The sequence below is a fragment of the Bactrocera oleae genome, chromosome 6 (assembly GCF_042242935.1).
Source record: "Bactrocera oleae isolate idBacOlea1 chromosome 6, idBacOlea1, whole genome shotgun sequence".
Taxonomy (NCBI): Eukaryota; Metazoa; Arthropoda; class Insecta; order Diptera; family Tephritidae; genus Bactrocera; species Bactrocera oleae.
The window spans coordinates 34205759-34349937 of record NC_091540.1 but is presented as its reverse complement, the minus strand read 5'-3'; the positions used below and the strand labels follow the sequence as shown (position 1 = coordinate 34349937).

At 35.2% G+C, this 144179-nt stretch overlaps 3 protein-coding genes and 2 long non-coding RNA genes across 10 annotated transcripts; 1 reads left to right on the top strand and 4 right to left on the bottom strand.

Moving 5' to 3' along the window:
* Positions 1-43935: 43935 nt before the first annotated feature.
* On the bottom strand, positions 43936-53409 carry LOC118682347 (uncharacterized). The gene is made up of 5 exons (XR_011396853.1): positions 53319-53409; positions 45886-45953; positions 44451-45816; positions 44242-44392; positions 43936-44190 (listed from the first exon to the last, which is right to left on the bottom strand). It is a non-coding gene; the product is annotated as an uncharacterized lncRNA (long non-coding RNA).
* Mes2 (Mesoderm-expressed 2) lies at positions 52875-74809 on the top strand. Of its 6 annotated transcripts, none has more exons than XM_014236128.3 (3): positions 52875-53095; positions 55374-55674; positions 71344-74809. In XM_014236128.3, exons 1-3 carry the CDS (start codon positions 53026-53028, stop codon positions 72269-72271), a joined length of 1299 nt encoding a protein of 432 aa, XP_014091603.1. In that variant the 5' UTR covers positions 52875-53025; the 3' UTR covers positions 72272-74809. The 6 variants fall into 6 exon arrangements, with proteins under 6 accessions (XP_014091603.1, XP_014091606.1, XP_014091604.1 ...); XM_014236131.3 differs by lacking the exon at positions 52875-53095 and adding an exon at positions 53806-54011; XM_014236129.3 differs by lacking the exon at positions 52875-53095 and adding an exon at positions 54018-54171.
* Positions 74810-76524: 1715 nt separating this feature from the next.
* On the bottom strand, positions 76525-83814 carry LOC106618385 (uncharacterized). Its single transcript, XR_004978110.2, has 2 exons — positions 83344-83814; positions 76525-77271 (listed from the first exon to the last, which is right to left on the bottom strand). It is a non-coding gene; the product is annotated as an uncharacterized lncRNA (long non-coding RNA).
* Positions 83815-88765: 4951 nt separating this feature from the next.
* On the bottom strand, positions 88766-90706 carry LOC106618388 (uncharacterized). The gene is made up of 2 exons (XM_014236115.3): positions 90260-90706; positions 88766-90173 (listed from the first exon to the last, which is right to left on the bottom strand). The coding sequence occupies exon 2, from the start codon at positions 89879-89881 to the stop codon at positions 88997-88999; it is 885 nt and encodes a 294-aa protein (XP_014091590.2). The 5' UTR covers positions 89882-90173; positions 90260-90706; the 3' UTR covers positions 88766-88996.
* A 324-nt stretch (positions 90707-91030) lies between these two features.
* On the bottom strand, positions 91031-92335 carry LOC138857823 (uncharacterized). The gene has a single exon (XM_070111657.1). The coding sequence runs from the start codon at positions 92100-92102 to the stop codon at positions 91386-91388; it is 717 nt and encodes a 238-aa protein (XP_069967758.1). The 5' UTR covers positions 92103-92335; the 3' UTR covers positions 91031-91385.
* Positions 92336-144179: the final 51844 nt, after the last annotated feature.

Here is a 144179-nt window from a genome sequence, read left to right as displayed (position 1 = left end):
CCCAAATGCTTAAAGCCTAGCCTTGTCATTGCGGAACAGGTGCACAAGAGATGCTCCATTGTTTACCCGGTGCCTTGCTCTTGACATTTTCTGCAGTCTTCTCCATCTTTCAGTCCTATTCTACATCCGTGTGCCGAACTCAAACAATGACCAGTGAGTATTCCGATCATGTTTCTAAAGTCCCTTCTATAGAATGCCAGTAGAAATTTTGTATACTTCTGATCTACCGTTTTTCACATGACTTTTGCAGTTTTGCACCCAGGTAGATCGTTCCATCGGGTTTTCATTTTCCTTATCATGCTTTTATCGTCGTATTGACAATGCATGAGTTTTTTAATGTTGATCACGTTTTCATTGTCCTCGATGTCTTTGTAACCTGGCAATCAGTAGAAGTGAAATCGCTTACTTCTGGCGACATTTCCACCGCTGCCCTTCTTTCCAAGACACTTCTTCCAGATGTTGACTCTGGTGTTATTTGCTGGTGCAATAGTAAAGATCTCTCCTGAAATATTCTGCAGTGGCTTGGCAGCTTAAAAGGCTGCCTTATGCCTAACCCTGGACCGTATATCCCTGCACCAACTCCGTCCTCCATTTTCGATCCATCCGTATAAATGTTTAAAGTGTTGAGTACATTAACCTGCCTTTACGCCAACCATTTTTTTATGTTTACTCTGAACCTTTTTTCCCATTTGAAAAGTGGGATCATGTAGACAGTACTTGTCAAATCACCACTATCCACCGAGCTATGCCCGCAGATTCTATATGTAAATTCTCCTGCTACCAGTAGTCGTCCGCCGATTTTTCCGCGCATTTTTCGGCGAAGAGGTCTATAGAGTGGTTCTCAGAGCTCCCGTTATGCACAGCGCAGCGAGGCTCTTTCCAATGGCTTTCGGTATGTAGAGTTCTGTAAGTCTGTCCACCACACTACTGCACCGTTAAGCAGAATTGGTCTTACAGTCGCCGTGTAATACCAGTGCATGAAAGAGGGAGAAAGCCCAAGGTTGTGCCGAGCATTTGCCTATACTTATATAAGGCATTACTGGCCTTTCTTACTCTTTCATTCAAATTGTGCTTCCATGCATGCATTTTGCTGTTCAAGACTACCCCAAGGAATTTTGTAAAGTTTTCAGCCGGAAGGAAGTTAAGCTTATAGGCCTAAACTCTTTCGAGTAGGTTGGGTTGTTTTCACCTACCTCTGGTATGAAAACTACCCTAGCCTGGATAAGTGGATGTGCCTATGGTCAGAGAATGACGGTGTGCCTAGCACCTTCCAGTTTTTTACCATTGCATCTCAACCGGTATTGAGCGTTATGTCTAGGACGTTTCAGGAGGTGGGTCGTATATAGGTGGGTTCCACACCTCGATTGGCTATCGCTAGATTACTTTGCAAGATAAAGATAAATAGAGACTCACCTCTCCGATTGATGTCGCCTGCTTCCTTCTGCATTGATGCTCACAGCATCTTGGTCCGAGTCTTCATAAACTGTGGCCCCCACCGCAACCTGTTCCCGTTGCAGTGGAGGTGGGGACGCTGGCGACACAGCTTGTCAAATCGCTGTGCCCGCTGGTGGTTGCATCGTCCTCTCCCATCGACTTTTTGCTTATTTTCCCAGCCCGCTTCATTCCTTCGTTGATCACCATTTTGAGTTTTGAATTCATAGGTCTACCCCCTATGTTTTACATCTAACGCCAGGTATCTCATTAGCAAAGTCTGATGTATTCCCTCATTCACCTCCTTATGAGGTTGCATATAAAGCAGTCCATCATAAGGGGATGAATGGGAAAATACACCAGCCTTCACTGGATGACGCCTGCTGGCAATGTCATGACCCAGCCAGCCCAGATGAAGCTTGAGACCACGACATTACGATCAGCAACACCCATTGCCCAGTCAACACCCGTGCGGAGGAAACAGCCAACTTTAGGTGAAATTCTTCCAACTTTAGGTGAAATTCTTCATCACAGGAACTACTTGACAAATTCGGTGCGTAGCATTGCTCCGACACTCTTATGTTAAATTGTTAAAATTTAAAATCGACCTACAACTACGCCTACTTCTCGAATATAATTACTTTAAATTCCATATGATTCTTTCAATTACCATATGCCTAAAAATTGTCAATATAGGGAAATATCAGTAAAACTAAGAAATTTATTGTTGTAGTTTAGAGAAAATATTTTCCTAAAAAATGAAATGGTTAAACAAATAGGTGACTGATACACTAGTTCCATACTTTCGGTGAATATATACTGTATATTTCGGCCAATATGTAGGATGTCTTACCAAAATAAAGTGAACGTATAATATTGGATACACTTTAGTTTAATTTCAAAATATCTGAAATTGGTCCAAGAATTACTTAAACTCCCATATACTACATATAATAATTTTCATTATTCTAACAAGCCTTATGCCGAATACGTGGTTCAGTATATTTATAAAATTGCTTGAAATCAGTTTTAGCCATTGGATCAAACCTCATACTAATAATATAATGAATTTCAATCCGTTGGTTGATATTTTCCACATCAACTCCGTATATTAAATATAGCCTTTTCGGTTGAGCTTAAAACCCAAAAATCTCTATCTACGTAATTTATGAACCTCAATATAATTTAATAAGACACCAAGTTTGATTGTAATCCATTCTCGTTTTTGTCGAACATTAAATGTTTAATTCTTTCGCAACATTTTTATACTCTTACAATATGTTGTCACAGAATATAATAGTTTTGTTCACCTAACGGCTGTTTGTAGTACTATCACTGTATAAATTGCCATAGCTAAGCTTCACCATACTGTTATTTGGTATGACGAATCGCATAAGAGTAGGGCATCTGCAGCTGCAAAATTTGTTTTTAAAGTGGGCGTGATCCCGCCCTCTAATGGTCTTAATGCATATATCTCTTAAACCATTTAAGTTATAACAACCAAATTTACTCAGGACAAATCTTATTAGCATCCCTACCGACAATCTGAAAAGGAGTAAATTCGGATGATAACCTCCCACTCTCCATAAAAGTATAAGTATAGTTTGTTAGAAATTAGTAAAAGTGCGATAGATCAATAACTAATTGCCCCAGAGACATTAAATTTTACATCCAGGATGGTACAAGGGGGTTTTTATAGGAGCCCATATAAAAATTGGACGTTGGCCATAGCACCGCTCACATTTAGGTGAAAATCCAAATTTCGGGAACTGCTCGACCGACTTAAACTAAATTCAGTAGGTAACGTTATTCCGATATTCGTATGTTAAAGTGCGAAACTGGGCAAAATCGGACAACTACACAATTTTAAAATCCATGTGATTTATTCTCTTTGCAGTATACAAATCAATAATTATCTTAGTCCCCATATACCCAATAGAAAAATTTTCGAACTTCCGACTGACTTTATACCGATCTTAATGGAACTGAAAAATAGTGTTTTTCTCATAATAATGTATTGTTGTAATTAATTGTGCTTATAATGGTTAACATATAGTTATAAAATTAATTGAGTGTATGACCTATAATATAACTTAATAACATACATATTTGTTTCTAAACCACTAGTAAATGTTCGGTTACACCAGAACTTGGCTCTTTCTTACTTATTTGATATATATTGTAGTTTTGTCAGCATCTCAAATATGCCCCCGGGCTTGGTCTTTGATAATTGCGGGAGTATAAAATAAAATCAGATAATAATACATTTATAGGCATAATGCTCCAGATTATATAATATGTATACTTCTCTCACAAAGCTATATTTACCATTTAATAATCGAATCGCATATAATATTCAAATTCACTCACCCTGTAGCTTAAATATCATACTTTTAAGGTGGGCACACATTCAATTTCACATATAATTCCTTAATAAATTGCTACAATTTCTTTCCAGGCTCGTAATCGAAATTTAACTCGAGCGCAAAAACAGTAACAACATTTTCACTCATCGCGTGCTATGAGCTTTTCATTACAAAACTTTTTAAATGTGCAGACAGATTTACTACTATATATACATATATTTATATAACTTCGAAGGATAACACATATATATGTACTATATGCCTTCCACACATGGATATTCCCCGAAGGCCCCAAAAGTTAGAAAGTAAAAACTTTATGCGAGGCAAAATACAAACATGTGTGCATGCGTTTGTACCATTATGAGTCCGAACAAGTGTAGTCGCGTACGACTAACGAAACGTATACGAATTTGAACTTCATAAATACGCAATTTAGCTGGTGGATATCACATGAATGAAGTTGGCGACATACGAGGGCAGCTTAGCTATCTCAGTTTTTCGATATATTCTTCGTTATCGCTTCGCTTCGTTTCGTTTTTTTTTTTTTTAATTTAGTAGTGAAAAGATTTGGTCGGTGGGAAAAGTTTCCCTTAGCCTCGGGCGAGTTGTAGTGAAACTTATCAAATATTAGCAGCAGCTGAGTGCAAAAAGGGGTAAAGTAAATCTTTTAGCATTTTAGACTTTTGAATCAAAAACATTTATGACTACACATAAGCACACAAACACATCTACTGTACTCATAAGTCCCCTATGTATCCCTGAATGTGTGTACCCTTGAATGTTCCCCATCTGGGAGCTATCGACATCCTTTTCAATGGGTCATGACAACTGCAAGTTTGCAATATATTTATTAAGTGACGGGCCGAAAACAAGCGGTGAGCATTATCGCTGGAAATTTCTCGGCTTTGTCGCGATTGTATTCTACGAAAGTGTAAAATGATTGCTTTTAAAATGGACTTAACTGACCTTATGAAAAGAACGTTTGAAAACGTTTTATATGTGTGTCAATTCTTTTACTCTTTTTTATGGCTAAAAAGCAAAGTTTGTTAAGCAATATTGATGTTTGCGGTAATTCCACCTTCGGTGTATTGCATGAAGACGTAATATACTTGTATGTATGCAATTTTTTATCTATTTTCTTTTCTAATGCCAATTTAATCTGACCGCATGATTCTTAGATGTTCATGCCTCACGTATAAATTTATTACAATGTTCTTTGGAGCGATGGGTTCAGGTGTTCTTACGAATCATTTTGAGTATCTTGTTAGCCCTGGAAAGTACTCGCGAATCCATCGCTTCCAAAATCGATCAGCGAACTCGCCAGATGTTTCTTATTCAGCAGTGAAGGATTGGCGACATTGCACTTTTCTCGTCTGCCACTTGAATTACCGAAAAGAAAATGATTGGCGTTAATGCCTCGCTATCGTATGATTCCAGTGGGACGTAGATAAGCGGACGCATGTTAATAATATTTTCGAAGTCGGCTAAGGTTGCCCTCAGTACATCTCCCCGGAGATCTTCTTGTGGTAATATGTCCGAAAATATTGACCATGCGCTCTCACGCTCCGTTCATATGGCGTTATGAAAGTCCACTCACTGACAGAGTATTTTTCCATCAGTGTGCCAGATGATATCTTCTCGATTTCATTCGCCGGAATTCGACTAGCGCTTTTGAAATTAGTGCCGTTGTCAGAGATGATTCGTCGTGGAGCTCCCCGTCTTGATAAAAACAGTTTCAGGAGGAACGAGTCAGGATATAATGATGATGAAATCTCAATATGTACAGCACGTATGGTCATGCACGTCAACAACTCCCCAACGCTTCTCATGCTTTCTGCCAGACGTCACGTCGAAGGGCCCAAAATAGTCCAATCCTGTAAAATGCCGCTAGGCACTCTGCCGGTAGTTTTCTCGTCTCTGGTGGATTCGGTGTGGCTCTCCGATTGCGACAGTGTTGACATACTTTTGCCAATGTTCGTACCTTTTACTACCTCATTATGGTGGTAATGGAACTTTCGATGGTAGAAATTGTGTCTCAGATGAGTCACAGTGTTGTCACGGGGAAGTATGATCGAGTGTTTTGAACTTGTATATAAATGGAGAAAATGTATAGATTGAGCTTTTTCGACTTACCGCGCCTTTTCTTATTTGGTCGAATTCCGCTCTATAGCATTCTTCGGCGCTTGTACAAGTGTTATCGGAAAGAATCGTCTGAGTAATTGGGTTTTTTACTGCAGTCTTCATAGTCAAGCGGAGAAAACGAAGAACGCACATCTGTACTGCGCGCAGTTTTTCCCACTTACTAAATCTTTCAGGGACTGCTTGCGTATTGTCAGTAACTTTTGGTGAATCAATTGTCACGTATTGTATTGTTTCTGTTACGGTTTGTGGCTATTTGAATTTAGATCTTGGACAGAGAGTTTTTGATAGACTTAGGAATTCAAGGCCTGTGAACCATCTCTCAGAGCTGTTAAATTCGATATTGTTGTGCCATTTCGTACCGTAGTCAGCTCAGATTTGCGAATCCTCTAAAATTTCACCAATGCGTACAGCTACGAACTGGTAGAATTTTCTTGCGTCTGACTAAATCCAATATAGTACGTTTTTAGAATCGCACCAGAAGATTCGACTTGTATGGAGATCTCCCGTCCTATGAACTTAGCTAGATGAAGTCCTAAAATGGCTGCCATCAGGATTTGTTGTCTTGGAGGCAACAAAACAGCAATGAATTTCGTCGCCCATACTTGAACGTGGAAAAGCCAATCCCGCATATGCTGATATAATAGCATCAACGATGAGGTGAAGTTGATTGTAGCTTCTACGATTTGCTAAAGTTACTCCCGCTCGCCACACATCTTGTGATATCATCTTATCTTTGATTACAATAAAATCCAACATACCCAAAGGGTCAAAGATATTCATCACCACTCGAAGCATTTGTCGCTTCGTTGGAAAAATGGATTGATCTAAGACATCCGGCTTGAACTTCTGAAAAAAGGTTAATTTATCACTGGTAGGTAACCACCACATACCGAGAATCTTTTGAAGTTCAGATCCTGACTCTATGTAGCATTTGTTTGCGGGCTCATGCTGACTTTGTTTGCGTAGTCTGCAGTGTTATTTAAGAAATCCTGTTAGTACTATATTATTTATGCTAAATAAAATAATAGGTTTAAATCTTCTGGCGTTTTAGCCGTCTATTAGTTACTTTGAGTGGTTAATTCCATCACCACTACCCCAGTACTTGTCTTTTATTTTCTTTTCCTCCTGTCTTAGTTTCTCTTTGATCGTATGAGGGCCTATTGGGAAAAAGCCCCGTCGGCGGGGCCGAGGCCGTTTCTTTCGCAAGTTTGTCTGCTATTTCATCATGTTATTTCATTATCATCATCTTTCAATACCTGTGTATCCCGAAACCCATAGTAGCCGAACTTTATTTCGTTCACCTATTGCATTTAGTTTCTTGACACATTCCCATATTGCCCTAAGTGCAGCTTGCCAGTCCCTGCAAATTGCTATATGCTGGTTAATTGGTATTCCCCTGAGTACGATCTCTGCACTTGATGTGATGGCGAATACTTCTGCTTGGAAGATGCTGAGGTGTTTGCTCATGGGCATAGAGCGAAAACTTGGCTTAGCCTCCATATAACAGATATTCAAGATTTAGCAACGTCCGTCTGACTTTGTTGGGATATGGTATATAGTATATATAAGTTTACATTTGTATAATTATAAAACTGTTTGAAAATAAGTTCTCATGTATACCTGAGCAATGTCAAAATTAAGGCAATCAGCCCTTCCATTTCCCTGCCCCCATAATATCCCCCAGAATGATTTCCGACTTTCCACCTGATTTTAACCGTTTAGGTTGGTCAAAACGGTTAGGTATTCCCTATGACCATTTAAGATACTCGCTTTGGATCCTGGAAAATATGTATTGAGTAGAGTTATTGCTCGTTTTTTTTTATTTCTTGGGGTTGTCTCCTAGCTTTAATGCCATTTTACTTTCTATTGTATCTTTTGTCTTGTGTAATCTAGCTGCTTCTGGTATCGAAGATGTGCTTTCGCAGAAGCTCATAAAGCTTGATCGCTTAGCTTCCCTTAATTCTTTATTGTAACTCGTCAAGTTTGATGCAAAACATTATCCTCACATTATCATGTTACATCGTGAAAATTAGCGAAATTGGATCTAATTTTTTTCAGATTCTTTATACAGTACATAAAAAAGCAGAAGAAATGATGTACAAAGAAATCGCACTTCTCAAAACTATCGAAATCGCACTATAACTTTTCTAGCCCCAAAATTCCGAATATGTGGACTCCAGTAAATATTGCTGTCTTTTTACCGAAAGTGTCGTTCAATCTGTAATGTATTGAAATTCGGATAGCGCCTTCTTAAGATAATAATGTGCTCTGTTGTCAAAAATCGTGTCAATACTTATCCTATCTCCATATACTGAATATATGATATCCAAACATCCAGTTGCCTTTATACCGTATATAGCGTCATTACGTCAGATATCTTAGCAAAATTAGGTGAAGCTATAATATGTAGTATATATATAGCCTAGTGCCGAAAATATGCTATATTTTTATGTCATGCTTATAATACATTGCCTTTAATATAAGCAACAATTAAAATTTAATATTGCTTTCAGCAACCAACATAATTGCAAATATTTATATTTGTAAACTTGAGTGCCAAAGAATTCTCGTAAAAATAAAACTGATTTGTATCAGAAAATTACATGGAATTTACGACACTTTACTGAACAACCAATAGTGATGGTTATTAAAGATTATAGCCATTGCATTCTTTATTCGACTATTGAGAGTTAGACAAAGAGAAAACAAGAAAGTAAATATTATGACATACTTGAAAATAATCAATATTAATTTGGCTTTGAAGTATTGCACAAATCAAAAATTAATAGTAAAGTAATAATAATCACAGGATCGAACATTGCGCAGGTTGCAAAAGGCGAATTTTGGACAGAATCAGAAAAAAATGTACCCTGGACTTTAACTTTTAAGATTAACGGATTTGAAATTTAAAGTAAAATTGTTCTCCCCAACAGGTATTACATCAAACTGAGAAACAAGGTAGAAGATATTCTCCTGCGAAAAGAATAGGAATGCTCGATGGTCGAATTAACCTTTTCTGATGAACTATGAATTATTCGAAGTTGAAATCAGCGGACGTTATGTATAGCATGCCTCTAGAAAAAATTGAATTTGTTTTTTGCTGGTGTTAATGGAAATAGAGAATCTTTTGAAAAAACGAAAGACCATTGATGTATATTTAGGTTCGGAAAATTTACTTAGACTCTAAGTGTTGCTCATGTATTATCAGCTCTTCTAGGGAGGGGCATGCGAGGTTTTGAAAATTATGATAAAGTGGGCCTGGCTTCGCCCTCTAGAAGGAAATATACATATATCCAAAATCACTAAAACCAAATTTGGTCAGAAGATACTTTTTTATCTCCTTTGACAGTGTGAAAATGTATGAAATCGGATAATAACACAGTCCACCACCCATATAACAGTTTTGTTATAAACTAGTTAAAATGTTAAAGTCAATCGCTAAATCCGCCAGAGACATTAAATTTTACATCTGGGATAGTACAAGAGGACTTTATAGAAGCAGGTTTCAAAGGAGAAGGATGGCATTAGCACCGCCCTCCTTTGCGTGAAATCACATATCTCCGGAACTATAAGACAAATTTTAACCAAATTCAGTACGTAACATTATTATGACATTCCTATAATACAGTCCGAAATGAACAAAATCTAATTGCAACCACGCCTACTTCTCATATAACACAACTTTAAATTTCATCTGAATCTTTCATTTTCTAGTATTCAAATCAAGCACTAATGAATATATCGCGACAAAATTTTGCATAAATAGTGCCGTTAACATAACTAAAAAAACGCCGATTTTTGGGAACTAAACAAAAAAAAACTTCATACTAATATTATAAATGTGAATGTATTTATGTATGCTTGTTACGATTTCACGACGACACCACGTATCCGATCATCATGAAACTTTGTAGACATATGTATGTCCTATGGTATTAGAAAGGACATAATATATTTATTATTAAAAAGAAAATATATATTTTTTTGTGAACAAACATAATTTGGCAGATCATATCTGTTTGTAAAAAAATTTTAAAATTGAAAAAATAGTTTTACAGATATCAGTGTTTGTCGAAAAATTTCAAAACATAAATGTATCAAAAGCGTAAATGTGACCAAATTGAGATTTTCTACTTCTGGAAGTTGATCATCGCGGTATAGTATTCGTGTACATATGTATTCAATTATTTGTTTGTTAATAATTTTACATATTTATTTAAGCTATTTAATGCTAGCGAAACCACGGGAAAAGCGGTTTTAGTATTAAACTTTGCCAGCAACTGAAGATATTTCTCCGGCTTTGATCCAAGCAAACTGTATGAGAACAAAATGTTCGGCTACACCTGAACTTAGTTTTAATATTTATTCTCTTGCAACATGTTGGTCTTGTAATAATTTTGTTCACCTAACGGTTGTTTGTATCACCTAAGACTAATCGAGATAGATATGAAGTTATATACATGATATATATACTTGTATAAATGATCAGGATAACTAAACGAGTTGAAATGCGCCACTTCCACAAAACGTATAAAGTGCCATAACTAAACCATATATTAAGACTACTCAAATTTGGCACAACGAATCATATTAAGGAGGGACAATTGTGGTTCGAAACTCTTTAAAAAGTGGACATGGCCCTGCCCACTAATAAGTTTAATGTGCCTACTTCCTTCAAAACCAAATTTTTAATTCCACCTGATTCTCTCACTTTCCAGTATACAAATCAAGAATCAATATATTTATCCCGATAAAACTTTACATGAATAGTGCCTTTGAAGTGTGCCACCTTATGACCTTAAATTGTCCAAATCGAACCAAAACTGTTCAAACCCCTAGATACCCAATACGGGAACCCCAGAACCTATAGTTGACTTTTAACCGAAAATATCGGTCAATGTGTGAGATATATAATTGAAATATACTTAATATAAAGATTTTATTTTCATACTCCCGGATGACTTTATAATCCATATATTGCCCAATATGTATATAATAGAGCGTGTTTTTTCCTAACTGCGCATCTCTGTGCCTAAATTGGATAAAAGTGGGTGAAAACTTGCCCTACCCCCATATAATTAATCACAGAATTTTCAAACATCAGGCTGATTTGCTCCTTCTACAAATATTGGTGATGGTATGTTAGGTACTTTATTGAACCTCAGAGAATATCAGTTTCTCTAATAATATGTAGTAATCCAAAAATGGATAAAATCAGGGCAGTACTACACCTATCTCCCATATAACTAAGAAAATATTTTCAATGTTCTGGGTGGACTTTTACCGTATATATTGATGAATATTACAGGCATCATATCATTTCATTTTAAGTATACAAAAGTGGTGTCGGCTAGTAATTAAAATATGAGTTAAGACTTAATTTTCTTGTCTACTTAATTATAACAATAATTATTACAATAAAAGCTTAAATATAACAATATAATATGAGATTTTTTAGCAAAATTAACTGAACATATAATCTTGGATATATTTTAGTTAAATGCCGAAAATATGTAAAATTTTATTACTACATATAATCATTTCTGTTATTCTAACAAAAAGCGTTATATAAACGGTTAATATGAATGAAGTTGGTTTAGACCTTGATCTAAACCTCATATCCCTAAATGTTCGGTTAATATCAGTGGAGTTGGTCTAGACCTTCATCTAAACACCATATCCCTAAATGTTCGGTTAATATCAATGGAGTTGGTCTACACCTTGATCTAAATGTTCAGTTATACCCGCTCTTAACCTATCCTTACTTGTTTTTGTCTAGAACTTTTCTCAACTAATTTTGAAATCATTATATGGGAGTAGATTAAATTTGTTCCGATTTTTTAAAATTTTCAAGTATTGTATAAATATTTTATTGTAAATAAAGTGTTATGCTAAAGAAAGTATAGTTACTTTACATCTTCCTCTGATGGAAATTGTTGTTATACTTGTATGACTTGTTATACTAGTTATAGAAGTTTTGCAAATATACATTTATACCTGTGTTTTAGAACCACATTGTTCGTAGTGACTTCGGATTCTACGATTCTTCATACGATTCTAGAAATAATCCCTACTGGACTCACATCTCAAAATTTTTCAAAGTTAATTGGTCATTGTCAAAATTTCTGTATTTTGATGAACCACACATTGAGCAAGTAGCAAGTGGTTTATTAGTGGTAACTACTGGTTAGCTGAACATGGCTTGTTGCTCTTTGGATACGTGTTGAGATCTTCGGAACTGTACATGGTATACCTTCAAGTTCTAGATGTTACCATAGATAACTTATTCATACAAATAATACATAACAACATTTTTGGAATAAGCGCCGTATGAGTTATTTAGTGTATAGGAATTTCTGTGAAGAAAATTTTGTATTTAATAAGTTTAGTGCTCAATTTTGCCAATACTTTTGCGAAAATGTGGGAAGGGTGTTGCTTTATATAATGAATTCTTTCATGCTTTCGAATTGTTCCTACTCGCCTTAATGTATATACACAGTTTTCTTAAGAAATTTTTTATGAACGCTTAAACATATTTGTTAAAATAGTAAACTCTTCAAGTAGAAGTATTGCAGCAGCTTCCTTGTTTTATTTATGGTAAGTAAGTACCAAATTGTGTGCACATTTTTAATTAACAAAATTAGTAGCACCGCTGCTTTAATTATATCCTTAGCAATTAATCACGTGCCGAAGTCGAATGAAGGAAGGTTGAGGATATAAATATTGAAATATAATAAACTCAACTTTTACTAAATAAAACTGAACAGTTATTCTTGGTTAAGTGCAACAAACAAGAAAAAATGTAAAAATAAACGAAATACTATGCAGATGTATACCCTAGCTGCATTGCACGCGTATTTTGTAAAGCAAACTTGTATTCAGCTAATAAACAACAACATTTACCATTTATTGCAAGTTGAAGTTTGTTGAGTTGATATTATTGTTCAAAAAATTTTTGGTGTAAAAGACATGATGAGGAAATTCCTCACTTTTTTTACTCTCGCAAGATATTTAAACAGAGAGTTCACCTAACGGTTGTTTGTGTTACCTAGAAATGATCGAGATAGAAACGGAGCTATATAATATATATATAAATGATCACGATAACGAGACAAAATGAATTCCGTGACTGTCTGTCTGTCCATCCGTGCAAGCGTTAACTTGAGTAAAAATTTAGAGATCTTTATGAAACTTCGTACACGTGTTTCTTAGCGTCGGGGGTCGGTATTGCAAATGGAATCGGTCTATTGCCACACCCGCAAAGTACCGTTAAGCGAAAGCATCTAAGAAGCCATAACTAAGCTATACATTAAGATACAAATTTGTATACTTTGGGTACAAGGGATCACTGTACCGGGGGAAACGTGTGGGCAAAAAAAATTGTTTAATGTGGGCGTGGCCACAACCCGTAAATAGTTTAATACACTTATCTTCCAAACCGATTAAGCTAAATTAACCAAACTTGTTGAGAGGGAACCTTTTGTATTATATATTGTGAAAATAGGTAAAATTAGATAACAACCACGCCCACTCTCCATATAACGGTTATGTTCAAAACTGCTAAATGTGTGATAAATCACTGAATAAATGCGCCATAAGCATTAAATTTCATAACCAACATGGTATAGAAGGTCTTTATAGCAGAAGGTATAAAAATTGGATAATGGGCGAGGCGCCACCCACCTTTAAATAAAATTCTAATTTCAACCGAATTTGGTGTATGAGATTACCCAAACATTTCTATTATACACTGTGAATGGGCGAAATCCGATATCAACCGTGAATACTTCTTATAACGCAAATTTTTAATTCCATCTGATTCTTCACTTTACATTATACAAATCAGGAACCAATTAATGTATCCGGATAAAACTTTGCACAAATAATGCCCTCAAGGTATTTCTTCTATCGCACAAAATTGTTTAAATCGGACCATAACTTTCAAGAACCCGGACACCAAATATGTCGACCTCAGTACGTATGGCCAATTTTATACCGAACATATCGGTCAATCTGTGGGGTCTAGTATTGAAGTTTGGGGAGAATATTTTTATAATATCATTATGCCAAAAATGGGTAAAATCGGGTCAATACTCTGCTCAGGCCAATAAGTAAGAAATCTTCATGAAATACAGAAATAGTCTCTTTCTAATAACAGTGTATTATCTTACCCATAATGGACGAAATCAGGGCAATAGTTCCCCTAGTCTCCATATACTAATATTTGGATTTTCAAACATCCGGGTACACTCGACCTTAGTCTAATTAAAATGTGTAAACTGCTATGAAAACTGTAAATAAAAATTCGTACTTGGCTCTCGAATTCAGGTAATCAAGACATAGACGGAAAAGTTCTAATATTAGATAATTTTAAAATTTCAGCTTAATATTCGGTGGTTTATACTAACAACCATACACATCTTCGGACTCTGATTTCTCCTTTCATATTCTCAATTCACTGTATAGTTATTACACGCTATAATAACTTATAATAAAATAATGTCATCAAATACATATACAAAATTTGATTTATAAGAAGAATAATCTAACCTTGCTATAAAAACTGTAAGAGCTCTAAAAAGCATTTTGCAAGGTATTAATTTTAATCGGAATTCATGTTTACTTTCATAAACATTCCCTTAACATTAACATTTGAAATAAAATGTATTTATTTTGTAATTCCAAATATAGGATTAAGAAAAATATATTTAATCCCACATACCGGATCCCCAAAAACAATTTAAAAATAAATCCCCCAGTTTTGGGGATTAAAAATCTATTTATACCCTGAACAGGGTATATTAAGTTTGGCACGAAGTTTGTAACACCAAGAAGGAAACTTCGGAGACCCTATAAAATATATAAAAGCTGAGTTGATTTAGCCATGTCCGTCTGTCTGTCCGTCCGTCCACCCCTGCGGGCAGGGGATAGAATATGCCCGCGGCAAGGCATGCCTGTCGTAAAAGGCGACTAAAAGCCAATATGCACTATGACTGTTATTATATTCTTTGCACAGTAATATCAGCATAGTATAGTGAACTGATATTAGAAACACTTTAAATGAAAAAAGCGAATAAAAAGACATTTGAAGTTCAAGCGACAAATGTCACCAGTCATTTGAGTAATGGGGAGCTCAACTGGCAGTAGTTTAGGCTACGTAGTCTGACCGGTACCACGGGGAGCAGAAAGCCCTTGGACTTCTGTTCAATCTGCTCATTGGGTTCGGCCCTTTGGGGAGTATCGTGGTGGCTGTGGTTTAAACCTAAATGCTGGAAGAACTGAATTTTCAGTTCGAAAAAAGAAGTTACACAAGTAACTGGGTGCCGTACCCGAAAACGGAAGAGGTTTTAGGTCGGCCTCGAATCACACCAAGATGGTAGTGTGGACCCAGACACACTGCCACTGGTATCCAAATAAATACTTGCAAAAAGCTTGTATTGTTTGGGGCGCTGATCAACGCATTGTATTGATACGTTGTGTTTTTGAACACCGTGAGGTAAGGCCGTCGCCGGCAGGTACTCACGTAAATCTACAACGAAAGTTGTCCGTCCGTCCGTCTGTCCGTCTATATGCAAACTAGTCCCTCAGTTTTTCACCAGTTCTTTTCTCACTAAGAATCTGTTTATTTGTCGGAACGGCCGATATCGGATCTCTATAGAATAAAGCTGCAGTACAAACTGCACAATCGAAAGCAAGTCTTTGTATTGGAAACTTTTTTATTTGATGTAATATTTTCACGAAATTTGGCATGAGTTATTTGCGAAAGCAACGATGTAATTTCCGAAGAAATTGTTAGGTCGATCAAATCAAAAATAACTCCGATTAAAAACTGAAAATCTAATTTTTAATTCCAATAGTTTTAATTAAAAATTTCTGAACCCTGGTCGTAATAAATTTAATTTCGGATTGAGGAGGCTTTCAGAAGTTAAAGTTGTCCCTGAAGGAACAAAGTAACTCTTTAAAACTAATCACTTGTTGCTATAGCCATATCTTATTAAGAGACGCTAACCGTTTTGATTACATAGACCAGAGTGTTTAAGTTCATCTCCTAGCTCACATCTTTTGGACAAAATTTAGAATAGAAACTGCTACTTTGCATCAATAGTTTACACTAATAAATTTGAAATATAAATCATATTTATTCTTATAGCACTCTAAAATCATACATTGGACTGAAAAGATTCCGCGGAAACAACAAAAAACGTTATTTGATTAACTTTTGTAGTATCATTTTTTACCCGTATAAATGTCTGCAGCAATTCTAATTATATAGACCCAATTGTCAAAGTAAATATCATCATTATGATCATAAAATTTACACATATTTATGATTGTGTGTTTTAGCGCGTTTAATAATGTTTGTGATTAAAACATATCTTCGGATTCGAGGATCCGATAGATTTCCTGCAGAGAAGATACAAACATTCTAACAATTTCCTGCTATGAATTACCACAGAAGCGTAGAAATAAACTAAATGAAAAAGAGAGCGGCTATGTTAATCTTGTTTGGATTTTTATTTATCTATTTTTATTAGTTTTACTACCTTGCAACATTATAGCAGCAGAAAAGTTGCATTTGTTGCGACCAGGGGAGAATAGTAAAAGCGAAACTTAATTAGTTGAATTTTTTGTTGCTGTTTCGCTGCTTGCTTTTTTTGCGGATATCTTAAAGCCGAAATGTAATTGTGCAACAAAAAAGGCAACATTTTCAAAAACACAAAAACTCGTGAAATGAAAATAAAAGCAAATAGCAGGGCAACACCGTCTATTTTGTAAAAAATATCGTAATGCTACAAACAAGCTACCAGCATTTTATAAGCATTTGGCGGCGCTGCACAGTAGGAGAAGTCGCCAACCTGGCGGCGCTTTGTTAATAACTTAAAAAACCATAACAAATTTTAGTGTTATGTTATATATAAAATTAGTTATTATTAACCAATACTTTATCAAGTAATTTCTATAATTTTCTTGTTTTTCTTAAATGTTTTTTATTATTTATTTTTATATACAAAATATATGAAGAATGTAAGAAAGTACCAAATTTTGGCTGTAATTCTTCGTGTTTTTATAACACAAATGCATTTTTTATAAAAGCTCCCTATTTTACATTTTTTGTGCTATTCAAGAAAATGCTTAGAAAAATATTCCGAATCAGAGAAGCTGCTTGACCTCATCATCTATATGAATGTGTTTTTTTTAGAGTACTTCGAGGTAGTTTTGGATTTTAAGGTTATGAAAGGGTCCGACGAAACTAATAGAGCGTACATTAAGTCTTCCATGATGTGCAGTCTCGAGGTTTCTAGTGTGGTCCAGCCTATAATTGCGTAAATCTTTGGTTCTTGCTGCAAGGGGCACTTCTGACATCATTCCTATTGGTAATGAAACAATTTCAAAAATTACTTCGCCATGTATTAACATTTTATCAATTGCTTCAACAATTTCTTTACTTTTTTCACGAACTTGCCAGTTTTGAATTATACACTCGAATCACCGCATCCAAACATATATTGTCTATAATCTATATTTGTACAAATGTTCTTTTGTTGCCGTAGCCGAACCTAATTAAAATTGTTCATTAATCTTGGAGTCGCCCCACAAATTCCGATGATGACCCCGCTATGGCATTGAATACTTTTCCGTCGATCATTGTCAAATGGAATTCAAGTTCTACTTGCAAACGACTCAATGTTGTTGGCAACATTTTTGCTATTCGCCTCTTAACAGTTTTAACCTATACCCGAACTAAGTCCGCTGACTCTTTTGCCATAGTATTAAGTATCCATTTTTTATTTTGCGCAGTTACAATACATACAGCAACCAAATGTTCAGGAACGCTAAGGCGCCGGTAAGTATATCATCATCCAAACTTATAATCATTTTTGAAGCTATTACAGATTCTGAGCTCAACATTGAAACAACTTGCGAAGCATTCATTTTTCCAATCTTGTAAAGACTTATGCGTGAAAATAATTAGTGCACTTGCTTAAACATATGTTAAGTTTGAAAGCTCACAGGTGGGTGCATATTGGGAACAAAACAAAACAGAGAAAAACCAATAATCTATTAATTTGTTAACTGTCAAAAAACCAAAGAAATTTGGCTGAATTCAAATGGTTATGATTTCGCTAAAGCTCCGCCAAATCGGCCATTTCTCCCACTGTACGCTGTCACAGAACAATGCGCTCTTGCTTTACTCCTAATGAGTTTTATGTTTTTGCGTTCGCTTTGTAATTCTCAAAAGATTTCCTCTTGCCATTTGTTAATGACTTGATTGTTATTGCTGTTGTTATTCATGTTTTTGTAATCTCAAGAAAGCAACTACCAAAGTTAGCACAAAGAAATGTGAGCACAACAACGCAACGCGGAATCCTGTGGCTTTTCAGCTGCTCTTCAAAGAGGCGAGCGTTACTCGGGAGATGCGATATATACTCATACATACATAAAAACGAAGTCCCCAAGGATTACGTATCTGCAACGCCAGCACTATACTGCGTTCAACAAGGAGGCTGTTCATCACTCATCCATATGTTCCTTCATAGATATGCGCTTAACTCTTGCTGTCATTTCATTATGCGCTGACCGCAGTTATAGAGAAACAGTACAGTTAACACTCTTTCGTGTAGCTGCTTTTTTTTAACACGCTTACACATGCACACATTTAATTGACAATTAAGATAAGCGTGTGTGCGATTGTATGGTATGTGTGGGTGCTGCAAGTCAAAATAGCCTGCAGAAGTAACATTTGCCAGCGGGATTCACATATTGCATGTGGCATGTTGCATGTTTACTCTAAATTCTATTTTGTATTTCAACCAAAACAATTTAGACACATAGAAATTACAAATGCCGCCCACACACATATCCACCGTTGTTGATGTGATGCATGTGTTGTAAATGAAATAATTAAATATTATTTTCTATTCTTTTTTCTCTAACTTAGCTCTCACATTTTGTTGCCACCACTGAAATGTGTGTGCATGTGGTATATGGCATTGCAAATTGAGGAAAGTACTACCGATCGTGCCTTGGCTACACTGACCACATTCACTTGCCTCAATATAAAATTTTATATTTATACACTAGGGTGGCTCTGTTGTAACATTTATTTTATTTCTTTGCTTTTTTCACACTTAAGCTTGGTACGAATCAAAGAATAGATCTTTATGGAAATGTGAAATAAAATTTCCAAGAAAGCCTTTAATTTTTAACTTCACATAAATTTATTGGAAGAGAGAAGAGTGACGTTTAATGAACGAGCTGAACAATATTTTCTTACCTCTGGTGGGGGACTAAAATAGACAGACACCGTCATCTAGTGAGAGCTATTTAACTGTAATTGTATTTTACCATTTTCATTGCTTATAAACTATTTTTAATATTTATTTATCTACTTAAATGTGTGCGTTTGTGTATATTGTATTGCCACATCTGTATATTGTATATTATATTACTTTTTATTGCCTATATAGTATGTTTGTTTATCTGTAATTCTTAATCTAGGTAAATATGTTTTGTATTGTTACACGCACTTGTTCATATTTGAACTCGTCTTTTCGACAAAAAGAAGAGAGAGACTGATAGACGTGAGCGCGAAGAGCTTGAGATGCAGAAGTTAAGGCAGCAAACAAATGGTTTTAAGCGCGGGGCCGGCTTCTGTAAAGACAGGAATGGAAACCTGATAACAGGCACCAAGAGTACACTCGAAGTTTGAAGGCAGGACTTTTCGAAGCTGCTCAATGGCGAATGCAGTGCTGTGACGGATGAAGAAGCACCAACAATCTACCGTAACAACATTGCGTCTAAATTGACCAAGATGAGGTAAAAACAGCTCTTACGCTGCATTAGGACAACAAAGCTCAAGTAGCCGATGGATTGCCGGCTGAGCTGTTTAAAACCGGCGGCGAGGAGCTGGAAAGGCGCATATTCCAGCTGCTAATCATAATTTGGTCGGATGAATACATATCCAATGTTGAGCACAACTCAGCTTCGTTAAAATCGGGAAGGATCTTTCCGAGCCGTGCGAAACCAGGCGACAGGGTGATACGTGCCGCAAATATGAATCGCCGTGGCACTGTCTACTCTAAAAGTACAATGCTACTGAGGTAAGCAGATAATATTAACATCGTTTTCCTAAACAACAGAGCCGTCCTAAGATACGGCCCAGAAACATGAACGAAGACGAAACGAGATGAGAAAGCACTTGGAGTAAGTACACAAGGGTACCCACGCATCCAATGGAAGGACCAAGTGCATATCGACCTGTCTGCACTTGGGAGGTACAGCTGATGTGACCTCGCAAAGGAAAAAGTAACTGGTGAAATTTTGTGTTCTCGGCCCAGACCGACCCATGGACGCAGTACCAAAGAAGAAGAAGAATAAATTTAATGTTTAATACGGGTATTTGAAAAGAAATAATTTGACTAAACTTTATAGAAAACACTTAATGTCTCTCTCTCTCAACTCGTTGTAAAATGCACATTTTTATTAGAGATTTAAAAAGAAGTAAATCTTTTATTTTTAATTTTATTATTATAAGTTTGAACTCTTTTATTGCTCTTTTACCCAACTTTCGCAAAAGCACTTAATTTTATTTAAACTTGTTTAGAATATGCCTTTAAACTAAACCCTTGGAATTTAGAACTTCTCTCAAGCCTTTTAACATTCAAAAAATATTTTTGTTTAACTTCTTATTAGTTATTAGAATATTTAAAAGAAAAAATATGGTAGTTCTTCGGAATTTTAAACCTGTTTTTAGACCTTTTAAAAAGCGTAATTATTTTAAAAATACAAAATACTTTTGAAATTTAAATAAAGTTAAAGACAAAAACGTAGCCAAATTATTTTACATACATATACATATGTATATTTTTCTTTTTATATAATATAATAATTTTTCGTATACACGTATTTATCATTTTACAAATTATTTACTAGTTTTAAAAATTTCTCTTCCAAAAAGAAATAATGAAATAGGGTTAAAACTATTGAAACCTTGTTTATGAAAGGTTATTTAATTTGAAATTTAGAAAATAATTTAATTTTCCCTACCCCAAGAAACACATGTTGAAATTTTTAAATGAAATCTTATTTTCTATAAATTCTATTTGTTACGGTTTTTCTATATATATTATAATTAAGAGCTACCCTAATAAATGAGAGATGATCAATTTAAAGAAAAAAATGTCTAAGAAGGAAAATTAATTCAAGTTCATTCATAATTTCATGACTAACGTAATGTTGACTTTTTTCTTATTTATTTTTTGGTAACTTTAGTCTGTCCATGGGACCATCATTTGCTGTATACCATAAAAGATAGTAGCAATCAATACTACTTCGTGGCGTGGGGTTATCAAAAATGCGGCTGTCAACGATAAGAATAAGAGGCAGAAAAACACTGTACTTAAAATTGGCCTCAGGAAAGGTTTAAATATAATAAACGACGAATAATAATAGGCGAATAGCAATATGATCTCCAAGGAAAGCCAAATTAGTTAACTATGACTTTCTAAAATCAGCTTTCAATTTTCCTTTTATCAGTTGAGGATAACTTACTTGTCGACTAAAGATAATTTTTGTGGGTTTAAGCACATTACAATTTGGAGCATTTATAAAAAAAAAGTTATAAAACGAAAAAGTTAATATTGTTTAGTTTTAATCCAATAATATAGGTAAGTTTAGCTGACAGGAGAATGTCAGTGGACACCTTCTGCATAACTTTCTATGGCACCGTACGTCTACATGCGAAGAATCTTAAAGAAAAAGTTAATAAGACCCTGCAATCGCATTTTTATTTGCCTAGTAAACGTTTCCTATGGTCCAACAAACGTACAAAAATAAATATATAGTTTTGGTTTTACTCTTTTTGTTAAAATACCTTGGAAAGATCCACAGTCAAAAGCATATAAAGACACATACAGATATGAATGTATGTATGTGCATATATTCGCATGTGCATGTTCATGCTTAAACTTCGTTTATATTTATCTCTTAAACGCTGAACAAAACGCAGTCGCTTAACGGTCGACAATTGTTGAGTTAACACAAAAAGACAAAAAAAATATTAAACTTTAAACACATAGACGACTGCACGACAGCGAGATTTTCTTGTCTGCAAATGGCGTCTTGAAGCCAGCTTCATGAATATTTTGAAGACGGCAGCGACATATCAAACAGCTGATGTACATCGTACACAACTTCGTTGTTGCCATACTAACACTTTTCACTTGAATGACATTTAAATATTTTGTTCAAAGTGAAATTGTTTGTGCAAAAAAATAAGTAAATAGGTCGATTCATTGGCTTTAAATTATTAATTGTTATTACAAATGATATATCACAGCTATTTTATGCTTCTGTTGGTAAAATAACGTTAGACTTGTTAGAGCTTTGAATAATTTTACCATTCTCATACTAGTGGCAACACTACGTCGGCAAAATTAGAAATGACTTTAATTTAGCGACAAGGACAACTAAAAGTCTGTTGTCGTGAAGTCGTGCTATTGTCTAAATAACCCACCAAGTGCCCATAAGAACGTGTGTATTTTTATATTTGACAGATGCTGCCTGTCGTCTGCCGCCTTCATTGTGTTTCATGCATTAATGATAACAGTAGTTAGGAGTATGTACGCATAGCAATTGTTGCATACCACAACATTTAACCAAATAGTGTGATAAGTAAAACTATGATAATGTTGGTATCAGCAGTTTGTGGTTGCTCTTGGGCGCGAAAAAAACAAAAAAATTAGGTAGCAAGACCAAAAATGAACACTTTTATATCATGTCAAAATACAGCCACATATTCTACGATATACTTCTATGTATGTAGGAATGTATCTTGGTGCTTGTATGCGCGATTTTTTACAATGATACCCGTATGTACATACATACATGTAAATAGATAAGTAGCCTTAGATTTTAATTGGAAATAATAGATAACAAGCAGTTTAGGAAACATTTAGAATACAATGTCAAAATCAATTTTATTAACAGAAAATAATATGTCATCTCTTAGTGACAATTTTTTTGCACAGTGAAACATCTTGGATGAACCAGGCGAATTGACTAGAATTAATATTGGCCGACTCACCAAATTTTCAAGAGAATCAAAGTTCTAAGTCGATATATGGAGGTCTATTGATCCATACCTAAAAGTTTTAGTATCATCCCACTGATACCAGGGACACCTTTTGATATATATCGCGGAGGCCATTCCAAAAACTTAACCTAATCAAACTTAGCAAAATGTGTGTAATAAATAATTTTTTTTTTTGATGATGCCATGATCCCAATTTCACGTTTTAAAGGTTAATTTTTTTATAGCCGTATCAGCGGTAGAGAGTTTTCCTCAACTACAAAACGGCGGTTATTTGCACCTTCAAAATTAGAACGATATGTCAATAGCCATCTATAACCTATTTCAGCTACTGTATAGAAAGTCTTTATGGACTTTCATCACAAGCACAACTTGAGTATTTTAATCTGGGAATGCGTTTATTGAATCCGAGTTATATGCTCCTCATAATATACATTCACTCACTTTTCGCAACCGAATTGTAGATGTTGAATGCGTGCTTTACCTATTATGTCAAGTGAAATTAAACTTTCGAGTCAGATTTTAATGCATCATCTATGAAGCTTTTCGAAGTGAATGAGACAATTCCTTATGTTAGTATTTCACTGGTAAACAAAATTAATCTTTTTTTGTTTTATAATGTTTATAAACTCTTTCTTCCCCCCTCAGTTTCTTTCTAGCAGCTCTAGTTTAAGTGATACGTGTATTTCTTGAAATATCTTTACTCAGTTTACTTGAATTAATTTTTAGGGCAAAAATTGACTAAATTTCATAAATACACCGCTATATATATGGTACATTTAGAAGAACTAGTTTAAATGATTCGAATAGCTTTTGTGCTGTTTGTAGTGACCATATGTTTAGAGAATGCCGTTTAAGTGCATCTGATTCTATAAAAAAGGCCTATTTGAACTACTCTGGGATGCCATTACAAGTGTTTAGTAAGCCTTGGGTTAAAAACGTAAATTTTCTTTGAGTCAAAAAGGAGGATATTCCAAATACCCCTGTTTCATGCGCTTATATGAAAGCCGAGCCAAGACGTTCTGTCTCTGGATAAGTTTGGTCTTTGAGAGTTTATTTAATACCGTGTAGTATGAATGTGATGAATGGCCCTCTAGTAGTCAGAGACCGCAATATATTACCTCCTTTCATATATGGTTAGGTCTGATAAAAGCTCTAAACATCTATGGGAAAATTAAAATATATCAGTAAATTTTTTTCGAAATTGAGCACAGAAAAAATCCGGTCCTCAAATCTAAGGGAACTAATAAAGGACCAACATTTTGCTGATTGTATGACAGATAAGAAGATATCTGCATAGATTTATTACATTCAATTACTGGAGCATTCAAAAAAGACTGATGTCTCCACTCATGCAAAAACAACATATAAAAGATAGTTTTTTCCATGTTAAGTATGAGCAATATATTTGTATACTCTCGCAACATGTTGCTACAGAGTATAATAGTTTTGTTCACCTAACGGTTGTTTGTATCACCTAAAACTAATCGAGTTAGATATAGGGTTATATATACATAAATGATCCGGATGAAGAGACAAGTTGAAATCCGAGTGACTGTCCGTCCGTCGGTCCGTCTGTGCAAGTAGTAACTTGAGTAAAAATTGAGACATCTTTATGAAACTTGGTACACATGTTTCTTGGTACCGTAAGACGGTTGGTATTGCAGATGGTCGCAATCGGACCACTGCCACGCCCACAAACCTCCATTTATCAAAACAAATAAATTGCCACAACTAAACTCCGCAATAAGATACAAGACTGTTATTTGGTACACAGGATCACATTAAGGAGGGGAATCTGTAGTTACATTTTTCTTTAAGTGGGCGTGATCCCGCTCCTAATAGGTTTAATGTGCATATCTCCTAAACTGATAAAGCTGTAAAAACAAAATTCACTGGAAGCACCTCTACCTACAGTGTGAAAATGGGTGAAATCGGAATCCAAATATTTGAGACTGAGAAAACGTGTGAGATATATATGTAGTTAATTTCTAAATCCAAAGTTACTACCATACCTCAGTCAAATAATTACATGAACAAAATTGTATTTCTCAATTTCATTAACGGTACAGCTATAATTTTTGGTACAGTTATAATTTTTTCTCTTAAGATCAGTCAATATATAGTATTAGCACATAAAGCAGAGGAAACGATTCTTGAGTATGTGGTAGTTCCTAAACTATGGAAGTTTGATAAGGATAAAAAACAATTATTTTGAAGAGGTGCGATTTGAACAATTTCTTCGGAGGTGGTAGTGCTGCCTTGGATAATAATCTGCGCTAAATTTCGTAATGATGTTAAATTAAAAAGTTTCCCATACAAAGACTTGAGTTTGATAGTTCAGTTTATATGGTAGCTATATGCTGTAAGTGGTCCGATATCAGCGGGTTCGATAAATGAGCACCTTCTTAAAGAAAAAGAACACGTGCAAAATTTCAGATTGATATTTCAGAAACTGAGGGATTTACAGACAGCCAAGGACATTGTTAATTGACACGCTGATCGGTCATATACGAGTATATACTTTTTTATGTTCTCCGACGTTTTCTTTTGGGTGTTACATACTTCGTGGCAGACTTATTTAAACTTTATTTTTTTTTATTTTGTAAAAACACCCCTTTGGGGTATTTATTTTAAAGCAATCTAGTAAATGAATACTAATAAACTATTTGTTTCTGACTTAAATTTATACGGTTTTAAAATTACAAAATGCTTATCCTATGATATTCATTTCAGATGTTAAACTTATACATACGTATGTATGTTTTATAGTCACTATTTTAGTGAGACCTGAACAATGATTATTTTATTTTATAGTTCATTTTTTTTTTTTTTTACACAAGTTCGAAAGGTTTTACTCGCTTTAATCTTCTGGTAAGGCCATCATTATTAAGGAGCTAAAGATCCTCAATGTTGATATGTTGTTGTAGTCGTTGCGCATGACTTTGAGCATACTTTTTAATGACGGTGTCAACAGTTTCTACATTCAGATCCATATGCAAGTTGTCATTACGAATGTACCAGGGTGCATTAACAATACCACGAAGTACTTTGTTTTGAAATCTTTGGATAATTTATCTGTTGCTTTGACTGGTACAGTCCCAGAGTTGAATACCATAAGTCCAGATCGGTTTAAGGACTTGTTGATACAAGAGTAGCTTGTTGTATATTGACAAGGCAGAATATCTGCCTAATAGCCAGTACATTTTTCTGTACTTAAGTTTTAATTCTTCTTGTTTTTTTTTTGACATGTGATTTCCACCTGAGTTTAGTATCAAGGGTCATACCAAGATATTTTGCTGTATTCTCATACGGAACTATTTTTTGGTGCATATATATTGGTTTGTGCTGTATACGTTTATTGGTGAAATCTATATGCACTGATTTGGTTTCATTTAGCTTAATGCGCCAAGTAGTTGTCCCGCGTTGTACTTCTGCAATGGCTTTTTGTAATTTTTCTGTTGACTCAATATTATTGTCGCCAACGGCTAAAATTTCAGTATCATCAGCAAATGTAGCAACAATATTTTCGTTAAATGTAGGTCACTAGTATATAAGTAAATTAAAATAGTATAATATTATATAATAGGTATATAAATATATACTTTTTGCATATTATAAAGAGTAAAAATTTTGGGATGAGAAGCTCGAATCTGTGGTACTCAGTGATGAAAAAAGTTAAATTTAACTGACCTCGACGGTCTCAACAGGTATTGAACATACTATGTATGTCACGCGCCTGCGAGAAGAATGCAAAAAGCGCGAAAGCACGTTCAGGGAGGACATTCACTCACGATATGGTATCAAAAAGCAAGTCCAAAATATGCTTAGTGCTACGGCAAATGAATGCAGAATTGTACATAAATTTCTTAGAAAGCAAACTCAATGATTTTGATAAATCGTTTATCCAGCATGATAAGATTCCGATCTATGTAGCTATAGAAACAAAAGCGTTTTTGAGTATTCGAGAAATTGAGTAGCTAAAGTTTATATATAATTTTATGGGAATACCATACTTTTTGCTAAAATATATATGTGTTTCAGGTAATATGACAGCTTTAAACACATTAAATATGCCATTTTAACTGAATGGGACCAAATTGATCTGTGTGTATCGAAAAGCTTGGAGTTAATGTTTCATCGAGTTTAATAGGTAAATTTACATAACAGTAACACAATTCCTTATTAACATATGTATATATTTATGACTTTTACTTAAGAAATAGAAGAATTGTATATTATATACGATATATATTTTTAAATTGAAATTTAAACAAATATTACTTTTTTATATTAAAATTAATATTTGTATGTAAATGTCTTATCTAACTTTTGCAATATTTTTTGATTGTTTTCTTTAATTATAATTCCAGTTGAAGTCTTGCACATATAGTTATTAGATTAAAGTATATACGCAAGAAAAAACCTTAATGGAGTATATTATTATATATATTCTCTTCTTTATAAATAACTTTGAATCATTCATAAGTGTTTGAGACCCGAATATACTATATCACCTCTCTGATATCTAGTTACTATTTCAAAGTTACGAAAACATAACTCAATCACATAGTAGCAAGTATAGTTTGCTTTCTTGGTTATGTAACATAGCTGAGGTTTCATTTCTTTTAATACAAAAGTGTTCTTGGAGTGACTTATAGTTGAGGGAGATCTATACTTTAGCATCGTAGTTTCCTCACTGCGCTATTAATAGTCCTAAGATCAAAGGAAAGGTCTATTATGGTGAGTCATCGAGCAATAAGAATAATCAAAATAACTACTCGTGAAAACTTAAATATCATGTAGTGGGGAAAGAGTGATCGAGGCACAGTGGGATAAATGACCAATTTGACGTATTTTTGGCGAAAACCTAACCTTTTGAAATCCAGCCAAATTTCGTTATTGTTTTAAACACTAACTTCTTTGTTTTGTTTTGCACTCAATGTTCGCCCGCGTGTGAGCTTTTAAACTTAACATATGTTTAAGCTATCACTATGCACTATCTTAAGCGGCCTTTACACGGTCATTCATGTTTGCAAGCATATGCGGCGTGACGAGAAGGATGAGCGTGTAAACATAATAAATTCGTGTTCGTCATACATGTGCGATGGTTTTTAAAAATTTTTAAAAAGTGCACTTTTACATTGGGACGCAAAAGAGTCTCAAACCAGTTTATTGTGGGCGAGGGGACGACGAGGAAAGACGAAGGGACCGTGCCACTCGTGTTCAGGAATGCTGAAAAGGGTAGCAGCAAGCTGTTACAAACAAGAACACAAAGCGTGCCACCCGAACACAAGTGGCACGGTCCCTTCGTCTTTCCTCGTCGTCCCCTCGCCCACAATAAACTGGTTTGAGACTCTTTTGAGTCCCCGTGTAAACCGGCACTTATGAACATGTTTTATGGTGTAAACGCTTGCATCATGCACGCAGTATATTTTTTCAGTCGTAAGTGCCGTTTCACATTGGGACGCAAAAGAGTCTCATACCAGTTTATTGTGGGTGAGGGGACGACGAGGAAAGACGAAGGGACCGTGCAACTCGTGTTCGGGTGGCACGCTTTGTGTTCTTGTTCGTAACAGCTCGCTGCTACCCTTTTCAGCATTCCTTTTCACTTTCAAATCCTTTGAATGGTTGCAAGAGCGCTCGGTTTCAAATGAATTCGATCGCAAATTTGAGTTCTGTTATCTATTTTTGTATGTAATATGCAAATACGTATGCATAGAATAATAGAAATATTATGACAAATTGTAAATAAGGAGAAAATTAAGATATAGATTATGGAGTAAAGAAATTATGAATTTTTAATACGGAGTAAAGAAATTATGAGTTTTTAATACTTAAAGATTAGGAAATTCCTATTATAAATTTGGCCTTGAAAATATTAGTAGCGGATATTCAATACATTCTTGTGGATTAGGGAATTCCCGTCTTTAGTATTTTTTGAAACTATTTAGCGGGTAGGTACTTGTATTATGCATATTGTTCTACCATATTCATGGTAATTCATTGCAAGCAAAATGTGTGACCATCATCTCAACATACAAATGAAATACGCAGCACGCAGTGTTGCGCGGTGTTGCGCAGTCGAACCGCACAAATATTTACGAACATTTTGTGAAAAGGAATGCAGAAAAACTAGACTCGAGTTGCTGGACTCTTTTTGACCGTGTGAATGCCCAGAGCGACACCAAAAGAAAATTTGAAAAACCTCAGACTCTTTTGAATCCCTGTCTGAAACGGCACTAAGCAAACATTGAAGCGTAATGACGTCACGGATAAACGAAGAACTGTGGAAGAACTTCTTTGAAATTTATCGAAGCGTTCTGGATGGCTGGATTATAAATTTTTAAAAAAATCATATAACATAAAAAAAACATATAAATAAAAAGATTATAACAAAGAAACAATACAAGTCATAATAAAATATCATGGTTTTATGATGAACGTTTTAAATTAAATTGGCAAATAAAATTTAGTTGCACGTTATTCAAAAGTATTTGTGTCGTTCCCTGAAATTTCGTTTCGCACTGCTTTTGTTAGAGCCGTTTCACATTGGGACGCAAAAGAGTCTCAAACCAGTTTATTGTGGGCGAGGGGACGACGAGGAAAGACGAAGGGACCGTGCCACTCGTGTTCGGGTGGCACGCTTTGTGTTCTTGTTCGTAACAGCTCGCTGCTACCCTTTTCAGCAGTCCTTTTCACTTTCAAATCCTTTGAATGGTTGCAAGAGCGCTCGGTTTCAAATGAATTCGATCGCAAATTTGAGTTCTGTTATCTATTTTTGTATGTAATATGCAAATACGTATGCATAGAATAATAGAAATATTATGACAAATTGTAAATAAGGAGAAAATTAAGATATAGATTATGGAGTAAAGAAATTATGAATTTTTAATACGGAGTAAAGAAATTATGAGTTTTTAATACTTAAAGATTAGGAAATTCCTATTATAAATTTGGCCTTGAAAATATTAGTAGCGGATATTCAATACATTCTTGTGGATTAGGGAATTCCCGTCTTTAGTATTTCTTTGAAACTATTTAGCGGGTAGGTACTTGTATTATGCATATTGTTCTACCATATTCATGGTAATTAATTGCAAGCAAAATGTGTGACCATCATCCCAACATACAAATGAAATACGCAGCACGCAGTGTTGCGCGGTGTTGCGCAGTCGAACCGCACAAATATTTACGAAAATTTTGTGAAAAGGAATGCAGAAAAACTAGACTCGAGTTGCTGGACTCTTTTTGACCGTGTGAATGCCCAGAGCGACACCAAAAGAAAATTTGAAAAACATCAGACTCTTTTGCATCCCTGTCTGAAACGGCACTTAGATATTTTTAGCGGGTTTATTTCTGGCATCCCGCTTTTTTTGACATCAGCTGTTAGAAATTCCCTGATTTTAATAATCCGGAAAAGAGAATAACAGAAAAATCAGCAAAAATGAGAGTCTCGCTTCATGTCATCCTTGTCATTTCATCCTTGATGTTGCTTCGTTCACAAATAACAGAGAAATAAAGTATGATTGCATGTTCGACCATTTAAACGAAAACCAGTTTTTTTGCATCATACCATGTTTGCATACAAAAATGACCGTGAAAAGGCCGCTTTAGTCGCTGCCAAAAATCGAGTTTGTGAAGCGTTTCAACGATTGGAAAAATAGGGACTATTTTAAAGGCGACAACATTAATGTAGACGAATAAAAAAATAAATTTTTTTTTTGAAAAAACGAAAACTCCCGTTATTTCTTGAACATACCTCATATATACATACATACATACATTTGTACACTTTGAATTAATTTTTCAAAGATTCACATCTCTTTACAAATAAAGTATGAACTGTTTTAAAAAACTCGAAAGCTACAATGTCAATTGGGTAATGTACTTTGCTTTTTATATTCACAAAGCTAGCAAAATAAAAGCCGAATTCGGATTGCTAAGCATTAAAGTACCTATAGACATTTATTTTAACCTGAAAACAGGGCTGGGATGGATTCGATCGCCAAACCTATGCTCCATGTTGAGGCATTTGTAAGGCTATTTTATTTCTTTCTTTATTTTTGTTTGTATTAAAGCCATATGTCAACAAAATACTTACAAGTGTAGATAGATATGCCCACATTCATACATACATGGTTCGGAATACGCCAGACTATTGGGTAAGAAACATTATAAGCGTCCAAAACGCTTCTCAATGCTAAAATTCAAAGCTTTCAATACACTATCAATCTTTATTTGTGTTTTCTAAGTTGCCACATTTGGTGTTATGATGATTTTGACCTAAAATATTTGGGTTGGGTCAAAATTTGAATTCGATGTTTACTCGCTTGTTTTTTGCTGTTTCTTGCTCTTGGCGTTCAACAATTTTTTGTTGTTGTTGTTATATTTTCTTCTTAACATATGGCGTTTGTTGTCGCATTTGCTTTTGCTTCTGTTTCTTAGAAATTCAGAAACGCACATACACACACACATACAACTATATCTGAAAATATATTGACACAACATTTATATAAACCAAAGGTGAATTATTGCGTTTATTTGCTTGTTGGCGATTGACGATTTGATTTGCATGCGATTTTGCCCGTTTCACCGAGAATCCGAAGCGTGTGACATTATTTTATGTTACACCTCAGTTGTGTTGCCACTACATACATATGCTATTACACACACAGACACAGTATGTATCGAGCAATGGATTTAATTAAGCAAACCCTTGGTTCGACCATTGGGTGTGTTGTTGTGTGAAAAGAATTAAACAGTTACAAATGCTGAACGTTTCGTTTGCCAAAGCTGAGCGCTTGATTTTAAAGTGAGTTGGCCATTGGGGTGAGCACATCACTCGCTGTAGTTGAACAATTGTTACCTACGTCTCTGCCAGCAAGCACTGCAAGCAAAGTCATTTAGTTAAGTAAGAATTTACATTTGAACAATAGGGAACCTAAGTATGTGACACACGTAAGGAACAAACCGAAACATTTAATTTAAACATGTTTAAAAAAGAAAGTCATTTATCTTAGTGAATTTCTTTTTAAATCCCAATCGATATAAGATGCTCGCCCCAGAGCTATCTCTCTGAAACTAAAAGAACGATTTTCTAAGACAATTGTATTAACATAGTTAGACCATGTTCGTATGAGGAAAGCTATTTACAATTTAACAATCCCAATTAATGTTTTAAATTATTCAAATGCTAAGTAAGTAAGTGTAAGTGTCCTAGTGACCTGCATGTGGAATCGAGTGTTTTCGCTGTGGATGATGTATGCGGCGATCCTTCTACTTCAATTTTAACGTTTCAAGTCTGTTTTTGATGAGGCACTCCCAGTTGCCCCGGAAAGAGCTTCCACGGAGGATAACGTGACAAAAGTTCACGATCTCATTGACAAACTGCCAATAGTTGGGGCAACAATAATCTTAAAATACTGTGTTGGTCACGCCATCGTTTTTCCACTTCTGATAACAAACGCAACCGCGAGACCAAGTCACAGCATTGAGTTATGTTTTTTAAGCTTTGTGGAGTTTCTTTGCCATAGACGAAATATGGCTACACATCTCAGAACAAGGAACAAGCAAGATAGTTAACTTCATCCGACAAACCTGCTCAGAGAATGGTTCTTTTCATACATAAAGCTGACCAACTTTTTCCATAAAGGCAAGGTTGGATCTGTATCGATTACTTGGCGAAGCGTAAAACGTTCATTGAGATCCACTAGCCTGTTTGGACCAATTTGAAGAAAAAACGGCTCCATTTGGATGCATTTGCAGCATGGCAACGCACCGGCATACACTTTCGCAATTACCACGGCCAAATTGATCGAATTAGACTAAGGACTGATCTTCCATCCATCGTCTTCTTCAGATTAAGTACCTGCGACTTCTTAGTTTTTCCAAACCTGTAAAAATAACTTGTCAAGCAGAAATGTAAATCGATTATCACCGTCACAGAGGTACTTATACTTGAAACCCTCTAGGAAATATAAGTACTTATCACTTCCTTCCCGCGAATATTTTATTACTTAATCTTCCAGTACCAACATTTTACATAATTCTCTAACAGTAATTCCATTACAAGCAAACGATTTATTTTCCATGTCTATGTACCGTTTATATCCTGATTTTAAATCATCATAATATGATCGAAGGCATTTATATAAAGATGTTAAGAGAATTTTAAAAACAAAGTTGGTCGAAGTGAACGAAAAGTGGAAAGTATTATTATTATATAAAATTATATTTCAACAAGTAAGGAAGAGCTATGTTCGGGTGTAACCCTCTTGCAACTTTCCACGATCAAAGCCAGGGAAATACCTTCAGGTTTGTTAGAACAAAGAAAATCAATTGTAGTATATGATAGTTTGGGTTCAATTCCAATTTCACATATTTTCGGCATTAAACTATAATATATCTAATACTATACTTCCAGTAAAGTTTGGTAAGGTATCTTATTTATTTGCTGCAATTTGCGATATAAAGTCAGCCAGTAGTTCGGAAATCATTTCATTAGTTATATGGGGGCTAAAGGAATTAATGACCCGATACAACCCATTTTGACATAAAGACATATTATTACCAGAAAAGGATTATCTTTGAATTTCTATAACATATCTCACAGATTGACCGATATTTTCGGGGCATTGAATAGTTTTAGTCCGATTTAGACAATTTTTGGTTATAAGGTCGCCCAAATCAAATCATTCAGTAGTGGTTGATTTGCATACTGGAAAGTGAAAGAACCAGATGGAATTTAAAATTGTGTTACATGGGAAGTGGGCGTATTTGCAGTCCGATTTGCCCATTTTCGCACTATAACATAGATATATAAGAAGAATTTTATGAATCGATTTTGGTAGAAATCGGTTAAGCAGATTCCAAGATATGGGTTTTCCCCTAAAAGTGGGCTGCGCCACGCCCACTGTCTAATTTTGAACGCGGTTCCTATGAAGTCATCTCATACAACGCCAGAGATAAAATTTAATGTCTCTGGCGTCTTTAGTGCTTGATTTATCGCGCTTTTAGTAGTTTTTAACAGAACCGTTATATGGGAAGTGGGCGAGGTTGTTCCCCGATTACACCTATTTTCACACTGTCGATATAACTGCTGAAAAAATTTGCTTTCTGTGAATTTGATATCAATCAACATCAAGTTTAATATCAACTTCATACTTACATACATATTTGACTGTTACCTCATATATACCAACAATGACCAAGTCACATCACTGCAGTGATGACACTCTTTCATTTGATCGATGTGAACGAAAATTGTCATGAGAAAGTGCTATATTCTTATAATTTCATTAGAAACAAACATCACTTTTACATATTACTATTTACCTAAATTCCGATAATCTGGTAATTAAGTAAATACATCCCTCGCTTTTTTTCACGCATTTCGTTTTCATTTTCATCACGATCTTGCTGCCTTGTAATGCTTCACCACTCATTCGTCATAACACGCTCCGCTTCTTTAGCCCCGGTTTATAGTTCTTAGCTTGTTCTGTAGCTATCTCTGCGCTGCTCTCAGTTCAATTGATTTCTTATCGCTTTTCTCATGTTTGCTTTGAGTTTTAATCGCCGAAGTTTATTCAGCTGGAAAAATATGGCAATAAATGCGACTAAAATCGTATAACATCAGATAACGCCCGTGTTGTTATATCCGTTATGACGGTTTAATGTGCTCCTAAATAAATTTGTTTCATGTCACTAAAAGTTAGGGATTTTTAAACTCTTCATCAATGTATTGCTGAAACAACATTTTCCACACTTCCATGTAGATATCAATATCTGCTTTATAGAAATACCTAATTTAAGTTAATGAAAATCTTAGAAAACTTAAATGTTTAATTAAATACTTAGCCAATTATTTTTGAATATATAGTCTCTAGCATACTTCTCTTATATAATAGTGGTGTTCACCTAACGGTTGTTTGTACCACCTAAAACTAATCGAGTTAGATATAGGGTTATATATATAATATATAAATGATTGGGATGAAGAGACGAGTTGAAATCCGGGTGACTGTCTGTCCGTCCGTGCAAGCTGTAACTTGAGTAAAAATTGAGATATCTTTATAAAACTTGGTAGAAATGTTTCTTGGTACCGTGAGACGGTTGGTATTGCAGATGGGCGTAATCGGACCACTGCCACGCCCACAAAACGCCGTTATTCAAAAACAAATAAATTGCCATAACTAAGCTCCACAACAAGATACAAGACTCTTATTTGGTATACAGGATCACAATAGGGAGGGGCATCTGCAGTTAAAATATTTTTAAAAATTGGGCGTGGTCCCGCCCCTAATAGGTCTAATGTGCATATCTCCTAAGCCGCTAATGCTATAATAACCAAATTCACTGGGAGCAAATGTTTCTAGCACCTCGGGTGACAAGCCCGCCCACTCCTCATATAACGGTACTGTTAAAAAATACTAAACGCGCGATAAGCCAAGCACTAAACACGCCAGAGACATTAAATTTTACCTCTGGGATGATATGGATTACTTAATAGGAACACTTTTAGGTGAAAACCCATATCTTGGGATCTGCTTAACCGATTCCAAATTCGGTGCATAGCGTTCTTTTCATATTTTTATGTTATAATGCGAAAATGGGCGAAATCGGACTACAACCACGCCCATTTCCCATATAACACCATTTTCATTACCATCTGATTCTTTCACTTTCCACTATGCATATCAAGCAACAATGATTATATCGGGGTAAAACTTTGCGTGAATAATACGTTTAAAGTATGCCACCTTGTGACCAAAAGTTGTCTAAATCGAACCAAAACTGTTCAAGCCCCTAGGTACTAAATATGTGGACCCCAATGCCTATAGTTGACCTTCTACCGAAAATATCAGTCAATCCACAAAGAAATCTCAAACGAGTATACCATTTGACTTTGCGAGAGTATAAAATGTTCGGTTACATCCGAACTTAGCCCTTCCTTACTTGTTATTGTATATATATATGATTTGACAAGCTTTCAAGCTTTCCTATTATAAATTTAAATTTCATCTGCCAATTCATTACTGAAAGATACATTACTACAGTTTCATATATACATATGGATGTACTTCTAAGTCTTCATGTGCCAATATGTAGTAGTATATTTAGGTATAATTATTTTATGATTCTTTGTGTTTACTGCTTCTTTATAAAATAATTTTTTGTAAATATGACTCACAATAACTGTCTGTGAGTTCCAAACTCGGCTTGGTGGCCAAAACTCTCCAAACTCGGCTTCCTGGCCAAAACTCTCAGCCGATATTTGTCATAATGCAGCTAAATAATTCCAAACACAAACAATAAGATTGCAAATGAGTAATTCGTACACATATGCACACAATTAATTTTAAAAAAATCCTAAAACTTCTTATTTACTCATTTGTTTGAGTGATTTCGCATTAAGTGTTTTTTCTCAATATAAATTAGTGATCTTTACATTAATTTGGAGAGCGAGATATATAGTTATAGTGATAGCGAAAGAAATGCTTGTGTTGCTATAGTTTAAGTCGCTCACATATCTTCATATACATGTATGGAGTTCTTAAAGAGAGGAATTGACAAATAAATTGCATTTCCTTGGTTTCGAACCAGGGTAGATCCTAAAGAGAAATTAGGTCAATTGACAGTCGCACAGAAGGGGTAGTCGACCTATGCCTGCTAAGCGTATGTAAGGTCCATCGGTACAGTGCTAAAACGAAATATGACAATGGAAATGCAACTTGTCCCAACTCTGATGTGAGCGCAGCAAGGGTGCCCCCTCATGCTAGCTCATCTGCTTTGCAGTTAGCAGCGATTACGCTATGACCAGGTATCCAAACGAGTCTGATGAAAAAGTAGCTTGATCAGAGAACTTAGAGCAATAAACAAATTAACTTATACCAAGTTTAACTACTATTAGAGTGGACAGACACTCCTTGACTAACTTTAAGCGCACAGTTAGCGAGCTCAGCCCTAGTTGGATTAAGCGAGTGGAGTTAAAGCTTTTTCCGTATACTAGGATCTTAGGCTGTGTAGACTACTGGCACTAAAAAAAACGAGGACGACGTTGTGAGTCTAGCGAGAGCCAATCATTATGTACAAAGCCATAGTAGACATTATTTTGTGTTGGTACTCACACCCGCTATAAATTTCGATAAATAAAGTCTTTCTTTGTACAACAAATATTCTCAGAGAAACATGTTTTCAAAGTTCTCTGAAATAATAAGTATCCTCTAATAAAAGAGTTGTAAGTGATTTTTTGGGTTTACCGCAACAACTATCACACCATTTATAGGTGTTATTTATAGATACGAAAGAGTTATAAGTAAGTTAACGAAATTAAGACAATTGCTCGTTGTTGTCATTTTGCACTTTCCATTCCAGTGAAAAAATGTACGTGTCTAATTATAAAGGTCTATTTCAAACATTATTCATTGACCTCTAAAATGAGTTTAAAATCGAATTCGTCATTTCGATACCGAAGTGCAGCTGCACTTTAATATTGACTCAAATGCAGTAATACCATATATATGTACATACATATATATTTATACTTGAATATTTGATTCTTTGAAGTGTTGACTCATCCGCGCACAAACACACAATTGCCACTGCGATAAGAAAATAATATGATGACAATGGGGCGGTCAATGATTGTAGCCAATATGCATGCATAAAACACTTATAACAATGTGTTCATATGTACATACATGTGTAATTTTATTCAATTGGATTCAAAAAACATTTATTGACTACGGAAATGTGGCTCGAAACGGAAATCTTATCTACAAAAAATGCAAAATACGAACCCAACACATACACATGTGTGTGGGAAAATCTTAATGGGAAGCTTGTACATACAAGTACGAGTACATAAGTATATGACCAGGTCAGTAATTATTTAGAGGAACATGACATTTTTTCGCTGATTCCCTTCTGTTCAGCCATAAAAACATTTATTTGTCGTCCCGGCAATCGACCATGTGTGCTCTAAAATTGTGACCGTTCCGCACTTTATAAATGGTTTACTCTATCAGCGTCTTTCATTGCCAATGTTTGACTTTTACATAATAACATTTACGTATATTTACATACACTGTCGGAACACTCCCGGTAGGGAAATTTTACTAAAGAAATCTTTATGTTCGCATGCAAAATTTATTATTAATTCCATTAACTTGAATTTCGTTTCGAGTATGTTGAAAAATAACAATGAAATATGTATAAGTAATTTAACCAAAATGGACAGCTTTCAATTAAGTTATACTTTAAAATTTAATATATATACATATTTTTGGTACCATTAGTTAATTAGATTAAATAGTTGACAATAGTTTTTGCTAACCACAAAGTGAAATCTCAAAAGAACTAAAAATTTGAAAGAAAAACTTTCTTCGAAATAAAAATAGTTTAAAAAAAACTAAAAAAAACACCCTTTAAAGGAATTTTTAAACCTCCTCCTATAAAGCTCTTCCCTACCATCTTATTTCTGAAAATTAATGCTTATAGCACATTTATTTCGCACTTTTAGTATATTTAAACATAACTGTTATATGGGGATTGGGGGTGGTTATTATCTGATTTTGCCCATTTTCTCAGCGTATGAAAAAGAGCTCTAAAGAGAACTTCTTCTCAGCAAATTTGGTTGAGTTAGCTGTAGCGGTTGGGAAGATATATACATTAAACCATTTAGAGGCGGGGTAACGCCCACCTTTAAAGTAATGGGAAACTGTTCTGAAGTTATTGCATTGTCATCGGTCCTTGACACGTCTGCAAAGTTTCAAGTTGATTAGACTTCTGGAAACCGGTGAAAATTGAGCTCTAAGATTCCATTACATACATACAACACAAGCTAATAAAAGGGTATTAATTAAAAATTAAGAAAGTTCTTAATTTTTTTCATTCAAGCGATTTTATTGTTTTTTAGGTCTCGATGAAATAACGAAAATTAAGTATTATTTTCCGGCAAAACCAACATTTTTTGGGCTAAACAAAACCATAAAAAAATAAATCATATTTATTATACAAATTCCTTAAAAATGTCTTTTAAGCTCCAATTTTATATAATAAAAACTGAAACCTTTATCCAAAATTACACTTTCTAGTGTAGTTAAGTTTGAATGGCAGCTATATATTGTAGTGGTTCGATATCGGCAGCTCCGATTAATGTCATGCTGATCATTTATATATGTATATAATTTATAGGGTCTCCGACGTTTCCTATTAGGTGTTACAAACTTCGTGGCAAACTAAATATAATAACTAATCATTAAAATATCTTTCAGGCAGAATTCAAAATCCTATATATATCAATGCCGCAAATTTCTAGCCAAATAAAAAAATCTATAAAGAAACCGCGCTTGCTCTCGGTTGTAATTACGGATGCTAATTCATATACCCCAAGTACTATAATTCTTCATGAAAGGTAATTCGGTCTTAAGGGGGTCTTATGTTTTTAGTAGCCCGAATTTTAGGCTTTTTTTTGGACCCGTTGTGGTACCCAAAACTCCTATGAGCTGGATCAACAGACCCTCACATGTCGAGAAAGCGCTTTGTGCCTATGACAAACTTGTAGAGACGGCCAATGTCTGTTTCGGCCAAATATTCTGGTCCGCCGAAAGTATGATTACCGAGATGTTTCAATCTCAGCCTAGCAAAAGCCGGACAGTGGAGGAGAACGTGCCGGGATGTTTCCACCTCCCAATCCTCCACACAACTTTGACAACTAGCATCGGTTAGTATTCTGAGCCGCACTGCATGAGTTCTCATTGGAGAGTACTCAGTGAGAACTCCTACGATAGCGGCGAGATAAACTTTGTTCAAGGCGAGAAGATCACCCGACCTCCTGCAATCCACTCTCGGCCATAAGGATCTCGCAGTCACGCAGGAGTTGGTCGTCGACCAGCGTATGCTGAGTGCATGCGAGGTACATTGGTCCAGAGCCAGAACTCAAGACGTTAGTGGAGATTCAACTCAATCCCATTCCAAAGTGAGCGGGGCAAGGGTACCCCCCTGGCTAGCTCATCGGCTTTGCAGTTGCCAGCGATTCCGCTCGGACCGGAATCCAAAACGAGCCTGATATTGAAGTAACCTGATGCTAATTCTAGTGAGCACAGACATTCCATGACTAGCTTTGATTGCACGGTTCGCGCACTTAAGGCTAGTATAGCCGCTCTACTGTCGGAATGAATGCCTCTTTAAACGGAGCTGCACTTCGTAGCGGTACTTCTATCGCCACTTTGATCGCAGGCACTTCCGCCTGAAAAACCCGGAATTTCCAAATTTTTAGGAATGCAGCTGAAGGAGGAGAGAATTGCGGCAAAGCTCAGCTTTCTTGAACCTTATAGCACATTTCGCAGCAACGCACCTGCCGGCAATGTTCACAGGTACTATGTTTAAAATAGCATTAAGAGCTATCGCTGGTGTGGTTCGCAGTGCACCGGAGATTCCGATGAGCGCCGTTCTTCGCTTCTATTCGCCCAGTTGGATACCACGTTTAGGTATCCTTCGATGAGCTCATAAATGGTATTTAGGAATTTTCCTTTAACTACAAGAACCACATCATCAGCATAGGCTGTCACCCGACAGCCTTACTTTTCGAGTTCTATAAGGAGTTTACCACCGAGGTCCAGAGCAGTGGAGAGAGAACGCCTCCCTGCGGAGTTCCCCTATTAATCTTTTTGGTTGACTTGGCACTACCTCACTCCGCTACGACAGTTCTGTCGCAAAGAAGACTAACGGCATCTCTTCAATGCGGAATAAAGGGTTTGACCGGACGCCAGACCCGAGCCCGAGGCCGTATCGGAAGATCCGATTTGGCTACCGTCTCGGACCGTTCGTCGGCACACCTTATAAGTTTGTGCATGCACTTTCACATCTAGGGCGTGGTCCCGGGCTTCCCCTGACCACCTTCATTAAGACAGCGGAGATGGCAGCCGCTACCCGCTTCCACTCGTCATTCGAGACGGCTCTCAGTTACGAGGCCAAGACGACGGTTGACGCTTATGAGGAAATGCGTTTAGAGGCAGACAAACACCTATCACAATAACTTAATGATGACGGGAGGGGAATGTACTCCAAGGCCTGCCGTATAAAATTTCAAGTAAATCGATTGAACAGAACTTGAGAAATCATGCACACCGTTTCTAAAAAAGTAGTTAAGAGAAAAACGCCTTTAAAGCTTGCGTCGAGCTGGCAGTCGACTTTGTCGGTGCATCACAAAATGAGCTGTAACTCCAAAAAAAATTGAAATTTCAAAGAATCAAAACAAATAGGGACATATTCAAAAAAGGTTATATTGTACTACAATAATATTAAAAAAAACAACGATTTCTTAAAATTTTTGAACCAGAATACCCCTTTATATAATAAATTTTATTAATGATACAAAATACTAAAAAGTTAATGTGAAATCGGCTGATTATAATGATTCAATTCTAAAGAATTTCAATAGACAAATTTCCTACAGGGCAACTATGCATTAGCCAGTCAGCGTCGCTATCGCCAACGCCTTTTGACATCGCTGCCGTTCGTTGGTTTTGCTCATTTGGTTTTTAATGCATATTTACGAGTATGTAAATGCATAAATATCAACAACAACAACATCATACGAGTACATAGTAAATATAATAACAAACTGCATCTAATTGCGCTATAGATAATGCCAACGGCAATACGGTGGTGACAACAATAACAAACCAAGAAAGCTATAAGAGAGCGATCGATCGCGAATACATCCGCAGTGATGGCAGGCGAAGGCAGTGGCAACGACAGTGGCAAGAGTCCAACGAACGCGGCACAAATTGTATTGAATGCAGTCAACAAAAACCGTATCAAGCACACGACAACGCGAACACAACAATAACCAAGCAACAACAATTCTGCTATGTAGACGGCCATAGACGGCGTCTCTATGAGCTGGCGCACAAAAAAGAATGCAAGAGACGGCTCATATACATATACATGGCAGTGCATCGCAAATGACGATAATAAATGAACTTTGACATCAACTTCCAAAGCAGCAATAACAACAAAACAACAACAATAGCTACTGCTACTAATCTGCATACGAATGGTAGCAACAAGCGCATGAGAACTTACATTTAGCCATTAAAGGCCGAAAAACAATTTTTATATATTATTTTACTCAAGTTATTCAAAAAATCACTATAAAACCTTTCAGAAACGAAGACTTTTTGAAAGCTTAAGTTTACTGCACGCAAGTAATATATTACTGGTATATTGTAAGGCTTTAACAATTCATTGTTATCATATATCTAATACAATTTTGAAAAATATGAATGAAAGATTATGTTAGAGATATAATTTTTTGTCAAAACTCAGTTCAATTCGATTTTAAGAAATTTTCTTACTGCGTTTGATCTACATGGCACATCTAAGTCATCTCCTCAGCGCTATGTGATTAGCGAAATACTCGATTGATGTAATATTTTAGGACTCTATTCAGTAGCATGTGGAACGAAAATTGTTACGACGGCCCAAATTAATAGCTCAAACAGTCACCGACATTTATCCCTTCCGTACTTATCGCCCTTATCAAACCAAATTAGTTTAAAGTTATGCCCATAGTTGTAACACAGAAATCAGTTGTTCTCTTTTGTTTTCATTTCACCAATGTTGACATTGTTCTATTTGTACTTATACACAATTTTACACACACGCAAAGTCAAATGGTATACTCGTTTGAGATTTCTTTGTGGATTGACTGATATTTTCGGTAGAAGGTCAACTATAGGCACTGGGGTCCACATATTTAGTACTAAGGGGTTTGAACAGTTTTGGTTCGATTAAGACAATTTTTGGCCGCAAGGTGGCATACTTTAATTGCATTATTCACGCAAAGTTTTACCCCGATATAATCATTGTTACCTGATTTGCATAGTGGAAAGTGAAAGAATCAGATGGAATTGAAAATGGTGTTACATGGGAAGTAAGCGTGGTTGTAGTCCGATTTCGACCATTTTTGCACTATTACATAGAAACATGAAAAGAACGTTATGCACCGAATTTGGTTGAAATCGGTTAAGCAGATCTCAAGATATGGGTTTTCACCTAAAAGTGGGCTGTGCCACGCCCACTGTCTAATTTTGAACGCGGTTCCTATAAAGTCATCTTATATCATCTCAGAGATAAAATTTAATGTCTCTGGCGTGTTTAGTGCTTGATTTATCTCGCTTTTAGTAGTTTTTAACAGTACCGTTATATGGGGAGTGGGAGGAGTTACCACCCGATTTCAACTATTTTCACACCGTCAATAGAAGTGCTAAAAAAATTTGCTTCCAGTGAATTTTGTTATTATAGCATTAGCGGTTTAGGAGATATGCACATTAAACCTATTAGAGGCGGGACCACGCCCACTTTTTAAAAAAAAGTTTTAACTGAAGATGCACCTCCTTAATGTGATCCTGTGTACCAAGTAACAGTCTTGTATCTTATTGCGGAGCTTAGTTATGGCAAGTTATTTTTTTTTGATTAATGGCGTTTTGTGGGCGTGGCAGTGGTCCGATTACGCCCGTCTGCAATACCAACCGTCTCACGGTACCAAGAAACATGTCTACCAAGTTTCATAAAGATATCTCAATTTTTACTCAAGTTAGAGCTTGCACGGACGGACGGACGGACGGACAGACAGTCACCCGGATTTCAACTCGTCTCTTCATCCTGATCATTTATATATATATAACCCTATATCTAACTCGATTAGTTTTAGGTGATACAAACAACCGTTAGGTGAACAAAACTATTATACTCTGTAGCAACAGGTTGCGAGAGTATAAAAATAGTCAACCTATTTATAAATAAATGTATTCGACTGTGATTTTGAGTTATTTTAAGAATATTTCAAATATATTCAAGTTTAGTTTTTAATTACTACAAAATATCGATATTGGCAGCCCTGTGTTACAAGAGATTGTTCTCTCACTCTCAGCTCACTCCTTTTTACGGGAAAATCCAACTTTCACGGATATCCTATTGTACAGTCTGTAGAAGCGGACGGTAGAAGCCGTGTTGAGTGTTCATTTACATTGCGCTCTCTCAAGATAGCTGATCAGCTGAATTCCTCCCTTCCGGTGACTGTTTGAGCTATAACAGGCGTCTTCGATTTGCTCTCGTTGTTTGAGCATTGCTCTTCTCCAAAATATGTACCTGTGAAAGCAACAACATAGTACCAAAAGTAAATAATATGCCAAAACTTACTTTCTCATTACATACAAACAGGTCAATTAGCTGAGACAGATAAAATCTTTGTTGTCCACAATTTCTAAAAAAATTTAGAGCAAAAGAGTGGCGGTAATTGAGCGGGACGTCAAATATTCGCCCGTCTGTCGTAGAAGAGATCCGAAACTATCTGATTATTGATGAGTGTAAAAATTAAACTGCTTGGACCTTATAGTTCAAAATTATACCATTATGTAACCCTCGGCTAGAATAAACACAGCACACATTTTTTATAATGTCTCATCTAAACTCGGCAATTTAGAAAGAGATGATTTGCGTTTCAGGTTTAAGAAGTGCTTGTTTTGATTTTACTTTTTCAATAGAGTACTACGTATTCCAGAAGTTGATCGGTAGTTTCTGCCTCCATGTTATAGAAGAGACATCAATTTGAAAATACTATAACCGTAGCTATCTTCGATTCCCTATTTCTTTACTCGATAACTTTGCGTTCTGCTCTGTTGTCAAAAAAGGAAATTATTAAATTATTCTCGAAAATTAATACACAATACAAAAATTTTTATTTTTGTTTTTTTAAAAACTTAAGGCTAAATAAATATGATTGTTCATAGAGAACAAAATTAAGTTACTAAAACGTTTTTTCACATTGAAAGAAAAATTATTTCACCAAAGGGAGGATCGCAATAAAATTGCGCACACAATTAAGTAGCACTGGGAGTGCTGTCCCTTTGTTCAACAACTAGTATAGTTTGTTCGATTCGCTTATCTGCAACACTTGGCGAATCGAAGACAGCTCATTTTAGCACGAATGCCTCCCGCGTCTGCAGTGGAATGTAAGTACATAAGTATATGGTATACAAGTATATGTACTTATGTAGCCGCAAATATTATAATATAATATTTTCCTTGAGGAGATTTAACTTTTTAAAGTTGTTCTCTCGCAACAATAATTTAGTCGGACGCAGATCCCAGGTTGGCAATCTCTTTTCATTCATTCATTATCTTCATTTTAGAACTTATTCATGATGGTATAAAGTCCCACTGCGTAGTAGAGTTCAACCTAATGGCTAGAGCAGCGGGAGCTAATTCATTGACCGCTTCTATTTGTTTCTATCGATGCTGAAAGCTTTGCGTCTATTGAAGGGCCACTAAAATGTTACGAAATCTATATCCTGAAAAAAGATATAGTTAACGATACACAAAACTTTATACAAAATGCTTTAGGTATACCCACTGTACTTTCTTTACATTCTTACCAACACCTTATTAAAATCTTTAATACAATGTTTTTTGCAATTTCCAGCGAAAGGCTCTTATTTTTTAGAAATGGTAACCAAATATTGTTTTTATTATGTATCTACCCAGAAGATGCATACATTTGAATTTATCTGTGTCACAAATATTGAATTTAATGGCATTTACCTATAACTACTTTAGAATGTTCGAACGCAGTCTTCATCTCTTGGCGGGATCATCTCCACTGTAGAAACATTTCTCATTATCATCTATTTTATTCTATCTTTAAGAAGAGGGGTTTAGTGCTCTTTTCCGTCATATAAATTGAAAGAAATGTGGATATATCTCAAATCTTTCATACTGAATTTGAGGATATGTATAATGTTATATACTGTCGTTATATGTTTTTTTTTCACAAGTACTACGCACCTTTACGTAACCACTTAATATTTTATCTGGTTCTCACCTTATCTCGTTTGGAAAATTTGTCGGGCAGGCTAAAATAAAATAGAAAGAAGAAGTGCTTAATCGCTTTTGATAAAGATGTATCATTCCTCATACTGTATGTGTTATGTACATACATAAATACAAAAGTATAGAGAGATAAACAATGCATATATGTATATGTTAAGCCAATTGAGAACTTTCCAGCGTCACTGCCAATTGGATCAGAGCTCTTTGAACCAAAATTGCAACGAAATAGTTTCGTGACGCCGTGGCTCCCGGTTACTTAGCTGGCGTGACGTGCCACTTGTGTCAATTTTAATCAAATAATTTCTACATTCATTCGTATAAATACATGTGTATATTTAAAAACGTACATATTGAACGGACAGGAAAATGCGGCAATAATGAACACAAACGAAATTCCATAAAACCATGTTAGTTGTTGATAGCTTTTCTTTGCTGCTGTACTTTGTAGTTTTTGTTGTTGTAGTACTTGCTATTCCACATAATTGTTGCTTCAGCTAATTCAGCAGCTGGTTGCTTGTGATGTGTTTCCCCTCTTTGTGTCGCTCTGAGTAATTTACCACACCAAAACTATGCCAAATGTTGTTGTTGTTTTTGGCGTTGCTGTTCTTGCTGTTTTTTACTGAACGAAACAATCCACAAGATCCCCCGCCTGCTGCAGCTGCTCAGCCCTCTTCGCTTATTGACATTATATGGATGTATGGTATGTATGTATGTACATACACATACATGCAACGGATTTTATAATCATAATGCCAAATGTATTACTAAAATATAAGAATGCTGGCACTACTAAATAACAATAACAACATCAGCTCACATACAATTGCTGTATGCGCTGGCACTTAAGAAGCCACTTCCGTTAGCAATTTACAAACTATTACATCTAGATACACACACAAATGTGCAGTACGAACGAGTATGTAGAACAAAAGCGGCAGCGGCAGCGACAGCGGCTGCAGCTGTGCAACGTCAACAATAAAAGCGTACAGCGAGCGAATCTTTGTCCGTCAGAGCGGCCGCAATAGATGCATGAATGTGGCTTATGGGCACGAAACGTTTAGCGGTAGTTGCGAAGATGTACAACGAAGGTGGTGGCGGCGTTGGCGGTAATGACGCGACCGTTTCTGCCACATTAAGAGCTCTTCAATTGGCTTGATTAAGCGACGGAGGGCTGACGATTTATTCATTGTTAAAACCATTTGTGAACTCATCTCGTAATGGGGATTGCATTTAAATTGATGAAGCATGCGCTGGAATTTTATTAGCCTCAAAATATTGTTGCAAAACAAAGACTGAAAAATCATTTCCATACATACATACATACGGTATATATTGAGACATCGGAGTCTTCCTCCACTTCCTTTATTTCGAAAAATGAGGTTCACATGAAGTTTTGTAAATCTCAAAATCACAGTCGAATACATGTATTTATAAATAGGTCGACTATTTTTATACTCTCGCAACCTGTTGCTACAGAGTATAATAGTTTTGTTCACCTAACAGTTGTTTGTATCACCTAAAACTAATCGAGTTAGATACAGGGTTATGTATATATAAATGATCAGGATGAAGAGACGAGTTGAAATCCGGGTGACTGTCTGTCCGTCTGTCCGTCCGTGCAAGCTGTAACTTGAGTAAAAATTGAGATATCTTTATGAAACTTGGTAGACATGTTTCTTGGTATCGTGAGACGGTTGGTATTACAGATGGGCATAATCGGACCACTGCCACGCCCACAAAACGCCATTAATCAAAAACAAATAAATTTCCATAACTAAGCTCCGCAATAAGGTAAAAGACTGTTATTTGGTACACAGGATCACATTAGGGAGGGGCATCTGCAGTTAAAATTTTTTTTTTAAGTGGGCGTGGTCCCGCCTCTAATAGGTTTAATGTGCATATCTCCTAAACCGCTAATGCTATAATAACAAAATTCACTGGAAGCAAATGTTTTTAGCACTTCTATTGACGGTGTGAAAATAGTTGAAATCGGGTGGCAAGTCCGCCCACTCCCCATATAACGGTACTGTTAAAAACTACTAAAAGCGAGATAAATCAAGCACTAAACACGCCAGAGACATTAAATTTTACCTCTGGGATGGAATGAGATGACTTTATAGGAACCACGTTCAAAATTAGATAGTGGATAGTAGATAGGTGAAAACCCATATCTGGTTTTTAAATGGACGAAATCGGACTACAACCACGCCTACTTCCCATATAACACCATTTTAAATTCCATCTGATTCTTTCACTTTCCACTATGCAAATCAGGCAACAATGACTGTATCGGGATAAAACTATGCCTGCCTATAATGCGATTAAAGTATGCTATGTTGTGGCTAAAAATTGTCTAAATCAAACCAAAACTGTTCAAGCCCCTAAGTACTAAATATGTGGACCCCAGTGCCTATAGTTTACTTTCTACCGAAAATATCAGCCAATCCACAAAGAAATCTCAAACGAGTATACCATTTGACTTTGCGAGAGTATAAAATGTTCGGTTACATCCGAACTCAGCCCTTCCTTACTTGTTAGAAGTTGGATTTTAGCTTTGATCTTTTACATTATGAAAAATTGTAACTAAAAAACTAAATGCGTGTAAAATTGTGTATACAAATAGACAAAGGCAACATTGGTGAAATGAAAACAAAAGAGAATAACTGATTTCTGCGTTGCAACTACGGGCATAACTTTTAACAAATTTGCTTTGATACGGGCGGTAAGTACGGAAGGGAGGAATGTCGGTGACTGTTTGAAGCATTAGAAAACGTAGGAGAAATATTCCGCATTATTATAAAAATTTTACTTGAACTACACCTAAGTTGATAATCTTGCCTGACAAGACAAAGATATTGCAAAGCGTTCTCAAAAAACTAAAATATCTTAATTTAATTAATATTTTTTTGAATGATCTTGGAAAATATTTCTTTTCTCTTAACAGACCGAACCGAATACGCTTATATTCAGTATGATAGTGAGTAGAAATCGGCAAAGTCGTATTTTTTATTCATTGTTTAGAACCAAACAAACAAACGTTTATTGTAGGTTCGACCATCGAAAAAATGCAGGTACCCTTGTGAGATTTTGTCTCAGAGAATAAGTTCAAATATATCTCAAAGTCGAGACTCTTTCCCACTTTAAATATTTAGCAAATATCAAAGTGCAATTTTTTGATAATGGAACGTAATGGTTTCGCAGAAAATATACCATTATACCTAGATCTTTTTATTAAAATACAAGTTTTATTTAAATTATGTCAAAAGTAATTTATTTGGTTTTCAAGAAAGTGAGAAGTGACGAGAAAGAATAGAGAATAATGCAGAAAGTGTAAGCTTCCTCTTATTACATTCTCGTTTTTCGTATCTGAATTCGTATTCTTCAAGTATATCGTAATGTCAAAGTAAAGTTATCGAAATTTTAAATTAAAATTAAGAAAGTATAATAACGCTCAATATCGCTATTGTATCTGAAGTTGTTATTTGTTGTTTTGCAGAAAATATTAGCTCTCTAGCTTAGGATTTGTTCTTACATACCTTAAGTACATACTTACATACATACATAAATCTTAAACACCTTCATAAATATAAAAATCCAACTTTACATATTTTATTTAGTCAATATATAATATATATCCCTTAAAAAAATATCGAAATTCAATGTTTTTATTCCCTTTCTTAAACCTTTGGCGTACATAGGATTTTTTTTTCCATTTCGGACACTCAAATTTCAAACTGCTTCGTGTTAGAAATTTGCATATTCACTTCACATAATCGCGCTCGTTTCTATGTCGCTCTAAATTACTACAATGACAAGGAACGATTGTTACCATGTAGTTACCATATTCGTTTCAAAATGGGGAATACGAATTTATTTTCGATAAATGTCGATAACGCCAACAGGAATGCCAAATAGCCATCCTAATTTAAATTGCTTAAAAGTCTTTTTAATATTCTTTCGCTGCATCATGCCTCGACTTAATTATCTCGTCGTTTAACGTCAGCAGCTAAACCCCTCGTATCGCACTATGAAATTTAGCCGGACGGTTGAAAATTCTCTACCATGAAAGAAATGGGAGCCTGAGTCCCAACAAGCACCATAAACGATATAACTGTACATGGCAAAGGAAAATTATTTTTAAGTACATATTTAGTTTATATATTTATGTAGAACATTGGACCCGCTTGCGCACAAGGCTCACAACACGTTCGTACACAGCTCAGTCATATGTACACGAAGAAGACAACAATGTATGTATGTACTATGATGTATAGCATAGCCAACTATGGTGTTGGCTAACCACACATGCGCAGCAAATGTTCCGAACGCATGAGGGTTGATGCAGTAAGCCGTTGGTAATTTGGCACGTTCGAATTTCGTGGCTTGAAAAATTTTGGTTCCCTGTATTATTTAATCTCTGGAGTATTTCTCGGCGCGAGTAGTTCATCATCAATGATTACTAATACATGTACAAATATGGATGCCTCTATGAATTAAAAAAATGGATATATGTATGTATGTACAACAATAATTGTACCTCCATTGAAGGTATTTCATACCTGAGTTGACTTTCCTTTACACGAATTTCAACCGAAAAAAACCGTCAAACCACCGACCAAGTCTTACAGGAGTAATAAGTAAGGAAGAGCTAAGTTCGGTTGTAATGGAACATTTTATACTCTTAAAATTTGCAATGTTTAAAGCCGGGGAAATACCTTAAAGTGTTGCTAAAACTTTATATTAAAACAAAGAGGCTAAAAAAGAAACTTAAATGAGCTTTTCAATTTACAATTCTTTTTTTTCTTTATTCAGTTATAAAATTCCTAAGACGAAAATTTTACTTTAAAATAATTAAACTTCAATAATAACATTAATTATTATCTCTTAAACGGTTAGGTTTGCAAAAAAAATCGTATGAAATTAGTTTGTCGTGCATTTATTTTCCTGCAAAATCTATGAGATATTTTTTCAAGTAGTTGGAAGCGATATATGCATTTTTCTATCTGATAATAAGAAAAAATAGAAGACTGTAAGGTGGATCCAATTAAAAGCTCATACTTTAGAGTACCAAATAAAAAAAATATATTCTTCTTTGTTTGACCCACCCTAATATGTATATATATCACGCGTCAAATACTATAATTTGTTATATATGGTGGCTTTCATATGTATGTATACATGATTACTTTACAGGTCTTTAAGAACAACCCAGAAGCTTACTACACACAATACGACAAATTATGAAGTCCAGATATGTGATTCTTTTATAATTATATTATATTAACAGTTATGCTCAGTATCTATATTTAGTATATAGGAGTACTTAATACATAAATACTTATATGTAAAGTCAAAAATAAATTACGGTTTACTGTTCTAATGCCTGATTTTTTCTAATTTACTGAGCCACTTTATAATGCCGGTATTAAAAAACTCTAAAGAGTTTCTGCTACATTGATAAGACAATCGTCCTCCTTGCAATCGTAAGCCTCCCTCTTTTTCAAGCATTTAAATCGCTATCACGTATTTATAAACGCTCTCAGATCCATGCTCAGCATATTCTCGCTTTTGCTCACGCTTAATTGAAAAGAGCAAAATATACAGACGGCGTACTTCCAAATAATCGCACCCAGATGAACAACCCAATCAACAAATAAGAGATATCATACGATTATTAAATTAAACGGACAAAATTTTTTGTTAAAGTGGTAGTAGACATTGAGGTTAAGGCGGCAATGGGTTTCAAAGAAACTTTAGAAATGTCATAAGTATATTTTGAAAGATATGTTTATCACGGTTTGGGTCGAATAAAAAGTAAAAGTACTGTATCCCCCGGATAATTGCACTTCAAAAATTGAGAAGTCTGTATTTTTTATTTGATAATTGTTCAATCTATGTGAAATAACATGCTACTCCATATTCCTTAATTCATATAAAAACTTGTTTTCTGAATAAAATTTCTAAAGTTAATTTTGTTGTATGCATTTTAAAACTTTGAGAACTGACGACAGGCTTTGGGGGATAATCTTCTTTATTTTGCTCCTCAACATCAGCACTATCCAAAATAACTTCACCAATAAACATATGTTTTCAATTGATTTCCAGAGATGCACATTTTTAACCAATTATGTGAGCAAACCAATTAAAACCGCGTTCAATTAAGCGGAAAAATTTACACGTCTTTTGTATGCAATATGTTTTTGCCGAATCAAGTGATTCAAATAAGCGGAGGATACTGTATTACTAAAAAAAATTGTCCTTGTGTTTTGGATTTGATACTAGAAAATTTTGTTCTCTTAGGTCCTCTCAAAGGAAGCTTTGAGGACTTGAAGGAGTCATTGTTAGCTTATTTTTGATTTCAATATTTGATAATACATATTATTTTCAATAGACTTATATTGTATACAATAGCTATATATATATAAGTATGCGCACTAAACGCATAAACAACTTTTAATTAATTGCATCCTAACTTAAAAATTGAATATGTGCGAAGCTATGTTCGATCGTCTCGGCTAACTACTGTTGAACACTCGGAAAAGTGATTTTTACTTAATATGCTAGGAACAAAAGAAAAATATTTGATGTGAACCTTAGTTGTCTTTGATTCGGTAATCTTGGAGAGTAGCGAAACGAACGATACCTGGCATAAATCATTAGCTTGCATAATAAATAGGAGATAGTAATGCAATCAACGATGTTTGGTTTTTGCCTTCACAGTAAATTCTTCTGCGAAATAGAGTAGCTCAAATAAAGTAAGCATACATACGATGAGTAATTCTCTGACCCTTTTGTTCTAATTATATATACCTTTTATGAAACTTTGTGCCATTTTACGTCATAATTAGTTTTGCTTACTGGGTTTCATTTCAGTTAGGGTTGCAGTTGGCGCACTCTCGCTTATACAATCGCTTTTAGTCGTTTTCGCGAGATGCGGCCAGTGACGAGTCAGCCAAGCCAGCAAGGCAGCTAAGAAATCAGTCAGCCAACGGAACTAGTGAGCCGAGTCGACGCCGTTATAGTGTGCAAAAAACCAGAGCAGGCAAAAAAGTGCCCAAATCGTGTACGAACTGAATTAAGAGAATAACACGCAAGATGGAACATCGTATGAGGCTAGCCGCTGTAAAACGACGACAGCAGCAACATCAGCGAACGCAAAGAAAATGTAAACAGGCAACACAAAAGCGATTTAGAGCCGTGTTCTTTTGGCTGTGTTGGTAAACAATTTTCGCGCTGCTATCTTTGGTCGTTTAGTTTTGATTTTGTATAACGTTTTTTGCTATATTTGTGTTTGTGTGCGTGAGCTGCGACGGACGTGCGTTATCGGCTGTTGTCGCGACGCTGCGTCGCGCTGCAAAGCAACGCTCTGCTGTATATTTATATCTTACCCGAGCCTTTCAGTCTTTGGAGACTTGACCATGATTCATTCTATTCTCCACTGCTTGTTCCTTCGTAAATAAAGTCGAACCGCAGAGCAAACGAAAGCGAAAATTAACAGCTAACAAAGTTGACAACAAGCCTATTCAATTCTACAGCTGCAACTAGAGCGTTCGTTGCTTGTGTTGGGGGTTTTCCAATGTCTCCAGTTCGCTGCAAACGAATTTGGATTTCTTTGTGCGCATATAAATATAGTTATACATACATGTATATACATGTAAAAGTGTGTGCAAGTGCCGAGTAGTTGTACTAATGTGTGAGTGCGTGCGTATTTGGTGAGCGATCGTTTATGGCTGACTGGCTGGCCGTCTGCTCATCCGCATGCCCTCTCTTTCTGCTCCTTGTTTTTCGCTATTGCTATTGTGGGTTCTTTGCTGCGCGACTTGGGATCGACTGCTGCTTCGGCTTGAAGCGTGATTTGTTGTTATTACAATGACGATTGTCGCGCTCAGCCCTAGGCGGCAGTGTGTTAAATGAATGCGCCTGCTGTTGTTGTAGTTGTAATTCTCATATATTGAGTACATTTGGTTAGCATTGTTGTTATATTTGTGTAGTCGACACGCTGATTTTGGCTTTAGCGCTGTCGTAGTCGCAGCCGTCTTGGGTTGTTTGTGTGCTCAACTCGGCCTGGGCTCGGGTGGATGGTTGGTTGATTAGTGTTTTGCCTGGATTTTATTAGTTGGTTTTTAAACTTGGTTGTGAGAGGGTAGTGAAAAATGAAAATCGGCCATTATAAACATCAGAACGCATAAAGAAAGCAGAAAGCCAGCAAATAAGAAAGCATTGAACTGCGCAGCTGGAAAAGTGAGTGAATGAGGAGGAATTTGTAAGACAGACGTTGAAGTGGAGTGAGGTAACGAATAAAAGTGCATAGACCTCGTAGTGCTTACGGAACACGTTATTTAGAACTTGGAGTGGTCCACATAAAAAGAATTAGCTGAAAATTAACTCAGTTTATTAAAAAAAAATTGAACTGTCGAACAGTGTACTACACTTGAACGCAAACTTACAAAAATTGCAGTGAAATATTTCGTGAAAAGCTTTGTGGATGGATGCGCTGAGAGCTAGCCTCGCTTTTGCCAATCCACTGGACGCATACTCAGCTAGAAGCGCAACAAATACAAGAACGCCCAAAAAGTCAAACACTTCGGCATCCTCATTGCGATCATCGCCAGCTTCCTCACCAAGTGCTTCCCCCAAATCTGTCAATACAACAGCAAACATTGTGCCGCTTTTGCCCACACACTCCTCAGGCGGTTCATCGTGCTCTTCACGGTCCAGATTACGCGTAGCAACCCCCGACTCGGATACGACTGGCGCTGGTGCTGGTGGTGGTGAAATGAGTGTGAGTGGTGGAAGTCAAATTGGCGCAGCGTTGGATATGAAGACAAAGGGCTCAGCAGCCTCCTCTGTGGCTCCCGTCACCGCTGCCGTTGAGCTATTGCAAGCGGCGCCAACTTCTCAGATTCAGTCGCAGAAAATAAAAAAATGTGCGTTTAATAAACAAAATAAGTCTTTTACTGAAGTTGTAGATGTAAATATAAAATTTTCGAAAATTACTCGAGGCACTGCACGAGCTGTTGCAGGCGACGCTACCGAAAACAATAACAATAACCATGATAAAAACAATAGTAATTTGACGGCAACGCTTGATAGTAACTTTATGGAGCAAAAGCTTTTGCCAACAACTACAATGTTTGCCCCGAAGTTACTTCGAAGTTGTCGCAGCAAAAGGAGTCCTAGACTACCGCAACTATATCAACAACAACAGCTGCAACGACAACAAAAATCGGTGTCATTGCATCAGTGCCATCAAAAGCAGCGGCAACAACAACTACAAAAACACACTAAATGTTACGTACAGAAACCGAAAAAATATTTGAATAAGAAATTTAGACTTGAACAAGAACGCCAATTTGCTGAAGCTGAACAGCTTCAACAACAGCAACAGCAACTTTATTCGTCGACAAAAGAAAATTTTTTACTTACGCTCGATTTACTTGCAGTGGTTCGCCGTAATGCCTCCGACAAGTTGCGCCTCATCCAAATGGTTCATGACAATCCGATACTTTGGGACTCGCGTCTGCCCAATTTTAAGGGTGCCGAAGAAGAGAAGAATCGCGCTTGGGAAATGATTGGCAAGGAGTTCAATGCGCCCGGGCGGCGTGTGGCGCGCGCCTTCAAATCTCTGCGTGAATCGTATCGTCGCGAGTTGGCGCATGTCAAATTGATGGGTAACGGTTTTAAGCCAAAGTGGAGTCTGTATGAAGCAATGGATTTCTTGCGCGATGTCATCAGAGAGAGAAAGTGAGTATATATAAGAAATATTTACATTAAAAATTAAATCTGTTTGTATATGAGAGAGCAAGCGGGGGCTATATGCTCTATGGGGATGAAAATGTAACTCAAAGCTGAATTAACATTGAAGTTGTTGTATGTGTTTTAAAAGTAAACAACTACACTACGATTTATTAACTCACTTTTATCGAGTAGGTTGTTTGCTGATATTCAAAAATGTACCTGAATCATTTGGTGTACATTTTCGTGATCTTATTTCAGATTGTTTTTTACTATGAATAAATTAACTGAGCTCAGGCCTAATAAGAAATACGACACTACCCTTATTTAGAGCCCCCTGTTGTTAAACTCAACTCTGAGTAAGGTGTAGGACTGGCATTGAACTAATCCTCCGGTTGTATATCACCGAAACATAAACCGACCGGCCAAATACTGTCAACTCGGCAAAAATTTAAAATAAAACTTTATGGACTGTTTTGTTCTATGAAAACAACAAACTGCTTGAGTAAAAAATTAGTGAAAAGTCTCATCATTTTTATACCCTGAACAGGGTATATTAAGTTTGCCACGAAGTTTGTAACACCCAGAAAGAAACGTAGGAGACCCTATAAAATATATACATAAATGATCAGTATGATGAGCTGAGTTGATTTAGCCATGTCTGTTTGTCTGTCTGTACGTCTGTCCATCTGTCTGTATATATACAAACTAGTACGTCAGTTTTCAAGCTATCGATCTAAAACTTTGCAACTGTCCTTTTCTCACTAAGGAGCTGCTCATTTGTCGGAACGGCCGATATCGGACCACTATAGCATATAGCTGCCATACAAACTGAACAATCGGAAATAAGTACTTGTATGGGAAACTTTTTTATTTGACGTAATATCTTCACGAAACTTGGCATGGATTATTATTTAAGGCAACAATTTAATCTCCGAAGAAATTATTCAGATCGGGTGACTATAGCATATAGCTGCCATATTAACTAAACGATCGGATCAAAGTGCTTGCATGAAAAACTTTGGCACAGAATATTATTTAAAGCAATAGTGCAAGCTCCGAAGAAATTGTACAGATCGGATGACTATAAAATATAGTTGCCATATTAACTGAACGATCGGAATCAAGTGCTAGTATGGAAAACTCTTTCATTTCACGAGGTATCTATACGAAATTTGGCACAAAATATTATTTAAAACAATAGTGCAAACTCCGAAGAAATTGTAATTGATCGGAGTAAAGTGCTTGCGTGAAAAACTCTTTCATTTGACGAGGTATCTTGACGAAATTTGGCATGAGGTTTTTTCTAAGGCAAGAATATAACCTCCGAAAAAATACAGCTATCATATAAATTGAACGATCGGAGTAAAGTGCCTGCTTAAAAAAAATTTTATTTTTTATTGCCGATTCACGAAATTAGATCTGAATCAAGTTATTGTAAGGAACCTTTGTACCTGTGAAGGGTATTATAGCTTCGGTGCAACCGAAGATATCGGTTTTTCTTGTTTCGTCCTGAGATCATTCCGTCTCTATACGATAAACTAAAGCCTCTAAGGAAAACTAACCCGCAGCTACCACTCTTCTCTTATGACTTAACGTTGAATAAGTAAAGATATGTCATCAAGGAATAATCGCCTCCAAAATTGATGTGATCATATTAGGTCATAAAGTCGGTGTACCATACATTTTTTTTTATTTTTATAGAAATTATTATTCGAGAAATTAAACAATTTGACAATTTGCTAACACGCTGACACGACTCTGCGCAAAGTTGATAGAGTGCAAATTACTATCTATACTTATTTATGTGTATACAAAATATAGAAAATTATTTAAACCGTCATATGTAATGTATTTATGCGGTAGTAGGCAAACAGATTAATTTTTTATGCCACAACATCATGAAATTCTTAGCCTGAAACTTTCAGTAATTGTGGGCCGTAAAAATATACAGTTCGTGAACACACACACAAACAAAAGCACAAAATATTTTCTCGCAATCAGCATCATGAGGCCATTACGCCAATGAATCTGCCACTGCAAAAGAACGGTCTACCCACGCATCTAACTATATGTATAGACATACTTACATACATACTCATATAAATACATATGTACATCTCTCAATTGAGGCATAAAAAATATAAAATCAAAACTTAGATGCACTCCTCAAGTAACAATCATAAAGTAGAGCAAACCTGGTTCACATAGTACGGCAGAGACATTTTATTTTCATGCTTATAAAGTATGTACCATATATGTATACACATTCTTACATGAGTATATGTATAATTACTTGTATGTGTTTGTACCCACACATATGTATGTAAGTACATATACTTGTATGTGTGGGCTTACAAAATTCTTATGCTGGTTGAGTGATTACGTTGGCAGCGGCGCGCTACAACATGCGAAATCTTATAAACAACAACAAAAGATAATAAAATTAAAATATCAAGCAATTTTTTAATAAAAGCAAATTTTACGATCATTGGCGCTTTTCGTTCCTATGTTGCTGAAATCTAAAGAAGCCCATATTCAAATAATACATTCATACACATGTATATACATACTTATGTATATTTTATAAATGTATGTGTATGTATGCGGTATCTTTCTTGGTTACAGGGAATTTACGTTTTGGCAACGAACGTTCGTTGAGTTCGATTGACGAGCTCAAATAGTTGTTATAGAATAGAACGCGTTCGGGAATCGTTCAAGCAGTGTGGTTGTTATACAAGCCTACTAAAGCTGGCAACATCAACCCTTTGTCTCTGGAGCTTTCTTGCTTTAGTGTTATCGTTCTTGATCACTGATTGCTGTCTCTCAAATGCATTGGAAATTTCTAAACTAGTACATGCCATACATACATACTCACATAAAATATTGTGCTTAATGGTTCTGTATCTTCACGGCTTTTGTGCGACACTATTTCAGTTAATTTGTTTATGAAACCATTATTGGCTCGCACTCCACACCCTAGATTGACGTACACACTGGTGGGCATAGAAATAAGAACATAATAATAATTTTTTATTGTATTACTTAGAATACCTTTTTGTTTAGATAAATTTTATTAAACACTGAGTTGAAGCCTAAACAATTCTTTCGTGTTTTTTCTTGATCCATCAAAATTTTACATGGATCAATTCAACTTATTTTGCCCTAACTTGCCTTAGAGTGAAGAAAGAGACCAAGAATTGGTGAAATGAAGATTTCAACACAAAGCTTTAAGTAAGCATTCAACTCAATTTAATTGCTATTCTTTGCTTTTTGCACCCTGTAGAAAACTTTTTCTTTCACCAATTTACAACTTCAGCATTATGGTACTATGTTTAGAGCGCATTTGATAGATAAATACCTTGGTTTATGACGTTATGAAAGAATAAAAAAAATACAATTAAAAAGTTTCCATGCAAAAATTTTATTTTGATCGATCAGTTTGCATGGCAGCTACTTTTATGCTATAGTGGTCCGATCTGAGCAATTTGTTTGAATATTGTATATACAATACAATAATTCATGCCTCGAATAGTAAATCTCGCCACATTCTTTTAAGATATCTTGTCAAATAAAAAAGTTTTCCACAAAAGAACTTGATTTTGATAATTCAGTTTGTATAACGGCTATATTGGCGGCTTTGACAAATGAGCAGCTTCTTGAAAGGAAAAGGACGTATGCAAAATTTCAGATCGAAATCTCAAAAACTGAGAGACTAGTTCGCGTATATCCAAACAAACGGACGGACGCACATAGCTAAAGCGGCTCAGCACGTCACGCTAATCATTTATATATAAGTATATGTATGTAAGTATATATTTGATAGGTTCTCTGATGACTTCTTTAAGGTGACTACACTTTGTAGTTAACAACTCTATACGCTTAAAGGCAATGTAATTGGACTTATGAAATCCAAATAAATTTTTTATTCTCAATGAAAGAGCATATCGATATCATAAATTACCGAGCAGTCGAACGTTTTTTCCAATTCGTAATGCGAGTTAATTTAAACCTAATCCAATAAATGAACCACTATATTACAGATGCTGAAGTTTTACAGTTACGAAATACCGTAATGAAATAATATTTTGATGTGTGTACATTTTTGAAGTTCTCCTTTAAATAATCTGCAAATCATTAGTTTGTGCATATGTAGATGAAATATAGGCGCTGTAATCAACATTTGCTTTCATAAAAATCTGTGCCTCTAATCAAGTGAACCGGCAAAACCTTTATCAACGAAATTCGCATTTTCGAGTTTCTCTAAAAGTGCATTTCGTCTTTTAAAATTAAAAATTCCACTAATTCGACCTAAGATATCGAACATGAAGTAGTGAGCGTGGTACTAGTCACCCAAACATTAAATATTGGCCCTATGCGTACAGTAAACGTACCATATGTAAATCTTAAGTCAGTATTCTGTACAGATTTTTCTGAAAATAATCTTTCTTTGATAACCATACGTTTCTTGGTACTCTTTGGAAGCATTTTTATACCCTGAACAGGGTATATTAAGTTTGTTACGAAGTTTGTAACACCCAGAAGAAAACGTCGGAGACCCTATAAAATATATACATAAATGATCAGCATGATGAGCTCAGTTGATTTTGCCATGTCCGTCTGTCTGTATATATACAAACTAGTACTTCAGTTTTTGAGTTATCGATCTGAAATTTTGCACCTGTCTTTTCCTCACTGAGAAGCTGCTCATTTGTCGGAACGGCCGATATCGGACAACTAAAGCATATAGCTGCCACACAAACTGAACAATCGGAATCAAGTGCTTGTATGGGAAATCTTTTAATTTGACGAAATATCTTCACGAAATTTGGCATCAAGTATTTCCTGAAACAACAATGTAATTTCCGAAGAAATTGTTTAGATCCGATCAATATAGCATATAGCTGCCATACAAACTGAACGATCGGAAAGTTCTTGTAAAGAAGCTTTGTATTCGTGAAGGGTAACCGAACTTAACGTTTTTTCTTGTATATACAAATTTGGGTAATTTTGACTGATTCCATTGAATCAGAAACAACAGAAAGTGTAAGCTTAAGCATGAACATAAATAGAAAACAAGTAAGGAAGGGCTAAGTTTGGATGTAACCGAATATTTTATACTGCCGCAAAGTCAAATAGTATACTCGTTTGAGATTTCTTTGTGGATTGACTGATATTTTCGGTAGAAGGTCAACTATAGGCACTGGGGTCCACATATTTAGTACTTAGGGGCTTAAACAGTTTTGGTTCGATTTAGATAATTTTTGGCCACAAGGTGGCATACTTTGATCGCATTATTCACCCAAAGTTTTATCCCGATACAGTCATTGTTGCCTGATTTGCATAGTGGAAAGTGAAAGAATCAGATGGAATTTAAAATGGTGTTATATGGGAAGTAGGCGTGGTTGTAGTCCTATTTCGCCCATTTTCGCACTATGACATAGAAACATGAAAAGAACGTCATGCACCGAGGTTGGTTGAAATCGGTTAAGCAGATCTCAAGATATGGGTTTTCCCCTAAAAGTGGGCTGTGCCACGCCCACTGTCTAATTTTGAACGCGGTTCCTATAAAGTCATCTCATACCATCCCAGAGATAAAATTTAATGTCTCTGGCGGGTTTAGTGCTTGATTTATCGCGGTTTTAGTAGTTTTTAACAGTACCGTTATATGGGGAGTGGGCGGAGCTGCCACCCGATTTCAACTATTTTCACACTGTAGGTAGAGGTTCTAAAAACATTTGCTTCCAGTGAATTTTGTTATTATAGCATTAGCGGTTTGAGAGATATGCACATTAAACCTATTAGAGGCGGGACCACGCCCACTTTAAAAAAAAATTTTAACTGCAGATGCCCCTCCCTAATGTGATCCTGTGTACCAAATAACAGTCTTGTATCTTATTGCGGAGCTTAGTTATGGCAATTTATTTGTTTTTGATTAATGGCGTTTTGTGGGCGTGGCAGTGGTCCGATTACGCCCATCTGCAATACCAACCGTCTCACGGTACCAAGAAACATGTCTACCAAGTTTCATAAAGATATCTCAATTTTTACTCAAGTTAGAGCTTGCACGGACGGACGGACGGACGGACAGACAGTCACCCGGATTTCAACTCGTCTCTTCATCCTGATCATTTATATACATACCCCTGTATCTAACTCGATTAGTTTTAAGTGATACAAACAACCGTTAGGTGAACAAAACTATTATACTCTGTAGCAACAGGTTGCGAGAGTATAATAAGCATGCAGGCATTGAAAGCGTTTTTAGCGACTATATTAAGGTATTTTTAACGCTAGTGCAAAAACTTTTTAAGGTACCGTATACGTAAAGTTGAAAGCGTTTGTTTATACACACACAACAACAATCCGTGTATAAAGAAATATTTATACGTATGCATGTGAATGAGTTGCTTTATGTATACGTTCGATTCGCTAATTTGTCGTTTTGTGGCTGCTGCTGTTGTTGTTACCCTCATATGATCGTGTCAATGAAACGTCTGTGTTGACTCGATGCTTTGCTCAATTCGTCAGCACGATTGCTCGAGCCATTTTAAACCCTGGCTCTGTTACTTAGCATATCGCTGTGCATACATACAAACACTTATACACTTACAAGTATATATACATATACGTAAATGTAGTAGCTTGAATCTGTTTTCATTTCATTTTGCATTTCAGTTCACTATTCTGTGTGAGTGCCTTTATTCTATGTAAATGCGCGTTTATTATTGTAGAACGCTTGGCAATTGGTGTCTGAGTCGTTGCTGTTCATGTAGATACATTTGCCATTTAATCGACGCTTTTATTTCACGCTGCCACAGCGTTCATTTAAACTTGGTCCATTTTGATTGAATTGAAAAACGCATAACTGCCTCGGCGATGGCCCCAGCAATGCTCGACTTCCAGTACGTCCCTTACCAACCCCGCCAACTACTGATCGTGCTAAGCTTGAGTCCCCTTCGTATGCTTTCGCCCGCACATCTGCCATGCGCATGTGTGTGTGCGTGTACTTTGGGGCTTTCGAAGTTGATTGGAGACTTTGTTGGCGTCAGTGTAGAGGCGATGACAATAACAAACCGCTGGCAATATCGGTTGAAAAGCATTTTATTCGAGATTGCCAAACACAATCAAGGGCTCACTACTTATTATATTAAGTACAACAACAATATAAAAGGAAATTATGAAATAAAATTGCTGGCAAGTTGTGCCAAGAGCCGTTACGCCATTTCAGAACCAGACTCGCGTCCGATCCAGCGTCAAAGTCTGATCACGGCCAACCACCGTCATATGTGCGACGGGCTTTTTCGAGGCATCGTTATCAGCTTAAATACATAAATAGCCGTAAATACGCTGATACACACATACATACAAATTAATATTAAGCAAGTAAAGCGTTTGTTTTGTTCAGCAATGGCTATGGTGGCGCTGTTGTTGGGGTACTTTTATGCCAAGCCATCTGAAATGTACGAGCACACGGCATCAGTTTGCTCAAATGTGTGTATGTGTGTATGCTTAGAGTACCCGCTGTTCGTAATGAGCACAATACCGTCGGTTGTGGTACAGTCAATTAAGTTAGCTAAATGGCTGGAATGTTTTGCTATTTATTGTTGCTTTTGATCTCGTCTTCCTGAGATTATTTGAGCTCAAACTCATTCTATGAATGCTAGCGATCTCATGGAATTTTTCACCGTTAAGTAGCAGTTTAATTAGCGTAGTCTTATACGGTCTGGGATAATTTTAGTATTCGAGTTGTAGTAGAGTGCAATTCTGTTTCAAACTAAGACGTACACCCCCCCCCCTTCGGTGCACTTGACAAATTCAACATCTTGCTAATTTGTCTGGATTGACAATTTATTAAGGTTTTTATATTCTGTGTCGTAACTTAAAAGCTCTTTTCATGATAAGTTGTCCAGATGTTAAATGCTCTTGACTCTTTTTACAAATATAACATCTGTTTTACTTTTTGTGGCAGTTTTAAACTTTTTTGGGCACGGTTCATATCAAATATGTGTAGACAACAACAAAAAAGCAGAAGTCAGTTGTTTCTGTTAATATAATTTGGTTTACCACACGTGTAGAGAAAAGCGCTGTGTTCTGAAGCTTTGTTTTTTATCAAGATTGCCACAAAATAACAAATAGCTTAGCGCAGTGAATTATGTACTTCATTGTTCTTTTTTTTTTTAATAATTAATACATATTTTCATTAGTACAGTAAATTAACTGAATTGTCAGTTCCCTAGACTTTATGATCATTTAATTAAGTGGGTTAGAGATTCGCGGTTTCATTTTTCGATTAGTTTCTTCGAAAAATTAATGGGTGACACTTATTTTGGCGTTAAAAGAAATACTAATATAAATATTTCTTCTAAAATGTACAGTTTAACATTTTATGACAAAATTGAACAAAATTTATCAAAAGTTTCCTTAAGCCTTCATTGTCGATCTTGCTGAGTTATCAATCAATCTTTATATATAATCGATCTATCACTTCGTTTTCCAGATTCTTAATATTGTCGCGAAAAGTTTTGTATTGAAGATTTAGGAATAATATAGAATAATGGGGAGTCGGTTTTTGGTGTTTTTTACTGATCACTAATGTCTACAAATTATTATATGTCCAGCCGCAGGGTTTCTAAAAATAAAAGCTGCCTTCGGTGCACTAATAATGTCTTCGACAAACAAATCGATCAAACTTACCGGCTGTTAAACATGCTGGTAGCACTTGTGGTGCAACTTTGCGCTAACATACCTTCTAACATGTGTAGTGTATTCTATTAAAAGAAGTATATTTAACTCCCACCTAAATAATATTACTAAATAAATACTTTTTTGTTTAACAACAAATTTTGTATTGTCATTTTTAATAGCTGGCAGAAAAATATCGAGCTGATAATGACTAGTACTGCCAAGTAATTTCACCTGAATATACCAGACCATGTTTTGAGTTCACCTTCGAACGATTTATGGAGGAAAATCCAAGAGCAGCTTTTTAAACTAAAAATAGATAAAAGACCAAATTTTTGATAATAAATTTAAGAATTTCGGTATTAACTTAAACTGCAGATTCTCTAATACCATTATCATAACATTTGACTTTTCTTCCTGTGTGCTTTAAATGCTGAACTATTGCAGTAAATGCTGAACTATTGAGTTTAGTAAAAAATATTGTTCACCACCGTATAAAACTCATTTCCGGTAGCATCCATTAATCATTTTCGAGACCTACATACATTAGGTAATCCGAATTGCGTTGCCTGGCTTTGTGACAATGCGCTAGCTACATACATACATACATGAATGCCTCAGCGCTTTCGCATTCTCCAAAAATAACAGAAGTCTATTTCCAAACGTGCATCAGAATAGTTTCTGCAGATTTGCAACTCGTAATATGTTCTAGAGCAAAAAATAAATAGAAATAAAAAATGCGAACGGTTGGCAGAGAGTAAATAGTGGTCACCGGAAATATGTTGCGTTGATAACATGGCAGAAACAGCAGTAAGAGCATAGTGTCAAATAACAAAGGCAAGAGCGAGAATCTTAAAAATACACACACATAAATGCATAGAAACGTCGGAAAGCGACCGTCCAAAGCACGGCACTTACGAAGTATACACATTTGTGTCAAAAACAATAAATTTACAAGGGCACTTACTTACTCAAATATGTACGTACATATGTAGATAAACAACTTATGACTCTACTATCTGGTGATAAAGCATATTAGTAAAACAATTTCTATTACCACTCAATTTGGGTTCCGATTGAAACGATTTTAAAGTCGAGGGCATATGGAGGTGATATTGGTTTGATTTTGAATTTGAAGGGCCAAAATGATAACAGTATAAAGGAAATCTGACCTATAATAATTTTGTAACGGAAATTACAAATATATTCCAAAAACGTACAAGCTCGGGTTTAGAAATTTCGAGGACACAATCGAATGCTAGTGGTCTGGCATTACATTTGAACCGAATGATCGATATTATTACTAAGTTTTGCGTCATAGCTAAGTTCTGAATTGAGATCTGTTGGTAAAGTAAAATTTAGGATATAACATAAAGACTCTCGTAAAAGTTAAAGTTCCGGCTAAAGCAAATATAAAGTTGGGGAGACATTGGGATTTTCTTGATATGATTTTAAATTCCAACCGAATGGGAGAAATGATCATTGAGTTATCTGATCGGATAACTGTTGATAAAGTAAATGGCTAGAAAATATAAATGCCAACCGTCATATTGCAGTAGTAATCCTTTATGAGCTGAAATTTACATGATGGCCCATATTGCTGGATCTGTAAATTGGGTTGTAATTATAAGTCTGATTTGACACCGTTCAACAACAAATAGTGAATATGGTTCGAAACCGTATTTAACTGAAATGGACAATTAGAAACTATTCTAAAGCGATCGAATTGTCGAAAATTTCAACCAGCAAAAGCAATCTTTTATACTCTTAACGCTTCTCACCACGAAAATCTCTTCCGCTGAAAAAAAAACTCCTTAATGTATACATGTTTATGTATGTATGGTATGTACATGCCTAAAATGGCAAGGAGTTTCACATTTTTTTTTTATCGCTGAGATACTTTCGACGGATCGAGAATTTTTACTTGCGTATGTTTGTTGTGATAACCATATGCATGAATATCTATGTATTTGAATATGAATATGTGTACGCCCACACTACTACACATATACTCGCATGTGTATACACACAAGCACATCACTCCAGTTGAATACTGAAAATACTACAAGGCGAGAGGGCGAGCGTCAGTACGAGCAAAATACCACTTGGTCGAGATTAAAAATTGACAATCCCGACAGCAGCCGCAACGAATGAGTGTATACACACGACTATATATACATACAAAAGTATAAGTACTTGTAGCTTACACAGAAGGGCACAACATTTTCCTGTGTCCGAGAGTAGATATAAAGAAAATGCTGTAAAAGAGCAGCGATTCAAAGCACACAGATCAGGGCGAGTAGTGGCATGACAGCTCTCACAATAGACGTGAGAATACGAGATTTAAGCCTAAATAAGTTATAGCGTCAAATGTATGTGTTAGAATTGTGTAAGACTAATGCTTAGTGGAGTCACGGAAATATTCATGGTAAAAATTATTCAAGAAAGTCGATGAATTTCGATCTTTAACACTGCTTTTATTTTGTAACTTTTAATATTAGTTCGAAGTAAAAAGTTATGACGCCGAAGTCAGTTAAAACAAGTAAGGAAGCCTAAGTTCGGATGTAACCGAACATTTTATACTCTCGCAAAGTCAAATGGTATACTCGTTTGAGATTTCTTTGTGGATTGACTGATATTTTCGGTAGAAGGTCAACTATAGGCATTGGGGTCCACATATTTAGTACCTAGGGGCTTGAACAGTTTTGGTTCGATTTAGACAACTTTTGGTCACAAGGTGGCATACTTTAAACGTATTATTCACGCAAAGTTTTACCCCGATATAATCATTGTTGCTTGATATGCATAGTGGAAAGTGAAAGAATCAGATGGAATTGAAAATGGTGTTATATAGGCAATAGGCGTGGTTGTAGTCCGATTTCGCAGGTTTTCACACTATAACATAGAAATACAAAAAGAACGTTATGCACCGAATTTTGTTGAAATCGGGTAAGCAGATCCCTAGATATGGGTTTTCACCTAAAAGTAGGCGGTGCCACGACCACTTACTAATTTTGAACGCGGTTCCTATAAAGTCATCTCATACCATCCCAGAGATAAAATTTATTGGCTCTGGCGTGTTTAGTGTTTGATTTATCGCGCTTTTAGTAGTTTTTAACAGTACCGTTATATGGGGAGTGGGAGGAGTTACCACCCGATTTCAACTATTTTCACACCGTCAATAGAAGTGCTAAAAAAATTTTCTTCCAGTGAATTTTGTTATTATAGCATTAGCGGTTTAGGAGATATGCACATTAAACCTATTAGAGGCGGGACCACGCCCACTTTAAAAAAATAATTTTTAACTGCAGATGCCCCTCCCTAATGTGATCCTGTGTACCAAATAACAGTCTTGTATCTTATTGCGGAGCTTAGTTATGGCAATTTTTTTGTTTTTGATTAATGGCGTTTTACGCCCATCTGCAATACCAACCGTCTCACGGTTCCAAGAAACATGTATACCAAGTTTAATAAATATATCTCAATTTTTACTCAAGTTAGAGCTTGCACGGACGGACGGACAGACAGTCACCCGGATTTCAACTCGTCTCTTCATTCTGATCATTTATATATACATAACCTTATATCTAACTCGATTAGTTTTAGGTGATACAAACAACCGTTAGGTGAACAAAACTATTGTACTCTGTAGCAACAGGTTGTGAGAGTGTAAAAATTTGGAGTCTTGAATTATATAGTTGTAAATTTTTCGGAATTACAAAAAATTGATTGCGTTTTGCATTCTTAGTAAATATATCTAGAACAAGTTTGAACTTCGTACCGATGTCGATAAGTACCGATATTTCCGAATTATAAAAATCCCTAAACCCTCGAAATATGTATGTGCATACAAAAAATACAACAAAAAAATTATCCAGATTGCGCTTTAAGAGAAGGCAGCTGTTTACTTTTTATATCCTGAAACGAGTATATTAATTTTGCCACAAAGTTTGTAATACCCAGAAGAAAACGTCGGAGACCCTTTAAAAAATGTACATACCACAAATGATCAGCATGACAAGTTGAGTCGATTTAACCATGCCCGTCTGTATGTATATACGCGAACTAGTGTCTCAGTTTTTGAGATATCGAACGAAATTTTGCACACTTCCTTTTCTCCTCAAGCTGCTGCTCATTTGTCGGATCCCCCAATAGAGTGCTGGTGGTAAACTTTTTAATTTGACGAGATGTCTTCACGAAATTTGGCATGAATTATTGCCTAAGGCAATGGTGCAATCTCCGAAGAAATTGTTTAGATTCTTCAGTTTGTATGGTAGCTTTATTTACGTGAGTATATTTTGTTTGTTCGATTCGCTACTCGCTTATGTTCGACAAATTGAATAGAGCTACATCAATTTTACTTAACAATACGTTACTTTTGTGTTTAAAAATATAACGTGCGCAGATTTATCAGTTATCACCAGGAAACATATACATATATAATATGTATGTATATCTGTAGGTATATAACGTTTTCTTGGTTTAAAAATAACATAAAATGCAGCTGCGACAGATGAAGGAAATTCAGTCAATACTAAAAGCAAACAGAGACGTCAACAGATAACGAACGTTAACACATGTACAACAACTGATTTGTATATATTTACATACATATAAGGCTGCTTGTGAATTCGTTTTTCAACACATGCTGTAGGAATAATGCTTGTTAGTACAGATCCTTGTATTGTTTCATTCTATCAAGGTTTTCCTTTGCCCAATTCGTTTTTATTTAGAGCCATTTGAAGTTCACGAAAAATACATTTGTAATATGATATATAATATTTCCCGGACTTTATGCTTACTACTTGTACATCAAACATGTCATGCCTGATTTTTAAGTGTTCCACCAATCTCGGCTTGAATTTGCCTTGTAATTGTAGTTTAAAGAGGGATCATTTGACAATTTTACTATTTTTAGCCTAATGTATAGGGAGATGCAAGGCGGGTTTGAAGACAGCAGATAGAAAATTTGAAGTGATAAACACATTTATGGCTGCGGCATGTCAAAATATATGTGGTAGTATATGTATATCTATCTACACATATATTTTGGATATATATTCTAATCATTCATTAGCCACATAAACATGCACATATATATGTATATACATTTGTATTATAATTGTCATATGGGCTCACCGCTATCTCGTGGGAACGTTCTAAACTTTTTGATAAAGCTGAACTTCCGTGGTTCCTGTGGTTTTTCTAGATTATGCTTTACGTTGGTCAAGGCCTATTGCAATCTCTAGCAATTGCATGTGGATACTTTCGAACCGCAATCAATTTTTTTCAAGTCAATATAAGTTGTAATCACTTGTGGTATGTGAATTGAAAATTAGGATGGGAATATCATTAATACGGAAATGGTGCAATACATTTATCTAATGTTCGCTTATCAGTTATTCCAGCATTAGTAAAGAATTCGATTATAAGGTTCCATTATAAAAGTCGACATAACTTAAGAAATGACTAAAGTGGTAATTATATACTTTCATAATAGGAATGATCCGTATCATTATGAAATCCATTTGACACTTTAGAAAAGGTGTATATCACAACCCTTGCTAATTCTCATGTTAAGGGCGTTTTGGTGCTTGCCACTCGATATCTGAAAAAAGAATTTACTTTCTTAGATCTGCATGGGTATTTTACTCAAATTCGATGATATACATTGAGTAAAGATGGTCTCTTTTTGACTGCAGAAAAATTGCGCTGATTTATTAAAAATACCTCTCTCTATAAGAGGGTGTCCAGTGGATTGAACACAATCCGTTGTTATTGTTGTAGCAGCATAAAACATTGGTGTATTGCAAATGTGTCAAAATATCACGTTCTGAGTGATTTACTGTCACTTTTTGCGCGCAATTTATGCAAATAATCGGCAACTGAGTATCAGCAAATATGCAACACAGTTGATATACTGCTGTTATTATTATGTAGCTCGAACGCACCCCATCTTGCAAATAATATGTGTGATGTCGAGTTGACATTTCTCAGCCGGAAAAGAACACCGGGATCGCTCCGGCTACGTAGACCCGGCCATTGTGGGGATGGCTGCGTAGCTTTCCGTGTCAGCTGTTTGATATTTCAATGTACAGGATTGCTTCTCCGACAACCCGATTAAGAAGTTAGATATATTTTATGAGCAAGGCGCGTTTTTAATACAAGCTGATCTATTTTGTTATTTATTATTGGAGTTTCTTCACGATATTTTAATAAGTTATGACAAAATTTTACATCTACTATGACTTAACTTTATTATAAACCTTTAAGCTTAATACATATATACATACAGCGTCTACAAATAGGGATTGATAGTCGTGGTCAAATTCTCGTGTGGTTCAGGAAACACAATTGTATCCCCAAAAATTAAACGTTTGGTGCGGATTGTGGTATGGCGGCATCATCGGACCTTCTTTCGAAATGAGACAGAAAATGAGGTTACCATCAATAGCGAGCGTTATAACACGATGTTGACCAATTGTTTTTTTTTTACTGGAATTTGATGAAATCGACGCGCACATGGCCACATTGCGTGCAAGGTTTGACGACTCGTTGATTTCGAGAAATAGTCAAATGGCCGATAAGATCATGCGATTTAACGAATTTAGATTATTTTCTCTGGGGGTATGTTAAAAATTAAAGAAATTAAAGGTTTACGCAAATCAACCAGTAACGCTCGAGGAGCTCGAAGACAACATTCAGCGCACTATGGCCGAAATTCCAACTGGAATTCTAACCGGGTCATCAAAAATTAGAGTAAACGGTATATAGTATAACAAAACAAAAAAAAAATATAACCCATTTTGACCACATTTTAGTGTTTTATATTATTTTAACATCACATCGTTCTTCTTAATACACCCTTTATATACATTTTATATAGATACATATGTAGTTTGAGTGGACTCACCAAAAACTAAATTTCTAATCATTATTCTCCCCTTTTTCTTTCTTCCACTTTTCTCGCACATTTACTTCACATCTTTGCAGAGGCGGTTCGCACGCAGCTGAACAGGCGGCCATTGGCCTTAATTTGAGCGCTTTCTCGCAGCACTTAAATAATAACAACAACAACAGCAAGTCTGTAATGAAACTCAATGCATTGCATTCGGCTTTCAACGAGAGTGCACTGAATTTGTCGAAATGCGCACCAGGCCTGAACATGAGTCACGAAGACTACTATTATTATGTGAAATCAGAAATGGATCTGTCAGCGGCGCATGCGGGTAGCAACGGCATTGGTGGTAGTGGTGGCAATGCAGCAGTGCCCATACATCCACTGCCGGCGCACCAAACACAACATCAGCAGCAACAACAATTACACAGCGTTGCGCATGACAGCCGCGTCTCGTCCACGCGCAATGACAGCACCACGCAGCACAGCAACACTTTCGACGATCTTGATGCATCATCAGTACGCAGCGGCGACGAAGCCTCCATACGTAATGCGGAAATGAGCAATCAAGGTTCCGACGAGGTGGAGGAGCTAGAAGCCATAGATGCCGATTTTCCCTATCCCCTCATTCTCGACGCAAATTCGCCGCGTTCCATGAGCGCAGCAGGCGGCAATGGCAACATTGGTGGCAGTGGCGCATTGAAACGTAAACGACGTGACCTCAACGGTGACGGCATGGACGACGGTGCTGCGGATGATGAAGACGACTACGAGGGCCAGATGATGCAGCAGCATCGTCATTTGCGCCAACAAAATGGCAGCATGAGCGGCGGTGGTGGCGGTGTCATGAATAGCTGTATACTGGATATGCCGCCGCCACAGACGGTGCGCGAGGTGTTGAACTCCAAATTTTGTGGCTTCATTTCGGCAAAACTCAATAGCATGGAAGACACGGAGGCGGATAATTTAATGAACAAAATACTCATGTTGTTGGTGCAGACGCAAACAAGCGAAGCCAAATAGGCGCTGGACTGTGATACAAGTATTGGATAGCAGCGTGTAGCAAATATGATACCAACTACATACTACAAATGTACGTGGGTGTGAGTATGTAGCAGTGGTGCAACGAACACTATGTTTATGTGACTTTCACGGGTTCTTGGAGCACTCAGCAAGTAGTATGTGGCAGACAATGTCAACATTTTTCTAAGACATTTCCAAACAAATTTTGAAATTATTGCAAAAGCCATATTTTTTAGTTTTATAAATGCTTGTATGCATATGTTACTCTTACATATATTCTGCTTTGGTGTATGTGTTTTTTTGTATAAATATTATATATGTATTATTTCATAATGCTTATAATTTTAAGTTTATATTGTTACTATCGCATTAGCTCTCTATTTAAATGCTCTATTTAAATGAAGAAATTAAAAGCGATCGACAAACCTAATTTTATAAATTGGCTGAAACACAATTTGCTCAAAATGCCATATTGAAATTTTTGTTTATTTTTTTATTCAAACAAATAAAATAAATAAATAATATAATTATTTTTATTATAAATTATTTTAAGCACTAAAGTAAACTCAAACTAAAATCAAAATATTAGTTGAAGGTCTGAATAAATAAAATATCAAACTATTAGTTTGCTCGATTATTATTTATTTACATATTCCTATAGTTAAGATTTTTATTGTTTTTTATTATTATATTTTCAGTTTTGGGTAAGTTTCAGAACCTGCCTAATCAAATGGTTGGTGAAATGGCTAACACATTGCAAATATAAACATATTTGGAAAAAATAAAATTAAATTTTCAAACACTTTTATAAATAGCTCATGATTCAATTCATTTATCCGATTTCCAGGAATTATTATATTGTTTAACTTTATATGTTCTCGAAATTTAAATTAGAAACCACGGTTATGAACAAACTTAAACCAAATTAAGGCGAAGATTTCGAAAATAAAATAAAATCGATTTCATAAATTGTTTATTATTAAATAAAGTAATTGTTGTGAGAAGAAGTTCATATTTATAATTTTAAAATGAAAATATTTCTGAATATCAGTTTTTGTAACAGATATTTTAAAATTTGATACAAATTGTTTTTAGATTGTAACATTTGATATTAAAACATTTATTTTTAACAATTGATTATTATTCGTTTGTTTTATGATTTAAATATATTTTTTCGTTTTACTTAAATTTGTAAAATTTAATATCCTAAACGAAGAAGCGGAGAACAAATACAAAATAAATAAATAAATGAATGAACTTAACAAAACACTAAAATTAATAAAAACATCAACTTAAGACAATAAAATTTTCTAAATTTAACAATATAAAGATTGAGAAAAATTTTAGTAGCTACCTATAGTTATAACTACTAACTAACTTAAAGTACTAAACCTGAAACACAAAATATTTAAAAAAAAAAATAAATAAAAACACAGAATAAATATGGGAATATGTAAGTAACAACAATATGCAAAAAGCAATTTACAAAATTTATTAATTTAAAGTTTGAGTAAAAATTTATAGGAACTATTTTTATAATTTTTGCCAAAAAAATTTTTTATATGTTACCAAATGAATGCGAAATTATAAGTTAAACAAGTTTAAATATTTTGTAACCATAAAATTTTCGAACTATCATAAAAATATATGTTACGTATAATTATTTTTTAAACTTAACTTAACTTAATTACAAAAATTCTAAATATGCTACAAAAATATTAATGTCAGAGTTCCAATAACAGAATTTATTGAACACAAAAAATCTTTCAAAAAATGTTCAGCGTTCCTTAAAGCAATTCAAATGGCTGGAAAGCCGAATGTTATAAAATATTAATTATAAACGTACACAAATTTACTTTGACTGTACTTTAAAACAACGCTTGCGCCAAAGAGAGACTTCAGAAAATGTGAACTGCAATATAACCTTGCACTGTTTTCTACAAAAATTGAGGTTTTATATGCTCTAATGCCAAATACTTGCAATACCAAATTGAACAAACAAACAAAAAAAAAACACCACATAAACCAAATATGAGGTTCATTATTATGATAATTATTATTTTATAATTTTTAAATTAAAATAACAGTTTATAAACATTGAATTATCTTTTTAACAGTAAGTGTAAGTATTTTTTGTTCATAACAGTTTTTTTTTGACAGTTTCGGGATTCAAGACCTGAAAAAAATCAACTCATCTCTACTGCAAATACTAACTGTTAAAATTGTCTTAAGTCAAAATATATATTACATAAGTTATTAAAAATTATAGCCTGATGTCAAGCAAATAGCCATAAATAATATAAAACAAGAGCATATCAATACATTTAAAATTTATTTTTTTAAATATCTAAAAGTAAATATAAAATAAGTTGAAATTTTTTCTTTCCTAAGTTTTGTGAATTAACCGACTATACACATATATACATATTAAATTAGTGCATAATATCAGTAACTTCACACATACATATAAGTATAACTATTATTACATCTTGCCATTAATATATATTCATGTTAACATAAATTTTATAAATCTAAAAAGCGTTGTTTTTATATCTGGTGGATATGAATATGCTTATTGCGGGTTTTAACTTACTTCAGTTGACATTTTACAATATAATGTAACAACTCAAGTCGTCAAAATGCCTTAAATTGAGTCGTCAAAGTCTTACAACATTTTTATATACCCGCTAAGGTTGGGGTAGGTTTCGACAAGTTTTGAAAAAAGGCGAAGCTGCGTAAATAAATACTTTGAAACTAATACTTAATTGAATATTTTTGTAGAAAATTCATCTCATTATCAAAAAACAAAATGCGTTTTTGACTAAACGCAAGTTTATGAGACTGCAAAAGAAATATTATTAAGGAGTCATTCAATTACCACTAACACTTGTTATGACTTATATATACATATATATTCTCCCAGAGTTCCTAGGTGGAACACAGGGCCTCACTAAAACTTTTTATGACTGGTGCTTGGAAATTCGAGCGATCACGAACCTCATTTTCGTATATGTGCACATAAGTTTTGATTTGATTGAGTTGTAAAATAAATAGAATGATTTTCATTTCGATATTAACTCTTTTACAAACATTCAGAGATGTTGTGGAATCCAAGACAGATTTGCGTAGTTGTCAGAATTGCAAACCAATTCTGATTTTCAATGGTGTCACAGAATCTGATTGGATTTTCGTCTTTTCGAACATATGCAAAACCAAAATTTGAATCAGCTGTTTACTATTGTGATGAAACTTGCAAATGAATAAATTTGGAATCGTTTGATAAATTTTGAATACCGGATAAAGTCTACTAAAGTTTACAATGAGTTCCGCTATTTTAGCTTTTATTTTATTGGAAGATATTAAAAATTACCGTTATCCACTTGATGCACCAGAGGAGTCGCATGTGAAATTTCGCTTGCATTTATTTGTACGAGGATCTTTGTATACATGCTTACTTTACACATTTATATCAAATTATCAACTGAATAAAGGCGATTTTGGATGTTAAATTACTTTTATTACGCTTTGTAAATCGTCTTAAACTATCTGGATTTAGAAATAACGATGAATTAAATCGTAACAATAATATAAATTATTCTCTTAATGTTGGAGCAAGAAGCGATTTTCTTGCCTTTTTATACCCTGAGCAGGGTATATTAAGTTTGCCACGAAGTTTGTAACACCAAGAAGGAAACGTTGGAGAACCTATAACATACATACATAAATGATCAGCATGATGAGCTGAGTTGATTTTGCCATGTCCGTCTGTCTGTCCGTCCGTCCGTCTGTATATATGCAAACAAGTCCTTCAATTTTTAAGCTATCGATCTGATATTTACACCCGTCCTTTTTTCTCTAAGAAGCTGATCATTTGTCGGAACGGCCGATATCGGACCATCGTAGCAAATAGCTGCCATACAAACTGAACAATCTGTCTGTATCTTCACGAAATTTGGCATAGATTATTATTCAAGGCAATAGTGCAGTATCCGAAGAAATTATACAGATCGGATGGCTATAACATATAGCTGTTATATTAACTGAACGATTGGAGTAAATTGCCTGCATGGAAAACTTTTTTATTTGCAAGGCATCTTCACGAAATTAGATTGGAATCAAGTTATTGTTACGAACATTTGTATCTGTGAAGGGTATATTTGGGGTTGTGCAGTCAACGGCGACGAGCAAAAGAATCAAAGTGTAAAAACCGTACTACATCTCCACCGATCGACTGAATAACGAACTCCGATATGCTCCTGTTAGCAATTTATTAGCGAATGATTTATTTTAATAGTTGATCATATGTACAAGTATATGCAAGGTACATATTGTTCTCTTTACAAAGTTTGAGAAAGTAATAAAAATAAGTTTACGAGTACAATGCATGTATGTGTGTGTGTGTATGAATATAAGCAGTGAATTTACGAATGCTATCAAATGAGGAGCACAGGTAAATGTCATTAGGGTGACCCAACATGCCGGACCAGTTGAAAGAACTATCTTTCAAGAAATCGGAAGAATGGCTAATTTGTGTATTGGCCTACAAAAGTTTCCATTGGCAGTTCGAAGATTCACCACTCTAACATGGCCGTCTCGTCTAAGCACGGTTGATTTGACTCGACCTAGTCTCCAGCGTTGCGGTGGCTGGTTGTCATCATGTATAATCACTAAAGCACCCTCAATGAGATCAGGTGAAGTTGTTGTCGATTTGGTACGGGCTCGCAATTCATTGACAAAATTTTGCTTGATGGCAGTGATTAGTGTTGTAGCGATCAAGATGTGAGACGGTTCAGCTCCAGCGAGCGGTCAGGCAAGCCACTCAATGAATAAACGACCAAAAAATATCCAGCTGCCAGTGCCCCAAAGTCATAAGGATCCATGCTTCCACAGCAACGGTGTTTAGCTCTTCGAATGTTAACTTAGTGTTTGCCAATGTGCGATTTAACACCCCTTTTGCGCTCTTTACCGCAGCTTCCTAGATGCCGCCGAAGTGATGTGCGCTGGGTCAAATGAAAATTAATAAAATCAGAGAAACAATATTTATAGATTAGAAGAATTGTCGTATCGAATTTTAGGCACTCAGGCCCGTACACGAATGATGCCGGCTGTCTTGTTGTCCAACCTGTTTTCGGGTTGGGGGTGTGGGGTGTTGTCAGGAGGTGACATCTTGGTGAGTGTGGTGGTGTTCTCAGGCGTGGTGTGTATTAGTAGGGTGTGGCTTAACTCATTTAACCAGATTACATTTAACGTTTCATTCCTGAATAAGAATTGTTTGAGGTCCTTTAACGGGTTAGATACGCCCACAAAATTGGTAGCATTGTCGCAAAAGATATCACATGGCATTTTGCGGCGACCACTCTTTTGCTTCAATGCATTTAGGAATGTGTTGGTTGATAAGTCGGATACCACCTCGATGAACACAGTTTTAGTTACGAGGCACACAAAGTATGACTTGGTTGGTGGTTTACCTCGAATTCGAAGGTATGTGTTTATCGGTCACCAAAAGTTGATTCCGCAACGTTCAAATAGGCATGCAGGTCTAAGGCATGTAGCTGGTAGTGGGCATATTGCCTGTTGTAACAGTACTGACTTGTAACGAACGGTGCGACGAGTAACATCTCAAGCGCTGACAATCCAAAATTCCAATCTGATAAGGGCGACCAATGCCTTTGGACCTGTGTGAAAATTTCGTAAATTTAGGTATCGAACGTACTTTAATACAAGTTAAGAATTGCTGGGTAGTGGTCTTCATAATTCAGACGTCCACCAACCTTCACGAGTTTAAAACTGGTTACGTTATCCTGGAATGGAGTGAGAAACTTCAAATTACTTTTTATAGCTTGGTTTTTGCGACGCAATTGAATGTCGTTTGAAAAATGTTGTTGCTGAATATTAAAGATAATGCAACATGCTGAGCATTGTAATTCGTCGAGAGATGGCAATATGATGGTAGTCTTAAGTTTTTGTCTGCATTTATCACTGAATCGAAAGAGGGGCGATGAGGCGCAGACAATGCAGATAGGAGCTAATACCATCAATGATATCGATCAAGTAATTTGCTTCCTTAACTACAGCAAATGTCTTCTTGTGTTACTCTGTGTACTTTGGCCATTTCAGTGCATTTTCCAGCAAAAACTCAGGACCAGAAAACAATATCGAAGATTTCAGCTCAGCCTTTTTACTGGTGCGACCCTTGATTTCGACGTGAGTAAATGTACTGCAACCTATCCGTCGGAATCTTCTGTGCGTATGTAAATCGCCGATCCGTATGAAGGAATTGATGCGTCGCAAAACCCATGTAACTGTATGTTGCGAGCATTTGGTAGTAGACAATAACGAGGCAGATTGAGTGATGGAAGCGAGTTAAGAGATACTAAGGAACTCTTCGAGGCTTGATGTATATGTTGAGGCACCGACTCGTCCCATCCTAATTTTAGCAGACATAATTCTTACATAAATATTTTTGAGGTTATCACGAGTGTTGAGAGCACTCCAAGTGGATCGAACAGTGACAGTGATGGACACTATTGTGTGCTTTGTAACAGCCTTGTGACCTTGTTTTGGTGTGAATGTAAACAACAACGTGTCGCTGCTTTGATTCCAAGTCACGCCAAGTGCACTTGTTATAGAACAATCGGTAATACTTAGCGCTTTCATAGTTTGGCGTCGAAGTATCTCAATAATTTCAGCCTTTAATGTGTGTAAGGCATCAGTATCATCCGCACCACACAGAAGATCTTCAACATAAAACGAAGTTTTTACATCCGCAGCGTCCATTGGAAATTCACTCATACAAGTATGATTATTTGCTAAGTTGTAAAGGCGTCGTACTGCTAGATATGAAGCTGAGGTAGTGCCATATGTCACAGTGTTGAGCTGGCATGTGAGAAGATCTGCGTCTCGCCAGAGAATATAATGAAATTAACGATACTTTTTATTCAAGGATACTTGTCTGTATATTTTAGTGACAGCTGCGGTGATAGCTTAACGATACAGATGGAGGCGCAGTAGCAACATGTACATCTCAGTTTGGATCATTGGTCCAATCAAAAGTAAGTCGTTTAGCATTGTTGTGTCATTGGAATAACTGTATTGAAGTTAAGGAAGATTATAGTGAAAAAAAATATATATATATTTCGTACATCTTTTCATTTTGAGCACAGAAACTTTTCAACCAACATGTATATTGAAATAAAACCTTGCACAAAAAGTGCCCTTGAGGTATGCCATCTTAGGTCAAAATCGGACCATAACTGTTCAAGCCCCCATATACCGAATATGCAGATCCCATTGTATATAGCTGACTTTTTGTCGAAAATATCGGTCAATATGTGAGATATATTATTGAAATTCGAAGTAAATATTTCTTTGTTAGTAATATACCCTCATGTCAAAAGCGTATTGCATCGGGTCAATACATCTCTTAGCTCCCATTTACCTAATAAAAAGATTTTCAAACTTCCAGTTGACTGCATACCACATATATCAGCCAATGTGAGAGTAATTTTAATGACATTGAGAGAGCATATTATTCTAATAACAGTGTATATTTGTACCAAAAATGGATAAAATAGGGTGAAAACTTGCCATAGCCCCCGTGCAATTGATATTCAGGATTTTAAAACTTTCGGCTGACTTTACTCCATATGTATGTTTATATGTATTTATATATATATTTATAAAATTTTTGCTTGAAAATAAGTGCACTTGATATACTTGTAGTTTAGCTGAGCAATGCCAAAAACTAAGGCAGTCAGACGTTTTGTTTCTCTTCCCCAATAATTTCTTATAAAATGATTTCCGACTTTTCACCTGACTTTAAAACGTTTAGGTTGGTCAAAATGTGTGTTATTTAGTGCCCCTAATATAATAAATTCCGATACTTTTGTTGACGTTTTTCACATAAACTTAATATATTAAAATATTAATCTCTTCGGTTGAGTTCATATCACATATCATCGTTGAACAATGAAGTTGAATCCTTTCGCTACATTTTCCATCCATCCATATTACAAAAAACCCTTTTTTATGTTTTTTGTATGAAGTTCTTGTTTACATTTTGATGATTTTGGATGTTTTACAATCTATTCGGATCATGATTCGGACACATTCTTATGGATAGAAATCTTTTTTTTTGTATAATATTCAGTGTTATTTAGAATATATCTAATTAATAAAATGTCAATAACTAAATTTGCTGAGCAAAACAATGATGTTGAAGTATAATGAACAATGTTTTACAAAAATTAAGGTGAAATCAATTGAATCGAAAGAGGAGATCAAACGGATGATATCTTTTTAGTCTACTCTATATTGTTCACTAATATCCAACAGTTGGATCGCAAGTACGTTATCATGGTTCTCCAAACAAGAAAGGTTACAAGTACTAAATTCTTCTATAGTTCTTTTATAGTGGGCATTTTTAAGTCATTTCTAATATATTCTAAAAAGGTGCACCCGGTATAGTTCGAAGACTACTTTTTAAAATGCTTGAAAAACTTTAAAATTTGAATCAGCTGAGCTTCCACAGATTTGAATTCCATACGAACAGATAGGTCTGAGTATTGCTTTGATATATGAGTAGCTTATTCTTGAAACTGAGACGGCGTCCTGACCTTAGCAACCAGTACAGCTACGCAAACCTTTACCTGAGCTGGGTTCTTTTAATTTTCACGTGGTCTCTCCATGTACGACTATAATCAATTGTAAGTCCCAGATATTTTACGCTTGCGCTTGTTGGTAGCAACTGTCCCTATAAGACCACTTGAGGACATATTTCGTACCTGAGGGTATACACCACTTGTATGGACTTTTCAGTATTAATGCCAATGTTCCATTTGGTGAGCCACGGTTCTAGAGCAGTCAATTGCTTTTGCAGATTCATGGAGGCAGCTGTAGAATTGCTACTTGACGCCAGCAGTGTAGTGTCATTCGCATAGGTTGCCAAAATTGTTGAGTCAGAGTCAATTACTGGGAAGTCAGTCGTTGAAAAAATGTAGAGCATAGGCACAAGAACGCTGCCTTTAGGTACACCAGCGCATATGGGTCTCAGATCCGACTCACCATCACGACACCTGACGTAGAACGTCCGATTATGCAAGTAAGACTTTAGCAGCAGGTAAGGCAAAGGAAGTTTTTTTTAAACTTATATAATAGGCCTAGGTGCCAGACCTTGTCAATTGCTTGACGGACATCAAGAAAAACAGCAGAACAGTATTTAGAATTTTCCATAGCATCAGTTATACAGTGTTCTACCTTGTGGCATTGCTCAATTGTGTCATGAAACTTTCGGAAGTCAAACTGGTGAGCTGGGACGAGTTGTTTCTCCTACAACAGAGGCAAAAGTCTGCGCAAAAATATTCCTTTAAATATTTTCGAAATAATTATTGTACATGAAGGCTAATCGGTCAATATGAATTAACCAGATGCTCAGGTTTGAAGATCATGTTGATTAAATTTCCTGGATGCTCTTTAAAGCGCTTTAAAGGCTTGTGCATTAATTCTGTCATAATTAGGTGATTTTTTGTTTGCCAACGATTTGATCCCTACTGTACAGCATCTATTTCACTCGTTAGGAGTAAAGGTGTTTTGGAGATATGTGTCAAACTCATCTGCTTTTTCTGCATGAGTTCGGCACCAGAGACCTCTGCTGTTGATAACTGGTGGGCATCTGGATATAGACTTTTTGTTTTGTCTAGTCGCATTCCAAAGACTGTCTTCTGGATCTTCTGGTTTGGCAGCAACCAAATACGTCTCTTGTTGCGCAGTTTCCAGAGAACCTCAGCTGTGTTGGCTAATTTGCCATGCATGCCGAAGACGTCTCTTCTCTCTCAGCTTTGATATTACTTCATTGGACCAGACACACCTGTCTCGCTTGTGGTTGCTTCTGGTCAGGACTTCCGCAGCATAGTCTATATATGCCTCAAAGCAAATGGTGATATTGTGGTCCACTTTGTTCTCTAGCCATGTACGGTATTTTAAAATATTTACCTCTTTGCCAAGAACACTTGTGGGTTTGTTCATTGCGAAGACCGGTGTATTTACCTCGAGCAGGGGGAAGTGCGAATATGTCTTTAGTTAAAATCTTTCGATATAGAAAAATTAAGAACGTCTAGAATTTCCGTGAGGTCAGATGGTCAAGTCTTTATTTCAAATACAGTTCAAAAGTGCTCTGCCTTTGTTATTTGTGAGTGATGAGCTCCACCAGGTGTTTTTGGTATTATAATCACCATCAACAATGATTTTGTTTCCAAAGTGGTCCATAATCGGCACATACAATACTTGGGATAGGTTGTGTTGCGGAGGAAAGTATAAGGTATGACCACTGCCTGTGCTGAATTGATTCAAGTTTCGTGTCCGAAATACCAGATTTCATAAAAACTGTAGCCCCGCCTCTTACATTCCCACTTGAATGGTTCGATTTCATTAGTTTGTATTCTTTGAATTGGAAATAAGACCGATCATTAAAATGGGTTTCTGCTACAAGAAGTAAAACGATGTTGTTGGTTTTAATATAACGTTATACTTCGGCTCTACTTTTGCATAGACCGTTAGGATTATATGATAATTTTTAATCTTACTTGCACTGGTTAATTGACGTCTTGAGTTGATCAATTATTTGTGAGAAATAAGTTGACTTGGTGAAGCAGACCGAGATTCATTTTGATTACCAGTTCTTCTCCACAGTGAGTACAACAGGCAGCGGCTTCCCTTTTAGTGCAGTCGGATGTTTGGTGGTTTTGTGCACATTTAACACATCTAAAAGATTTATTGCAGAATCTCTGCGTGAGTCCGAACTCTTGGCATATAACACTTGACAAAATCACCAAACTTACAACAGCACGACAGAGCTATTTGATATTGAGTATATTTTTATTGTTGGTGCTGGGCTAAAGATCAATAAACAATATTGATATTGGTGTTTTTAATATATAAATTTTGGCATTGGTGAGATGTCGAACTAAATGTGCTGGCTTTATAGGCACGCTCCTCTTTCATCTGATCTACTTCAATATCAGTAAATGCTCTAACTACTTTTCTGTAACCATAACTATCTTAAGCATGAACCTTACCTTACAGTCCCTGCCTGTTTTGTAAGTATCTCAATCACGGATAACATGTTCATGATGTTATTGATGTTATCCACAAAAATAGGCGGCGCTTTAGGTGCTGCTCTGACGCTTCACTGGGCGCTTCAGTAGATATTTCTATATTTTGAATATTAACAATATTAGTTACCCACAGCTTAAGAAATGCCCTTATCTTCAAATGTTTTAGCTTTCCGATAAACATTTCCCTGTTTAACTGAAGAATTAGAATAAATATTTTCTACTTCAGAGCTCTTTGGGTGCTCCCGAGGATTCCGCAAGTTGCTCTTCCAACTCCAGGTCCGACATTATACGTTTGTCGATGGGTATGGTTAGTTTATTGATGATAAGTTATTATATTTTCATGCAATTAAAATTTAATTTACATTTATATAATTCACAAAATTATAGACTTTTTTTGCTTTTTAACAAATCATTGAAAAATTTATTTTTGAATCATAAAAACTAAACTTGCTATTTTGACATTCTGAGTTAAGGCTATTTTGACAAATTGTTGTTTTTGGGTAAGTAAGGTAAGGTGAGTAATATTTGCCGCATGTTGTTATTATTTATTTTATTAAGGTATAAATAAAATATGGTTCATTGTAAAAATAGATTCGCCAAAAACCAATTAAATTTTGGGCTAACAAATATTTATATGTATACGAGGTGTGTTCAAAGGAAAAGGTGAATTTTTATATTTTTGAAAAATACTTATTTATTCATCCATATCTTTTTTGTCCCCTTTAAAGTAATCCCTCTCAAATATAAAATACTTGTCCCACCCTAATTTCAATCCTCGAAGCACTTCTAATAAGCGCTATTCGGGATGGGCATTAGCTCTTTCTTTGACTCTGACTTGTTCTTATTAATTGTGGCAAAACGCTTTTCTTTCATTGATTTCTTCAGTTTTGGGAACAGGAATAGGTTTCGTCACCAGTTATGACACGTTTAAGCATACCTGGATCATTGTTGACGTCATTCAACAACTTCTGAGCGATACTAATGCGAGATTACTTTTGCTCAAAATTTAGCAATTTCGAAGCAAACTTCGCTGCACGCTTCACGCCCAAAACATTCGAGAAAATTTAATGGCATGAGCCAACATCCTCTGCAACTACCCTAATAGTGATTCGACGATTTTCAAGAAAATTTTTTTTACTACTTCGCTGTTTTCTTCGCTTGTTGACGTGGTCGCTCCTCCAGGAGGCTCACCATCGTTATCATTAACATCTTTTTGGCCTTCTGCAAAGCTCTTGTACCACTTATAAACACCTTTTTGAGATAAAGTGGACTCGCCGAATGCCACAGCCAATATTTCAAATACTTTAGAGCACTTTACTCCATTTTACTGCAACATTTTATACATATTCTTTGATTCATTTCTTTCAAAAGTCAAAAATCGAAGGGCACACAAAAACGTGACTAACTTTTTCTTATCAAAAAAAAACTACTAATCAAAATTGGCTCCTACTTGTAATGTAAGCACATGATAAACATAACATGTCCGGTTATAACAAACGCAAAATACCGATTGTACACAGCCTGCGAAAAATCACAATTCACCTTTTCCTTTGAACACACCTCGTATATGTATTGTGCAAAGTATGTATATGTACATATTTACTTCAATACACACCTTGATGGGTCATTGAACCTTATTGACGAATTGAAAGGGTACAACGCCTCCAAGACTACTGTTTGAAGTATTCAAAATTCACACCTGAACATCAGCAATCACTCTCGAAACCACAAATTATTGCTGGTCATTGATTTATTGCGTATCCCAATTGCCGCTGTCGTTTGCCGTAATGAAGAGCGTGACAAAATTCAAAGCAGGTAGACCAGTCTTCAGCTACTTACGCGCACAACGATCAGCGATGGAGATGTTTTCCTAACGAGCGTCGGCGCATTAAAGGCGCAGACCGAATGTAACGCCTGCGCCAAAAATAGAAAAAGGAACCAGGCCTACATACACCAACTTATTTCTTAAATGAAAACAAACAATGCGAACATAATGAATTGTTGTGTACAGATAAACACCCAAAGGATGTAGGAAATGTTGAAAGAGCTCAAGAAGAATACAGATGTGCGGCAAATGTGCGCTGCCTTTGTTTAGCCCTTGGCTGGCAAAAACAAACCACGACAAAACAAATGTTGGTAAAAATAGATTCACAAGCAGGAAAACATACTCACACAAATACTGACAACAAAAAAGTGGCTGCCGCATTCTGACGACTGACTGCCTTGGCTCTAACTGAGTCCCTCGTTCGCGTTGGTTGAGTGCACGAACACGAGGTTAATGAATGAAGTGAAAGGCACTAGAAATCCGTTGATTTAAAAATAGCCACGTCCTAAGCGCGCAGCTGCGAAGCCACCACCAAAAGCCGCCACCAGCATCTGTGCCACAACGTAGTGCAGACGGCTAAATCTACCCTTAGCTCATTCGGCTGCCTCTGCACTTTACGCAGGAGTCTGCGCGCACAACTCTACACACCGTAGAGTAGTATTTTAGCTGTATTTAATATTTGATTTCTTTTTAATTCGTCGCTGTACACAATGCTGGCTACAGGAAATCGGGGTAGCGAAATTACCGGTTTGATCGCCGTGTGTGTTAGGGGAGACGCTAAGCGCTCATCGTACAACGTAAACGAGTTTTTCTGCCAGCTTGCCTATCTTTGCAAGCGAATACAATAATATAGGCGTATAAAAATTTGCTTTACGTAGTCGTAACAATTTGTGTCTGGTAGAGCGCTCACTGTGTAAGCGCATAAATATAGATAAGTAATGTAGCTATTGGCCATTTTAAACAATGCGATTTTTGGTTCTTGCTACATACGCATTTCTCAAACTCATTCTGCTCCAGCCATGGTGGAATGTTTGTATTTCATTTGATTTTGTTCGCTTGCTTTGGGGTCAACGAACGGGTATTGCTTTGAGAAAGGAATCTGCGATTTTATCGTTGATAAAAGTAAAGTTTTTGCTTTTGCTATCAGATTTTTAAAACCTATAAAATGAAATAATGGCATATCGCCCTGGATATCGAAGGAAGAGAGGTCAGGTAAGAGGCTTATGTAGTTATGAATCAACGATTTTTAGTGGCGTAACATTTTCTAGAGGGATAAGGGGATAACTTTTATATATGTGCTTAACTTTTATAGGCAAACTGAAAAAGCCTGAATAAAATCTCCAGACTTCCTTTGATAGAAAAATAGAAAATGATATGGCTTTGACACCACTCTGTTTAAGCAAAAGAGGGAACCAACATTGCCGTCAATTATAAACACTATGTAAATGCAAGTAATTCTTGATTGTGGGGTGTGCATCCACCCATCTAGATATTGAATATGACATTGTTATCAATACTTTGTTGTACCCTTTGATGTCAAAAACCTATATTATGTAGAATTCAGGTTGTATATGTATGTATGTGCACAATGGGCTTAAAGATAGCATAGCTGTAGACGCTCTTGGGCTTTCCTCTTCAACCAAAGCAGTCGAACCGTGGCCTTTACTTCATTAAGGGATAATTATTATAAGTTTAAGGATAACTCTCTTACTCTTGTAACATAATAACGAATCTGCAAGGCTGCAAGCAACTTGATAATCAATTATAGTTTCAAGATGCCGTTGTCATGGAAATCCCTTAACATTCATGAAAATTTATGGTACTTATATTTTGATATCAATCCAAGAATGTAACGAAATATTTATATTCTCGACAATTGTATGTCATTTGCTTGTAAAACTTAGTGATCAGGTGTTCGTGATCGTCAACTTGCCACTCGACTTGAATGAGAAAATTGATATCAAGACGGCTTTCAAGTGAGAGTGTGTTAGTAGAAAAGTAGTGCTTCACCTACTCCCACCGAAATAGCTATATTATGTCACTATATCATACACGTAACACATACTTGTACGTATCTAAACTAACTCTCCGAATTATGCAGATTAAAGAACTCCGTCTCAAGGTTTTTTTCACAAGACATGATCAATCAGCAAACATATTAAATATAGTAAGTCGCTGTATATAGGTAGACGCTACAAGCAGTAGCAGTGATTCACTCCCAGGTATATTTTTATACTCTCGCAACCTGTTGCTACAGAGTATAATAGTTTTGTTCACCTAACGGTTGTTTGTATCACCTAAAACTAATCGAGTTAGATATAGGGTTATGTATATATAAATGATCAGGATGAAGAGACGAGTTGAAATCTGGGTTACTGTCTGTCCGTCCGTCCGTCCGTCCGTGCAAGCTCTAACTTGAGTAAAAATTGAGATATCTTTATGAAACTTGGTAGACATGTTTCTTGGTACCGTGAGACGGTTGGTATTGCAGATGGGCGTAATCGGACCACTGCCACGCCCACAAAACGCCATTATTCAAAAACAAATAAATTGCCATAACTAAGCTCCACAACAAGATACAAGACTCTTATTTGGTATACAGGATCACAATAGAGAGGGGCATCTGCAGTTATTTTTTTTTTACAGTTTTTTTTTTAAGGTTTAATGTGCATATCTCCTAAACCGCTAATGCAATAATAACAAAATTTACTGGAAGAAAATGTTTTTAGCACCTCTACCTACAGTGTGAAAATGGGGTAGCAACTCCGCCCACTCCCTATATAACGGTACTGTTAAAACTACTAAAAGCGCGATAAATCAAGCACTAAACACGCCAAAGACATTAAGTTTTATCTCTGGGATGGTATGAGATGACTTTATAGGAACCGCGTTCAAAATTAGACAGTACTTTTAGGTGAAAACCCATATCTTGAGATCTGCTCTTCAACCAAATTCAACCAAATTCGGTGCATACCGTGCCTTTTATATTTCTATCTCATAGTGGGAAAATGGGCGAAATCGGACTACAACCACGCCTACTTCCCATATAACACCATTTTAAATTCCATCTGATTCTTTCACTTTCCACTATGCAAATCAGGCAACAATGACTGTATCGGGATAAAACTTTGCGTGAATAATGCGATTAAAGTATGCTACGTTGTGGCCAAAAATTGTCTAAAGCCCTTAAGTACTGAATATGTGGACCCCAGTGCCTATAGTTGACCTTCTACCGAAAATATCAGTCAATCCACAAAGAAATCTCAAACGAGTATACTATTTGACTTTGCGAGAGTATAAAATGTTCGGTTACATCCGAACTTAGCCCTTCCTTACTTGTTTATTATTATCGTAGTTGACGCTGGATTTGGACATTGCTTGTAGTATATGGGAATATAAGAAGTTAGCGCCAAAAATTAGAACTTTATTGCCAGAGTGTCGACATTTTCTGATGGTCACTTGGATCCGTAATTTTTCAAAAACCTAGGCCAAATGCGTGGCACTTGGTCGGTGCTGGATTGAACTAAAGCAGCTATATAAGCAGTAAGCCAAGAAAAGTCTGTTAATTATACTTTTATTATGACCGCCGACTATTTGTAAAATATGTATTATAAATGCTCTGAAATAAAAGATTACAAAATATACCTTGTTATGTAAATCAAAAGTGCATAGCATAGACGAAAAGACAAAAGCCATGTGTAAAATAAACGTTGTAAATTGAAATTATTTGTATGAAACTCATATTTTATGAGTCGTATGTTCTTAGAATCTGTATATGTATTAAATAGTTTAGCGATCCGGTCTTTGGCTCATTTTTCTACAGGTGCATGGTCGGGCCTCCTTAGCATTTCCAACGTTCTCCGGGCAAATACTGACACGGGTAGTTGAGGCTCTTATGGAATAGGAAGGATCAGTATTGCATGCAAAGGCTAACGCTTCCTCTTTAGAGATTGACACTTCCTGTTTTGCACTTGAATTTTGCGATGACTCTACCTCAATGTCTCGATCAGTTCTCATTCCCATTTCCATTTCAGGTTGGTTTTTGCTCGAGCTCGAATATCTGGATTCCTCATTACTTACATATGCATTATAATTCATATCGGGAGTTTGCGGTTGTTGTGGTTGTTGCGGCGGTGGTGGTGGTTTTCGTTTTTTTCTAATACAGCAGCATACTACTTCGTCCACAGAACCTGGTGCAGGTGGTTCTGCATGCAATTCCGGTTCGGGTTTCCAATTTTGGGCTTCCGCCAGAGTGCAAAGCTGCCGACGCAATTGCTCGAGAATGTAATGCTGTTTGTGTCGCACTTCACCCATATTTATGGAATCCCGTTTGATTGACGGCATCTCGTCCTTTTCCTCGTCGGGATTAAATGCCAGATGTTCGAGTTCAAGCAGCAGAGCATGGCGTTCACTAGGTTCAGCTTGAACTATTTGTCGTATGCGGAACTGCAAACGTGCAAATTGTGTGGTAAGAGTAAGAAAGGCGCGTTGGAGACATGTAAACTCGCATTCCAACCGACGGATATATTCGAGGTGGTTCACACTCTCTTGATTTGGATACCAAAGATATAGCAGCTCAAATGGCTTTAGTCCGAAGTTACAGCCTTCTACGTCAGCGTGTTGAGAATCGGTCGGACTGTTACCACCCGAATTTTTGCCATCTTTGTTTTTCATTACTTTAAATAAACAACGATATTTTGCACTAGTTTTTCAACAACAAAGAAGCAGTTAAGCTTTTCTAAGTTGTCGTTCAATAACGTGGCTTTAATGTTTTTCTTATCGCGGAAATTAGTTGGTTATGATGTAACGGCTAAGTATAGTAAACAAACGTTTTATCCAGAAAATGAAATTTTTTAAATTTTGAATTTTGACTGAGTACGAAAATTTCTCATTTTGACATTTGTACATAATACGTGTTTCTCCACACAGTTGAAATATTTCGCAATGGACTTAGTTGTTTGAGTATCTGTAATAAAATTATTTTAATTTTTAGAAATTCCATTTGACCATTTTCACTTTTTCTAATCAATCAAATAATTCAGCATAACATACCCTACTGGCTAATGGGACAGTCTTCACTTTTTTCGGAGTGAGTTCACCCGGTGAGGTCCACTGTTTGTGTTCTTGGATCTCTGATTTAAAGAAACGAATCTATGCTTCGTTGATGGCAACGGCACGAGGCATAAACTTCTTCGGATTCGGCGGCAAATTAAGTTGTGAAGTGGTATTACAAGTATTGCACTTGTTGTCTGAAATGAGTGAACTTGTCACTCATCACGCCGAGAACTTTTGTCATTTCAATATTTCATGCACGATATGGAACCTTGCAGTTTTTTTGAGATGGCTATTATGTCAACTATCTCATGCACCTTCAATCGGTAGTCGGACCAAAAGGGACCATTGAATTTTAAACTTAGGCGAAACCAAACCAAAAATAGACGCTTGATTACGTTGAAAATCTTTAACTAAACCAGGTTTTGATGGTCGCCAATGAAAGGGACGAGTCACTGTAAACAGCATAGCTTTTTTTGATTTCACTGTGTAATTTTTTTTCCGACAATAATCGAATTACCAACCGACATTGTTCCTTTTCCATATTTCTAAAATGCGCTGACATCCCCGCTTCCACACGCCGTCAAAACAAAACTATCCCAAATCCCTGTAAATCTCTTTGCTTCATAAAATGGCTAATATTATCCAAGTGAAATATTCTTTATGAACTGAAATTTTATAGCTTTGAGGTATCTAGTTTTATATGAATTGGGCGCTTGTCATCTGTGTTAATGATATTCATAATACGGGTAGAGCTCAAACCAGGTCAAGTTCACAAAAGTTATTTTAATTTCTTTTTTATTAAATACAAAAAAATCAATGGCCTTTTCTATTTTTTCTCTTCGCCATACTACTTAAAATATATACAGTTATATAATTATGATTTGTTGCGTTGTCTAACTCAAAGACATACACAAGTCAAAATTATAGAATTTAACGATATATATTTGCAACTAAACCCGACTATCCGGTATCAATATTCACTCTACTCGGTTGTTTGGTTGCTGTTTGCATGGTTTCGGATCTCAACGCCACAATACTCATACTTTTCTTGACTAAAGTTAAAATAGCCATCTGTAGCCTCTTTCGAAAAAGCTCCCTCAGCATTTGTTTGTTTGTATATATATTATAGGCAAAGTTCTATAAGCCCCTTGCGGCTGGTACTTGAACTTCTCAAGTGATTTTTGTCACTTCCACCTTCAGTTTCTCCCCACTGGTCAGTTTTATTTCTGTTTGAGGCCGAGTACTCCGAATCGGCACCACTCGTTAATGCATTATAATCTGGCTCGGAGGATTGTGCAGTATCCGATGCTAGCTCTGAATTTCTTTTGGCTCCTCGGATTTTACGGGCTGCCCGTGTATCAGCACCGAATTCAGGTGCATATTTGGAACTATGTTCATCGACCAATGTGGTTAGTTGTTGATGGAGGTGATCGAGTATGAAATGTTGTTTGCGGCGCACATCGCCCATACTTATGGAATCATGCTGTATACGTGGCAGCTCATCGTTTCCTCCGTTAGCGGTATTGAATGCTAAATCATGAAGATCAAGTAGCAAATCATCGCGTTCAAAGGGTTCAGCTTGCACTGTTTGTCGTATGCGAAATTGCAATCGTGCGAATTGCGTGGTTAGTGTAAGAACAGCGCGTTGTAGAGATGTAAACTCCGACTCCATCCGCCGCACATATTCGAGTTCTTTAATACTTACTTGTTTCGGATACCAGACATAGGTCTGATCGTATGGACTTTGTTCAGAGTTGCAACAGCATATTCCGTCGGGATTATAGTCATTACTTGAGTTCCGCTTGCTAGTTTCGGAATCCTTCTCTTCACTGACTTTCATTATTTTCCTAAAGTGATTTCGTGGAATGAAAAGGGTTATTTTGCTTTTGAAGTCACTAGTTGTGTTTTTCAGCCTTGGGTTTGATACCCGATAGTCTAGGTCAAAATCAGTAAAAAGTTTTTAAGACCAGATAATTGTAATGAAAGTAAATTGCTCGTTTTTTTTAATTTTGAATTTTGATTGACAAACAAAATATACTATTTTGTAATATGTAAATGTAAGTTACCGAATGGTTGAGATGATTGTGAAGACTATTATTTTGAATATCCGATTATTTAAAACTTAAACGTAAAGAAGTTGGTATAAATAATTCTTGGAAAATTCGAGTTAGTAAAAAGACGTTATTCGTAATAACTGCTTATTTCTCTACTTCCACTTTTTTAATTGTTCCCCTTGTCGTGGGTTAGTCGGTTTCTGGCGATTGCATTATGTCAGGAAGTTTTGAATACTAGAGATAACGTTTACTTTACTTTCTAAGGAACTTTATATTTAATAACAGAGATTAGAACTGAACTAGACATTTTACCTGCCAATACTACAACGGATTTGATTCATGATTTAAAATGCATCTATTACGACAACCCTGAACGCATAAAATCATATGTAAAAATTAGAAAACTGAATATACCTGACTAAGGTACTGCTCTGTATTTGGTGGGATCAGAAGAGCGTGCTTTATAACGAGCTTCCAAAAACGGGTGAAACCACCGACAACAAGTCGTCAAATTGAAGTGATCGATTGCCGAAAAACGCCCGTATTTGCGACTTTATATACATGAGACAATAATTTTCCATCACGAAAACGCTAGAGGTCATGCTGCAGGAATAGAAAATAGCGGCTGGGAAGTTATGCCTCATCTGCCTTATAGCCCAGAACATGCCCCTTCAGACTACCATTAATTCTGGTCGATGCAGAACGTCCTTACTAAAATACTGCCAAACCGTCGTAGTTATTTTTGTATGGAGTCCACAATTGCCAGAAAGATGGGAAAATGCCATAACTTCAGTTGGATTATTATACATGCTTTTCTTAAATAAAAGTTCAAGTGATTGCCCATGTACCAACAACTAAAATTTCCCAAATATATTTCAAAAACAACAACTATAAGTCAGTGGACGTTCTGTTTTGAGTTAGTTGGAGAGCGTTCGACTTGATGCTAATTAGTTTCTGGGTACGTCATTATTACACTCGTTGAATCTTAGTATAGATCTCGTTTGATGAACTTTCACTGTGGGATCTTTACTGCTGACTTGTGAGGAGAATAATATACGAAATGGTCGAGCGTACTTTATTCCTAAATGGTCATCATTTAATTATTTTAAATAACTATACTTGGGAACAGAGGCTGATATAAACGCTCCAAAATGTGGGCAAAGCTAAAGCTCTTTTGATACTATTTTGGTATCAACAATCCAACATAATTAGCTTAAAAATTGTGCTACTGTAGACCCAATTTGCTTAATACATTCGATCATTTTAATAGCGGTGTAAAGAGCATAAAAGAGAAATTTCAAAGAAATGAAAAATAAGATCAAAAAAATACCTTAAATAGTCCATTGTTTTGCGATTTCCTTAAAACTCCTGCAGCACATTTCTCATTGTATTTTTACATACAGTGGTCTCGCAGACAAAAGGTAAATAAAAACCAAGCATGAAGTACACGCAATAACTCTCAAGCAATTTATACAGTCATATGCCCGCATGTGGCCAGGCAAAAAGTATTTAGTAAATTTGTGTGACATTCAATGCGCCGGCCGGCATCTTAAGGTAGGTTCGTACACAACGCTATGCCACAAAATCCTATTGCCCCACTGTAAAAATGCTTTGTTCAACAGGGGCATTCCTCCACACACAAGCACTATCGTCAAAATATGTGTGGTTATGCGTTGCATTTGACATTTGAAACGTCAGTGCTCGTGTTATTGTCGGTCAAAAGGTGGAGCAGACTAAAACGTGATGGTCAGGTACGACTTGCAGTTGGAGCTCTGGAAGTTGAAGTGGTAACTGGAAATTTATGGCAAAATTATGGCTTAAAGTTTGAAGAAAAAAAAAACGGTAGAATAAGCTGAGGTGAAAATGTGTGGAATGGAAACAGAAGAGTACTATTTTTTCTCAAAGAGCATCTTGTAAATTTAAGAGAAGGTCTGCTTACAGACTGGTTTTTGGTGGAGAGTTAGTAAAATTGTTTTGTGTTGGGATTTATAGACTTAAAATCAATTTAAGATGTACAACAAAACAAAAAAAAATTGTTTGAAAATTCAGAACTTTGTATTTGAAGTGGGACTAGCCCACTATAACATTGTTTTTTCGAAGCCATTACTCATTGCATTAATATATATGGGTCATTCCAACGGAAATTTACATAAACAATTTTTTTTCATACAAAACATTGCATTATATTTTCAAATTATTATGTGGTAACCACTCCTTATTAAAATAAATTTTCATATTTGCAATAAAGAAAATGCCATTTTATAGTGCTCAATGAGTGAAACCAACTTTATTGTAAATACAGTTATATAATATTAAACCTCGCGAAAACATTGGCGAATGTTTAACGGGCTGCTCTCATCAGTATTTGTGGTGCACTACGAACCACACCAACTATGGCGCTAAACGTCTTTCTGCATATAGCACCGCTGCGCATAGCCGCAAGGTGTATAGTCTCTAAAACTGTCCTCCTACTCAAAGAATCTGGGTATTTAGATAACTGCGAGCCATTTTCATGCTCACTTACCTTCGAGGGTGACATGGGAGGGCGGTACTCGCTAGAGGTGAGGGGCGCTAAGCTTTTTTACCGATGGATCAGAGCTTGTGTGGAGGGTTGGTGGAGGAATACTCTGTCGGGAACTTTCCATCAACTTCAGTTTTAACCACTGCAGCGTCTTCCAAGCGGAGGTAGGTGCCATAAAGGTATCAGTAGATCTACTGTTCCAGAGCGCAGCCTGTTTCAGAGTGCTGACTATCCACTACTTTAGTAGGGCAGAGATATTAGCCTTGAGTTCGTTGACTTAGCGCTCAAGACTAGTGAAGGGGTGTCAAGACTCCTTATCTCTATCATCAAGTGACTTTATAATAAGACTGGCTTGGGTGCCTGGTCACAGCGATATTGCATGAAACTGTAAGACTGATGAGCTTGCTAGAGCAGGTACTTCAGTCTCAAAAACTTCGGAACGGGCTCCTGTTGGCTATCTGTGGTTTTCTACTGGACCGCTGGGCCTCAGACCAGCTCAGCAAGCGTTGGTTAACTAGCAACAGTTGTGCAGTCGCAAGATCCTTTTGGCCCGGGCTAATTCGGAAGGGGTCTAGGGAGCTCTTCGCTCTCAGCAAGGTACACCTTTCAATGATGGTACGGAATTCACTTAGACATCCAGGTCAAATAGAAAAAATAGTTCTGTGATAGGTTCAGGGCGCTTTGCTGATAGCTAATATCCAACTACAAGAGTTTTTCGTTTGGCGTCACAAAGGAGTAAACATAACAGTCTAGTGTGATCCCTCCGCCATGCCGAGGGATCAGCCATTTAACCTAACCTATTAGGTTAAACCAAATACGACAGAAACCGAAAACATGTACGGTATAATAGGAGCAAAAAAAAAAAAAACTGAGTCCCTGCATACGTCTTAAATCTCATCATACTACATGGCAGGAAATTCTTTGGCCTAACAATTTGACCTAACTTTGATCTCGACGACCGATACAATAATGCATACTACAATTCTTTATAGATTGTTTTACCAAGTTTGTGGTAATTGATGAATGATAATTCCATGTGAATTTCAAAAAATGATGAATGACTAAGAATGACTAAGTCCTTGCCATTAACTTTTGTGTTTTCTGGCGTTTTGGATTTTCAAACATTCTGTGGACTGTCGATTCGACTCAGGTGATATTCATGCATTGCTGGCGAAAACTTTGGTTTTTGAATAACAGTAAAAATAAGAATTGCAGATAAAATAAGATCTAAGTTACTAGATAGAAAGTTAATTTCCACTGTCTTTGAATTCAGACATCTCAGGAATTTTTGATCCAACATCATTGTTTCGTTCAATCAAAATAGTAAATTTTTGGTTAGTAAAATATACTTTATGTTTGAATACCGTTAAGTCGGTAGGGTGTAACATCTTTTAGAAATAAAAAAACTTAATAATTTTAAGCTCATTCTATGCCTATTGTGTGTTTTTTAATAATTGGTTAAGACATTGTAGATATGACTACAATTGAAATAAATATAATGAAAGGAGAATACATGTTACTTAATAAACAAAAGTAAATGCTTATCATTTTTAAAATATTTTAAATTTTAAGGAAATAAAAAATTTAGCAGTTTTTGTTAAAAACCTACCAAGAGTATTATATACACTCTTTAGTGCACAAATGAGAAAAAGCTTGCTTTCCAAAGCTTTTAAGGCCGACACTCAGAGAGAGTGATTGTGAGAAACAGTGATTTTTCTTAGTCGGATTACTCACTCTCCGCGCGAAGAGAATAAAAGTGTTCAAATCCTTTAGTTGATGTGTTGCCATAATCGGGTGCTATATAATACGGAGCTACCGAAAATGAAAACCACAGATGAAGCGCAATACTGGTAGCTACGAGAGCAGCTGATTTGCACACATACGAGTACATACATATTAGAAAGTCAGTAAGTCAAATTCATTTTCAACTACATTGAAGCGCTAGTTTCTCTTGCTTTTAATAATAAACCCTTAATGGAGTGTATGCGTTTGTGTATTTGGACCGCTAGACCTTATAGGACTTTACGAGCAACTGAATATTTCAATGTTTGCCTTCTTTTAGGCGTATACCAGTGTAGTGCATTTCTCTGGTTGGGCGGCGTTAAAACTTGCATTTGTATTTCCGTTCTATTTCCACTGTTTCAGCTCCTGCATTCCCAAAGGTTTACTAATCGTTTCACTTCACCACACAGTCGGGTCACTTTGGGTTCGTGCTTCAATCTCAGCCTGTCCTATTTGTTTAAGCATCGTACGAGTCCCCGAGCGCGGACTAAATGAAATGCAACAAACGCGATACAGGAACCCAACTACAGCTACCGGTTCTCCACCTCTCTACCTCTGCAACCAGTATTTTGGTTGTCTAACGGTAACGGAACGTCGCACTATAACACCAACTTTGCGATGCGTAGTAGTCGGCCCGTGCGCGATGCGTTTTGCAATAGTGAACAAAAAATATAAATGTTTGCCAAAAGCTCAATGTATCGGTTCACATACGACTCGTTGTCGGCACAAGCTAGCGACTTTGATAATGGGCGGCTGGGCGGCTGGGCGGCAATGCAATTTTTGCACCGACGACGAAGCGCATCAGTAACAGCGGCATCAGGCACTAATATTACTGGTACTTGACGGTAACCCGACTAGTTTGGTGCATCTCAATTTCTGTTTCAGTTGCGAATAAACGACTCGAGCGTTCAGGTGTGTCGAAAAACGCAGCGCGAGCGTTCGCCATTCGTTGCTTTCGGTTCAGCCAAAACTAACTAGAAGTCTTTGTGCAATTTTCCACATCTGTGGCTGCTAGTCTGTTTGCGGCGTCTAGTGCTAGGCGGCTAGCTAATGTGAAATCCTTAAATTACATTTGGCTAATACATATTCGGGCGCGCGCCAAACATAAGTGAACTTTCGTGCAAATCCAAGCGTAGCGAATGTAGTGAGCGGTTAAGTGAAAGCGGCGCTCGGAAAGTGCATACCTTTCCGTTTGATAAAAACTAGAATAAAATTTGTAAAAATAAAATATTGTACTGCTTTGGCGAAGTGGCGAAAAGGTCCGATTGCCTTGCGAACCGAGAGCTTAGTTTCAGTTTGGTGGTAATGCATATTTTCCGCGAAAATATTTATGCCAATGAAATTTTATTTTATGCAAAGCTTAAAGCGTGTCTGAGTTTTTCAGTTGTTCGGATGATTATGTTTCATATATGGTTGATTGTTTACATTTTTTCTGAACGCCAACCATATTGGCCTTATCAGTAGATAAATTGCGGAATTATTTTTAGGTTAACGTATCTATGACAAGAGTACCTGAGGTAGCGCAGGATAAAAATGTGAGGACAATAAGTAATGTGAAATTTAGGAAACATTTTAATATTTTGTATCTCTTAAAGCATACATAAATACATATTTGTTGCTCAGGAATAGAATAGAATAAAGATGCTTTTATTTCATCAAGCGCAGTTTTTCTGCTTTAAAATTATGTAATTGAAATTACTTTAGAGTCAGGGGTAGCGGCGCAAAATATTTAAAAACAGTTTTTGGCTTATCTATTTATAAGTTGGTAAATTTTGGAAAAAGGAATATTCAAAGTTTTATTTTCATATCTCGAAATATATCAATAACTTTTTAATACTAAAAAAAAAATATTAAAGTCAGTACATTTTAATTAATTTGTAGAGAAAATCCTAGTGTAGAGATCGAATCAGCACTTGAACTTGTGGTTTGTGCGATTAAGCGCGATAGACATTTTTATTTTTCCAAATAAATAAACTTCCATTATTTCAAAAATTTAATAAAAACTGATTTTTTAAAATTAAACTAATTATAATTCGTCTTAATTAGTCAAAATTTTATAAATATTAATTTTTTTAAATATATTTAAAATCTTTTGCAATATTTTTTTGTGCTTTTAATTTATTTCCGTACACTTTTTTAAAAGCTTAAACTCCTTGTTTGTGTGTTCATACTTCGAAAAATATTAAAATTGAATATGGCGCGTATAAAAGTGTGCAACAGCTGTTGTTACTAACTTTTAAAGTGCTCAGTTTTCGAAGCAGTTAGGGCTAAGATATTGCAGATTTTTTTAATAAACTAGAATAACTCTAGATCATTCAGAATTCAAAAAACCGTGTTGCTTTTAAATATAATTTTATCTTTTATGAATTTTTTATAACGTTCTATTAAATGTATTTTAATGCGTTCAAAAAAAAAAAATTTATAACGTGAAAGTTATTCAATTATAGCTAAGTGCGTATGGAATACTAAAATATTTTTTACTTTTATTTACTTTATTTTCTTAAAAATACATAAGACAATTTTTATGGAGAAGTCTTTAAACGAAAAGCCGTTTTAGAAAAAATTGAGACAAACTCAATTTATTAGAGAATAAATTCAAATATAGAGCAATTAATTTTGAATACTTTTGTTGAATCCTTTAATTGTAGCTGAACACATCTATAAGTTTTTGTTTTTGGAGTTAGTCCAACTTTAAACTTCTTTATGATGTATAACTATATCAATATTTAATTATTGGAATTCTAGTGAAGCTTCTATGTGGGATAATTTTGTTTTGTACATTAAAGTTTATTTTTATTTTGTACTATCTGGAAAATAAGATTAACGGTGTCACTTGAACTATTTTAGATAAAAAACTTTTCTGTACATATAAAGTATTAATAAGACTATAGTTTTCATTTTCATTATTCAGCAGCTTGTTCAAATCATTGCTGCGAGAACTATATAATTTTCTTTTGAAATGAAGCCAACAAAATAGAGAAACCAGAATTTGGTGCATATTTTAAAGGACAAATTTGTACTTTCGGAATTTGAGTTCATAAATAAATTTAATTTTTTTTTAATGGCTGTTGTAAATACTTCGGGAGAACAATAAAACGTGTATATTCAGCCCTATATATTACACATAACATCTTCAGGACAGATATTAATTTTAACGATTGGCTATTAAATCAAAGAGTTCTTACTCAAATACCTACGATCTTAATAAGACTTGTAAAAAATAGTGGGAGATGTTGGAGTTAATCTCTCACCGACTGACAGAGGAGTTTCTCAAAGTTATCAAACGTCAGGTAAAATAGACAATTCAATTAGCAGTACTTATCAAAAAATAAAATTTTATATTTCATCAAAAGAGTAATATGAAACTTAAATTCTGGAAATTTGTGACTAAAATGAATATATACTTAACCCGCATGTGCAAATATATATAAATTTGAAGTGCATTTTTTAATTGTGTTGTAGTAAGCGTTGGTGTTGTTGCACATATTAATTTATGGCGCAATGTAAAGGTAAGTATTATAAAATATTTAAAATAATAACATATAATAAAATAATTAGAAATTAAATTCATATATGCTGATAGTAAAATAGTATATCTCTATGTACTTAAGAAGATTATAAAATTAAAAACTTTGAATATCTTTACTTTTGAAATTAATTTCAAATATCATAAAATATTATATATGACCCGGCGAACGATAGCATTCATCGTTGATGACTTGGTCCCATATTTTTTGTTAACATTACGTTTTCAGAATTATTGTATTGGGATATCTTTCTTCATTAACTTTTTTAACTAAATTAATCTGATATTTTAAAAGTTCTTCTTTGTTTTCTTGCATATAATTGTGGGTAGGATATATTTAGGATTCTATGATATGTCAAGACCATGTGGTAATTTTGGGTTCATTAGCAATATATGTATAATATTCAAAATGGCTCTCTTTTCCATTATCCATAAATATAAGCTTCACAGCAGTCGCATATTATTTTGTTGGTTAGTGAAACAAGTACGTTTAGTTAGTATAAAAGTTAAATTAAGAAACATCTAAAAATATAAGGAAGAATTAAAGAATGCGAGTACTTGCTATGTACCTTATTGTGATGAAAATTGTGGTTAATTATGACCTTATAAATACGATGAACAGTAGCTTCAATATAAGGCAATTGCTATGTGCAGCAAATAATTTGTATCAACAGTGAAAAAATTAAATGACTTTTTCAACGATAAATTTAAAAAAGTTTCATTTAATTATTTTCTGCTTTTTTTTTATCACATTCTTCATTACACAAAAAAAAATATTTTTTATTAATTCTTATAAATACTCATACCTCAATAGCTCGGAGCATTAAGGCCTGTATATATTGTATAAGCAGCGTTAGTGAACTGCAAAATTGTAGTAATTTAAGCTATGTAATTTTAACAATGGTGTATTTCGAATAATTAAAGAATTTAGGTGTGATAAATTTGACTCGGATGTGATGTTCAATCACCTGTTTATATAGAATTAAAAAACTTGAATCACATGTTGAATTTTAAATAGACTAATATGTCAAAACCTTATCCTAAATACAATTTTTTTTTAATCCAAATTTAAAAATACATGTAAAATTACACTTGTCATTAGTTAACCTACTTTGCAGTTTTGTAATATTAGACCCACTGCTGTTTTTTCGATTTTTGATACATTTTCAGTATCTTTATTTACAAAACTCTCTGCCGCCCGATCAACCGAATTCAATGTCAGCCGGTGATAAAAGAAACTTTCTATCATAGGAAAAGAATAACAAGATGTAATACAATGCGGAAGAGACACACAAACACGCACACGCAAAATCAACGACCCATTTAAGTTTTAATATCAACTTTTTAATGATTTTTCCATTTTCTGCTTTTCTGCAACCTGATGTTGCCCCTCTTCACCTATGCGTAAATGAGGAAGAAGTATTTCTGATTTATTTTTATTTATTTCTTTTTTTGTTTTATTTGTTTGCTTCGACAATAAGGAATGTAGAAATCAATGATCAATAGCAGCGTCGGTTGCGCGGCATCCAGTAGCGCAAACGTGTCGAAAATCGCGCAAATGTAAACGTGGCGAACTTGCTCAGCAGGCCACGTCGACACTCTGGGGCATTTGCTTTTTGCCCCTATTTCGACACCTTTGTTTTCGGTTCTGATAGGTCGGGGTTGAAACTTTTTATTTTCTTTTCATTTCACTTTGAGCCACGGGTTGGGAATCATAATATATCTGCAACTTTTTCACATTTGCTTGTTTAGTTTATATTTTTTAATTTTTTATGACTGTAGTTATATAAATACGCCATACGTAAGTAGGAGAACAATGTTCGTACCTAGTAAATTGTTATAATAAACAAAAAGTTTTCGTGGCTATAGTAGGGATGGTTGTGTTTAAGTGGAATGCCATTCAAAATATAAAAAATAAAACAAACAAACAAAGATGTAATACTATTACTTTTAATATCGTTATCAATGCTTTATTTAAATACTGGAAAATTTGTCAAGCAAAAAATTAAAGTTACTTATGTCCATTTAACTATTTGAACTTTGTCGCTTTGTAGTGTGCATTTATGGTTCTGAGGGAATTTGACTTTTATGACGACTACCTTACCATACACAAATAAATAATTTACTCTGATGGAATCTAAATATTTTGTACCATATATAGCACCTCAGCTAGCTGTAGTAATAATTTCTATTTTTTGATTAGTTTCCAGGTCAACAGTATTTTATGGAGTTTTAAAACAAATTTCGATGGTATAAGTTTTAAATACTGAATTTTTATTTGACGAGATAGAAAGTACTTGATTCCGATTGTTCAGTTTGTATGCCAGCTATATGCTATAGTGGTCCGATATCGGTCGTTGCGACAAATGAGCAGCTTCTCAATGAGAAGAGGACAGGTGCAAAATTCAGATCAATAGCTTAAAAACTGAGGGACTAGTTTGTATATAAACAGACAGACAGACAGACAGACGGACATGGCTAAATCACTCAGAACGAAATTTGAATTATCCTTTATTTACAATTATACAATACTATGAAAGTTTGATAAGCCGTTTCGTTTATGAAGTCGTGTGTCGCACTCTATCTTTATAATTTCTGTTAAGTTGTAAGAAATAGAAACCAAGGACTTAAAAATTAATATATATACATAAATTAGGGTGTTCATTATTTCCCAAGTTGATTCCGTTTTTTTTTTATACAACTGAAATTTCAGTTTTTGGCCCAAAAATAGTAATCTGCTCATAATTTTCAATTTAAGCCGTGCCAACATTAAGCAAGTAAATTGGGCTTATTTCCACAATTTTTAGTTGTAGTCCGATTTCTATTATAAAATTGTAATATATAAACAGGAATGCATCGCGTTGCATAATAAATTTTTGAATTGATTTATGTACATCTAGTCCTTTACTGTACATTTGGATATTTATATTCTCGCAACCTGTTGCTGCAGAGTATAATAGTCTTGTTCACCTAACGGTTGTTTGTATCACCTAAAACTAATCGAGCTAGATATAGGGTTATATATATACAAATGATCAAGATGAAAAGACGAGTTGAAATTGGGTTGACTGGCTGTCCGTCCGTCCGTGCATGATGTAATTTGAGTAAAAATTGAGATATCTTTATGAAACTTGGTAGACATGTTTCTTGGTACCGTGAGACGGTTGGTATTGCAGATGGGCGTAATCGGACCAATGCCACGCCCACAAAACGCCTTTAATCAAAAACAAATAAATTGCCAGAACTAAGCTCCGCAATAAGATACAAGACTGTTCTTTGGTACAGAGGATCACATTAGGAAGGGGCATCTGCAGTTAAACCGATAGCCCGGCCATCCTTCGCTTTGATACTGCCAGACAATTCTCGCAATCTTTTTGACGAAAAAATTGATTAATTGGGAGTATATTCCTAAAAGTAAAAATTATCTGTTTGGATCATAGCTGGATCAGTAATCAGGCTATCAGATGTGTTTTAAATCATTCGATACTGGTTTTGATGAAAATGAAAACGTAAATTAACTAGATATACCCGGAATTCCATCACATAATCTTCGGTTGAAAATTGGTTCATCTATTATTATTAACCGAAATTTCTATCCACCTCAATTATGCAACGGTTCACGTTTGGTAATCAAAAAGATTACAGGAAATATTATTGTAGGAATCATTTTGACTGTGAAATTAAATGGAGAAATGGTTCTCTTGAGACGTTTTTCAATGATACTGTAAGAATGTACGATACTAAATTAAATTGAATTTGAAAATGTTTATAACTTATAACTAAATATAAGTATTATTGTTAAAAATTATCTGCCCTTTCATTATTTAAAATTATATCAACTAAATAACAACTTAGAAAATTACTCATTTGTTACAAAATTGAATATAAAATTAATAAAATAAAAAATGAACTTCTTATATCTTATGTTTATTTGTGCTTAATAACAAAACTAAGAAAATTGGTATTAATCATTTTCAAATTTGGAAGTAATGTTAAAATTTTAACCCCTTGGATTCTTACACCAGAAAAAAACAGTTTTCGTTTCTATTCAAAAATACAATTTTACTGTATTGAATAGTTTTTGATTAGTGTATGTATTCCTTAGCTATAGCAACACGTGGACGCGGTCAACAAATTTATTTATAAAATTGCTTAAAAAGTCGACTATACTTATACCTTAATAATGCCAAAGGTTAATGCAACAAGCTCAGACCTTTCTCTGTCCACTAATAAACCCTATATAGTGATTTACAAGTTTTCAGCTGAGTTTAAACTTATTTTAAGTGAACGGGTTTCCATAAAAATTATAAAATTATATTAATTTGTTTTATTTTTGCAAATGAAAATTTAATGAAATTGTATAATAAAACTGAGGTTTCTCGAATTTTGAAATATATAGCAAAATAAGTGACTTTACATGCACTGCTCCACAAAATCTACAAGAAAAACATATTTCAATAATAAACATGTGCGTGTATTAAATAGAAAGAAAATAGTGAGAGGTTTCTATACAAATTGGAAAAGTGAGAAAGTGGAAAAAGTTGCACTTAAATTGGATAGGGAAACGACTTAAAGCTATTTCACTTCGTAACGGTAAACAACACATATGCAAAAGCTGAGCCGATATATTTGCAAGCGCACGCTCATTCTTTTCCTCCGATATGCATACAAACATATGTACTTATTTGAACGTGCAGCGTAGCGTACATCTTCTATGGACTTATTTACCGTTTACATTTCTTTACAGTCAGTTATTCATATTTGCGGGGACAGTTGGCGAAATTTATTTAGTCACAGATTGAGGTTCCTTGTGATAACATTTTTGTAAGAGATGAAAATCAATTAAAATAATTTATAATTTTTTTATATGTACTAGGAAACATCTAAGAAAAATTAAAATTGATTTTAAGTTAAGTACACATTATGTGTATTTAAAACCATTACTTTGCAAATTATTAATATAATACAATAATAGACACAAAGTTTTTAGGTTAAATTATAATTCGGTTATATTCAGTGGCGGATTTATCAGCAAGCTGAGTAGGCTGAAGCCTAGGGAGATATATTATATTTAATTATTAGTGTTTAGAATTAAAAAAAAAATAATAAAAATTGCTATACATACACCAAAAAGGAATTTCGAAAAAGAAATTGAAATATTTAACAAAATTGAAATATAGTTCTATATACAGTGCGATTCGATAATATTCCATACGTTGGATCGAGATATTGAGTTCAAAGAAGGATATCGATATAGAGCGGCGATACAAACGATATTTGCGATTTACTTCAAAAATAAGAGAAAAGTAATGTTGAATTATTTTACATATATACATATATATAATATAAAATTTCTGTTTCAAATCAAATAATATTTATTTATAAATATAATATATAATAATAATTAAAATAGAATAAATCTTAATCAGTAATTTTTTCAAAACCCAAAGTGTGACTGAACTTATTGTGCGCACTGTAAGTAACAAAAACTTCAAGGCAGAAATTTGCATTCCACAAAAGTATAATAAGAAAAGATGTGAATTACAATAAAGCAGACGAAAACCAACATAGCAAACAGGTAGCAGCTAGGTAATAATAGAAAAAGGGCTTTAAGAGCAAAGCAACAAAAACAAAAGGCGCAAAGAAAAATCTCTTGAGTTGAAATTTTTCGCTCTCTACCATACGGTACTTACCTATTTACTTGAAAAGTTATTGGCAAAAGATGGTGAGTGAAGCAGCTGCTCAAGCATTTGAAGAACTTAACTGGGTATATATCGCTTCACTCCACCCAATCTCAACTACACTTATAAGCGTGCTGTTGTTGTTGTTGCTGTTGCTTTATATGCGCCGCACACCTGGTGCCGCAGGTGCTACTGATTGTCATTTATGGCATATGCGAGTGGTTGGGTGGAATAAGTTGCGAAAGAAGCACTGGCAAAGACGGATGTCGATGATATTGAACAGGCGCCCGTTAGCCTGGAAGCGCATTCTTCAACAACACTGCTTCTGAAGTGTGAATTGAAGCGCCACTTAAGCGATGCTACTGGAGCAGCAGCTGCTACGACAATAAATTTAGTGTAAGTGTGGTACTGATATTGCTGGTAGCATTATTAAGCGTTGTTGTTGCCGTTGCAATCGATGCAGCGCTGCTCAGTTGACTGCCACTTTGTGCTAGTAAAGACACATAAACATACACACGAGCTTAGTGTCTGGCATTTTGCAAAACATGATTGTTGCTCATACGCAGTGTTGTTCTAAATCACTTTCGCTTGTAGTGCGCTTTAAGTACGATTTATTGCCATGCATTTATACTTAATTTATAAAAATCAATGTAATTTATTTGATATTTTCAATTAGTTGTTTTTTTCAAACCTGGTATTAACACATTTAGCTTATTCAGTAAATATTTGCATATTTTTCACCAGCTCAATTAATTACACTAGTTAACAATCATTTTGCGACTGTGATGTGAGGCTGTTTCTTGCTAATGGTGGGTTGCTTAAACCAAACATGATAGTAATGATTTTATAATACGTAGAATTTTTGTTTGTAGTCAAGGGATGTAGGGGACAAGCCATTACCATTTACTAAGATTATAAAAATAGCTGTACGTGATGGAAACTTTTTGAACTCAAAGTCTTAATCAGGACACCTCGAATACCCCCACAGACCTCTTAGCACATCAGCCGAAACTTTTTTTTTCAGATTTGTTGAGTAGTGTTATTCGAGTGATTTGTGAGTGCTGGCAGCACGTTGGGTACAAGCCATGTAAAATACTGTAAACAGAACAAAAACATGGAAAAGGTGTACACTTTGCAAAACTGTTGCCGCAATTACCTGAAGTTATTAAAATTGATGGTGTAGTGCAACCTCAATATAGCGAACATTTTAGCGAAATATTATTACTTGTATATATGTAACATATTGTACACTTTTCACACTGATGTAAGAGATAGATGTAGTGGGTAAAATTACATATCTTTATGAAACTTAACGAGCACGTTGCTTTCTCAAATCCCTAAAATTGTATAGTTCTATAAAAGAGATATGAAACCATGAATTCGGAACCCAACGAAACTGTTCAGCCTCAGGCTGCATTCGAATTATTATTTTAAAAAACGCTAGAAATGTCAAAGGAAAACGCGGTGGTGCTGATTTACATGATTTCAGAAGACTTATTGTCTTGTTCTGAACTTGTAATAATCACGCCGAGCTTGACATTGGCCAACAACGAGGTCAGGGTTTTTTCGTGCATGTCAAGCGACTGTAGGAAGAAGATTTCAAAGTTTTACTTAGTATACTATTATTCTAAAGCGAGATTCTTGTTCCAAAACAGTTCAAGTCGGTTGCTTCAAAGATCAGTCGAATTGTTCTGAATAAAGTTCATTTAAGACTCTGTAAGTGCTTCTTTCAGATGCTGATAAGATAACATTCCTTTCAAATGATTGAACTTTTACTAAGCTTTCTATGGAATAGGCTTAGTGCCGTCGTGTGGTAGATATTGAGAATGATCCTTATAGTTCAGGAAAATCTCATACAGTGGGGCTATGTAGTAACTGTATTTATATCCAACGAAACAGTAAGCTCCTTTATAAACGAAATTGCTACAAAGCGAAGATAAATTCCAGCTTAATGACCGTTTGATTGTTATCGAATCTGTTGTTAATCAGTATTATAGATTCTCTTCCAAGTCATTGCATTTGCATCACGCCATCTACTGGTTATCCGCGAAGCTAATTTTGTTCAAAATTGAGTTCATATACAAATTTATTTATACTCCACCAAAGCATAGCTGCTCATTAAATACTCATAAGTTCGAAATGAAATGTAATTGAAATTGAAAATTCGTTTATAATATTGCAGAATTAAGCAGCAACGCTTTGTTGCTCAGCGGAATGCACCATTTCCTCTTAAAGCTCTTGCTGCACCATTTCATCGCGACTTTAACTGCTGGCATATGAGCGGACATGCTCATTCCCAACGTAATTATGCCACACGCGCGCATATACACCTGACTGACACACGCTCGCTGCGCCAGTGTGCGTGCAACGGTAACCGCAGAGTATTTATTGCTTGCAATTTCCACCGCACTACACTGCAATTGTCCCCGAATTGCCGCAGCTTGCCGCATACACGCTTTCGTTCACTAGCTGCGGATAGGCAAATTCATTAAAATCGCCTATGGAGCCGTTGCCGGCAGCGGTGCACACGCTCCGACAATGCAACCAGGTGATAGAGCTGTGCTGAGTGAGGAGACAGCGGCATGCTGCGGTGTTGATGCAGCCGTCGACTTCAGTTAAATTACTGCCTACGATGCGGCTGCTGTTGCTGTTGCTTTTAATCTCGCCATTTTTTTTTGTTGTTCAACTGTATAGTAGCACAAAAGCGCATAAGCGCATTATTACAATAACAACGCGTCGAGCGATGCGGCGCGCTTTCCATTGTGTACATATGACATGTGTGAGTGGGTGGGGCAGTAAGCTTTGTACGCTTCATATGAGTCCCGCCATTATATGCTGTGGTGTAGTCTACTGGTCACATGTGTGCTTGTAGAGTGTTGTGTGCTCTGTGGCACGAATTTCCTCATTTCGTTGAAAACCTCAGAAATATATTCTGGCTCCTCGCAAGCATTTCACTAACGATTATACTAGCATACTTTTCGGCACACAATTAATTTTAAAGCACTTTAACGAATTATTTGTCAGTGTGCATTTTTGTGTGCGTGTGTGGATACCAATTTTCACGTAATTTCTCACACAATCGGTTGAGTTTTGAAAATTGTTAGCGGCTTACTTCGGATTTTCATATTTACAAAAGAAGCCACATTTTGCCAGTTAGTTGAGTAACAAAAACAACTCCAAATCTAAGTATGTAAATAAACCATATGTATATGTGTGTGGTTATAACAGAATGAGTATTTGATATGTATGTAAGTATCTCTCCTAATGGACTTGTATGAATTCTAATATACCCTGTGCTTATTTCTTTACAGTAGTATGCATTACATTAGAGTTTATGCTGACTTAGAAGACTCGCTAATTAGTGATTTTTTCATTTCAACTCCGAAACACAGTAATAACCAAACTAGAATCTCTTTATTTATCTATACTTCTATGGTACCATTATTTCTTGAATCGAGAAATACAAACTGGTTAGAGATATTTCTGAAGTTATTAGCTCATTTAAGTGTGATCTCTAGCCAATATTTTCCCTAGCTCCCATATACCTAATATAAGCATTTTCAGACTTTCGGTTGGTTTTATACCGAATACATAGATATATTGGACAATATGTGAGCTTGATGAAACTGTTAGATAATCTTTTTCTGCCAATAGTATGTTACAATGCCAAAAATTTATCAAATCGGGTCAAAACTTCCCTTATATACCCAATATAAGAATTACAAACTTCCGATTGTCTCTATAGCGTATATATCGGTCAATATGTGATATACCATATCTTAGCAAAATTAAATGAACGCTAAACACTATGTAGTTATCTATACTAAATTTTTTAATGCCAAAAATGTGTAAAACCGGTCCAAAAATTCCCCTGGCTCCATATACCACCTATAATGATTCACAAAATTTCGTTGTTCAGTTAATTTTTCTTAATAAAGCCGTTAGACAATAGCAAACCGGTTTTTCTTTAAATAGCATTGAAGTTGTGCTCACTTGTTCAATTTTTAAGAGCAGGTGCACTCAGAGTGAATATTTCACAACAAAAGCGAAGTTCAAAGTTTATTAAGTTTACGAATTTAAATTCCTTTTAATGGATTTTGGAGTTAAAGGTATTTATTTTGTATTACAAAATTTACAAAAACTAACTTGTATCGTAATTATTCTTAAATTGATACTTTAGTTTATCTAGTATTGTATTTTATGCATTTTATGTGCGTCTTTAATATGTTTACATAAATTTTAGTTGTGTTCTCCCCGATTCCCCCATTAATTTCTTTTTCGGAGTATTTGTGTTTGTCTTAAGGTAGAAAAAAAGTTAAGTGTCCAAATGCCAATACGCCCAAATTTTCCTATATGCTTATAATTTTCAATATACTAGCATCATCTTTTTCATTCAAATTCAATATGCTTTAAAAAGTCGCTGCTTTGCCCTGTTGTTGTGGTGTATTTGCGGGAATTGATAAAGATTTAATACTTAGAGCCTCAACTTTGTTGCATGCCATATTTTCGAGTTACAAAATGCAGCTGGTTGACAAATATCCCTGGTTTCAACTCCCTCCATCGGTGCTCAAAATTTTACTTCATGGTTTTAAACTTATAAATATCCCTTGGTTCCTATTGGTTAGCTTTCTGAAGAAGTTGCAGAGGCAAGGTTACAAGATTGAAGAAAAAGGTTCCGATACTATAGACACTCAAAAATTCACGCGTTGCTTCAAACACAGATGTAATGAACAGATTGCTTTTAGGATCAGATCCCTTAATTATCGGGAATCAAAAATAGCTTCTAACCAAAAATCAACGCTACTAAAGTCAACTATAGAGATACTTGATGAGACAATATGAAAATTATTTATTAACATTTTTAAGGACCATCAATCAATGCGAATATTCTTGAAAAAGTGTATTTCACTTTTGTATTGTATTATTATTCGTAAAATCACGCCAACTTTCAGTTAAAATAAAAAAATTAAAAAATTCGATCCGATACTGACTGTTCCCATGGAAGCAAAAGGATATAGTCGTCCCATGTGCCCTATTTGCTTATAATATATTTATCATATTATAAATATACTTGTATTCATAGATTTTTGGTTAAAATTTGAAAGCGATATCTCTTTTAAAAGTACTTATGGCCGCGGCTCCCATAACACTTGTTCGTAATTTATTAAGGCGTACTTGAGCGATTTGCGTTTCCGCTTGAAAGTATGCAAATACCACGCTCGTTCGCGAAAATCTAGTAGCAAATAAATTGCTTTAAAAGTGCTGCGGAAGACGAAAAACAAACAAACTACCAACAACAAGATGAAAACTTGGACAAGTGGTTTAAGCTAAAACACGGCTATGTTTGTAGTTGTACAGTTTGCATGTGTGCACCAGTTTATTTAAGGGTAATCGTTTAAGCGCTCAAAAGTATGCAATAACATTGTTGTCAGAGGCGATTTTGTTAAAGAGCCGAAACAGAATAGCGGGAGAACAACTGTAGTTGTCGATCGGTGAGCGCGATAAGCACAAAGTCAACGCACATTCGAGGCTTTCACGCGTGATTAAGCGCACAAATTCGTAAATATTGTATACAAACAACATAAACAAATGAAAAACGAACAATGCATCAGCAAAAACAACGGTTACAATAACATATGACGTAAAGAAAAAAATATAGCAACAAAAAGCTAATGGTATGGTCCGCTACGCCGTCTCGCCGCCAAATAACAAAAACAAAGGCTGGCACTGGTGTTGGAAGTGTGCTTGTAGTGAAAAATTTGTTAAAGTTAAATACAGTCGACTACGTCAACATACGTGTATGTATATACACACAAACATGTTTATATTTATATACACATATGTATATGTGTGTATGAATATAAGCGCATTCATGCATACCGTTATACGCTCACTATTACCGCGCTGTAACGTCCATGAGTTTAATACAAACAAGTGCAAAAAGCAAGCCGATTTCTGCGCTTGTAAAAGCAACAAGAACAACAATCGCCCAACACGCTTTGGCACAAGTAATGCAAATAACCGCAGCAGACAAACAAAAACAAAAGCATTCGCTCACACATATACGTACAAACAAACTTGTATGCGAAAGCGGTTTACAAATACACAAACAATCGTGCATAAGCACTTGAAAGGACAATCACACACGCATTTACATACATACTTATATATAGGTATGCAGAAGCGAGTTTTGTGTACAAATTAGAGCGGTAGCAAAAGTTTTTCCTCAAAGCTAAATTGCATTGCATGCCAATGCAAAATATTCAAAGCTAAAAGTTTTATTTACTCGAAAAATATACGGTACAATAATAGCAACAACAGCAACACTAACATTGATGTAATCAAAAAGCGAAAAAAATACAAAAACAGCGCAAGAAAACACGACTGAAATAAACCGAAAACACTTAAAAAGTAAAAAAAAAAAAACACAAATGGGGAACAAAAACAAAATAGCGGTGAACAACATTGGAAAATAAAAACTCTTCGAACTATCGAATGAACAGAACTGCAATTGAATTGAAAAGAGAGTGAGTTAAATTGCCTCAAATTGTTGGAACGAAGCTGCGACGCGGAGTGGGTTAAGTACAACCGGAGAATGGAACGGACGTAGCGGAACGAACATGCAAAGTTTTTAGTCGATTGTTGGCAACCGCAGTTAATTGAACCAACCGACAGGTCGGCTGCCCCCTCCAATCCCTACCAGTCTTGGGCGATAATCATACTCAACGGTTTCGACTATGCAGTCGTTGGAACGCCTACGAAATGGGAGCAATCGAGTATTTTGAATTAGGCAACACAAAATGCCAGACAATTAAGCTTAGAGCTTTTCAAAGGAATGTTAAAGATATCACGTAAATTAGAAATAGTGTAAGTGGCTTCTAGATTCACTCTGAAAGTAATCATCTGTTAACGGGTAAACGCAAAAACGGTGTAGTCTACTTAAATTTGTTTTGTTCCAACACCACATAATTTCAGTATTTTTAAACAACAAGAGAGTGGAACTCTGAAATATTAAACAAATTTAGGTATTCATGTGGAAATGCGAGATATTTTACCCAATACCTCATTGAAAATATCCCTAAAAAGTATTTACAATGCCAGAGTAATCACGCATATTATGTTGATCTCCAAAATAAAATAGTTTCCAGTTCTATTATGTGGTCGACTCGACACGACTCAGTCCGGTTAAACTTGAAGCAACTCAACTTTAGCAACTAAACTCTTATTCTCGTTATGAGTTACAACTTATTTTTTTTTTTTTAATTTGAAGTTTTTAATGTTTGATAACCTAAAAATGAGAAGGCTTTACAGATTGTTAAACAGCCGTATATATTGTATACCGAAAAATCATAATAATAAAATTAAATTAATATTTGCGAATATTTAAATGGGTATTGGATTTTATTTATTTAGCAATGCAGAAATTGTTGGAGTTAAGCCTTCGTATCTTCTTAAAACTTCGCAGCACCATGTTAGAAAAATTTTAATAACGTTGGTGAAGATTCATAAGTTACTTTCGTGTAATCAGGAAATAACTTACTTCTTGTTGAATGGGATGCAGAAATATTTCCACAAACGTCTTCGATGCCTCAATACAAAATTTATAAGTAAATATAGAGTGGAAAGTATTTTATTTAAAAATATCAATTTTATAATATAATTTTTTGAAAACAATTGTAAGAATCGTCTATGACAAGTGATAGCAATAAGCAGCGTTACCGCGGGTAATAAAAATGTTGTAAAGCAATGACAATCCAAATTAAATTTTTTTGACAGGTTCGGTTGTCAAATTTCAACTGAAGTAGAGGAAAGTTGTAAAAAAAAAAATGTTTCGAAAACAAATGCAAGAATCGTCCATGACAAGTGATAGTAATGAGTAGTGCTGTGAACGTTCCGCCGGGTACCAAAAGAATTGTTAAGCAATGACAATTTAACTTAAAACTTAGTTAGAGTCATTGATTGTCCTGATTTTCGTGATTGTAAATCGCTTTTTCACTAATAAAAACTGTGCTACTTGTCAACAGTATTTTATGCACTGTAAACAAATAACACTTTTTCTATTTTATTAACTTGAATTTAGTTTGAAAATATGCTTTCACCATACAGAAAACCGAAATAATGTGAAACTGTTTTTTCTTTGATGCTCGGCAATTCTATGTTAGGTAATTTACAGTAAATAACGTATGAAACACTAAATGTTGCACAGTCAATAAGATATTCTCCAAGTAACACCCTATAAATAAATGCCCTCACATTGCACAGAAAATATTTGACTAGATTTCATAACATCCTTTCTAGTTGAAGAGCTAAACAAATCGAACTACAAGTGACAAGTAATTGGTGAAATCGATGCCGCATAAGCATGCAAAGCAACAAACCATTGCTAGCTTTTAAGCGTACTAGCACCGCACATTCGTAACTGCGTGTGACGTCAACTATGCATTGAACTCCAAATACGACATCCCTCGGCATAATCCTTTCAAATAATCATAATAATTGGCTATCAACATAACTGTATACGTGGACATACAAATGTGTAGATATTGGAAACGATGACGCCTGTACAAACGAAAATGCTCCTTCCATATACATATTTAAATACCTACATTTGACAACAGAAAAACCTGCTACAGTGGCAAAACGAGTAATAATGTCGAGTGGAATGCTAGAACATTTATTTATCGAAAATTGTTACAATTATTATCGAATTGTCGTTCGTTTGCCGCATTCGTGTTGTATACGTTTAGGCGCACTGCATGCATGTGACCAATGCATACATACATATATAAGCCGTTTTTGTTGTGTCACAGAGACATAATGGAAATAAAGGTCGTTTTGAGTGGCTAATAAAACCATCAATTGCATCAAGTGCCACAAAGTTGGTGAAAGGGTTACTTATCCGATACTCACATGTTGTTTTTTGTGTTGTTTGATTTCTAGAGGCTTTGTATTCGACACAGTGTATTATTGGCATACATCACTGTTGTTTTTCTAGAAAAGTCTCATTATACATGTCTACATGCAGACAACTCAACTGAGCAGTGGAAATCATGATACGTACTTAATGCTGCTTTGGATGGCGGCATGCATCGAAGTGCCACTATGCAGAGCAACTACTTAAATGGAGTTGATTCTGCACGACGAGTCAAATCAACAATAAAGAACAGGAATATCGCAACATTCAACAAAGTGAGAACATTATTTAGCCCCCGGGAAGTGGCAAGAACTCAATTCAAATGAGTATAAACGAGAAGTATAAATGTTGATCTCAGTTCATCCTCATTTCCTTAAATTTGAAAATATCTGTCTCCTCCTTCTGTTTATCCCTCTCCCGACGTTAGTCCTAATCAAGTTAGTTACTAGTTCTTGTTCTACCAGAAATAATGTCAGAAACGGTAACTAAGAGACGTTCCTTTTATATGCAAATTTGTTAAAAAATAGATCAATTGACATGGCACTGCTCTCTTTCTTTTATTAAACTCTTATTGCATTGCATAATGCATACTACAATCGCCTACTTCTTTTATAATGCCAATAATATTAGCAATTTATTTCATTTTTCATTAGATAACTTCAGAATGAAAAAAGTTATCACTTTAAAACCTTTCACACTTATAATCTTAACTCCAAGGATTTCATTTTAATGTTATTTCTACCATAGTTTATGTTTCCTAATTCTGTGCTGGCAATCTCAATTTAGTCCATAATATTGTGCCCATATGTAGCAGATATATGGCTTAACCCCTGGGAGACAGATCGTGCTATTTTCGTCATCTAGTAATATTTTGTAACCAAATAAAATCTAACACTTAAAACCTTTTGATTTAACTGTCTCTTGTAGCCCCTGGCTCGGAAATTTATTTTAGATATCTCAGATAAATTCCGCACATACCATATGTTTATATATTTCCATATAGACAGTGCGTAGGTAGCGTTTTTTAGTATAAATGAAATTGGATTGGCGCGTGGTGACTGTGATAGCCATGCTAAAAGAATAATATGTTTTTTATGTTTCCATTGAGCTTGCTCTTATGTTTCGCTTTCGACTTCAGTAAACCCTTTTTATACAATTTTATCATTCTAACATTCTTACATTCAGGTTTTCTGTAAAGCACCTCAAAAACCCTAAATCTATGAGCAGGGAAGCATCCTTTAACATGGACCTTTTGAGGGTTCCTAACATGTCTGAGGGGTTGAACAATACAAAAGTTGACTTATCTGAAAATAATACATTGTAAAATTGATATCGTAATAAGACTTGATACACGCAAAAAGGGTGAGTTCGTAGATCTGTGGGATATGTTATTGAAATTCGGAGCAATTCCCTTTCGAATATCGGTATGCCTGTACGTCAAAAATGTATTGAATCGGATGAAGGCTTCTCTTAGCCGCCATTTGTCTAATACAAAGATTTTCGCGGTTTACTTTATACCGCATATATCAGCCAATATCTGAGTTATCTTAACAATGTATCTCTGTGCCTAAACATACAATCGGGTGAAAACTTTCCCTAGCCGCCACATACCTAATATGTCGATTTTCGAACATCCGGCTGACTTTACTCCTCATATATTTATAAAATTGCTTGAAAATATGCTCTCAATATTTATATAATCTCTATACCTGAGCAATGTCTAAATTAATGCAATCAGCCCAGCCGGTCCATTTCTCTGGCACCAATATAGCCTATATTGGATTTTCGACTTCCCACCGGACTTTAAATCGTACAGGTTGGTGAATATGTGTGATATTTCTACTTGTATACCTTGGTTTAAACCTCATATCCCGAATATAAAGAATTTCGATTCGCTAGTGGACGTTTTCCCTATCAACTCAATATGTATATTAAATTTAGCCTCTTCGTTTGAGTTTATGTCACATACTATATTTCTCATTTGAGGATGACTTTAATATAATCTTCGTTGACGCGATTAATAAATATTAAAAAAACTAAGTGAGTACATGACCTTCAATATAAGTTAGCAAGATACCAAATTTGATTGTTATCGATTCACGATTTCGTCGAATAATGAATATTGATCTTTGCAACAACAGCTATAAGTACTTCACCGATTTTGATCCATGCAAGTTGCAAGAGTATAAAATTTTCGGTTACACCTGAACTTAGCACTTTCTTACTTGTTTCAATGTTTGTTTTTGAAAGTAGGGTGTGATTAAAGTATTGCTGCCTTTGATGCCTGATCTCTGAAGTCTGAAGTCTGTCCCGTATTGTATTTAGAGATGTTACAAATCCCTTTTTAGACAAAATTTTAGCTTCCTTTGGACTGAGCAGTGATTTCTTCTCAAAAAGGAGAATAATGATTCTGTCCTTTTTTTTAGATGTCACGTGATTCTTTCCTCTTCGCAGTTTTTTTAATAGTCCATTTGGGACCTTTAGGTTTATTTGTTAGAAAGGCTGCTTCAAAATGTTTCTTGTACACGTTTCTCATACACATTAAGAAGATCGAAAAAAAACTGACAGAATTGTACGCGTTAGTCATCGCAATTGAAAATAAATACAGTTAAACGGTGTTATATATGTTGTATTTCACAACTGAAGAAAATTTGCTTGTTCAAATAAAATGTAAGCATTTTCGAGATATCAAAACTATGAGTGTCTGTCAAGTGGGAGAGTAGATTGGGTTAAAACTTGTAGAAATCCTCTCGAGGTATCGAGGATGGATTGACCGGATCCATATTTGTGTAAATTCAAACCAGCTAAAAATGAAGAAATTTAACGTTATTAATAATTTAAAGAATCATCCAAATATAAGGCCCAGTAAAAAACCATTATTTTTCGACAGATGACTATAGTAATCTGTAGCTTGTGCGACATAGGTACGGTCAAGTTGCGTTATTGGCGTTAGAAAGATAAGATGTTGTACTAAAAAAACTTTGGATACAGTTTTGTAATTGCTTAACAGCCAATTAAACGCAATTTTTTTTTTGTCATTAACATATATTTCAATTGTCGAAAATACCGATAAATGAAGTAAAAGTGATGAATTGTGTTCCATAAAGACAACGCTAGGTCATGCATATCGATAGTGATTCGCCAGAAGCTTCGAGAACTCGATTATGAGACCTTTATAGTCTGGACTTCGCACCAACTGATTACTACCTCTTCTTGTCTATGGTGAACAATTTTAATAGTGAAAATGCCGCTTTAAGAGCAGCTTGTAAAAATGAGATGGCATAACGTACAATTTGTATGTCAATTTGAAGGATATTTTCTCCGAGAGCGGCATTATGAAATTACTATCAAAGTGGTAAAACGGTGCATGTCCTAAATCTGATCATTCAAACTATGCTAAATAAAATCTTCAATTTAATGAAAAATAATTGATTTCTTTTCACTGCATTTGATCAAATTTAACTACTATTATACAGATATATGTATAGTACATATTAAATAGTCTTTATATAGTTCTTTCATATATGTATGTCTCTAACTCCTTTTGCATAAAATCCAGCGAAACCATTAACACCGTTAGCAATTGATTTGCGGTTAATGTTGCGTCGGATACTATTATTGTGGCAGTGGTAAAAATTGTAATTTATTGCCAATACTAAACTAGCGGCAACAACATTAGTGTCATTCTTTTCGCGTAGGGGTTCAGAGAGAAACAAAAACACCATTTGCAGTTGGATTTGAAAATTGGCAAAATGTGTAATATTGCGAGTTTTCCAATATGGATGATATGATTTCTAAGTGTCGTCTGGGCCATTTTTAATATGTCATGATCTGTAATTCTTTTTCATTGTATTCAATAATGTTTACAATTTCATCATGAAAAGATATACGCAAGAACAACGTTTACAAATTATTCAATTTTATTATCAAAATAATCGTAGAACCGTATAATATTCTTCTCCCTCAAGAACTGAAGGCATTGGACCATCATAAACGTCGTGAATTTGCTGATTGTGCCATGGAACAACTTGAAAACGATAACGATTTTTTTAAGAAAATCTACAAATTAGTCATGAACAACCATTACATTCACCTAAGTTAACAGTTTGGTGTGGTTTTTGGTCTGGCGGAATCATCCGTCCGTACTTCTTTCGAAATGAAGCTGGTGACACAATTACTGTCAATGGAGAGCGGTGAGATCGTTGATAACCAAATTTTTATGGCCGCAATTGAATGAAGTTGATCTTGACAATATGTGGTTCCAACAAAACGGAGTTAGGTGCCACACTGCACGTGCAACAACCGAATTATTGCGAGAAAAGTTTGGAGATTCGATAATTTCACGAAATTTAGAAATAAACCAGACTCTATTCAAGCTTTAGAAGTCAATGCTGAATGTGCTATTCATGGCATACGACTTCACTTAGTGGAAAAAGTACTTGAAGTACTTGAGTACAGAAGAAGTCGTGAAGGCCATTTGTCTGATGTTGTATTCAGAACTTAATTGTATCGATTGTAGTTCATGTAGTTTGAATTTCTTTAACACTTAGTGTGCTTTGTTTTGAAAACAAAAAGCATATCATATTTATTGGAAAACCCTTTACTAACTGACAGATTTTGCGTGTATACATACCAAAGTGTATATGGTATAGGTGTATACAGCAAGTAAGAAAGAGCTAAGTTCGGATGTGACCAAACACTTTGTGCTCTCGCAATTTGAGAAGATGAAAGGCGATATAATATTAATATTATACGTTCAGTTAATTTTAAGAGATCTTAGCTTACATATTGACCGATATATACGGTATAAAGCCAACCGGAAGTTTGAAAATCTTTTAAAAGGTATATATATGGGAGATAGGTGTAGTATTGACCTGATTTTATCTAGTTTTAGTAGACAAATTATTATTAACACATACAGACATACTATTCTCAAAAAAACATATTCCCAGAGTTATATATCTCACACATTGACCGATATTTTCGGAAAAAAGTCAGTCGTAGGCTCTGTGGTCCACATTTCCGGTATCTGGGAGCTTGATTAGTTATAGTCCGATTTTGACAATTTTTAGACCTGGGGTGGCATACCTTAAAGGCGCTATTCGTGAAAAGATTTATCCCGATATATGGTATTAATTGGTGTTTGTATACTGGAAAGTGAAAAAATCAGTTGGAATTTTAAGTTGTGTTATATATGAAGTACACGTGGTTGCAGGCAAATTTCGTTCATTTTTGTACTCTAATCAAAATAATCCTATATACCAAATTTGGTTAAAATTGGTCGAGTAGGTCCGGAGATATATGATTCCAACTAAATCTGGACATCTGTGCCCATCATCTAACTTTGGCACCTGCTCCTATAAAGCCCTTTTGTGCCATCCTGGATGTAAATTTTAATGTCAATGACACATTCAGTTATTGATTTATAGCAATTTTAGCAATGGTGAGTGGCCGTGGCGTCAACACAACTGGCACAGACAGACATCCGGATTTCAACTCGTCTCGTCATTCTGATCATTTATATAAGTATAAACCTATTAGTTATTAGGTTAGTTTAAAGTGATACAAACAACCGTTAGGCGAGCAAAACTATTACACTATGTTGCAACATGTTGCAAGAGTATAAAAAGGCCTCTATTTTTGGTAGATATAATTAAAAACTAATATGAATTTGAATAGTTCATGTATACATCATGTAAATAATGTACATATATGTGTGCGTATGTATGAGTTAGTATCCATTAGTTAGTTATAAGATTGTCAATTATTGCATTAAAAGTAATGCTTATTTTAATCGGTGACTTTTCAAATTAACGTTACGCCGAAACGACAACATAAATACACACACATTGGTTTGCTAGCTGCATAAAATTCGCAATTTTCTCATTATTTTGTATGTTTTGCGTATTAACAAAATAACTGTGTAAATCGAAATGTGTGTGGATGATAATTTAAATTTTTGCACACTCGTGTAATTAGCGAAAATATATGTAATTTTATTTGTACTAATTACAGTTATTATTACGACTTTTATACGAGCCCTGAAGTATGTTTCATAAAGTGTGGCAATATTTTTTCTGTTTTAATTGGATTTTAAGAGACGCAAAGCTTTTTACAGTACTTGCGGTCCTTGGTAGGTATATATTTTTCCTGAAATCTTTAAACGGAAATATGTTACTAATTACAATTTGATGTTTACACCTTCGTTATAGGCTTGAGGCTAGGCCTAACTTTCGCCCGCTTTTGATGTGCGCCTTCATGTTTTCCAACGAGGTGGTTTCTAACTACCTTCAAATACCTCCTGGATGTCCTAATTGTGGTTGCAGAGTTTTAAAAAAACATTTTGTCAATATCCAAATAAAGATTCTGTTCATTGTGGTTAATGATTTAATAATGACTTCACAACCAAAATTGAACTGGATATAAGTTCGTTACCTATCCATTAGCTCTCGTTAATGTTCCTAAACCCTGATCACACTAAGTTACCAATCCCTAATGCCTAAAAAGGTTTTGTCCGTAAATATTGCTAAATTAATTATAGGCTAGGTTAAAAGATAACTTAAATCAAAGTTTCAAAATTCCATGGACGAATCAATATTTATAGGAGAATATCCCTATCCTAATGCTAAAGGTTTACTACCCGGAAGATCGATACACAGGAAAAAAAAGTACAATTTCGAAGAACAGGTGGTAGAAAGGCAACACCATTGTTTAGTACTAATGTTTGCTATTGTAAGTGAGTGTCTCTCTTCTCTGGGTATGTTATGCAATTCGGTCATAAACAACAACAAGCTGTGACTCAAAAGAACGGTTTAAACAGCTTTGACCGACGCTTAAGTTCGGGCAAATAAATATTTCACGACATAAACAATTTTTATAGTTCGAGAAGAAGAAGAACAAGTAGAGAAGTACTTAGATCATGTACGAAAAACTATTTTTATAAAAGTTTTTAAATACGAATTCATATTTCGTTACTAAGTGCAATTTCGAACCAAGTCAACTTAACTTTTGCTGTACGACACTTGCCCTCTCAGATTCATTAAGAAAACGTAGTTACCTCAATATAATATATTGTGCAAATTTAATAAGAGGTCCGATAGAAATTATATTGGATATTGGAAGGCTAGCGGAGAGTATGGAGTAATTTAATTCATTTGGGATTATGATTATCAACTAATGTATCCCACGTTTTAACAGATATATAATATATGGTATAATATTATGGTATAATGTCAATCAAAAGGACTTGTAGACTTATCGTATCGACTATCGTAGTTTGAAAGATAAGCGTTATTCTCTTTATATCTTTATATATTAACTCGTATACTTATTTCAGTTTAATTAGTAGAATATATCTAATCAATTTAATTAAGTAAAAAAATGTTTAATGTATACAGCTTCTGATTTGGCTATTTACATTTGAGGATTCACCAATAGACCCGGGTTGGTAACTTTTCAGTCTGTGCCGGCGAAAATGGCAGAAAATCAACACCAACATGATTTCCGCTTGATTAATGAACGTTGAAATATTTCTAGGTAAAACAGCTGTCTCAACAAGTAGACACTTTCAGTGGAGTATTTTATAGCGATGTATACTAATTTATGGGCAGATGTGGAGTTGAGTATGTATGCTGTATATACAAATATATATACATATGTCTCGCAGCAGGCATATAGGTATGCAAGAATATGTGTGTTGTGTGCAGTCATGGCGCAAAGGCGCATAAATGTCAAAAATCAATGACGATGCCCCATTATCGAGAGTACAGAAGGAAACTTGCCAAGCAGAAAGCAGAAAGGTTTGCGTGCTCAATTTGTAAAACTGTTTTATGCTTCAATAATTTGGTGGACTATCATGTCTTTTTCTGAGTCATTGCTGACCATAAATCCATCATAGTTGAAAATTGTCAGTTATGACTGAAGTGAAAAATTATTTTGCGCAGTAAATAATATAATTTTTATTTCTTTCATAAATTCAAAAATTTTAATCAAAATTGGTTATAATAATATACATAAATATAAAAAAATGTAACAAAAATATAACTAAATAATAAATTATGAAAAGAAATTTTCACTTAATGTCATCTCCTCCTTTCAATAGCTCTGCGTACGTCTTTCTAATTTCTAAATATATAGTTTTATTTGAAACTTATTTATCTTAGGTATGTATTATATGCACATCATATTTGAAAACTCCTCTCTTTCATAAAAATGTGTATTTTTATTACCAAACCCAAAATAGTTTTGCACAGAAGCGTGCAACATTTTTCGTTTATGGCAAGAAGAACAGGAAATTTGTTTTGCGCAGTTGTTGAGAAACTTATATGGAATTTTATGCGTCCCTTTTTGACAGGGTTGCTTTTGCGCAAAGAAAAAAGTGTTGAAAAATGATGATTAGTGTTGATAACCTTGTTTTTTGGCAACCATAAGTATTGACAGTCATTTTACTTTTAATTTGACTGTCAGTGGTGACAGTACTAAGGCATTCAGCTATTTCATTCTTACACACGTAAGCAATATAAATCGAAGATGTCTCTGTTTAGCAATAACAGTGACGGTCAGTTGATAAGTAAGCTGTCCGTCAGTACTGACATATTAAATGTGAGTGTATTGGTGAACCCATCAGTAGTCATCTTGTAAGGATGTTCTTGCGTGTATCCATTTAATTTACGAGATGTTAGTGTTGTTTTCAAGTGCAGAGAATTGTAATGTCTAAATGTATTTTTAGAAGTACTATTTTATCTTGCATACATTTATTTTTGTATGCATGCGTATTGCATGTAAATGCATGTAATTTTATATGTCTGTATGTATGTACGTTTCTTACTGTCTCGGCATTGTGTCCATTCCACACTACCAATCGGTACTGAAAAATGCCTAGCATTTGCGGGGCGCTGATCAACGCATTGTATTGATACGCTGTGCTTTTGAGCACCGTGAGGTAAGGCCGTCGACGGCAGGTACTCACGTAAAACACACCGGACGTTGTCTCGGCATTGTCCATGATATGCCTGTTAAAAGATATTTGAATATTTTCCTTTACGATGGAACAAGAAATTATGGAGAAATCGAAAAAGTTATTTGGTTAACGATAATATCTTCCCAAATTTTAGGTTTTGCTGAAAGTTCTCTATTATTTTTTATAGTTTCCAATGAATGACCTTAGCTTTCTTTTATGCAAAGGAATTATAAATGACTGTTTCCATATTGAAGGAAATATACCTTGTTTAAGGGAGAGATTAAATATTTTTGTCAAAGGTAAGTAGTTATACTTGGCACTATTTTTTAGGAAGCTTTAGGGTATCATAGCTGAACCATGATCAAAAGATGGCTTTTACTTATTTAAAAGAAGTAAAACGTCATCTTTAGAAATTGTTGGAGTATTCAGACAGAGCACGCGCTGATAGGAAAGATTTTGAGGCGAATTAGTACAATAGTTCAGCAATTTTTGATAATCATTGAATCAAGCACATTCATTTAGTACTTTTTTGTAAACAATTTAATATATTGCATTTATTGTATAATTATTCAAAATTGGTATAAAGAAAAATTTCTTCTCCATCGATCAACTCGAATTCCAAAAATGAGGGTTATTTGCACAAAAACAAGTCAAAAACGCTAGCACTTCATAGAGTATAAAGGCCAGTTACATTTACAAATTTGGACTTCCGGGAAACCCACGCGATGGCAGAAATTCGAAAATATGTTCGTTTCAACATCGTGATCACTTCGATATATGTATGTATTTACTATGTGTATTCTTGTATATCTTTCTCTATGATTTACGGTATAACAAACAACCGTTAGGTTATTAATCCTTTAAAACTGTTGCAATAGTGTAATATATTTAAAACATTCATGCATACCGAACACCGTCCTTCTAATTTTGAAGTGAAACACAATAATACTTTCATTAAAGGTTTCTTTTTATACAGAGTATAACAGTTTTGTTCACCTAACGGTTGTTTGTAACACCTAAAACTAATCGAGTTAGATATATGGTTATATATATATAAATGATCAAGATGAAGAGACGAGTTGAAATCCGGGTGACTGTCTGTCCGTCCGTCCGTCTGTGCAAGCTGTAACTTTAGTAAAAATTGAGATATCTGTATGAAACCTGGTACACATATTTCTTCGTACCGTAAGACGGTAGATATTGCAGATGGGCGTAATCGGTCTACTGTCACGTCCACAAAACGCCATTAATCAAAAACAAATAAATTGTCATAACAAAGCTCCACAATAAGATACAAGGTTGGATCGCATTAGGGAGGGGCATCTGCGGTTAAATTTTTTTTTTTAAAGTGGGCCTGGTTCCGCTCCTAATAGGTTCAATATGCACATCCCCTAAACTGCTAAAGCTATAATAACAAAATTCACTGAGAACAAATGTTTTTATCTGCGGTGTGAAAATGGGTGAAATCAGGTGACAACCCCGCCCAATCCCCATATAACGGTACTGTTAAAAACTACTAAAAGCGCGATGAACCAAACACTAAACACGCCAGAGACATTAAATTTTATATCTGGGATCGTATGAGATGACTTTATAGGAACCACGTTCAAAATTAGATAGTGGGTAGTAGATAGGTGAAAACCCATATCTGGTTTTTAAATGGACGAAATCGGATTACAACCACGCCTATTTTCCGTATAACACCATTTTAAATTTTATCTGATTTTTTCACTTTCTACTATGCAAATTAAGCAAAAATGATTATATCTTGCGTGAATAATACGTTTAAAGTATGCCACTTTGTGACCAAAAATTGTCTAAATCGAACCAAAACTGTTCAAACCCCTAGGTACTAAATATGTGGACCCCAGTGCCCATAGTTGACCTTTTACCAAAAATATCGGTCAATCCACAAAGAAATCTTAAACGAGTATACCATTTGACTTTGCGAGAGTATAAAATGTTCGGTTACATCCGAACTTAGCCTTTCCTTACTTGTTAGTTTTTAACCTTTTTTTATTTAAACTATCAAAACACTTCGACCTACAACATTCGTGCATGTATTTTATTTGTTTATAAGGATGTCGTTGTAATTTGCCATTTCATTCAATTAAGATAAAAATATTTTGTGCAAACATATTTGCATTGCAAACAAAAAATCATCGTCGGTGCAAATAAAGAGTTTCTTTGCCTCTAACTACACATGTCTATATTTACATAGATTAATTTTTCTGTCGAATATTTAAATATTTGCCAAGTATACGCTTATCGATAGTATTTCTATTATTAAATTAAATACATTATTGAGTGCGGCCCAAAGAGGGCCACTGTCCGTTAGGGCTCAGATCTTAAGCACAAATCTATGCCCTTCCGCACTTGATGAATTATTTACTACATATTTTCTTACTTCGCAGCTCCAGCACGCTTTTGGGCATTTTAATTAAAAGTTTCACTGCAATATTATTGAGCAATATCGAAACCGGCAGGCGCTCACTGGCGTTGGTGGTGATAATTTGCACATGAATACAGAGTGTATTTACATTCAATTAGTTGAAAGTTTATTGTAGCTTCCAAGAGACGTTGCAACTCAGAATGTTTGTACATATATACTTCACATAATGTGGAAGTCGAAGTTCGAGAGTTTTAATAAAATTTCAAATTTCCGAATTGATTTTGCAAAAACCAGCAAAATGCGGCAAGTGCGTGTGTGTGTTTTCGAATTGAGGAATCAAATCAAATTTCATTTCAATTTCGGTTTAAAAACCCTACTTTACCGGCCAGTAACTAACCAGTGGCTCAACTCAACTGCATCAATTATGCATTACACTTATACAATTGTTATATATGTGTGTGTGCTGATAACTTTTTTTCTTCCGCTTGGCTTCCAAAAGTTCAATGGCAATTTATATTCAGTTCCCACACTTGTCAATAACAATACGGTAAATGTGTTTTTCTGGGCTCTCTGCTGCCGCTCGGGGACAGTCGACAGTCTAAGCGCTCTGAATATCGAAGAATAATAACAATAAACGAAAAAGTTGTAAATAACTGAACTTGTTTATTTATAAAACCGATGAAATTATGTGTGTCTGTTTGATTTTTTCCTGCTTCAGACGTCGATTTTTGCAAAAGTTTGAACGTTTGGCCTATAAAATATCGTTGTGTGCAGCTGTACATACATACACCCACATAAAAGTACCATTATATACATAAAAGTCTACGTGTCTTTCCTATGAAGCAACGACACTCGTACATTGGCGTTGACCAGTTTGCAGCACAGTATTCTTTTGTTGTAGAAATTTCGCTTATGTTTGTGGAGCTATTTTTTGTTGCTGTTGTGCTGCTGCTGCTGCCTCTGTGTTCACTCAAATATTCAATTCATATTTGATGACATTTAAATGACAATTTAAGCATTGTAAAATATTTTCACATTGTCGAAGACAGGCAGTTTATCCGGCCGCAAAGATGAACATATCGGGCAAGGTATAGTACAGAGCTAGAGAGAATGAGAAAAGCACCGATCGGAAATTTAACGCTTTGGGCACTGCATGGCGGTTATTCGCTCTGTTTTCGTGGGCTTTCTAGTTAAATCAAGAATCTTTTAACATGTCAACACCAGGCAGAATGTTATTAAATATACTTTACGCACCCATACACATCCATATGTACTCAATGGTAATATATGTGTTTTACAATTGAGTAATGTGCTTGTGTAGGTACATCATTTTGTTTTTTGTATTAATAAATTATTAATTGCTTTATTAATGACGCGCTGCTACAAACATACATTCATTCACACAGATTAAAGTGGTTTATTATACAACGTGACTGAAAAATTGTGAACACGCATTAATATATAATATTATATTTTATACGGCAATGACAAAATTGATTGGAAACATCAATGGTTTAATTTCGGTTTTCATGCTGTATATAAGGTTTCCAGTAAGTCAGTATACAATTACAGTGGAATCGCGATAAAGTATACAATTTTGGAAAGAAAATAAGAAAAAAGGTTAATTTCGGTTGCACCGAAACTATAATACCCTTCACATATACCATGATTCCTTACACGAACTGTGACCGGTCAGTTTGTAATGCAGCTATCTCATCAAATTTCTTTCCATACAAGCACTTTACTTTTTATCGTTCAGTTTGTATGGCAACTATATGCTATATTAGTCCTATATCTGCCGTTCCAACAAATAAGCGGCTTCTTGGTAAAAAAAGTACAGACAGATGGACATGGCTAAGACGACTCAGCTCATCACGCTGAAAATTTATATACATCTATATACTTTACAAGGTTTCAGACGATCCCTTTTGGGTGCTACAAACATCGGGGCAAACTTAATATGCCCTATTCAGGGTATAAAAATGTTGCAAAAGAATTCAACATTCATTATTCGCCGAAATCGCGAATGGATTACAATCAAATTTGGTATATTATTAAGTTATATTACGGGTGAGGCTAGTTTTATTGTTATATTTTACTTCTCGTCAGCTAAAATTATATTAAAAACATCTTCAAATGTGATATAAACTCAACTGGCGAGGCTAAATTTGCTGTTTTGAGTTAATGTGAAATACGACAGCCAAAGAATTGCAATTCATTTCATCATTGGGATATGAGGTTTAGACCAAGACCAATTTTTTTTATATTGAGCGCCAGGTGTCCACTTGATCCCAAAAATTTATTTTCCAGCAATTTTTATACTCTGGCATCATGTTGCTACAGAGTTGTTCCCCTAACGGTTGTTTGTATCCCCTCAAACTAAGGGAGTAAGATATAGGGTTATATATACATAAATGATCAGGATGAAGAAACGAGTTGAAATCCGGGTGACTGTCTGTCCGTCCGTTCGTCCGTCTGTCTGTCTGTGCAAGCTGTAACTTGAGTAAAAACTTAGATATTGTGATGAAACCACAAACCACAATAAGATACAAGACTGTTCTTTAGTATAACGAATCGCATTAGGTAGGGGCATTTGTAGTTTAAAATTATTTAAAAAGTGGTCGTTGCCCAGCCCTTTAATAGGTTTAATAGGTATATCTCCTAAACAAATTAAAGCTATAAAAACCATATTCACTCAGAACAAACAGCATCTTTACCGACAGTGTGAAAATAGGTGAAATACGTTGATGATAACTCGACCAATTCCTCATATAACGGCTTTGATTTAAACAACTAAAAGGGCAATAACTCATTAAATAAACAAGTCAGAGACTTTGAATTTTACATATGGTATAATTAAGTTTTTAGGAGCCAATACATAAATTTTACAACGGGCGAGGCGTAGGGTTCGGTAGGTAGGATTACTCTGGAATTTCTTTGTATAAGTGTAAAAATGGGCGAAATCCACCACGCGCACTTCTCACATAATACAAATTTAAGTTCCATCTGTTTTTTTTACTTTCCAGTACATAAAGTTTTTATCGTGGCAGTGCCTCGCTCATTGTCCAATTTTGATCCGGCTCTTATAAAACACTCTTGTACCGTATCGGTTGGGGAGAGGGTGGGGCTATAATCTGATTTCATTAATTTTCACACTGCCGGTATTTGAAGCTGTAATAGTTTAGGATATACATATATCCTTATATCAAACTCGATTATTTTTAGGTGACACAATCAACGGTTAGGTGAACAAAACTCTAATACTCTGTAGCAACATATTGCAAGCATATAAAAATCCTATCATGAAAATATCACCGGAAAGACATTTCGGGCTCAGCGTTTATTTATAGGGCTTGGCTACTAGGCCACATTTTGGTACTGTGAATAGATATGGGTAGTTGAAACATAATAATTTTATAACGACACCAATTTCCTACCAAGCAACTTATATTTATTTCAATAAAAACATGAGATGATTGGTTGTGAAGGAAATCGCTTACATAACCTGTAAGCACAGAATTTAAGTTGCAATATTCAAAACGAGAATATGTTTTATATAATGCTAACCGACAGACGTTGCTCTGTCCGTCTACGTATTTATTTCGTATATTTCAAAATTTATTAAATAAACTGTAACAATCTAGACCGGCTTGATTTTTGATTAAAAAGTTATTTGAATATCTGATGGCACATGTTGATTTATCACAATTCGACCATTCAATGAGTGTTTTTATTATAACATTTATATTTTTAATTTACAAAAGGCTTAATTTATCGTAAGGCCATTAGATGTACAATATTTTTAGTTAACCCATGAAGGGTATATATTATGTCGTTTACTATGTAATTTCGTTTGATGACAACAGCTGATCTTATTGAATTTTCTCGCAGACAACTTTACACTTATCCGCCTGACCGTTATACATTTAAACAGCTGATATAGTTAGGCTTGTTTGTAAAAAGTTTTCTTAAATTTTTATACTCTCGCAACCTGTTGCTACAGAGTATAATAGTTTTGTTCACCTAACGGTTGTTTGTATCACCTAAAACTTATCGAGTTAGATATAGGGTTATATATATATAAATGATCAGGATGAAGAGACGAGTTGAAATCCGGGTGACTGTCTGTCTGTCCGTCCGTGCAAGCTGTAACTTGAGTAAAAATTGAGATATCTTTATGAAACTTGGTAGACATGTTTCGTGGTGCCGTGAGACGGTTGGTATTGCAGATGGGCGTAATCGGACTACTGCTACGCCCACAAAACGCCATTAATCAACAACAAATAAGTTGCCATAACTAAGCTCCGCAATAAAGTAAAATACTGTTATTTGGTACACAGGATCACATTAGGGAGGGGCATCTGCAGTTAAATTTTTTTTTTAAGTGGGCGTGGTCCCGCCTCTAATAGGTTTAATGCGCATATCTCTTAAACCGCTTATGCTATAATAACAAAATTCAGTGAAAGCAAATGATAAATGATTTTAGAACCTCTATCTACAATGTGAAAATAGTTGAAATCGGGTGGCAACTCCGCCCACTCTCCATATAACGGTACTGTTAAAAACTACTAAAAGCGCGATAAATCAAGCACTAAATACGCCAGAGACATTAAATTTTATCTCTGGGATGGTATGAGATGACTTTATAGGAACCGCGTTCAAAATTAGACAGTGGGCGTGGCACAGCCCACTTTTAGGTGAAAACCCATATCTTGGGATCTGCTTACCCAAATTCGGTGCATAACGTTCTTTTCATATTTCTATGTTATATTGCGAAAATGGGCGAAATCGGACTACAACCACGCCTATTTCCCATATAACACCATTTTAAATTCCATCTGATTCTTTCACTTTCCACTATGCATATCAAGCAGCAATGATTATATCGGCGTACAACTTTTCGTGAATAATACGTTTAAAGTATGCCACCTTGTGACCAAAAACTGTCTAAATCGAACCAAAACTGTTCAAGCCCCTAAGTACTAAATATGTGGACCCCAGTGCCTATAGTTGACCTTCTACCGAAAATATCAGCCAATCCACAAAGAAATCTCAAACGAGTCTACCATTTGACTTTGCGAGAGTATAAAATGTTCGGTTACATCCGAACTTAGCCCTTCCTTACTTGTTTTGGATAGTTTTGTTATTGAAGATGGAAGATCGAAAACTGCATTTTCCGAAAATTATGTGGGGTGTACGGAGAAGATGTCTTGACCGAATGCCAATGTCAAAATCGGTTTGCAAAATTTCGTTCCGGCAATTTCGATCTTGAGGATACACCACGTCCTGGAAGGCCTCTTGAAGCCGATGTGGATAAAATAAAGTGATTAGTCGATGCAAATCGTCGAATAACGCCTCGAGAGATTGCTGAAAAATTAAATTTGCCTAACTTCATAAAATGTTTTCCACAATAAAAATATCGTGTATAAATTGCTCTACAAAAAAACTAGATTACTTAGAGAACGACCCAATGTAAACAAATTCGATGGTTTTCCAACTTTGGCACATGCAACATATCATATATCCATTTTTTTACCGTGATAAAAGCACGGATTTTCTAGATCTAAGCCGATTAGAATGGTAAACGTTTAAACGGTTTAAGCGAATCTGAAATTTTCCACTCGAAATAGTGGCTCCAAGAATGTTGCGCATGATTTTTTTATGACCAGTCTCGTGCTATTACTAATTGCGAGGAATTCAAATTTTGAAGCAAAATTATTGGTTAGACAATCTGCAATCGTAAATTATGTATGTAGTGGCATTCCAGGTAAATGCAGTGAACTTAAAAACTCTACAAGATAATTGACAACTTTATCAGGATCAAAAACAGTGTCAATCGATTTGAATGCTAGGTACTGTTTGTTGTTAATTTCGTCAAGATTTTATTGTTTTTGCGGCTAAAATAGGTCGTTCACGTAGCCATGAACATGATAAGGATAATTATTCGCAAATTTGGAAAGATACTTTAAAATTTTAAAATCGGTCGAACCGTTTAGAAGAAGTTCATTGACGTACACACATACAGCAGAATTATATATATGTTTATAATATAACGTTATCGGAAGGACTGGTGAATTATTATTATAAGCCCTTCCAAAAGTAAACCATTAGTCGTTTGAATAAATTTATAAAACAAACTCTCTTTGAATACCTTAAAAAGAAATCATTACTGCACGACTTCAAGCCATTCAATTCTTACTTAAAAGAGCGTTATCAAAGCTTTGGTTTTGTTTAGCAAAAATAAACTCAGATTCCTTCAATACATTTAACAAAATTAAGAAGTAAATATTGGTGTGGTTAAAAGCCATCCTTTATTTTTGCATGAAATTGAAGGCTTTAATTATCATAGTTAGAATGATTCGATTTAGGTCAAATATGCCGTTTTGTTCGATAACTTTTTCCAATTTTAAAGGAAATATCATTATGCCTCTCTCATAAAAGTCTTCTTTCCTATTGACAAAAAATTTAGACAGTCGATTTTCACAATTTTCTGTTGAAGCGAATTCTTCACCAGCAATATTGTTCGCCATGGACAGGAACAGATGGTATTCAGTTAATACCAGGTCCGGACTAAAAGGTGGATGCATAAAAACCTAACATCCAAGCTCCCGTAGCTTCTGATGAGTCACTATCGATCTGCGTGGCCTGGCGTTGTCCTAAAGGAAAACCATTCCTCTCCTATTGGCCAAAGCTGACCGCTTCTGGGCGATGGCTTCCTTCAGACGGTCCAATTGTTGACAGTACAATTCCGAGTTAAGAGTTTTGCTGTATGGGAGCAGCTCATAGTAGATGATTACCTGCCTATCCCACCAAACACACAGGAAAACCTTCCTGGCAACCGTTTGCGCCGGCTCACCGCGTTTCGAACACGATCGTTTTCGTTTGACGTTATCGTAAGAGATCCACTTTTCAACTTTTTGCTGGCCACACTAAAATCGGGATTTTCCCGCATATCTTATCTTTAGAGTTACTTAGTAATTATAAATAAGGAATAATACATCATGTTTTAATTAAAAATATCGTTATTTTATGATTAATTTTATTTCAACAAATGAAATATAATAAATTAAATTTTTTATTCATATATAAAAAAACAAAGAAGTTAAATAATTGTAAAATAAATTCTTATAACTTATACGTATTGCTTTATTTCTTTTTTTTAACTTTATTGGTAACGATTTTAATGTCTTTGGCGAAAACTTTGCACTCGAGTGATGTATTATTAAGAGCTCTGTAATGATGATATTGGCGTGTATTTTTTATGGTTACACATCGGTCATAACGTTTAAATAAGATTTAAGATGTTTAAATTACGTTAAAATTAAATTTAAAAGAAACTGAGCGGGGGATTACTTGCTCATGATGACTACTTTACGAAAAAATACTCACATTCAAATTCGATGATCAAGTGAAAAATGGGAGGTCCACTTGACGTGTTTTAACTCATCTGTATCGAGCGTTTTCTACTTGATTAATACCATACTTTAGAGGTAAACTTTCGCGCAAATCTAGTGCTCGTTCCTGCTCAAGTTCTGAAAGACTTGTTCCACGCGGCATATTTGATTACAAATCCGAAACCATTGATTAGATATTTATTTTTCTTTTAAAATATTTACTTGGGCGATTTTAGTTCTTGTTATTAAATATGTCCCATAAATATATTGATATATACTATTCAAAATCATATATGTATATGTACTTAAGTATAGTTATACATTTGTACTTGCACAGCTTAGTCGGTCATCGTAAATCATATGATTTCAACACATCAAATTGGTTTTCATTTAATTTAATAACCAAAATTTAGTTGTTGTTTGCTGCTAAAAGTGGTACAATAAAATGAAAGCTTATACCATTAATGTATATAAAATATATGCTATATAACATATGTTATTTTTTAAATGATATACAGCGTTTCATCCTAAAAGTAATAAATATACAATAATATTGATTTTTCATTTATATACAGATTGTGTTACTTCGGAAAGTGCTCCCCGTAAAACAAACAGTTTTTAATCCAAAATGTCAAAAAAAAAACTGTTTTAATTTTTTTTTCATAAATATATTTTTTTAATATTTTGATGATTTTGAATGATTTAAAATTTATAGTCTCACTCAAAAAACACATTTGCATTGGTTGTAATTTTTGAAAAATTTAGTTTTGGATCATCAAAATATGAATTAAAACACTTTTAACAAATTGTTGGTCCTGATTATTACTACACAACGACCTTGCACATTTTTGGTTAGTAGATTCCAAAATTTATTCTTAACTGCAAATTATCAAAAGTTACACAATTTTTAGAACAGTTTGTCATTTAAATAAAGTAGCCGAAGATAAAAAAATATTGATTAAGATAAGAGAAAGAAAGAAAAGAAAGATAGAGGAATAAAAAGAGTTTCTTGTTGTCACTGTCAAATGAAGACAAGTGTCAAATGATTGTGTAAGCAAGTGATCAGAGAAGCTATTCTTGTAATATCATGCATTTTAATCTTTTTGGAAAATTTTAACTAAAAATGAGATTATCACTAAATATTGATGAAGATAATGAAGTTATTGGGTTCGCTAGCATTAGAATAATTCGTTTTTTAAACCTATTATACTCTCGCAACCTGTTGCTACAGAGTATAATAGTTTTGTTCACGGTTGTTTGTATCACCTAAAACTAAGCGAGTTAGATATAGAGAATGAAGAGACGTCCGTCCGTGCAAGCTCTAACTTGAGTAAAACTTGAGATATCTTTATGAAACTTGGCAGACATATTTCTTGGTACCGTGAGACGGTTGGTATTGCAGATGGGCGTAATCGGACCACTGCCACGCCCACAAAACGCCATTATTCAAAAACAAATAAATTGCCATTACTAAGCTCCACAACAAGATACAAGACTCTTATTTGGTACACAGGATCACATTAGGGAGGGGCATCTGCAGTTAAATTTTTTTTTAAGTGGGCGTGGTCCCGCCTCTAATAGGTTTAATATGCATATCTCCTAAACCGCTAATGCTATAATAACAAAATTCAATGGAAGCAAATGTTTTTAGCACTTCTAATGACGGTGTGAAAATAGTTGAAATCGGGTGGCAACTCCGCCCACTCTCCATATAACGGTACTGTTAAAAACTACTAAAAGCGCGATAAATCAAGCACTAAATACGCCAGAGACATTAAATTTTATCTCTGGGATAGTATGAGATGACTTTATAGGAACCGCGTTCAAATTAGACAGTGGGCGTGACACCGCCCACTTTTAGGTGAAAACCCATATCTTGAGATCTGCTTAACCGATTTCAACCAAATTTTATGCATAACGTTCTTTTTATATTTCAAAATCATAGTGCGAAAATGGGCGAAATCGGACTACAACCACGCCTATTTCCCATATAACACCATTTTCAATTCCATCTGATTATTTCACTTTCCACTATGCATATCAAGCAACAATGATTATATCGGGGTAAAACTTTGCGCGAATAATACGTTTAAAGTATGCCACTTGTGACCAAAAACTGTCTAAATCGAGTCAAAACTGTTCAAGCCCCTATGTAATGAATATGTGGACCCCAGTGCCTATAGCTGACTTTTTACCGAAAATATCGGTCAACATAGAACAAGGCGGCAAGATCCAGAAAGAAATCTAAAACGAGTATACCATTTGACTTTGCGAGAGTATAAAATGTTCGGTTACATCCGAACTTAGCCCTTCCATACTTGTTCAGAATAAAATTGATTTCGAGTATTCACTTAAAGGCTTCCCTGTGAAGGTACAGTACAGAGAAAATATCTTTAAGGCAAATACCACAATGATTTTGGTGCTGAGCCAGATTCGCAGTGCTTAAACTATTATTTTCATTAAAATTTACTTGCATTTTACACTAGCATAGGACACAGTATAGCAGCATATTCAGAAATTTAACGACTATTTATTAATTGTGTCATTTCTACGTTTTCTTTGTTTTAGTATTTTGAAAATTTTATATTTTCAATTTACCGATCATTTGCGGCATTCTTGCGTTACGTTTGCGGAAAGATTAATATTTTTTATATGAGGTGCGCGAATGCGATTGGGCTTCATTTATAATTTAAATGCTTGTGCTCACATAAGCGTGGAAATGCTGGCGGTTTAATGTACATTTTTAATGCCATAATTAAATATCAGCACCATTCACAATAAAATAAAATAACACAATCCGGATTGTATTACAATGGTAAGGCAATGGTTTACAACAAACCTAGTTACTTAAGTGCGCTAAAAATTACAATTAAAATGATGCAAAATATAGTATCACAAATTGCCATTTAATTTTGCCGTATTTTAATGGATTTTTTGTTTACCTTTTTGTTTTGTTGATTTGTCTTGCTGCCCCTCTTTAATTACTCATTAATGATATCGGCTAGCAATATTAAAGCTCGTTTTTTCGCTTACTCTTACGCAATTTCTAGCGCACTTTGCGGTAGTGTTTGGCACCCCCGTTGCGTATACGCAACCTATATAATATAATATTATATAATATATTGTTTTCATTGCCGACAGCGCCGCTAGTGGTGGTTAACATTGCAGTTTTTGGTATTTGTGCAGAATACAAATTAATTAATTTTTTTGTTTGCGTGCAGGGGTTGCTGGGGTCAACTTTTGGCTGGTTAGAGGTTCATATGTTTGGCAGTAATTAAGCAAATTACTTAGCGCAGGTATAACGGTAATGAAATATGTTTAAAGGCATTATTTATGCAATAAATCATGATATCAAACATTTTTTAATTCTTTGTTCCGGATTCCATAAAATAATGTCTTTTACTTGCTATTGCTATTTGCGTTTTAAGACATTTATTTGCATTTTACTATTAATAAAAATGCTTAGTTATCCAGAAAAGTTGCGCGCATTTGACTTCATAACCAATAAAAGCAAACACATTCTTTTTAAATTGTTCGAAATATTCACATCTTCTCTCCGCTGCCCACAAATCACTGATGCTAGTCGCCGCCTAAATGACCCAATTTGTTACTTTACTTAATTTTCCATTTGACTAATTTCATAATTTTACTGATAAATGACGGGCCATCGCTCAAGTCGGCGTGTCGGTGATTAATCAGTGGAAATAAGTTCTCAACTGAGGAAATTAGTTATTAAAGGAATTCTGGTACATTTCATTAACTCAAAATTGTAAATATCATTTTATTTGTAGCTGAAATGTGGAACTTCTGATTAGTTCTTGGTATGCTAAAATTATGCTAAATAATTTCGATTACATGGAGGCTCATTGTGGGTTTGCCGTTAGTTTTGCATTGATATGCACTAATTTTCAGCACTAAACTGCATTATATCTAAGTTCACTTGATTTAAATTAAGATATCTTACAAATTTATCAATTTTTTCTGTATAAAGTTGGCCATATGCACTCAGGTCCACATATTCGACATCTACGGACATGGAAATTTGTAGTTCAACTTAAACTAGTTTTAGAAACTTTTACCACGCCAGTGCCACGCTTTGAAATCTGTATTTGCGGAAAGTTTTGTTCCAATAAATTCATTTGTGCTTGATCTTAAGATTATAAAGGTACGGAAATTTTGTAGTTTTGATGAACTAGTTATAAGAATTTATAATTTTTCGATTAACCATATGTTGTGGGTGTGAAAAAGGCCGATTACCAACCTCCTTAGTGTACTAAGAAACAGATGTATCAAAATTTACCAAAATTTCGTATTTTGAAAATCCTTATTTTTATTTTACGTTAAACGAATTTTTTCATGGCGGGGAAAAACAAGACCGTTTCAATTTCAATACCCTTTCCGAAAGTAGTGAATGTTACTTTTTATGGATAAACTTCCTCACTGATATACCAATTAGTAAGTCCACAATAATGGGATATCTCTCAATGGCACGATATGGTTTAGTATAGGTATTATGATTTTTTTTGTGAACGTTTTTATAGTTCTCGGAACTTCTTTGAACTATGTTATGTTGCACTCTTTCCAAATATTCACTCGGAATTCTGGGTAGTACCAATTCGGTTCAAAAAGCAATGCTTTAAATATAAACTATGGAATCTCCGGAGAAGTCTATATCAATAAAGTTAAATATGATAAAGCGCTCATAATTTGTCGAGACACCCTCGTCACATTCGTATTTGTATGAAGAAATCCTCCCCTTTGAATACGAAAAACTCTGGCTAAAATAAGACTAGAGAAATAAGTATTTTTGTCATTGGAAATTTTTTTTTCAAAAGGTTACCGGCTGAAGAGGGATGGTGTCTCATCAGAAATATTAAAATATATTATGTTCCCATGACATTAGGGTTTACTTAAGCTTTCCACACTACCTTTTCTTCCCAAGAATCGGCTTATTTGTCGGAATCACCGAAATCGGACCCCTGCCATACAAACTGAACGATCGATATCAAGTTCTTGTATGGAAAACTTTTTATCTAATAAAATAGGTATATCTACACAAAATTTCGCTCGGATACTTGTCTAAAACACTGCTGCAATCTTCGCCATACAAATTGAACCGATTAAATCTAGATAAAGATCATTTAAAATTCTTTATGCTGCACCTGTTAAGGGTATATACATTCCTATTTGGTGCAGACGAAGTTAAAGTTTTTTCTTGTTTTAGTTATTTTTCGGCCGCTACTGCTAATATCAGCAATAATATCTAGTATACTTTTGGACGCTTGGTTTAAAGCGACACCTTATTTCGCTCAGGCTGATATAAAATTAAAACATTTGTTAAAAGTTGTTACAAAATTAATAAAAAGTCCAAAGCTTCTGATAAGTACGTATGTAATGATTTTTCACTAGCTAATGAGGAGAGGAGAGAGACCTATATAAATCAAACGAAATGAGTATCTTTATTAATTTCCTACCTAATTTTTCCAAGTAGAAGTATACTTATAAGTGACATCATATATAATACTTGTATATAATATATATGTACACCTTTAGAACTTCCACAAATATTAGAAACTCACACATGTAAATATAATGATCTCGCTTCGTCTCCGCAAACAGGATTATGGTTCTCTGTTGCTGCGCTTGCGGGTCAGTGGCGTATCATTGCGTACTTGTATGCTCATTAAGAGCACTTACATTTACGATCAATGTTGCCACATTTTAAGTGTTGCCTAATTTACTTCAATTTAGCGGGCGAGTGCCGAGTGGCGAGTAACGTGCATGCACGCACTTCTTTCTGTCGCTTGTTGTCAGAAACTTCCTTTTGCGCTTGTCAAGCCAAATATTTGTGGGTTTACTTAACGTACATTCACGCCGTTGTTTGTGTGTTTATTGTTGCTTGTCTTTTCGTTGCGTTGTCTGTGTTTGTTAGCGTGGCGTACTTAACTATAATTCCTTTTTTGACCAGGGAATACTATGTGGGGTTGTTGTAGATGATTGCGTGCAAAGCAGATATATATGTATCTATGTTTATATGCATGTGTGTATGTATATATAAGTATCTTGTTCTATCATTCATGGCGCACGCTTTCGAATCATTAAAAAGGCATGAAAAAACTAAATAAACAAAAAGCAAATTGTTGTTGTGTTTCTTGTTTATGGGTAGTTGGGGCTATTAAAGTCGCAACTAGAGGACATTAAATGTTCATTATTCATTTGCTGGCGTTTGGGCAAACATGCTTGCGGTTTTAGCGGGTGTGTAGCTGGAGAAAAAACCAATGATGACTTGCCTGCTGGAATTGAGAAAAATTGGGAAAGACATAAGCGAATATAAGTGCGCAAAAACTGAAAAAAAATGTAGACCAATAGTAAAATCAGCCACCACACGCTTACACGGCTATAAAAAATTACTGCGGGATTGTCTTTCCTTTTTGAAAAAAACGCAATATGCGGTTTAGTTAGGCTTAGGCTTCCAAGGGGGTTGCCTGCAGATGGCAACTGAATTGGGCATATATATATGATATATGAGGTAGAGTATGCTTTTATTTTGGGTCTGGTCTATCGATTGCTACTTCGTACCATATAAATTTTTGAAATTAAGGAGTTATCTAAAGTATATATATATACATTTAGTAGAGGTCTGGTTTTTTTGACAATAGTGATGGGCATTTTATTTCGTTATACATCAATTTATCAGGTTATGGTGTTCTCGAAAAGTTTTTTGTATCTTCGAAAAAATTTCGAAAACTTATATTTTAGCTATTTTTGCAACTCTGTTTTAGATGACAGAGTGGGAAGAACTACTCCTCTAATCGCCTCTCGCCACCCTCTTTTAATGCGTACATCTCCCACTCGCATTATTTTAAACCGAAAGACTATGTAGAAACATTTGCCGACTCTGTTTACTGGATCACGTGACTATGTTAGGTTATGCTCTCATTTAGAAGTATTTGCCAGCTGTAGTGGCATTCGAGACCATTGTGCCGGCCTCCATTTGTTTTCTTTTATAATGCCGGCCATAATAAAGGCATAAAAAATGAGTAATTGGCAACATGTTTCGCAGCATTTATTCTGTTTATTTTCTGTCTATCACAAAAGGCCATTTTGCTTCCAAATTCTTGTAGTAAATATACAATATATGCATACTTATATATTAAAACGACTATATTTGCTTGTATATATGTAGCAGCATATAAAAGTAGTGCTTGTATAACAAACGTCTATATACATATAGGCACTCATAGGTACATACATATATGCATATGTATGTGTGAGTATATACTCGAGCAAGAGCATGTGATAAAAGGATAATTTCTTGCAACGGTAAACCATCCTATAAAAGATTATGTATTAATAAAATAAAGCTAGTAAGAAGCTTGGCTATAGCCTCGGCAAGTTGTTGCAAAAGAAGAGATGAAGTCATTCAATAGAAAATAATTAATCATAGAGAGAGAATAGTAAAAAGAAAAATCCAAAACTTATAGTTACTAAGCAAAGTTAGCTGAATTTCATTCTAATCCCAATCTAGGAATAGAGAGTTATACTAGTTGTGGAATTCTTAAAACTTGTATATTAAGTCAGGATAATATGGCATTAATTTCTCGAAAGATATATGTTTTTGTTTTGTGAAAATTCTGAGTTTTCTCGGATCCTTTATTTTTGTCCTCATCACGAATCAGAGCCAAAGCAACTTTTTCGGTATTGTATACGAGTACATATATCAAATAAGAGTGAGTAAGTAAAATAAAATTGGTCATGAGATCAATAAGTCTTTACTCCCAAATATATATACAAACTAAAAGTCCCCTAGTTCAGAAAACTTTTCTCTCACCCTTTGGAACTACTTACGTGGTAAAGATTGACGTGGATATAGGTTTTGTTTAAAAATCAAAGAAAGTTTAAAAAATCTAATTCATTCATCGAAAAGTTGGGTAGAAACCATGCTTACTTCCAGTTTTAGAAATTATGGATCTTATAAATACTTGACTAACTTGAACCAAAATTGAATCATAAAGAGAATGAGAAGAACGTATTGCAACCACACTCATTTCCCATATAATGCCATTTCGAAACCTGTCATCTCATTTTACCTACTAAAAGATAAATGATGTATCAAGGAAAATTTCAAAACTAAAGCCCCCATCTAACTAATTTTAAAATTTATGATAGAGTAGAAAAGAGTGAGGGGAAATTTTAAAGTTAGTTACATGGGAATAAAATAATTATTCTTATTCTATATCGGGAAGTGAGATTTTTAGTGGCACTCTGTAGACATATGATTTTAGAAACTATGTGGGTGCCGCAAAATCTTATAAAATCGGTCCTCCTGACCTAGTAACATTTTATAATGATTTCCATCCTTCTGCGTGATTGAAACTAATAAAAATTCTAATAAATAATTCTTAGAAAAAAATAGCTCGTTTGTTATTCAAGTTTTGGTTTTAGCTGAAAATGGGGGTCCTGGATTTCTTTTGAGTTATCCTGCTCCTTTTATTTCCGTTGGGTCGGTAAATGGAGCCGAATTCTGACCATGCGATAGCATTTTCCATTCTCTACTCTATAGAACACGGAAAAGCAATTTTTTCAGAACTTTTTGATATTCTTACCTACTACATATCTTCTGAATTTCTCGCCTATACATTAATAAATTTATAGTTTCCCTAAAACAAAACTACAACTAACAAATCCGTACTATGTTATAATGTTTAAAATTCAGGATAAGTGCCCAGCTGCACCTAAACTTCAGAATGTTCCAAGGGGATAACATAGTCACGATCTCACTATGGATTTAAAGTTTCTCGTCTTTCAGAGCAAGGGTTCCACTCAAGGTCATTGTTTCTAAGTATTATCCCAAGACTTTTCCGCACAGTTTACCCTCAATAGTCCTAATTGCCCATCCATGTTATGTATACTTTGAGTGAGTTCTGTTTATTGTCGACGAAGATTCTTTGATCGGTAGTCTAATATGTGGTCAGTAGTGAACGGATGGTCAGATGTGACGGAAGTGGTTGCTTTTCGAGAAAGGGTATTAACTAATGTGGGCGAGCAAGTTAGTATATTCAGTGCTGCGCTACTTTTGTTAAGAGCGCTATAAAACATTTAGGTATAATATTATTATTTATTTTACAGGCTTGCAAATGATTTATAATGAAATATATATCAGTATATTGCTGTAAACAAACCCCGTGAAACGAGAATCCCAAAATTAGTTCTAACTAAAGTACACGCCGCTCACTCTCATTTATGTTTCGTTCTTATAGAGTGGTCAGTCGTACCTAAATGAAAACATACTCGTAATAAAATAGTTTGTGAGCATGTCCTGTGGCGTTTTAATGGACATTGAAAAAGCGGTGCAAGCCGCTGCCTGTAAATAATAAAGGAACGGCAAGGTTGCCCACTGCTGCTAAGGTAGTCGGCGGCAAGCGAATGTAATGCACGATAAAGCATTAAATGAGCAGAGCTCGCAAATACTCCGATTTCATTAAAGTTTGTGCAAAGTTTATGTTTCATTCTTTGGATTTGCCTCGCCACATCTCCCATTGTGCTGCCACTGCGGGTGCTTACACACACATATATGTGCATACCTATGTTTGAGCACTACAGAGCAAATAGGTATGGAACACGTTCAAGTTGGGTTTCATCTCATTTCAGAAGGGCTCGAAAATATAATTATATGAAGGTAAGTGGCAAATAAAAAAAAGAGACTGAACTAGATGAAAGGTTGAAATGAGCGCGGAAATTGCCACAAATTGCAAAACCGTGACTGGAGTAATCTTGACATGTTGCAAATGGCATTTGGTAACAAAGGTAGAATAAACAGGTCATGAGCATCGCAAATGTTTTATTATAGCAGATTTTATGCCGCCTGCGTCACACCCACACTTAAAAGCAGTGATAATCCTTTTGTTGAAAGAAGACTTGTAAAACGACACTGGCATACAGTAATTTCAATTTAGGTACATAAAAAGATTTAACACGTATATCTATGCAACAGACAATAAGAAATTCTCAAATCATAAACATCGAAAATTAGACACTTAACCCAAAAAGTTTTATTATGCCGTCGCAAAAACGCCCACATACTTACATAACTCTACTTGTATATATGTATATATTATATAACACATAATATTTTATTGCCTCTTAGAACTGTAAATCATTTTGTACGCGAATTTCGATTTTCTGATTTATTTGTTGTCCCTAATTCCAACTAATTTTGAACATTTTTTAGGCTCAGTTTTCTCCATTCTTTGGTTTGTGTTAGTAGCTTTGAATACACGGGCATAATTAAGCAATAATGGCCCTTACAAGCTTCCGGCAACCTGCACAGTAGTAGACGCACAATTTTATTCACTGCTTCCCACAGGAAATTCTGCTTTTCCGAAGAAACATCTGAACAAAGGCTTAATTATATTAGCAAAAGGAAAGATTTGAAGAGTTAAGAATTTCTAAGACTTGGTGGTGTGGCAGTTTAATCAAATTCAGCGCTGAAATAAGAAATATATCTACACATAACTTAGTCACGCCAGCAATTTTTCTTAGCCCCTTTTGTAGTTGGTGATGTGAAAGCGAATCCCATCCTTTATTACGTGGGATTTTTTCTTCTTTCTTCGGCACCTTAATTAGCCTCGAAATATTTCCAAGGGCAAAGTAGCCAAAAAAAATTCGATTGATATTTATTAAGATATAGTTTC

Coding starts and splice junctions, on each gene's coding strand:
- Mes2 (XM_014236126.3), top strand. CDS start 54,416: ATGGATGCGCTGAGAGCTAGCCTCGCTTTTGCCAATCCACTGGACGCA. Junction 55,675..71,343: donor GATGTCATCAGAGAGAGAAA/GTGAGTATATAT, acceptor ACATCTTTGCAG/AGGCGGTTCGCACGCAGCTG.
- LOC106618388 (XM_014236115.3), bottom strand. CDS start 89,881: ATGAAAAACAAAGATGGCAAAAATTCGGGTGGTAACAGTCCGACCGAT.
- LOC138857823 (XM_070111657.1), bottom strand. CDS start 92,102: ATGAAAGTCAGTGAAGAGAAGGATTCCGAAACTAGCAAGCGGAACTCA.